The following is a 144179-nucleotide window of genomic DNA, read 5'->3' as shown; positions in this document are numbered from 1 at the left end:
CTGCCCTTTAAAAGATACTGTTAAGAGACAAGCTACACCTTTCAATAGATGCAGAAAAAGCATTTGACAAAGTACAACATCCATTTATAACACAAACTCAACAAATTAGGTTTGGTGGGAACAGGCATCAACATAATAAAGGCTATATATGAAATTCCCACGGTAATATCATCCTTTATGGGAAAAAACTGAGAGGGATCCCTGGGTGGCGCAGCGGTTTGGCGCCTGTCTTTGGCCCAGGGCGCGATCCTGGAGACTCGGGATCGAATCCCACATCGGGCTCCCGGTGCATGGAGCCTGCTTCTCCCTCTGCCTGTGTCTCTGCCTCTTTCTCTCTCTCTCTCACTGTGTGCCTATAATAAATAAATAAAAATTAAAAAAAAAAACTGAGAGACTTTCCTCTATGGTCAAGAACAAGTCAGGGATATCCACTCTCTCCAATGTTATTGAACAGTACTGGAAGTTCTAGCCTCAGCATTCAGACAGCAATTAAATAAATAAAAGACATCCAAATTGGCAAGGAAGAAATCAAACTTTCTCTACTTGCAAATAATATGATATTCTCTGCAGAAAACTCAAAAGACTCTACCAAAAATTGCTAGAACTGATACACAAACTCAGGCAGGGTATAAATTGCAGGATATAATATCAACGTACAGAAATCAGTTGCATTTCTATACACCAATAATGAAGCATCAGAAAGAGAAATCAAGGATTCAGTTTTATTTATAATTGCACCAAAACCCCACAAATACCTAGGAATAAACCTAACCAAAGAGGGAAAGGATCTGCACTCTGAAAACTATAGAACACTGATAAAAGAAATTGAAGATGACACATAGAAATGGAAAAACACTCCATACTCACGGATTATGTTAAAATGGCTATATTATCCAAAGCAATCTACACATTTAATGCAATTCCTGTTAAAATACCACCAGCATTTTACAGAGCCAGAACAAACAATCCTAACATTTGTATGGAACCACAAAAGACCCTGAAGAGCTATAGAAGTCATGAAAAAGAAAAGAAAAGCTGGAGGTATCACAATTCCAGACTTCAAGTTATATCACAAAACTTTAGTAATCAAGACAGTATGGTGCTGGTACAAAAAACAGGCAGATAGATCAGTAGAACTTAATAGAAAACCCAGAAATGAACCCACAACTATATAGTCAACTCATCTTCAAGAAAGGAGGAAAGAATATCCAATAGAGAAAAGACGTCTCTTCAACAAACGGTGTTGGGAAAAATGGACAACTTTCTTACACCACACACAAAAGTAAATTCAAAATGGATGAAAGACTTGAATGTGAGACAAGATGCTAGAGAAGAACACAGGCAGTCACCTCTTTGACATCGGCCATAGCAATTTCTTACTAGATATGTCTCTTGAGGCAAGGGAAACAAAAGAAAAATGAACTATTGAGACTTCATCAAAATAAAAAGTTACTGCACAGCAAAGGAAACAATCAACAAAACTAAAAGGCAACCTTCAGAATAGCAGAAGATATCTGCAAATGATGCTAACATTATTCATCATCAGGGAAATACAAATCAAAACCACCAGGAGATACCACCTCACACCAGTCAGAATGGCTAAAATCAAGAATACAGGAAACAACAGGTGTTGGTGAGGATGTGGAGAAAGGGGAACACTCTTACATTATTGGTGGGAATGCAAGCTGGTGCAGCCATTCTGGAAAACAGTATAGAGGTTCCTTAAAAAGTTAAAAATAGAACTAGCCTATGACCCAGCAGCAAATACTACTAGTATTTACCCAAAGGATACAAAAATTCAGATTTGAAGGGGTACATGCACTCAATGTTTGTAGCAACATTATTAAAAATAGCCAACTTGTGGGAAAAGCCCAAATGTCCATCCACTGATGAATGGATAAAGAAGATGTGGTCTATGTATACAATGGAATATCACTCAGCTATCAAAAAGAATGAAATCTTGCCATTTGCAATGATGTGGATGGAGCTAGAGTGTATTATGCTAAGCAGAAGAAGTCAATCAGAGAAAGACAAATCCAATATGATTTCACTCATGTGGAATTTAAGAAACAAAACAGATGAACATAGGGGGTGAAAAAGAAGAGGCAAACCAAGAAACAGACTTTTAACTATAGAGAACAAACTGAGGGTTACTGGAGGGGTGGGGGGGTGGATTAAATAGGTAATGGGTATTAAGGAGGGCACTTGTGATGAGCACTGGGTGTTTAATGGAAGTGATGAATCATTACATTCTACTGAAACTAATGTTGTACTATGTTAACTGGAATTTATTTTTATCTATTTTATTTTCATTTTTTTTCTACCTGGAATTTAAATAAAAACTTGGAGAAAAAAAAGAAACCACAGACTGAGAGAAAATACTTCCAAATTACATAACTGATAAAGAATTTGGGAGTGCCTGAGTGGCTCAGTTGGTGAAATATCTGCCGTCGGTTCAGGTCATGATCTCTGGGTCCTGGGATGGAGCCCTGCGATGGACTTCATACTCAGAAGGAGTCTGCTTCTCTCTCTCTCTCTCTCCCTCTTCCCCTCTTCACTGCTGACTCTCTCTAAAATAAATAAAATTTTAAAAAGAAGAATTTTTACCGCATATTTGTAAAGAACTCTCAAGATCCTGTAGTAAGAAAGTAAACAACCACATAAGAGCAAATGATTTGAACCAACACTTCAGCAGAGAAACTGTACAGCTGGAAAATAACAGTGTGAAAAGATACTCACATTATTAGCCACTGGAGAAACGCACAGTGAGATGCTGCTTCACACCTGTTAGATTGTCTAAAATTGGCAAGAGCCAATTGGCAAAGGAACTAGAACTCTGACACACTGCCTGTGGAAAGGTAAACTGATACAACTACTGTGTAAAACAGCTTGCTTCTTAAAAAGTTAAATATACATTGTCCATATGGCACAGCTATTCCACTCCTAGGTATTCACCTAAGCTAAATGGAAGTATGTATTCATACATAAGACTTATATACAGCCTTATAACATTTGTGACAGCTTTATTTGAAATAACCCCAAACTGGAAAACCCAATGAGGGTGATCAATACGTTCTTTTTCTAGATAATGAATGGTCTCACGAGTGCAGCCATATGTGAAGGCTTATTAAACTGTGTCCTTTAAATGGATGCAGTTTACTGTACACCAGTTATAACTCAGTAAAACTGTTAAACATAATTATTCTTATAACTTACCCCTAATAATTTACTGGGCTTGGGAGACTTCTGAATTAGGTCATTCTGGACAAGAATCACTTCAATGGCTATCATTTGAGCTACCCTTCAACTCAAGTTATATTAAAAAATTGGGCATGATATTCAAAAAGCATTGCCACTATTCTCCAGGTACTTGATGTGGAGCCCAGAGACCATTAATATATTGACAGATTCAAGTTGAGCCATTTACCAGGTGCTATGAATGGAAAGATGAATAAGAAATGGGCTTTGAAGTCCCTACCTGATTATTACAACAGATATATCTGTGTATCTATATATTTTATTGTATATGCATTTGCAATAAATATATACAAAGGGTGATAATGGAGTACATCAGAAATATGCTTTGGCCAGCCGTGGCAGGTCAGGGAAGTCTTTGTATGGTGAAGTCCAGCTGAGAATTAAAGGAGTCACCACTCTAGAGAAATGAGAGGAGCATTATACGCAAAGGGAACAGTATGGATTAACCATCAGAGTTAAGACTAAGAATGAAATGGGGGGAAATAGTAGAGATTCCATAGGACAGGGAGTTAAAGGTTTAGGATGAGAGGTATGTCAAAGGGTCTCAGAACAGGAAAGGCTCTATGCCATCCCAAGGATTTTGAGTGGTGGAATGCCACTGCAGGGCTTTTATTCAAGGGAGCAACATGTGTGAGATGTTGTAGGGGAAAAAAATCACTCTGCAGTCGGGAGAACTGAAAGCTAGATTAGGGGCAGGAAGCTCGGGTAGGAGAGTGAAGTAATCAAATTAAAAGAGGATAGGAGCCTAAACCAAGACAGTGAAAGTGGGATTCGAGATAGGAATAATTGGAGAAAATTTCTTTGGTTTCTGTTGTCAGAAACTGAGTCAAGATGAGAGTAGTTTATGGAAAAAAATGTCAAGTTCAATTCTGAACAGCTCCCTGTGCCCATGGAGCTCCAAAAAGATTTGTGACATAGAGAATAGGTTTTAACTGTGTCTACACATTTTTTCCCCAACAATTAAAGCTCAGGGGTGCCTGGGTGGCTCAGTTAGTTAAGTGTCTGACTCTTGATTTCAGCTTAGGTCATGATCTCAGGGTCCTGGGATTGAGTTCTCATGGGGCTCCCTGCTCATCAGGGAGTCTGCTTCTCCTTCTCCCTCCCCCTCTTGTGTGCTCTCTCTTTCTCAAATAAATAATAAATAAAATATTTAAAAATCCTTTTAAAAAGCTCAGTGCAAATAAAGCTAAATGTTATCGCTTGATGTTGGTCCCTTGATTTGAGTCAGTAAAATATATAACATGCTTTATTAATTCTCTTTAGTTTGTTGTAAATTTGAAACATTTTAAAATGAAAAGAAAGGATATGCAATACACAATATGGCAAATTCCAAGTTCCTCTGCCATAATTTAACTGAAAACTGGATAAATTAGTGACTAACTTTCAAAGCAGTGCCTGAACTCATAAAAATAAAAAGCAAGGGGAATTTTCAAGCCTCACTTTAAAAATTGTTTTTAGAGAAACTCATGCCAGGCTCCTGAGATCTGAAATCTGATCTCTGGGTCCAATACAAAATGAATGTAAGACCTCGTCTTCATTTTTAGGGACCCTCAGAAGGGACTAAAGTGGTTGACAGATGCAGAGTCAAATGGTTTCTGGAGGAAATTAGCTCAACTTAGGCCCTCAGAATTCACACAGATAAAAGTCAGTGAAACAAGAACTCACACATGCACACAAAAGGCTGGAGAGTGAAATACTATGGAAGATGGCAAGAACACAGCAAGTTTAGATCCCTAAATCCTTCCTATATTGAGATGACCAAGTAAAAAGTATGCATAAAGTTTTAAGTGACAACAAAATACTGAATTTTGAAAAATGAGTGAGGAGCAAAAAGGCTACCAAAAACATGCCAATAGATATTAAGAAGAACTTTCATAAAAGAACACCTCTATAGAAAGAAAAATATCTTCATCAAAATGGAGAACTCAATGATGAGGTAAAGAGCATACTAGATACAGCTGAAAAGAGAATTGGTAAGCCATGAAACAGAGCTGCTGAAAGTACTCCAAATGAAGCAGAGAGGTGGGATGAGAGAGAAAATCTGAAAGAGAAATAAGAACTGAACAGGGGATAGAGTGAGGTCTCCTGCATATCCTACTCCAAAGCAGAGAAAGTAAAGATTCAAGAAGATGATTACAGAATTTTCCAAAACTGCCCAAACACATGAATGAGAAGGATGAATGGACACTGTGTGACAAGCTGGAAAAATAAAGAGAAATGAGCCAATCACATAGTCAAGAGATTACAGGAGTAATTTTATTTTATTTTATTTTTTATTATTAAATAAAATTATTAAATAATTTTATTATTATTTAATTTTATTTTCTGGAGTAAAAAAAAAAAAGATTCTTGTGGGTAGGGTAAGACCTCTGCTTGGCAGAAAGTTCCCCTGTGGTGCTCTCAGCCTGAAATGGATAGCAACCGAGCCGACCCACCTCCGCGGGACTCCCCGTGGCCCCCCGGCCACCTCCAGGTCCAGAGTCTCTTATCTCCTGGCAGATTTTAAGGGAAGACCATACCTTTTGCCCCTCACCCCTTTACATACCCAGAACCATCAGTCCACATCACTTTCTAATTTCTACCAAGGTACTTCATTAGTTTCATACTGTTTTACTAATCCTGAATCTAAACAGATTTGTTCAAAAGGAGACCATTCTATTTTTAAAGTACTTAGTGATACTCGTATGAGCTTTGCATGGTTGAACTAAGCACATGACCCTTTCTTGTACATTCAGAACCTGAACATACATGTAAAAACAGGATCCATTTTTGAGAGATGTGAAACTACAGTTTATTTGTAATAAATAATTGTATAATCTATCCATATATGCATAAAAAAAAAAAAAGCACACACAGTTACTACCAAGAGATGGTCCCTCAACCCGTCCCTTTTTCCCACTTCTAATCACTTCTTGCAGAGGGTCATAATTATTTCCAAATATTACTGGTCCGATGACTTCCTCCTCCCAGTGCAATTTTTCACTTCCTATTCCAACCTCTGGTTCCTGGGCTGAGCCATACCCTGGAACCGGCCCACCCCCATGTAAGGGTCTTCCCATGAAAGGGAGACCTCCGCAAATGGCCTCCAAATGGGTAGGCAAGTCACAGCCACCATAGCAAATAACTCATATTTATTTTGCATAAGATTTTAATTTGTATATTTTTGTGATTTATTTTGGCATTGTTATGAGTTTGACTCTCGGGGAGTTTTGTTGTTATGACTCTTGTGTCTTTTGTCACAAGACAATGATAATATTTGCTAAACAATATATGGAATTTATTTTTGATTGGTAATAAAAAAGGAAATATGAAAAAAAAAAAAACTCTTCACTGAAGATGAAGAGACACACAGATCTTTCCCCCTCACAATGACTGGTAGCCCAATAGTGACATATTAAGAGCAATAATAGAAGCCAAATAATTGAGAGAAATGTTGAGAGAAAATTACTGTCTATTAGAATTACATACTGAGCAAAATAGTCTTTTAAGAATGAGGTAGTTTTAGGGGTACCTGGGTGGCTCAGTTGGTTAAGAGTCTGACTCTTGATTTCAACTCTGGTCATGAACTTGGGCTCATGAGATCAAGCCCCACATTGGGCTCTGCACTCGGAGGGCAGTCTGCTTGAATTTCTCTCCCTCTCACTCCCCCTGCCCCTCTCTCAGCTCACATGGTTTTTCCCTCTCTTTCCTTCTCAAATAAATAAATGAATCTTAAAAAAAAAAGAATGAGGTGATTTTTTATTTTCTAATAAATACTTAGAAAATATCAATTAAATAAATGTGTACAGACTATAAATGATAAAAAAATTGTGAATTTTTTTCTCAGAAGAAATTTAGAACAAAGGACTAGTGAATGTATGGAAACATAGAGGCAATACCCATATGAAATGATGGAATAATAATGTCAATAATGTCTCATCTATGGGTTGAATTTTTTTTTTTTTAATGCCAGGACAAAAGACTTGGACTTGAATGGCTTGAATGTCAAGAGGGAGTGGCTGGCTGGAGTTAAAGTGTTCAAGGCATTTACATTGTCAGAAAGAGGAAATGTTTTCATTAGCTTCAGATTTTTAAAAATGGGAATGCATAACAAAATTTCAAGTAATAAAAGTAAAAGCACACGTAGTAAAATATAGCAACTAATTTAGAAAATTTAAGTGGGGAAAAGAACAAATAGTTTTGAAATGCTGAGTAATTAGAGTTGATGGGCATCCACATGTTATGTTATAAGTCATCATAAATTGAATATGATGCAAGTCAAACATGATTCAATATGAAAAAGGGAAGAGAAGAGTTATTTAGTAAATAATTCTGGAGGTATTCCCACAAAGTAAGGAATAGGCAAGCATGCCCATTATATCTACTACAATTTAACATTATTCTGGAATTATTACCCAATGCAATTAAACAACATAAAACACTTAGGAGCATAAGAATAAGAAAAAAAGAAATAAAACTACCTCTACTTAGGACTAACAGGATAATATATATGGGAAGTAATATACACACTAGAAAACCAATGATTGAATTAACTCAACAATAATCCAACAAAGCAGCAGGATATAAAATTAACATGCAAAGATCAATGGTATTCACATATATAAGTAATACCCAACAGGTAAGGAAAACTCCATTTACAATAACAATGAAAAAATTTAAAACATTAGAATAAAATTAATATGAAATATTTATAATCTATATATGTAAAAACTCTAATTCTCTCCTGAAGGCAAAGTAGCAAAGAATAAAGAAGTCCCTTGTTCATTAGTAAAACTTGGCATCATTAGAATATTAATTCTTAGTATATTAGTTTACAAATTTAATATGATCCAATAAAAACCTATGAGACATTGTCATGGAAGTAGATAAGTTGGTATCATAGTCCATATGGAAAAATGAACACACAAGAATATCCAGGGAAACATGGCCAAGGGAGATAGGAGATTGTTCCCACCAGATATTAGTAAATAGATAGACAATAGAATAGGATCCAAGTTCAGAAATGGACCCACCTACATATTGAAGTCTGATATATTATAAAGGTGGTATTTCAATCACTGGAGCAGAGAGTCTTTTTTTTTTCCACCCCCCCCCACACTCCCACAGAGTCTTTTTAATAAGTAATGAAAAAGATAAAATTACACACATGCCATATCACACACCAACATGAAGTCCAAAGGGATCAGAGATGTAAATGACTGTAGAAGGACTAGGGAAAAAAAAAAAAACATGGTGAAATCCTAAAATAATCTGTATTCAATAAAAGGAAATAATAAGTTGATACATTTATCTAAATATAAATTTTTGAAAAGAACTTTGGATAGCGAAAAGAAAAAAAACTGAGAACAACATGAAAAAAATGACAAACTGGGAGAAAATATTTGCAATACATATCATGGAGAAAGGGCTGATATTGCTAAGGAACAAATGATTTTTTAATGAGGAAGAAAAGGTTGGAAACCTTACAGAAAAATGTGCAAAGACCCAAAGTAACACTTCACAAAACCAGATGCATAAACTCCCCTTAATCATATGAAACAAGCCATTTCACACCCAGTTGATGAAAATACACAACGATAGATCCTTGCAGGGTGTGTGTGTGGTGGGGGGGGTATACTTTGGCAGGATCTAACAAAACTTCATGTGCATTTATCCTGTGGCCCAGCAATCTCTCAACAGGAATCTAACCCAAAGATAACTTACAACAATATGAAAACGCATTTGCACAATGTTATTCACTGCAGCTTAATTTGTAATGGTGAAATTTTGGAAAGAATGTAAATAAATGTCAATGGGAAATGGGTTGAATAAACTATGGCATCCACACACCAGGAAGCGCTATGCAGCTGTAAAACAGGAAGATCTCTTCACACTGGTACAGAGTGATGCTTCTTTAAGTGAAGAACGCGGAGTTGCAAAATATCACATACTGTATGCTATGTTTTGGTGAGAAAAAGGAGCAGTAGTAAAAATTGCATGTATCTGCTTATTTTCACACACACACACACAAAAATCTGAAAAAAAAAGCAGAAGACCGTAAAGCTGGTCACTTAAAAGAGGTGGTTGTAGTAGGTGGTGGACAGGATATAAAATGGAGTGACACTTCCGAGTCTATCTTTTTTATTAGGGTTGACTTTCAGAAGCATGCTAATGATCCATCTGTTTTCTTCCTTTTTCTTAGGATTCTATTTATTTATTCATTTATTTGAGAGTGTTGAGAGAGAGGAAGAGAGAGAGAGAGAACTGGGGGAAGAGCAGAGGGATAAAGACAAGCAGACTCATGCTGAACACGGAGCCCTAATGTGGGACTTGATCTCAGGACCCTGAGATCATGACCTGAGCGGAAAACCAGTCGAAGGCCTGACCAACTGAGCCACTCAGGCATCCCCCACATATTTTAAAAAATAAAATTAAGTCAACAAGGAAGAGAGAAAAGAAACTAAAATTGAAAGCAAGTTGAAAGAAGATGAACCTGTTGTGTTTCAAATGATTACCATGCCTCACCGAAGGATAAATCTATGGAAGATAAACTAACCCAAGTAACTTATTGACTCAATGTTTAACTCTGAGGTAGGGGTTGAAAGAACTGAAAAATCCGGAGCTATTTTTAGTAGATCTGGGTGGGTTTTTTTTTTAAATAGTGGTAGGGACCAGGCAATTTGGAAACTATTGAAAGTGTATTAATAGGATTGAGCAAGAATAAATACATCAAAGTTATTGGGATTCAGGATGGTTTAGCCTTTGACAGACTTTCTGGAATTGGAGAAGCTGCTTCAGGCCCTGAACATCCTACTCCCAACATCTTTTTCATTTCTCAGGAAGCTCTTCTTAGAGGGGAAGCTATGGGAAGAAAACCAAAAGAGGAGAGCTCTTCTGATGCTAAGGTGGCATGGGCACTGTCAATATGTGCTTCTGATGTCTTCACCCACGGCTGCCAGGACTCCCTCTTCAAGGGCAGAGACCTTTCCTTGCTGCATCAAGAATGGTTTCTTGCATAATTGGTGGCAATAATGCTATGGTGAGGACAGGCTATCAGCCAATCCGTCTGAGTTTTGACCAGGCTCTACTACTTACTGGCTGGAAGACTGTAGGAAAGTTACTTAATTATGCCTCAGTTTCCTTACCAGGTGGAGTTTGAATGCCGCACTGTGAGGACTGCCTGAGTTAATACTAAAAAGCACAAATTACAAAAAAAGTAGTAAAAGTTAATTCCCTTTACTTATCGTTTTAAATATCTTTAACACAGCCCTTCAGATGGTACAGTTGTAGTCTTCTCTCCCATAGCTGTATTCTTCAATGCACCTGTTTATTATTCTCTTTTATCCAACCCCTTCTGTTTCCCTCATAAGCCCTTAAGCTAAGTGGGCCATATTCCCGGTAACCAGTCACTGACCCCTGAACGTGCATCCATGCACGCATACCCACACATGTGTGTGCACGCCAGCTGGATTCTGCAAGAAGCCTGCACAAAGTGAGGCCTTTTCCAGGACGGTCATGAAGGGGCTCTCTCGCGAGAACACAGGACTACAGGCAGAGGGAGCAATGGATTGAAGAGGCCCAGAAGACCATTCAGACTTCAAACATCTCTCTGATGTCCTAAATCCCTACATTTCTCTGATGTACGCTAAATGCTTCCTTGAGGAGTGTTGCTATTTTATTGAGGCAAGGCGGGGACATACTAAGAGAGACCTGTGATCTCTGCTACTTCAGACTGTTTAGGCTCCAGCTGTAGCTCTGCCCTGCTTTCTGTAGATCCCTCCTCCACCTCGCCGTGCCTCAGTTTCATCAACCGTAAAAGACAGGATCTGTGTCAAGGACTCAACACAGTGATACGTGTCAAGTGCTTTGAAAGAGCATATAACTGGTCCTCTCTAGTACAACCTATTTCTAGTATTCTTTTCTCTATATACATTCAACAAAAAAATAGTTAAGCAACTACATTATGCTAAGTGCTACTCTAGGGCACGGGAATATTGTGATGAATAAAGCAAGCAGTTTGTAGGCTGTTGGAGGAAATCGACAATAAACAGATTTTAACAGGAACAAATTGGCATGTGTACCATGAAGGGAAAAGAAGCAATGGAAGGTTAAGTGTGCCTGTGAGTGTGCAGGTTCCAGCAAAGGGGCTTAGCTTTGACCACCAAAATGCTAAGAAGAGGAGAAGAAGAAAGAGGAGGAATTTGACCTGAGGCCAGAATGAGACAAAGAAGCTAGCTACAGAAGAGAAAGAAGAGGAGCCCTCCAGATCCAAGGCGTAGCCTGTGCAAAGTTCCCTGGGGGGACAATGGCTATCCAGGAGGGCCCCACTGTGTGGGGGGCCTATAATGCAGGCAGGGATCAGATCATGCAGGGTCTAACAGAGCATGGTAGGAGTTCAAATTTGATTTTGTAAGTCCTGTGAAGTTATTGAAGGCTTTTAGGCAAGACTGTATCATGACTGCCGGATGAGAGTGGGTTGGTCCAAGGGCAAGTGAGAATATAGGCCAACCAAACCCTCTCAGAGGATTTGGCTGCTGTATTCTCTGAGCTGCTTAGACCACCCAGGCAGTGGTCTGCTGGGTCACACATGCAAAATGCATCCCTCTGATTTTCAGGGAACCAGCCCAGCGCTTTATGTACTTTTTGGGCTTCGATCACTGATGCTCCATTGGGGCTGGGAGGGAGAGCATGTTTTGGCTTTTGGATAATGTCTTACATCTTGCAACATGTGGCTTTGATCTATTTGAATGGGATCCTCAATCTGTTTGGCTGACATCATTATTAGAATCTCTTTGGCACTCAAGAGATAAGTTATGTCCCTTCAAATTTTTTGTTTTAATTCTACAGTCAGCTTGTCTTAATATTTTACTATCAATCAGAAGATTTATTCTTCTTTTCCATAAATAGACATTTGAAGAAATAATCCCAAATTCAAAATCCTGTCCCTATTCAGATTATCTATGTGCTCAATGTTTTGGCTGAATTGCTGCAGCTTTGTTGGTTCATTTGCGTTTGAACAAATAGTGTCTCAATAGCTGAGCCTAGATGGTTCTGTTAATTAGCTGGACTGTGTTTTTTGTTTTTTTGTTTTTTTTCAAATTTTTATTCAGGCCTACCAAGTGTTACTGAGAGATTTTTATGTATCGAACACCTGTCAATCCCTGTTCTGTCTCTACAAGGCTGTATGAATTTGGACCTTAGACACTGTCAGCTCTTCCAACTGTGGCCATTTCAGTTCTAATGTCCCATGGCTTTGGATGGCATTTTGTACACATAGCATGGCTTCCTTTTAGTTATGATGTTATCAAATTATGCCTGAGAATCAGAGACATGTGAGAATTATAAAACTGTATCACTTAGTATAGTTCCAAACTGAAAACCATCCAGATGTCAGCTAACAGTAAAATGGACAAATTAATAAAATATGAAGCAGCAATAAAAACGAGTAAGCCACTGGTACATGCAATGTGAATGGTTATATGGATGCTATAAATTAGATGCATTATAAGGTAGGCACAAAGACTACATGCAGTGGTATGATTTTATTCATAAAACATAGAAATAGGAAAAAAATTAACATTGAAAGTCAGAATAATTGTCAGTTTTGAGAGAAAGATTAAAGCAGTGACAATGCTTCATGAAGATACCAAGTTTCTGCAATGTTAGTAACTCTGTCTGTCTTGATGTGGGTTGTGTTCACTTTGTGAAATTTCATCTAGGTGCACACTCATAATTTCACACTTTGCTGTGTGTATATTTTACTTTAATGAAAAGTGTGTACTAAACAAAATAAAATTTAGCACATATAACTAAAAAGCTATGATTTAATAGAGCTGGGTACCTACATGGTAGTACATAGCTATTGATTATAGCATGTTTCAGTCTTTCGTGTGCTTACAAAATTCGTTATAAAAAGTTTAAGAGAACTTGAAGATAGTGACAAGTCATATGAAGCTTTCTCATTCTGTTGAGAGTTTGCTTAGTGATTGAGGTTCATTGATGAGGGGGAAATACTTCCTGCCTAACTGGTCAAGTTGAACATAAAAATGTGGCAAGTATTATCATGTAAATTCTAACCAAAGGAAAGTTGATGTAAGTAAGTATTTATGAAAAGAGACTTTAAGTCAAAGAGCACAGTACAGATAAAGGTCAATTTAAAACATAACAGTTTTTTTATTGTTTTTTAAAAAGATTTTATTTATTAATGAGAGACACAGAGAGAGAGAGAGAGAGAGAGAGAGGCAGAGACACAGGCAGAGGGAGAAGCAGGCTCCATGCAGGGAGCCCCAGGTGGGACTATATCCGGCATCTCCAGGATCACGCCCTGGGCTGAAGGCGGCGCTAAACTGCTTAGCCACCCAGGGATCCCTGAAACAGAACAGTTTTGATTCAATGGGAAGGTACAAAATTAAAACTTTGCCTGTGCCTCGAGGCATACATAGCCTGAAAATACATAAAGAAAAACTAATGAACTATAAGGAGTACCAGACAAATCCACAGCCATTTAGTACATCATATAGAAGACATGGAATTAAAATATTTGTAGTACAATACAAACTCATGATAGCACTGTAAACATATTTTGTACTATAATAAAAAATACTACTTAGAAAACTTAAGAGAGACAAGTGAAGCAGGTCTTGGAAAAAATTATAACCTTAAGTTACAGATTAGAAGAATAAGGACAGAAAATTGAGGAATAAATAAACCATCTGAGCATGTGAAACAAAACAACAATGAAGCTCTGAACAGAACAAAGAAAGAAGAAAGAACATTTTAAAATAAAAGTAGAAAATGAACCAAATAGAAAACACAGATAATATCAAGATTGTGGTAGCTAATACTAACCAAAAGTTAGTTCTTTGAAAAGATAATAAAACTGACAAACCATTGGTTAAATTGATTTAATAGAGTAAGCACAACAGGTATTAAGAATGAAAAGATCAGGGGCACCTGGGTGGCTCAGTCAGTAGAATATCCAACTCTTGATTTTAGCTCAGGTCATGATCTCAGGACCATGAGATCAAGGGGCTTCATGCTCAGCAGGAAGTCTACATACCCTCTCCATCTCCCTTTGCCCCCTGCCCAGCTCATGCACTCCCTCTAAAATGATTAAATCTCTAAAATGATTAAATCTTTTTTAAAAAGTGAAAAGATCTGCAGGTGTTAAAGAGACAATAAACGATCATATGAGAAACCTTATAGGAATGAATTTGAAATGTAAACAAAATGAAGAAATGAATGACTTACAAAAGTAAACTAAATGACAAATAGACTTAAGCTCTAAAAGCTAGTAAATGAAATGACTATCAAAAAAAAGAGAGAGAGAGAGAATTTTCTTTTGGGGGCACTGGGATGGTTCAGTCGGTAAATCATGCCACTCTTGATCTCAGCTCAGGTCTTGATCTCAGGGTTGTGAGATGGAATCCTGCATTGTGGAGGCTACTTAAAAAATATATTTTTAAATATATATTTATATATGTTATCAATATTATATATTATATATTATTATATATTTTAATATATTATATAATATATTATTATATATTATAAATATAAATATTTTAATATATATTGCATGTATATATGTATACATATACATATATACACACACATACACATATACATATGGCAATCTCAATTAAAATGCTAGCTGTAGCATTTGAGTAACTTGTTAAGCTAATTTGGAATTGATACAAAAATATAAAAGACTGAGAAAAGCCAAGACAGTGTAAAGAAGAATAAGGTACCAGCCACTGTCCTATCAGTTAACAAGATATTTAAGCTGTCATTATTAAGATCGTGTACCTCTGGCACACCAATGTACAAATAGAATAATGGATCACAATGGATCGCCCAGAAGTAGATTATGCGTTCACCGATCCTTGTTTTATGACAGATGTTATAGCACATCATTAAGGATAGACTTGTGTATATCCACTTAGAAACCTCATTCTATATAAAGACATTAAATCCAAATGAAATAAAGACAATTTTAAAAAACAAAAGTATAAACATTTTAGAATAAGATATAGGAAACATTTTCATGACTTACAGTAGGGAAAATATTTCTTTTTAAAAGATGTGTTCATTTATTTTAGAGAGAAAGAGACATGAGCAGGGGGAGGGGAGGAAGGAGAGAGAGAAACAGACTCCCTGCTGAGCACAGAGCCTCACTCAGGGCTGGATCCCACAACCCTGAGATGATGACCTGAGCCAAAATCGAGTCTGATGCTTAACCAACCAAGCCACCCAGGAACTCTGAGAAAATATTTCTTAAACAAGATGTAAGCAACATAAACTATGTAGAAAAAATTGTAAATTTGAGTACTATTAATTTAAGAACTTCTGTTGATCAAGAGATACATTTAAAAATTGAAAATACAACTTACAGAGTAGAGGATTTTCTAAAAATATACCCCAAAAAAGACTGCTACCCGAAATATATAAGGAACTATGAATCAATAAAATAAGTAAACTGGGAGAAAAGTAAGCCCAAGAGTTGAACCAATATTTCACACACAAAGAAGAAAACTTTAATAACAAGTAAATGGAGGAAGAAAGGTTTAACATCGTTATAGTCAGAAAAATGAGAACTAAACCCACAAATATATGCTACGGCAGACCCTTCCAATTGGCAAAAATGTAATTATCTGACAAGACCAGGCGTTGGAGAAGATAGGATCTCTCATCTACTGCTACTGAGAACATGAATTGCTTCATCCATTTTGGAAAACAACTTGAATTATTTAGTAAATTTATACTTATTCATTCCTGGCTATAAGCAATTGCATTACCAGCAGGAATGTTCAAAACATCATTGTGTTGGTAGTTGCCAAAAACCATAAATATTCCAAATGTACACCAATAGTAAAATGGATAAATAACTTTTGGTATATTCATTACTTTTCTTAAAAGACCGAACTACGGCTATATACACTAACATCAATAAATCATAAACATAGTATTAAATAAACATCATATTAAACAAGGAATAAAAAACCACATTTAGTGTGATCCATTTATACAGTTTTTATAAGCAGGAGTGTAAAAAACATATATGAAGATGCATACACATATCTAGATGATGAAAACTTTCTTTTTCTAAACAAAGCAGAGAAATGATTATCAAAAAAGTCCGAATACTAGTGATTCCTGGGAATGTCTGTCTGGGAGGGTCACAGAGGGAGCTTTTAAACTACTGTCAATGTTTTCTTAACCCAGATGCTGTTTGCACAGGTGCTAATTTTAATATTATTATTTAAAATGTGTATGTGTTTTATGTGTTCTTTGTATCCTACAACATATTGTACAGTAAAAAAAGAAAGAAAAGTGAAAGTTCCAGGAAGCCGAGTCCCAGTAAGACTTGGGCCATTCCCTAAAAGGAAGTATGATCTGTCACCAAGGCCAACTCCCAAGATCTGAGACATTCAGTCAAAGCAAACATTTCTTGCTTCCTCACCTCATCACACTTGTTGGACTGGATCACCTGGATACTTTTACATTCTAGAATTACAGCCTTTGATTACAGGGTGTCAAGGGACAGTGACAAGAGACTATGTAGAGCACCAATTTAGCAAGAGCAATAAGGATGCATAGATCACCCAAGCAGTGTGAGAAGTCCTTTTGCAGATTTTGTTTTGTTTTGTTTTGTTTTTTTCTTTTGCAGATTTTTAAAAGCAAAATACATATTTATCCAACAGGAATGGGCGAAAGTACCTCCTAGTGAAATAAGGACATAATTTCTACATTTCCCAAGACTTCCTCAGTTCTATAAAATCATTTCTTTTGTGTGTGCACCTTCCAATTCTTGTATTTTCCTACTACCCAATTATAGGAAAAACTAAACACCACATAGGGGACTTTCAGTGAATAGTACTTTATTAATACACCAGCTCAGCTTAAATATAATTGCCTCAGGATAATTACTTTCAACTTCCATTTCTATAATCCTATAATTCTATAATTATTGTTTGTTTCATTTCTGTGTCGTATACTAGGCTAAGAATCTCTGAGATGAGGACTCTATATCAGTAGTGTTCACCTCTACAGTCCCAGCTCTTAGAAAAGGCCTAGCATAGAGAAGGTGTTCAGTAAATATTTGTCAAATGATAAATAAATGAACAAATGGACACATGAACCAGTGAACATTTACTGCAATTTTCACTGGCTCCTTCACACAACTGGAAGATCAGAAATTTCTCTTGTCCCATTGTTTTTACTATCAAAGCAATTTTCTACCAATTTAGAGGATATACTGGTAAGCATGTGGTTTAAAGGCAAATGTAATCAAAAGGAATATAAAATAAATTAAAACCAGAATATTAATATTTGCCATTTCAACACTCAAATATGAAAAAATATAAAATAAAAAGAAATAATAGTCAATTTTGGCAGAGCTGCAGGAAAAGGCACTCTGCTATGGGGAATATAAATTATTAAAAGATACATGAAGACAATTCATCAAAATGAACCCAAAACCTTCCAAATTCTGTTTCTAGGCATCTATCCTTAGGAAATACAAAAAGATGCACACAAAAAATAGTCGAGCATGGTTCATTGCAGCATTGCTAATAATTATGAGAAAATGGAGACATTTCAAATATCCCCCTCAAATAGGAAATTGATTCAACAAGTCAAGGGATATTAACTTAATACAATACGATGAGTCATTAGTATTTGTGTTTTATGAAAAAACTTAATGATATAGGAACACAGTCATTCTATATGATTGAGTTAATGAAAGGAAATTGCAAATCAATATGGTTGGTATCATCTGGTTTTTGTATAAAAAAATCATATATGGGCATTAAAGTTGCCCAATATAAGCCCTAGAAGAGGATGTGCCCATATTAGGATGCTCACCTTTGTGTGGTGACATTATGGGTAATTTTTAGCCTTTCTTCTGCCTATTTTCTGATTTTTTACCTTGAATTTATATTTCTTTTACAGTGACAGAAAGTGGTAAAAGTTACTTAAATTCTAATTAAAAGTATAGATAGCCATAGGAAAAGATTGGAAGGCTGCACAGTAAAAATTAAATAGCCTTTATCTCTGGGTATCAGATTCTAGGTTTTTTTTTTTTTTTTTTTTCACTTGAAAGTGTTTCTGCAGCAATCTTATATCACTTTTTATAATAAGAAAAGCCATAATATTCCATTTAATTGTAATAAAATGCACGGAATGGCAGAGGAAAATTTGGAAAGCTATACAGCAAAAACCAAGCAACAGTTATTTGTTCTTGTGTGTAGCATTAAGGGTGTTGTATATTTTCTTCTTTCTGCCTTTTCAAGACATATCCAACTTTCAGACTGACGATAGAATATGTCTAATGAAAGTAAAGAAAATGTTATTACAAAGAAATTTTCATTCATCAAGTAACAGAGACAAAAGTCTCTTAGGAAAACCAAAGGCCCTAGGAGAGTCACCTGGAAGATTCTGAAAAGTTGATTGAATGGGCTGTTAAGATCATTGCAGTATCTCTTAAGGATTGCCACTGAGGAGAAGAGAACAGTAATCTGTATCAATGTAGTTATCAAAACCCAGGTCAAGTAAAATTGGCACTCAAAACGTCAAAGCTGAACTCAACAATGCTCACTTCCACCTGTGAAAAGTCTAGCTACATCTCATTTTTAAATCCACAAAATAATATGGGAATGACAGATTATCTGGCAAAAATTAAATATCTCAGTGGAATAATTGCTTCAGGAACTCATAACCTCATCCATTCTGAAACTCAACATGTAAATCAAATATGGGGGAAGAGATGACCATTGGGCTCAGCAAAGACAGTTTGTAAGAGATACTTGATGTGCTACAGGCACAGCTTCATGGATGGGAATTAATCTAGGGAAAGCCATTTTGAATCATCAAAATTCGAAATTTTAGAAGATTCTTTTAAAAGTATAATTGTAACACTGTTTCATAGAGTAATCATAGTTAGTTGTGAATTATTACTAAATAGGACCTAAATCAATGATTTTCAAAACAATCTTATGTTTTTATAAGTTACTAACATATAAAGTTTTTCATGATTACTTCTTGTATTATAATGCTGTGAAGCAGTTAAGACAGCCTCAAACATTAGAGTTCCCAGCATCACAGAGAAGGTGACAGAGCAAGACTTTGCACCCTGATCATCTGACGCTGAGGCCATTGCTCTTCACGCCACAAAACTCTGATCCAGTTCTAATTAATTGTAGATCATTGACAAAAAACAATGTGTTGATTGAGACCCGTAAAATCCTTCCTTTTCCTGGTTGGTTACATGTGACATCTGATGTCCTACACCCTGTTTCTTCCTCTTAACGTCCCTCTGCATGGAGATTGCAGAGATATCTTGCTGTCAGGTCATGGTTGAATTATTATACGTTTCCAGTTACTGAAATTACAATTGATAGGGCTTTGATACAATTACAAAGATTTTGGTTTGGTTTTGTTTAATTGCATCACGAAGCCTGGGAAGAAGTGAAAGGCTGAAACCAAGAAGGGAATAGGGCTGGGCGGTACTGTATAGGGACTTTAAAGGGTGCAGTTTGGGGATGTGACAAGATGAGATGGGGCTGGTTGGGTGGGTCTGATGTAAGGAGGATAATAAAGTCACAGAGCAGCTGGTTGTATTACGCCACACTCAGAATAACACAAAAAAGCCCACATACCACAGACTAATTTGGCAGTAATCTGAGATAGAAGTGCATTAATCCAATTACTTTTTCTGGCACCCCACACCACTTACTACCTACAAGCTTTTAGGAGCTTAAATAACTCCAGGGCTAGATGATAAAATGAGTCCCAGAATAAACAAATTTCATTTTAGGGCACTGTGAGTCACCATGGGAGGCCCTTATGGCCACGGGCCATGTTTCCTTACTGACATGAATGAACCAGCTCCTACATCTGCCCCTAGGAAACCTCTTCTTCCTCTGTTCTATTCCCCAACCAGTGCCCCCGGCTTTGAAATATAGAGCGTATTTTCCCCCCAATTATATAGTCACAGTTGTTGATTTCACAGACAAAGTTTCCTGCTACTCTAAGGTTTGTAGGCAACCCAAGTGTGGACGTATGCCATTTCAGGTGATTGTGTTTGCAAACAAAGGTGAGTTAGGGAAGGAACATCATGAGGCACCACACAGGGAGAGATTAAAATTTCAGAATTGGAAGAAAGAAGGTTGAAAAATGATGTGATCCACCCTTTCCTTCCTGCAGATTAAGTACACAAAATAGAAGGGAAGGGAGAAGAAATGGGTAGGAAATATCAGAAAGGGAGACAGAACATGAAGACTCCTAACTCTGGGAAACGGACCAGGTGTGGTGGAAGGGGAGGAGGGCGGGGGCTGGGGGTGAATGGATGATGGGCACTGAGGGGGGCACTTGACGGGATTAGCACTGGGTGTTATTCTGTATGTTGGCAAATTGAACACCTTTATAAAAAATAAATTTATTATTAAAAAAATAATAAATACACAAAATAATATATGTTTGTATGAAAAACATATAAAAATAATTTTGATCTTTTTTTTTTTTTAATGGGATTCTGGGCAGCCCGGGTGGCTCAGCATTTTAGTGCCTCCCTTCAGCCCAGGGTGTGATCCTGGAGACTCGGGATTGAGTCCCACCTTGGGCTTCCTGCATGGAGCCTGCTTCTCCCTCTGCCTGTGTCTCTGCCTGTGTCTCTGTGTCTCTCATGAATAAATAAATATGATCTTAAAACAAAACAAAAACAAAAAACCATGGGATTCTACATTGGAAAAGACCTATAAGTGAGATGGCAAATTGTTTGCATTTCACCTCCTAAATGTCAACCATCTGCACACCATGTTGAAATGAATAACTTGTCCCGACTTAGAGAGAAAGATGGCCATGACGGTTGGGCTGCTAATGACAGCCCTCTATTTCATTATTTTACATTTTAAACACAAGTGAAAGTCTGATGTGATCACATAAAGTGACAACCATAGTACTCAGGTTCCATTCCATCATCTTTAGGATTTCCATGCCACAGTTGTTTGATTCTAATCAATTGTTCACATCCAGTCAAAGGCAAAGCAAGAGAAGTTGGCAACACACATTTTGCTGGAATAGAGTTCCAAAGACTCCAAACCATCACAAACTTACTTTGAAAACAAGTACACACACACACACAAAAAAAAAAAAAAGAAAAAGAAAAAGAGAGAAAGAAGAAAGAAAGGAAGGAAGGAAGGAAGGAAGGAAGGAAGGAAGGAAGGAAGGAAGAAAGAAAGAAAGAAAGAAAGAAAGAAAGAAAGAAAGAAAGAAAGAAAGAAAGAAAACAAATACACCTAGCTGAGCCCGCATGTGGTGGGACACTGACTATATAGGGGGGAGTTCTCCAAAGTGACCTCCATATTACTGCACGCTGCAATCTAATGGCTAAGAAAAAATGCAATATTTATAAAAACGTCACAAGAATGAGGTCATATGTATTCAAGCTTACCTATATATTTTTAAAATGAAACAGTAACTGTTGCAGTTACTTAAAGCCTAGGGGAAAAAATACTTTTCAGGGAATAGGCCAACATTTCATCACGGACATTTTTTGAGAATTGCCTACTCTCAGTGCTAATAAGAGACAGTTCAATTTTTAGCTTGTTTTACTATTGTTTGATTTTCTATAGACAATGCTCTCTCCTCATTTGGGGAGTTCAAGTGAAAGGACCCATGTTTGCCAGGTACTGAGGACAGAGCTTAGATTGGGACTTGCGTCACTTGTTTCAGAGAGTGATCTGATTTATAGAATAATCTCCCATTCCCCTTATCCCGCAGTGTCAACTGCAGTTTCTGGTATATAGAAATGCAGTTGACTTTTATATATCAATTTTATATCATGAAATATTAGTAAATTCTCTTACTAACTCTAATATCATACCTGTAACACGTTTAGATCTTCTATGTAAACAATTATATAATCAATGAATAGAGTGCATTTTTTTCCTTCCTATTCTTTTCTCCTTTATGGTGTGTGTGTGTGGGGGGGGGTGTTTGTGTGTATTTATATTTGCTTATCTTACAGCTCTGGCTAGGATATCCTAAACAATGTTAGAAATGGGGATACCAAAAATTCTTATCATGCTCCTGATTTTAAAGGGGATGTTTTTGACATTTCTCTATTGCGGATGTTTACTGAAACGCTTTTTTTTTTTTTCCTAAAGCAGGACAACTGTTTATTTTCTCTTTTTTTTGATAGAAGTAACATACTTGGAAATGAGACACCTTCAATGATAGCAGGCTGCCTTTCTTTTTTTTCAGTTTCAGAGGTAGAATTTAGTGATTCATCAGTTGCATATAACACTTGGTGCTCATTATATCATGTGCCCTCCTTAATGCTCATTACCTAGTTACCCCATCTCCCCACTCCCCTCCCCTCCAGCAACCCTCAGTTTTTTTTCCAAGTTTCAGTGTCTCTTATGGTTTGCTTCCCTCTCAATTTTTATCTTATTTTATTTTTCCTTCCCTTCCCCTATGTTCATCTGTTTTGTTTCTTAAATTCCACACGTGAGTGAGATCATATGGTATTTTTCTTTCTCTGATTGACTTATATCACTTAGCATAATACCCTCTAGTTCCATTTGTGTCATTGCAAATGGCAAGATTTCATTATTTTTGATAGCTGAGTAATATTCCACTGTATATATGTATACCACATCTTCTTTATCCATTTATTTGTCTGGGCCCTTTCCATATTTTGGCTAATGTGGACATTGCTGCCATAAACACAGAGGTACATGTGCCCCTTTGAATCACTGTTTGTATCCTTTGGATAAATACCTAGTAGTGCCAATTGCTAGGTTGTAGGGTAGCTCTATTTTTAGCTTTTTGAGGAAGCTCTATAGTGTTTTCCAGAGTGGCTGCACCAGCTTGCAGTCACACCAGCAGCATAAAAGGGTTCCCCTTTCTCTGCATTTTCTCCAATATCTGTTGTTTCCTGAGTCGTTAACTTTAATGTTTGTTGAAATTTTTAAATAAATACCTTTTATCAGATTAAGCAAGCAATAATCTTTTTTTACTTGTTAAATAGTTGTTGTTATTGTTTAAAGACTAGGTGATTATGGTTTGTCTTTTGCCTGGCTCCTCATTTTCTGTCTTCTCTGCTACCCAGAGTGCCCATTGCTCATGTTCATCTCAGCAGAAGGATCTCACACTGTTGAACAATTGCCATCTTTGAGTTTGGGGAGTGGAGAGAGTAGAAGTATATTTCAGGACAGGATAGAGTGAATCCTAATCTGTTCTTTAAAGATTTGGAGATTAGTAATACAAACCTCATGGAGTCTTTCTGTTCAGCACATGAGATGAGATACTCTGGAAAATTGCAAAAGGATGTCTAGATGGACTCTTAAGTCCTTGAGAGTAGACATGATAATGCCAAGTGTGGGAAAGGAGAACAATGTTACAAAGCAACATGACCAACAAAGGGTGAAGCAGCATCACACATTGATGTTGACAGCTTCCACATGAGAGAGAGTAGTATGGAGGGAGACTAATTCTGAAAGGTTTGGTGGAAGAGAGTCTTTCCAGACAAGCATGATGGACAGGGGTTATCAGCCAGGAAGCTGGAGCAAGACCAAGAAAGGCACAAAAGTGAGGATTAGCAGTCACACAAGGAACAATAGAGACTTCAGGGACCACAGAGTTTTATCATTCTGGGTTTTTGTTTTTGTTTTTTTTTTCCAGGAGGAAACTAAGGTCCAAGTACTTTGGTGAAACTTTCACAATGAGTTAGGGACAAAACTAGGACAAGAATTCAGAGCCCCAGACTCCATTGCAATTATACCATCTCTCCAAAGTTAATCAGTGATGCAGCTGGAGGGAACTCAGTGCTCTGAGAGGTCACATTTTGCTTAGCTTTTATCCATCAAATACGACAGTATCAATTCCTTCCAAATGACGGCATTCCTATGCTCAACTAGCCTAGCTAGACAAAACTCCTGGCAGGTTTCTCCAGGAGTATGGGTGGGCTAGGAACTATCATGGTGACTGGAAAACTGCTATAAATTAAAGAATACCTTTAACTTATTCCTCATAGCTGTTGCAGAGGAACCTCAAAGCATTGGCTCCTCTCCTGGAAAATTCAGTAACTAGTTTGTGAGCCTGACTTCACTGATTGCACATCTAATTATTGGCCAATAAACTAGACCACCATTCTTGAAGCTTCTCAGTTTTCCATGTTAGTTAGCGGTACCTGAGACTTGAAACACAGATTTTAAAAGGCTTCATTGCTTTCCACTTGGGGGTCCTTAGCAACTCAAAAATCAGTTTGAGAAGATGCGTCCCCCTAGTTCAAAGTCACCCATAGGAGGACCTAAGGATAACTGAGCAGGAGTCTGGGTCTTGCCAAGCAGACAAAATGAGAAGGGTTCTGAACTATAACACTCAAGGTATGAGTAAATATTACAAATACAATGCTGATCAAAGGAAATCTGACACAAAAGAGTACACACTGTGCCATTCCTTTCTATATAACGGTTTTAAAACAAACAAAACCAACACTTGTTATTAGGAGTCTGGAAAGTGGGGAGTAGTTGTCTTTGCTGGGGCTAGTGACCCTGTGGAATATGACAGGACTTCTGGCAAGCTTGTAAGTTTGTTTCAAGATCTAAGTGCTGATTATGTGGGTAGGTTGACTTCGTAAAATTTTGTCAAGCTGTAACTCACTATTTTCTTAATTTTCTGTACATATGCTAAACTTTAATCACATTTGCCAAAAAATAGTAATAATTAGGAGAGTGATTCTGGCATAAATTGCTGATAAAGAAGGAAGATAGTTTCACAGTTGTTTTAAATATCCACTTCCAATTTTTCTTCTTTGTTTGTTGGTTATATGGTTAAAGTGGAAAGGAAGGGAGAAACATGGGACACATGTAAGCCATGGTGACTGGGCCTGAACTGGTTAAGCAAATACATAAACTCAAAAAGGGGTATTGTAGGGAATCTTTGAAGATATAAACTGTAGTCAATTCAAACCAATTCTGCAAATATTCACTGACCTCTATTAAATGCATGGAACAGAGTACCACTATAGGTAGTTCCTACACAGTGAAAGAATCTGTTCTCAGCTCGGTTCCAATCAGGAACTGACTCTTCCCACCAAAAAAACAAAAACAAAACAAAACAAAACAAAACAACAACAACAACAACAACAACAACAACAAAAACAAACTTAAAATTCTCTTTCCTTCACTGCAGACTAGCAGCAAAAACAAAGAAGGAGAAAAAGACATAGAGAACTCAGATGGGTTAGAGTAGCATGGGCCAAAGAGGGAGAAGTCTGATAGATAACCAATAGTCTCAGAGTTTAATGAATAAAGAAGCTCTCCTTAGTAATAAAGTGACAGAGACTCTATTAGAGTAAACTTGGAATAAATGTCTATGTAAAGAATAAGGGCTTCAATTTTCAAATGCAACATCTTACACAAATTAGAATTTGATATGCACAAAATAGGGCATAGAGCAGTCTATTTTATCGTTTGTTTGCTCTGTGTCAAACACTGGGAATATAGTATAAATAAAACAGATGAAGTCTCTGCTCCTTATGGAGCCTGGAATTTTAGTATGAATGTTAAAAAGAGAGAGAACATATATAAATAAGTAGGTAAATACATGACTGGCCAAATGATAATATGTGCTGTAGGGAAATAGAGGTCAGGGTGAGAAGGTCAGGAAGTGCCATGGTGGAAGGTTGCTATTTTACATGCAGTGATTATGGATTATGGAAGCCCTCACTACTCAGGTGGCATTTGAAAAAAGTCTTAAAGGAAGTGAGGCAGTAAGATATGTAGGTATAGGAGAAGAATCCTCCAGGTCAAGGGAAATGGAAGTGCAAACATCCTGAGGCAGGGATGTACCTGGCATTCTGGGAAGACTAAATCAGTGTTGACAGAACAGAGCAAGTAGGGAAAGCATCTCAGAAGAGATTAGAGGTAGCAGAAGTCAGATCACAAGGGCCCTTGTGGATCATTATCAGAAGTTGGCTGAATGCAATAGAGAGCCACTGAAGGTCTTTAAGATGGAAGACATAGAGTAACTTAAAAATTCATTTTGGTTGCTTAAGATTCAGAATATGCTATACACTAGAAACAGCTGCAGTAGGGAGAACCATGAGGAAATTCTTGCTAATAACCCAGAGGAGAAGTGACAGAGGCTGAGCCCAGGGCAGCAGCACTGAAAAAAGTGAAGACCAGTTGGACTCTAGGTGTCTTTGAAGGCAGAGTTGACAGGAATTCCAATAGATTCTATATGGGGTGTGAGAAAGAAGAATCAAGGAGACACTAAGAGTTTTGGTTAGAGCAGCTTTTGGAGTTGAGCAGAAAGATCTGTACTAGATAGGGAGGTGTGATATGATGAAATTTAGAATCCAACCAGAATCATAAAATTACATAAGATTACTTAAAGTGTCAATGTAGATAGAGAAGAAATCTGAGGACCAAGACCTGGGTCAGGTCAGCATCTCAGAGATCAGAAGGTTGAAAACAAACCATCAAGGGAGTCTGAGAAGGAGTAAGCACTGAGGTCAGAAGATCAAGACCCAGAAGCCAAGTCAAGGGAGTATCTCAAGATGGGGGGAGTGGCCAACGCTATCCAATGCTGCTAATAGATCTATTGAATCTAAGAGATTGAGACCTAGCCATTGGATAGGTACTGGGAGGATCACTGGTCACCTTGAGAAAGAGTTCAGTGATAGGAACAATGTCTTATGTGAAAGGCTCAGGGGTGCACAACAGAACAGATATCATAGGTAAAGAATGTGTGCAACCCTTATGATGAGTTTTAGTGTGAAGACAGATAGATTAGTTCTTGGTCCAGGGTTATAGTTGATGTGGTGTTCTAGAAAATGTACCAATCAGATCTCTTGCTACCAGGAGCATAGTTGATGAGCAGACTCTGCTGCTATCCCTCTAGATCTATCACCCCATTTGTATCAAGACCAAGCTTGCCTTCAGGTTGCTCCTGAACAACAAGGGAGTATGGCAGAAACAGGACTCCCATAACAGATGACTGTGGCTAACAGTCTCCTCCTCAACATGGCTGAGGAAGTAGACTCTCCAACCCTATCGTCTTTGTTCCCTTCCTTTCCCATGCATCACACCTACATTATGACCCGGATTTCACCCTGAACACTACTGTTTCCTCCTCTCTACTGTAGACTTGATGGCTGTGTCTCAAAATACTTGAACAAACACAGTTGGTAAGTGATGGAATAAGATTTAAAGTCTCAAATCTAGACAGCACAGCTTCAGAGGCTGTACTGCTTAACAGAATTTTAATGCCCTAACTCTAACCTGTAACACGTTTAGATCTTCTATGTAAACAATTATATAATCAATGAATAGAGTGCATTTTTTTCCTTCCTATTCTTTTCTCCTTTATGGTGTGTGTGTGTGGGGGGGGGTGTTTGTGTGTATTTATATTTGCTTATCTTACAGCTCTGGCTAGGATATCCTAAACAATGTTAGAAATGGGGATACCAAAAATTCTTATCATGCTCCTGATTTTAAAGGGGATGTTTTTGACATTTCTCTATTGCGGATGTTTACTGAAACGCTTTTTTTTTTTTTCCTAAAGCAGGACAACTGTTTATTTTCTCTTTTTTTTGATAGAAGTAACATACTTGGAAATGAGACACCTTCAATGATAGCAGGCTGCCTTTCTTTTTTTTCAGTTTCAGAGGTAGAATTTAGTGATTCATCAGTTGCATATAACACTTGGTGCTCATTATATCATGTGCCCTCCTTAATGCTCATTACCTAGTTACCCCATCTCCCCACTCCCCTCCCCTCCAGCAACCCTCAGTTTTTTTTCCAAGTTTCAGTGTCTCTTATGGTTTGCTTCCCTCTCAATTTTTATCTTATTTTATTTTTCCTTCCCTTCCCCTATGTTCATCTGTTTTGTTTCTTAAATTCCACACGTGAGTGAGATCATATGGTATTTTTCTTTCTCTGATTGACTTATATCACTTAGCATAATACCCTCTAGTTCCATTTGTGTCATTGCAAATGGCAAGATTTCATTATTTTTGATAGCTGAGTAATATTCCACTGTATATATGTATACCACATCTTCTTTATCCATTTATTTGTCTGGGCCCTTTCCATATTTTGGCTAATGTGGACATTGCTGCCATAAACACAGAGGTACATGTGCCCCTTTGAATCACTGTTTGTATCCTTTGGATAAATACCTAGTAGTGCCAATTGCTAGGTTGTAGGGTAGCTCTATTTTTAGCTTTTTGAGGAAGCTCTATAGTGTTTTCCAGAGTGGCTGCACCAGCTTGCAGTCACACCAGCAGCATAAAAGGGTTCCCCTTTCTCTGCATTTTCTCCAATATCTGTTGTTTCCTGAGTCGTTAACTTTAATGTTTGTTGAAATTTTTAAATAAATACCTTTTATCAGATTAAGCAAGCAATAATCTTTTTTTACTTGTTAAATAGTTGTTGTTATTGTTTAAAGACTAGGTGATTATGGTTTGTCTTTTGCCTGGCTCCTCATTTTCTGTCTTCTCTGCTACCCAGAGTGCCCATTGCTCATGTTCATCTCAGCAGAAGGATCTCACACTGTTGAACAATTGCCATCTTTGAGTTTGGGGAGTGGAGAGAGTAGAAGTATATTTCAGGACAGGATAGAGTGAATCCTAATCTGTTCTTTAAAGATTTGGAGATTAGTAATACAAACCTCATGGAGTCTTTCTGTTCAGCACATGAGATGAGATACTCTGGAAAATTGCAAAAGGATGTCTAGATGGACTCTTAAGTCCTTGAGAGTAGACATGATAATGCCAAGTGTGGGAAAGGAGAACAATGTTACAAAGCAACATGACCAACAAAGGGTGAAGCAGCATCACACATTGATGTTGACAGCTTCCACATGAGAGAGAGTAGTATGGAGGGAGACTAATTCTGAAAGGTTTGGTGGAAGAGAGTCTTTCCAGACAAGCATGATGGACAGGGGTTATCAGCCAGGAAGCTGGAGCAAGACCAAGAAAGGCACAAAAGTGAGGATTAGCAGTCACACAAGGAACAATAGAGACTTCAGGGACCACAGAGTTTTATCATTCTGGGTTTTTGTTTTTGTTTTTTTTTTCCAGGAGGAAACTAAGGTCCAAGTACTTTGGTGAAACTTTCACAATGAGTTAGGGACAAAACTAGGACAAGAATTCAGAGCCCCAGACTCCATTGCAATTATACCATCTCTCCAAAGTTAATCAGTGATGCAGCTGGAGGGAACTCAGTGCTCTGAGAGGTCACATTTTGCTTAGCTTTTATCCATCAAATACGACAGTATCAATTCCTTCCAAATGACGGCATTCCTATGCTCAACTAGCCTAGCTAGACAAAACTCCTGGCAGGTTTCTCCAGGAGTATGGGTGGGCTAGGAACTATCATGGTGACTGGAAAACTGCTATAAATTAAAGAATACCTTTAACTTATTCCTCATAGCTGTTGCAGAGGAACCTCAAAGCATTGGCTCCTCTCCTGGAAAATTCAGTAACTAGTTTGTGAGCCTGACTTCACTGATTGCACATCTAATTATTGGCCAATAAACTAGACCACCATTCTTGAAGCTTCTCAGTTTTCCATGTTAGTTAGCGGTACCTGAGACTTGAAACACAGATTTTAAAAGGCTTCATTGCTTTCCACTTGGGGGTCCTTAGCAACTCAAAAATCAGTTTGAGAAGATGCGTCCCCCTAGTTCAAAGTCACCCATAGGAGGACCTAAGGATAACTGAGCAGGAGTCTGGGTCTTGCCAAGCAGACAAAATGAGAAGGGTTCTGAACTATAACACTCAAGGTATGAGTAAATATTACAAATACAATGCTGATCAAAGGAAATCTGACACAAAAGAGTACACACTGTGCCATTCCTTTCTATATAACGGTTTTAAAACAGACAAAACCAACACTTGTTATTAGGAGTCTGGAAAGTGGGGAGTAGTTGTCTTTGCTGGGGCTAGTGACCCTGTGGAATATGACAGGACTTCTGGCAAGCTTGTAAGTTTGTTTCAAGATCTAAGTGCTGATTATGTGGGTAGGTTGACTTCGTAAAATTTTGTCAAGCTGTAACTCACTATTTTCTTAATTTTCTGTACATATGCTAAACTTTAATCACATTTGCCAAAAAATAGTAATAATTAGGAGAGTGATTCTGGCATAAATTGCTGATAAAGAAGGAAGATAGTTTTACAGTTGTTTTAAATATCCACTTCCAATTTTTCTTCTTTGTTTGTTGGTTATATGGTTAAAGTGGAAAGGAAGGGAGAAACATGGGACACATGTAAGCCATGGTGACTGGGCCTGAACTGGTTAAGCAAATACATAAACTCAAAAAGGGGTATTGTAGGGAATCTTTGAAGATATAAACTGTAGTCAATTCAAACCAATTCTGCAAATATTCACTGACCTCTATTAAATGCATGGAACAGAGTACCACTATAGGTAGTTCCTACACAGTGAAAGAATCTGTTCTCAGCTCGGTTCCAATCAGGAACTGACTCTTCCCACCAAAAAAACAAAAACAAAACAAAACAAAACAAAACAACAACAACAACAAAAACAAACTTAAAATTCTCTTTCCTTCACTGCAGACTAGCAGCAAAAACAAAGAAGGAGAAAAAGACATAGAGAACTCAGATGGGTTAGAGTAGCATGGGCCAAAGAGGGAGAAGTCTGATAGATAACCAATAGTCTCAGAGTTTAATGAATAAAGAAGCTCTCCTTAGTAATAAAGTGACAGAGACTCTATTAGAGTAAACTTGGAATAAATGTCTATGTAAAGAATAAGGGCTTCAATTTTCAAATGCAACATCTTACACAAATTAGAATTTGATATGCACAAAATAGGGCATAGAGCAGTCTATTTTATCGTTTGTTTGCTCTGTGTCAAACACTGGGAATATAGTATAAATAAAACAGATGAAGTCTCTGCTCCTTATGGAGCCTGGAATTTTAGTATGAATGTTAAAAAGAGAGAGAACATATATAAATAAGTAGGTAAATACATGACTGGCCAAATGATAATATGTGCTGTAGGGAAATAGAGGTCAGGGTGAGAAGGTCAGGAAGTGCCATGGTGGAAGGTTGCTATTTTACATGCAGTGATTATGGATTATGGAAGCCCTCACTACTCAGGTGGCATTTGAAAAAAGTCTTAAAGGAAGTGAGGCAGTAAGATATGTAGGTATAGGAGAAGAATCCTCCAGGTCAAGGGAAATGGAAGTGCAAACATCCTGAGGCAGGGATGTACCTGGCATTCTGGGAAGACTAAATCAGTGTTGACAGAGCAGAGCAAGTAGGGAAAGCATCTCAGAAGAGATTAGAGGTAGCAGAAGTCAGATCACAAGGGCCCTTGTGGATCATTATCAGAAGTTGGCTGAATGCAATAGAGAGCCACTGAAGGTCTTTAAGATGGAAGACATAGAGTAACTTAAAAATTCATTTTGAGGGATCCCTGGGTGGCGCAGCGGTTTGGCGCCTGCCTTTGGCCCAGGGCGCGATCCTGGAGACCCGGGATCGAATCCCACGTCAGGCTCCTGGTGCATGGAGCCTGCTTCTCCCTCTGCCTGTATCTCTGCCTCTCTCTCTCTCTGTGTGACTATCATAAATAAATAAAAATTAAAAAAAAAATTTATAAAAAAAAAATTCATTTTGGTTGCTTAAGATTCAGAATATGCTATACACTAGAAACAGCTGCAGTAGGGAGAACCATGAAGAAATTCTTGCTAATAACCCAGAGGAGAAGTGACAGAGGCTGAGCCCAGGGCAGCAGCACTGAAAAAAGTGAAGACCAGTTGGACTCTAGGTGTCTTTGAAGGCAGAGTCGACAGAAATTCCAATAGATTCTATATGGGGTGTGAGAAAGAAGAATCAAGGAGACACTAAGAGTTTTGGTTAGAGCAGCTTTTGGAGTTGAGCAGAAAGATCTGTACTAGATAGGGAGGTGTGATATGATGAAATTTAGAATCCAACCAGAATCATAAAATTACGTAAGATTACTTAAAGTGTCAATGTAGATAGAGAAGAAATCTGAGGACCAAGACCTGGGTCAGGTCAGCATCTCAGAGATCAGAAGGTTGAAAACAAACCATCAAGGGAGTCTGAGAAGGAGTAAGCACTGAGGTCAGAAGATCAAGACCCAGAAGCCAAGTCAAGGGAGTATCTCAAGATGGGGGGAGTGTCCAACGCTATCCAATGCTGCTAATAGATCTATTGAATCTAAGAGATTGAGACCTAGCCATTGGATAGGTACTGGGAGGATCACTGGTCACCTTGAGAAAGAGTTCAGTGATAGGAACAATGTCTCATGTGAAAGGCTCAGGGGTGCACAACAGAACAGATATCATAGGTAAAGAATGTGTGCAACCCTTATGATGAGTTTTAGTGTGAAGACAGATAGATTAGTTCTTGGTCCAGGGGTATAGTTGATGTGGTGTTCTAGAAAATGTACCAATCAGATCTCTTGCTACCAGGAGCATAGTTGATGAGCAGACTCTGCTGCTATCCCTCTAGATCTATCACCCCATTTGTATCAAGACCAAGCTTGCCTTCAGGTTGCTCCTGAACAACAAGGGAGTATGGCAGAAACAGGACTCCCATAACAGATGACTGTGGCTAATAGTCTCCTCCTCAACATGGCTGAGGAAGTAGACTCTCCAACCCTATCGTCTTTGTTCCCTTCCTTTCCCATGCATCACACCTACATTATGACCCGGATTTCACCCTGAACACTACTGTTTCCTCCTCTCTACTGTAGACTTGATGGCTGTGTCTCAAAATACTTGAACAAACACAGTTGGTAAGTGATGGAATAAGATTTAAAGTCTCAAATCTAGACAGCACAGCTTCAGAGGCTGTACTGCTTAACAGAATTTTAATGCCCTCACTCCAGCAGAGTGCTGCAGCCTCTGAGCAACAAAAGAATTTGAACATTGACAGAATAGAGATGGACTCCCCTGGTTTTCGATACAAAGGATCTAGACTGTGTGTGTGTGTGTGTGTGTGTGTGTGTGTGTGTGTGTGTGTGTTTGGCAAAGCTCATAGTCTCTCTTTTAATAACCAGGTATATAAGCTATCTAAATTAATGATAGTGTTTGCATTTCAGAGCACCACTTAAATAAGTGTCAATGAATCTTTCCTCTATTTCTCCAACTTCCTAAATTTAAGATTGTCCCTTAGAATTGCTATATGTGTATCTATAAATGGGATAGATATTAATTAGCAACAAATCTCACAGTTCATTGATCTATTCAACAAATGTTCTGTGTTGGTCTCACTATACTGAGCATGCGGGATACAAAGAGGAGGAAGATGAACATGACATCTGCCACCACGGAATAGCAACTGGGATGTGGGGAAGATAAAACAACGTAAGACACTCTCCGTACCAGCCGTTACCTGTATGGTATACCTTGAGGTTCAGAACACAGATTTTTGAACAGACAGACCTAGGTTCAAGGACTATCTCTATTACTTATCAATTGTATGACCTTGAACAATTGACATAAGCTCTCTAAACCTCATTACCTCCTCTTTGAAATGAAGGTGCTAATCCTATCTTAGGTAACTGGCTGCAAGAACCAAAGGAGATAAACCATACAAAACCCCTAACTGAGTTTGGTAGATATAAGAAATCTGTAAATGCAGCTATCAATTTTAGGTCTGTTATTTCTGACAAGATGTGCTCTATGTCAATTGAATGTTTAAATCTTACTTTCATTAAAGCCTCTAACCACAACAAATAATTATGCCAAGTTACAATGTCCCGATATCAACCTATACACTCACTACCTCAGACCACCACAGTGCAATCGAGTCATTATCCAGGAGTGCTTCCCTAGTTTCTCGATTATCAGTGAACTTTCCTCCCTCTTTTCCCCTCCTTTATTTGTTTGACTTTTAACTTGTATGCACTTGATCAAACTTGAGTATCTGAAAGGAAAAAAAAAATCAGAATTGCTTTTTAAGAACAAAATCCCGTAAACTTGTTTTAGCTTTGGGATAAGATTTAATAGTTAATAAAAGAAAGAAGCTACTGGTGCAATTGGATAGGGAGCTAAACATGGACTTATTTTATTCATCCTCTCTTGTGTGCCAAAAACCCAGAAAATAGACAATTTTCTGTTATTTACTGTCCTTCTCTGGTAATGACCTTGTTTCAGATGTCATTTCCAATGTGAACAGACGCTATTTCTGACATCTCCCCCAATCCATCTCCACCTGCATGCCTCTGCAAACAGAGAAAGCATAAGGGAACACACATCAGGAAAATGATGGCTCATTCATGAAAAACATGTCTTTTCTTTCTGATAAATGTTGTTTTCCAGCTTAAATTTTCACAGTAAAATGCCATTTCCAGTGGGGAGAAATAGTCACAGAGTCTTAGCAATTAAAAGTGTTCAAAAACAAAATTTGACTGAGTAAATCTGAAGATCTAATTGGCCTTAGTCAACAGTTTGTAAATTGGATAACATCCCGACCAATATATTCACTTCATGTTTTCTGCAAAATAGTGGACTCTGGCATTAGAAGAAAGAGACTTCTTAATAATGCATACCTTTCGTATTTTCAGTCCCTTACTGTCTTAGCCCTGGAGAAATGGGATGGGTAGCTCATTGGTAAGCTGGTGATTAAGAGGCCCATCTAGCTCAAATTCGCTCTTGGCAATAGGCCCATTTATACCCCCAGTGTCGGCCCCCAAACCAGCCTCAATAAGGCCAGGATTGACTCTCCATGGTGACTACCTTCATTGAATTCTGGGGTACACTATAAGGAAGGCTCCTTTGCCAAAAACCTTGATTCCTGTTGAGTCTCTCAACTATAAAGGTGATTTTGGCCTCCATCTCCTGTTCTTTTTTCTCTCCATTTCTTCATAAGCATAGCAGGGAAGAAAGATCCATTTACTAGGTCCCCTAAGACATCAGCATTTGAATACATTTAAAATTATCTTAGCCCACTAATGCTAATAGTAATAATTTTTCTGGAACATAGCTCCTGTGGAAAGGGTATATGTTTATGTTGTTATGACATAAGCAAGGCACCCCTGCTGCCTATCTTTATGAATATAGAGCCTGAGGGCAGGATCCTGAATATGTGACAGATGATCATACCTACAGAGGGTCCAAGTATCACAGCTATAAAATTTTAAGGATCTCAGGCATAGGTTTGCCAGCTATGGGTATGTGCATGGGGAGAGGGCAAGCATAGTTAGAACTAGAGAGTTGGGTTCAACTTTGAACTGGGCATGGGCAACTGGGAATTTATAGCCAAGAAGACGCAAAGTGGGGGTCAGTGGATAGAAAATGACTAAGAGGAAACATCAAGGCTAGGGGGGATTGTTGCTAGACCAGACTTGATAGGACTCTTGCTGAAAGCACACTAGTGATAAGATATCAAAGGTGGGAATAAGGAACTTAATTGGATATGAAGAGTGCTTGGATACTAAGGATGGAGGACTTAGGCTAAATTGACTCAGCATAATTCTGGCTAAAATTGGACTTGAGCAGACCAAAGACAGAGCCCAATTCAGGGCCTCTTGGAGAAGAGGGCTTAGAGGAGCCTGACTCCGGTTTGATCAAAGGAGAAAATCTTTATTAGGACCCAGCTGAAATTTATTCAATAAGATTTCTTGGCATGATCATCCTTTTTTTTTTTTTTTTTTTTTTTTTGCAGTTTCTCCTATATATTTTTTTCTTTTTCAAGTTTTTATTTAAATTCCAGTTAACACACAGTGTAATATAAGTTTCAGGTATAGAATTTAATGATTCATCACTTCCATAAAATACCTGGTGCTCTTCACAACAAGTGCCCCCCTTAATACCTGTCAATCATTCAACCCATCCTTCCACCTATCTCCCCTCCAGCAACCCTCAATTTGTTCTCTACAGTTAAAAGTCTGTTTTTTGGTTTGCCCTTTTTTTTCTCTTATGTTCATCTTTTGTTTCTTAAATTCCACATATGAATGAAATCATATGGTATTTATCTTTCTCCGATTGATTTATTTCACTAGCATGATACTCTTGAGCTCCATGCACCTCATTGCAAAGGACAATTCCATTCTTTTTGGTGGCTGAGTAATATTCCGTTATATATATATATATATATATAATATATATATATATATAAAACACTTCTTTATCCACTTCTTCTTCTTTATCCACTTATCAGTTGATTGACATCTGGAATTATCTTTCCATAATTTAGCTATTGCTAATAATGTTGCTATAAACATCGGGGTGTATGTACCCCTTCAAATCTGTATTTTTGTATCCTTTTGGTAAATATCTAGTAGTGCAATTGCTGGGTTGTGGGGTAGTTCTATTTTTAACTTCTTGGGGAAACTGCATACCGTTTGTTCCAGAGTGGCTGCACCAGTTTGCATTCCCACCAGCAGGGCAAGAGAGATCCCCTTTCTCCACATCCTCACCAACACCTGTTGCTTCCTGTGTTGTTGATTTTAGCCATTCTGACAGGTGGTATATCTCCTTGTGGCTTTGATTTGCATTTCCCTGAAGATGACTGATGTTGAGCATCTTTTCATGTGTCTGTTAGCCATCTGGATGTCTTCTTTGAAAAAATAGCTATTCATGTCTTCTGCCCATTTTTTAACTGGATTATTTGGTTTTGCAATTTCAGTTTTAAAAGTTCTTTTTGTATATTTTGAATACCAACCCCTTTATTAGATACATTGTTTGCAAATATCTTTTACCATTCTGAAGTTTGCCTTTAAGTTTTGGTGATTGTTTCCTTCACTGTGCAGAAGCTTTTAATCTTGATGAAGACCCAGTAGTTTATTTTTGCTTTTATTTCTCTTGCCTCAGGAGACATATCTAGTAAGAAGTTGCTATGGCCAATGTCAAAGAGGCGACTGCCTGTTCTTCTCTAGGATCTTGATGGTTTCTTATCTCATATTTAGGTTTTTCATTTATTTTGATTTTATTTTTTGTGTGTGGTATAAGAAAGTAGTCCAGTTTCATTCTTTTGTATGTTGCTGTCTAGTTTTCGCAACACTGTTTGTTGTAGGGACTGTCTTTTCTCCATTGGATATTCTTTCCTGCTTTGTTGAAGATGAATTGACTATATAACTGTGAGTTCATTTCTGGGTTTTCTATTCAGTTCTATTGATCTATGTGTCTGTTTTGGGTTTTTTGTTTTGTTTTGTTTTTAAAGATTTTATTTATTTATTCATGAGAAACACACAGAGAGAGAGAGAGAGAGAGAGAGAGAGAGAGAGAGAGGCAGAGACACAGGCAGAGGAAGAAGCAGGCTCCATGCAGGGAGCCCAACATGGGACTCGATCCTGGGTCTCCAGGATCAGGCCCTGGACTGAAGGCAGTGCTAAACCGCTGAGCCACCTGGGCCTCCCTATGTGTCTGTTTTTGTACCAGTACCATACTGTCTTGGAGTAATCTTAACTGGGACTCTGACTTTCTTTGTAATTGAGGAGATTCATTTATTCAACAATATTTTTCATTCATTTAATTACTTTTGTTACGGAACACCTACTATGTGCCAAGCACTGTGCTAGGCATCCAGGAAATAGCAGGGATTGTGATAAACATGAACCAACAGTGTAATGGGAAAACAAGTAATCAAGAGTTACAACCCGTGGTAGCTAAAAAGATAATAAGCAGAGGATTGTTCTAGAAAATAATAGGAGAAGCTGTGATCAAAGAGAAGGTAATCTTTAAAATGAAAATGATGAAAAAGATAGTGTTGGCCATCCAATAAACCACAGGAAGTATATCCCAGCCACAGCGAACTCAAGTGCAAGGGCCCTGAGGCAGGATGGAATTAACTGACACTGAGAACATTAGGAAGCCAGTGTGGGTAGAACAGGGTGGTGATGAGTCAGACAAGGCACATGCTGTAGGAGGAGTTTGACCACAATGTGATCAGATATGTTTTTCTAAAACATCACTCTGGTCACTATGGAGAAAATAGGTTAGTCAAAGACAAGAAAAAAAAGCAGGAAGCTACTTAGGAGAAGACCATTAGGCAATCTTTGTAAAATGTGATGGTGGCTTGATTAGAGAAGAGGGAGAAGTTGGAGCAGTCTGGGGGATGGTGGCCGGGGAGTAGTAGAAAGAATTGTTTGGTGATGGGAGTTTCTCTCCTGAGAGTTAGATGGATGCAGATGACCCCTCTGCCAAGTGCAGTGCAGACACTGTACATTGGCCTTCAAATAGCTCTCCGACCAACAAGAATATGCGGACTTACAATCCATTAGTGATGCCAGCAATTTGGTCCATATCCCTCACCTCTGTCAACACTTATATCTTAAGCACCCACTGTGTGCCAGGAGCTGCCAGGGAAAGAGCAGCAAAAGAGACATGCAAGAGCCTTGCCCTTCTAGATTCACATCAAGGGGGACATGAAGAATTAACTGGTGAACAAATACATTTATCACATCAGGTGATGAGAATTCTTATGAACCACAAATGAAACCAACTGGGTGAGGAGGCATTTGAGCAAAGCCCTGATGAAGGAAGGGAGCAAATCATGCAAAGATGGGGAACAAGAAGGAAGGTCTCGTCCCCATGCAGCAAGTGCAAAGACCCTAAGGGGGCAGGCATGGGGGTAGGGCAGGTTTGGCATCCTTCACACGCCCCTCACCTCCCACAGATTTGGTGTCTTTCTTCTTATTTCAGAGTACTTATCTTTCAGTCTCAACAATCCTAGGTCCTACAAAACAAGAATTATCCCACGGGAGGTTGGATGACTTTCTTTTTCTTTTTTTTTTTTTTTGTAATTCCAAGAGTCACTAAACCAAGAATCACATAATCAAAAGCCTGTGTCAGTACATTTAAGTAGTTAAGCTTTGTAACCAGCTGAAAATTATCCCTCAACTATTCCAGGTTAGACATAAAAAGGTGTTTGGACATTAGGAAGAGTGTGTGAGAGAAAGAGAGAGAGAGAGAGAGAGAGAGAGAGAGAGAAATTGGAAGAGATGGAAAAGTGAGGGAGGGAAAGAGATTGTATAACTTCAGACCACAGTGGCTCTGTGTGTTGCAGATGAAGTCATTTGTTTATAACTGTTCAGAAGACGTGTTTACCCAAGGAACTGATAGCAACATTCAGTCGCCAGTCTGACTTTCAGGTTTATGTGTCTGTGTAGACAAACCCCAGTGGCCAGGAGGAAATGGAATGGAGAGCAGGTCCACATGATTCTCTGTGTTCTGACCCACCGCCCTAGGCACCAGCCTGACCCGGATGTCCCATCCCTAACCATGGTCAGTATTCTCAGACTCCTTCTTAAAGGGGAACACAGCAAAGCCTTGGCCAGACTCAATCTGATAATGGAGAAAGGCAGTGACACAGAGTCTGAGATCTCTGAGACTGAATTGACAACCAGAATTTTTAACTGAGAATTACTGACCTTTGGAGAGCTGGATACTTTATCTTCTTTTTGTAATTTCCCTTCTTCTGTGATCTGGAACTGAAATGATTTTATATTCATTTCCTACTATTTCTCCAGGGAATCTGTTCACATTAAAAGTTCACTCTAATATAACAATGAACATGATCTCCCTCACAAAACAATTCGCTGAAGCTGTCTCAATGGACCTTCTCTGAGAAAGCAGGTGTGTGAGCCCAGAGAAGGTACGAGACCATCACATTAGCCCACTAGGCTTGGGTGAGTCTTCATTCATGAGGACCTGTGAGAGAACATCAGGCCAGGCAACATGTGGCCCATACTTCCAACAATGAACCACCACACCCCTCTGGAAGGACAGCTCCAATCACAATTTATTCAGGCTCTGACAAATGTGCCTTTCTCTAGTCACCATCCAGCTTGATGTTCATCAGATTGGTTCTCTCTCTCACCTCTGTGGCATTTTAGATTTTCAAAATTAGGAACGCCTCTTCTCTCTGTGCACATCTTACACTGATTTTCTTCATTTGCATGAAACGGGAATTTCAAGTACCAAAAAATCAGTATCTACCTGAAGGTTCTTATCGCTCCTTTATTTCTAGGGCCAGGAAATATCCTGGTGTTAGGTGCCCTGCTCCTGTAATGGCCTGAAGGGGATCCCAAATATTTGAACAGTTTAGGACCTGGAGCTGGAACAGTACATTTTATCTTTGAGGATAAATTTTATGTTGAGCGAAGTAAGCCCAACAGAGAAAGACAATTATCATATGGTTTCACTCATACGTGGAATATAGGAAATAGCACAGAGTGATCATACGATAAGGGACAAAAAACTGAAGGAGAAGTCATCAGAGAGGGAGAAATAACCATGGGAGACTTTTTTTTAAGATTTAATTAATTATATACTATAAGCTATAATATGGAAGTTTAATATTTACCTTGTGAAATAATATGATGTAATTAATATAATATAATATAATTCATATAATGTATTTAAGCATATTTTGCTAAATTGATAAGCAAACACAAATGCAGGTAAGCCCATAAATTCAAGGATATCACAACATTAAAAAGTTGATGTGTGCTCCATGATTAGATCAAAGGGAAGAACCATATGATCATTTCAGCAAATGATGAGAGGAAAGGGCATCTGACTCAGTTCTCCATCTATTCCAAGCATGAAAAAAAAAATCTTAGGAAACTAACAGGATGGAAAGATACACATCTCAAACCAACAGCCAGCGGCATGCAAGCCAATGCCATTAAACAAGAGAGAACAAAAAAAGAAAAAAACAAAAACAAACAAACAAACAAAAACCATAGAAATTGAAAGGAGAGAATACTTTTTTGCTGATGTTCTTATTCTATGTCCAGGAAATACAATAAAAATGATAAGAGAAAACAGGAAACTGTTAGAAAAGATCCTGTTTTGGGTTTTCTAACTTGTTCATTTCTCCATACAGCTTGAACAGTCTCTTCCTTAGGTTTAACTTCTTTTTTACCTTTTTCACATCTCTTAAGTGGTCACTTTGCTTTCTTCTTTATTGTTTCATGATGTAGGTGTCTGAGCTATGGATTTTCCTGAAAGAAAAGCTCTAGATGTTATTCCACATCTCCACCACATTTCATCAATTCTAACACACACCCACTTTTTTTTTTCACATTTTCAGATCTACAAGATAGAAGCTTATCTCATAATACCAGTGCCATCACAGTGGCCTGGGAGCAGCTGCAGCGTCATTGTCACTGCCACTCTTTACCATACATGTTCATATTTTTACTATTTCACTTAGATATGAGCATTATTGATGATTGCCATGTAAAATGTCTCCAAGAAGTTTTCCCTGTAACTTGGCAATGAAATAAAGTTACTGTGGATACAGAAAGACAGGGAAATACATCAACAGGGCACACACTTAAATTAGTGACATACATGTTGATATGAGACAAAAAACTCCAGCTCTATATTTTCTTGCAAAGCACCTACTGAATACTAGATTTAAGAAAGGAATACATTCCCAAGTAGATGAATCTGTGTTACATTTTGTTCCTGAGATGCGTAAAAAAGGATTGCCCTTCATACTACTCAAAGCAGCTGAAGAAAGTAGAAACTGCCAAATCCCTTGGAACAGATAGAAGAAATTTCAAAGCAATGAGAGCTAGTATGTCTCATACATGCATAATTTGCAACTACTGTCAGAGCATCAAATATCAATTTGACCGAGACTTCCTGCTGATTTTGAACAGAAGCTGCTTAAACTCTAGTTACATACCACTCAAGTGAGAAAAAAAAAAATACAACTATGAGTTTGCTCAAATAAGAAATACTCATGAAACACTAGTATTCTTTGCCATGCCTTTGAATTGTACTGCAAATACTAAAGGTGATAAAGAGATTGAGATGATGCGCACAGGATATAAAAGCAGCAAACACTTTACAGTGCTCTTCATAACTGTTATTTGCTGAAAGTTGCTATAATAGTCATAGGGCACCCCTGGTGGCCCAGCAGTTTAGCTCTGTCTTCAACCGGGGGTATGATCCTGGAGACCTGAGATGAGTCCCATGTCGGGCTCCCTGCATGGAGCCTGCTTCTCCCTCTGCCTGTGTCTCTGCCTCTTTCTCTCTCTCTTTCCCTGTGTCTGTCATGAATAAATAAATAAAATCTTAAAAAAAAAGTTAGTCATAAGCCACAGAACAACACCTAAAAACGAAGCGTTCCTCAAAGACATTATTAGGTGTGCACAGAAAAATGGGTAAATGGTGTTTGAACTGATAGAAATTTAAGTAAATATCATAGGAAAAGATGCACAGGTGAGTCTTAAAGGATAAGTAAAAGTTTTCCAGGGGAATGAAAAAGTAAAAGTCATTATACAAAGCAGACAAGAAGAACAACAGAAGTACAGAAGACTGTAAACTCATTTAGGGAAAAGAAGATTCCATTTGGAAAAGGAGTTTCTGCATGGCAAGGGACATGTTCATTTGGTTGTACCCTTGAAATAGAATGGGGAGAGCCATTGCAGATCCTGTAGAGGTCCTGGTAGTGGAGCCCTTCAGGATGGCCCAGGCCAAATCACACTGTTGGTAGTGCTGTCCTCTTCCAACTTTAATCCTCTATTTCCCCCTCTACCCATCACAGAGCTTTCCCTTATGTCCAATATCCATTATTGAGCATCAAAGAAATATTCTTCAGTTGAAAATATGCAGGCGTGATTTCTGTAGTTTCGACACCATCCTCAGAATGCCAAGCACACAGAAAGCCTCATTTGGTATATAAATAATTGTTTTATTTGCCAGAAATTTTCATGGGCTTAGTTAGGAAGATTTACTGCCAAACATGACATGCGCCATATTTCTTTTTTTGTGCACATTGCTTGCTTTCCCCACCATGCAGATGAACACCCTCAGCTCCCTCCATGGTGCCATGCCTTCTCTATATTCCATGCTGCCTTGGCCCCTGCTTGTCCCTGCTCCTTGCCATTTCACCCAAATCTATGCAACAGTGAGTAGAAAAAAAAATACTATTGCCAAAGGTAAAGAAGATCCATGACCAGATGTAGGAGGGACGGTGTGGAGAGATAAAGACAGGCAGGTAGACATCCAGGCAGATATTTTGGCTGCTATGTAAAACATATTCTCACTGTAACTTCAAATAGAAATCTTGCTTATTTAACAACAAATATAGACGCCCCCCCAAAAAAGAAGAAAAACCTTTTCCATCTTTTCTAGATTTGCATTATTATTGAGACTACTGGTGGTGTCTTTGTTTTAAAGAGAATGTTCTATTTCACAGAGCTGGGATTGATTAGCAGTCTATGCCAGCCAAGGAGAGACACTGAATATTGTAACCCCAATTTACCATGTCACTAATTTGGCAACAGGGGGCTATTCTTAATGGAGTGAAAGAAAGCTACCATTTTTCTTCTGTGTCTTTAAAGCCAATTTTTTTTTTTTTTTTGCTTCTTGAAAAAGAAGCAATGTCACAAATTTCATTACTATAATATAGACTGTAAGACCTGCCAGAGACATTAAAAGATACCTAGTCCAAAGCTCTCATTTTACAGATGAGAAAAAATAAATAAATTGACTTGTTCCAGACTTTATAACAAGCTGGTGACAAAGGCAGGATTGAACCCAAGTTCTGACCTTTTGCAACCAATCTGCCCAAAACATTTTATGGAGCAAATGGTATCTATCAGAGACATGTGAGTTGGCCATATAGTCACAGACTGGGGTGCAGGAAAGTTCGAGAATGTTTAGGGTCTCTCTCTCTCTCTCTGCAGATTCGCTGATTTATGAACTCCAGGTAAAAAGTCTCTGGGTAAGTGTTGTTTGGAAGAACTCATTGTTAAATCTAAAGGATGAAAAATCTTGTCAATGCTTAATGACCGCCTAGTTAAAGAGTTCTAAGAAAGACTTGACAAACGCCTGTGTGTATCTCCCCATTTCCCAGATGAGGAAATTAAGGTATGAGCAAAAAGCAACAAAACCACACAGCTGGAGAAGAAATAGCTCCAGAATAAAAGTTTCTCTTTCCTGGGCTGCATTCCACAACCCAAAGCTTGTGTAATTCTATAAAGCACTCATGAATCAGCGAGGATGGCAGCCCAATCAATAAATAATATGGAGAGCTGAGAGATTGTGGTCTCTCGGCAGCTTTACCAAGATCTATTAAAAGTAATTTCAGTTCCCTTTTGAATTGCAGTCCTTTCTCTCTTAGCTCTGCCAGAGGTTTTTATTTTATTTGTTCCTGCATTTTGGATGGCCTCTTTTGTTGGCTGTGCAATGGACTTGATGATCTCATTTCATTTGGTCTTTTCCAGCCTGTTTCTGTGATTGGAGTGGGTTGGAAATGGATTCTGAACTTGCTGCCTGAATGGGAGGGAGGGGGACTGTGTCAACAACCTGGGTCCCTGTCTCCCTCAGTGGGCCCGAGGGCTACATCTGCTTCTGGGTCAGTCCCCACAAAACCAGGCCCCCAAATTCTATTCTCACTCCAGCCCTGCTCACTCCATTATTTGGGGCAGGCTGTGGGCTACTCCCAAATCCAGCAGGTAGTTTCCAGATTGACTTTTGAGGAGAGGAGTGCCTGATGTTTATAGAATTCCAGTCAGTTCTAAAGCCACAAAGTCAATGAGCAAATCAAACAATTCTTTGTGGAGCAGCTACTGTGCACCTGGCACATTGAGAAGCCAGATAACGAGCCCAGTGGAAACCGTAATGCAGAGGAGCTAATAATTTTCCTCACTGACGTCTAAGTCCCTATTTATGAAGGGATGGGCAGGATTCCTTCTCAGACAAGGCAGGCAAATTGACCAAGGTCATGAAATCATTTTGTTACAAAGGCTGAAATCAAAACATGGTATGCTTTATTACACAGTGGTCTTTTTTTTCCCCACTCATGATCTTCCAAGACACTGAAATGCTAATCCCCAAAATGATATGCTATGGTTCACACAGTCCTCTATGAAATAGCACCTCATTACAACAATCCCCTGAGAGCTTCTCCCCAGAATTCAAGATGGCCTGCACCCTGCTGAGGGTTGCCTTGGTGCCAGTGACAGGAAGGGAGAAGAACGGGATGCTTCAGAAGGTCTGCGAAATGGCAGCCCCCTGCTAAGCATGCTCAGACACACCGTATCCCCCTGAGGGCAAGATGGGTAACATACCTGCTCCTGGCAGTGTCCAATGTTGCTTCCATTTCTTCTCTCACCACAGCACAATGGAAATTGTGCTGCTCTACTTCTCTCAGAGGGCATATCCTTTTACAACAGGAGCCTTGGAAATATTCTGGACACCAGTGGAGGCATATAAACTAGGAGGCTGCTGGGTATTTGAACTGTGTTTCTGATAGAAGTAGAATTATCTGCACTTGAGCCAGATCCTCAGCAAAAGCTGAGGCCAGGGGACATGCATGGTCTGGCTTGAAACCCAGTGTCAACTTGAGATGTCGATGATGTTCCAGAAAAAACTAAAAGAGTACCCTGGGTCCTCTGGCTGTAACCCTCCACCATAGTTTAGCTAATAGAGAGATTTCCTCAGACTTTCAAAGTCCCTCTCAGATCAGGTCCTGACTTATTTCTGAATAGGCAGGAATTCAAGTCAAGTCAACTTGCATTATTGGACTAGTGTTTATTAACACATTCTTCAAACTCACCATGGCTCTGAAGCCTGCTCATGTGAGGACCTATAAGTCTTATTGTAGAGTTAAAATGTATAACACGAAGGACAATAATAGAAGGTAGCATCTGACCGAAGGCCAAGAACAATGATTCCTGCAGTGCACACTTGAATAATTTGGAAAAGGGAAACTCAATGTGGGCTATTTGGGGTGGATTATTTTTGAGCAAGGTTTTATTGAGAAAACAGGGTGAGCTGAGTACACAGAGACGATGGGGAGGGTGGAGGTGTCAGGCCTCAAGAATGAGCTTGTGAAGAGGACATGGGCCGGACTGGGGCAGAGGCTGTGCAGAACCCCTTCCCTGGCTCTGGAATTCTCTCCCCAAAGCCCAGCACCGAAAGGGACAGCCAGACCTGCCTGGAGAAGAGCTAGCACAGTCCAAAGTAAACTTCCTGCAACAGACACTTAAGGCAATTAGATTTTTATTCTGTCAATAATAAGAGCTTCTTGGAGAAGCTAAAAAGCCAATTTAGATCAACTGAAAGAATTTCATTACATGACAAATGATAGGGAGCTCCATTTTCATATAAAGATGTATGGCATCCACTGCCTCCCTTGTGCATTAATCTCATAAATTCTATCAGAAACAACAATAATTAACTTTGCTTAGCATTATTCTTGAATAAAACAATATTTTTATAGCTCACGAGTTGGTTATTTTCTAGTTATTTATGGATTTTTTCATCTTTAAAGGTGAATTATTGTATCACAAAGGAGAGATTAGCATAAGAAATTCAAAAGGAGACACATACAGATATGAGCCCAACTCTGCTAATTAGCAATTATGAGAACTTGAACAAGAAACTGACAATCTCTGAGGCTTGATTTTCCAGACAATAAAGGAATCCAATTTTTGCTTTGTGGATATGATGGGACACTAAGTAAAATGACATAAAAAAAAAAACATACCTGACATATGGTAGTTACTCAATAAGTGAAAACCATTGTTATTCTATTCTGTAGGAATTTCTTCTTTTTATGGGAGTCGGGGGCAGGATATTCTATTATAATTCTTAATTATTTTTTCATCTCTTTATTTTCTTTTGCTTTCTGATTTTCTTATGGTGATGAATCCAAACAACTACTGAAATTAACTCTATGACACCACAGCCTAAATATTGTCCAATAATCTCAACAGGCTGTGAAGAGATCAAACCCTGATCAAATAAACATAAGATAAGCAGGGTACATATATCCAAGCCCTATAAACTTGAATTACTTCAACATGGGTGGAGATTTTATGCAATTGGTTTCCCTAGCAGAATAACTGCATTGACTGGAATATTTATTCATATCATTCATATCATTACCATCTCACATGGGTTGACTAGAAATTTGTATGTGGTCAGGTTAAGAAAGTCATGGATAGTTTTCTACCTTTTTTTTCAATCTCTCTGAACAGCATGATAGCTAGCTAGTGGTCAGGTATATTGGGGAGAAAAAACCCACAAGACTGGGTTTGAGGTACAACCTCCGAGAAAGGGGCCTGGAGCAGGCACCTGCCTGTGGGTGTGGCTGGAGAGTCAGAGTATCACGACCAGTAAGAGCACAAGAAGGTTTCAACACCAAGAAATATATCGGTGTAAACCACATGCCAATATATTTTGGTAGAAAAATCATACTCACTGATTCTGAAAAGGCATTTTAAATGCACAAGTCATTGTTATTATAATATTTTATAAGATAGGAACAAAAACACATTATATTATTTGTTAATACATTTATATGTCATATACCTAAAAAAAAGCAATATATTATCCCAAATAGCAAAACTAAAAGATGATTTCAATTGAAAAGAGGAGAAGGACGTGACAGGTTACTATCATCTTAACACATACAATAAGGGACCAAATTGAATTAATTAGTATAAACACAGAGAAAGAGTTTTATCTCTTTTTACAATCAAAACCCAGTTACTCTGACTGGGATAATTTTGGAAAAGAGACTGAATGCAAGAGGAAATAAAAACATCAAGCAATTTTCTTTCTTCTAACAGTAGCACTTCCATGTGGAAATAGGACATTTAGTTCACTTGAAATTGCAGCAAAATCTATAAAATGCTTGGGAATAAATTTAACAAGAAAGGCACAAGACCCATTTGGAAAGAACTATAAGATGTTATTAAAAATGTAAAAATAAGATCTGAATTAAAAGGAAAAATACCATGTTCTTGGAGGAAAGACAAGAGCAAATTCTTCTAAAATTAACATATCAATTTAATTCAATTCTGATTAGAATTTCTACTTCTTAAAATTAGATAAAATCATTCTAAAATCAATATAGGTGAATACACATCCAAGAGTCAATGTAGCTAAAAAGAAGAGCGAGAGAGTTTTGCTCACTAGATATCAACACACCCCAAAAAGTAAGCGTGAGCACATCAATATGGCATTGGTAAAAGAACAGATTTGTTAATAGAATAAATAACCCCAAAGTGGAACATACAGTATATATGATGTGAAATTTTCATTTCAATTTGGTAAGAAAAGGATGTTATTTTTTAAGGATGTTATATTTTAAAAACTGTTAGCATATTTGGCTCTTCATCTAGAAGAAAAACATGAAGTCTGTATATCAAGAATCAATTACAGATAAAGATTTAAATATGAAAAATAAAATGAAATTTTTGTCAGGAATATTTTATAAATTACAGGTACAATGGAACTTAACCAAGTCTTTTCATCTAAAAGCTGTAAAATCATGATGGAAATCATTACCTATATAAAAATTAAAAAAGAAGTATACAGCAAAAGATGCTATACAGAGAGTCAAGAGACACACCACAGGTTTGGATGAAAAGAATTCTTTTTTTTTTTTTTTTTTTTTTTTTTTTTTTATGATAGTCACAGAGAGAGAGAGAGAGGCAGAGACACAGGCGGAGGAAGAAGCAGGCTCCATGCACCGGGAGCCCGATGTGGGATTCGATCCCGGGTCTCCAGGATCGCGCCCTGGGCCAAAGGCAGGCGCCAAACCGCTGCGCCACCCAGGGATCCCTGAAAAGAATTCTTAATACAGAAAAGCACAAATATGCCTATTAAACAAAATAACTAAAAATGTAAAGAATAGGGGTGCCTGGGTGGCTCAGTCAGTTAATGGTCTGCCTTCGGCTCAGGTCATGATCCCAGGGTCCTGGGACAGAGCCAAAGAGTCTGTTTCTCCCTCTGCCCCTCCCTCTGTTCATGCTCTTTCTCTCATACTCTTTCTCAAATAAATAAAGTCTTTAAAAAATGTAAAAAGTAGACCAAAAATATACAAAGATATATAAAAAAACAATTCATAGAAATGCAGCAAAAGTGTCAGATTTGAAAGTAAAAAGATTAAACTCCCTACCAGTCAAGAATATGCAAATTGGAAGGACTAATGAGTACTTTATGTCCCTCAGAACAATAAAAATATTTTAAAACTGTGAATGCTGTAGCAGATTTTCCCACTCGAATGAAAGCTCCATTGGGAGAGTGATATTTTTGTCAGTTTTATTCACTGCCATATCCTTGGAGTCTACAGTAGACTCTGAAAAAAAAAATGCTGGGTGCTTCTTCAACATTTGTGAAATGAGCAATGGCATAGCTAACAATTCTACTGCACGTCCCACGTGCCAGATGCTCATAGCTTTGCAGGTAAGGATTCATCCAGTTTTCATCCATCCCCCTAATGAAGGAAATGCCATTATTCTTATTTTACAGATATGGCATGTGAGGTACAGGGTGGCACAGCAAACAAGTAGGAATCGAACCCAGGCAGTCTGGTGCCAGATTTTCTGCACCGGACAACAAAGCTCTATTACCTTTCCCCACATCTCCATTGCTGGTTGGGGTGTGGGGAAGGAGCACAGCCTTCTCACAAAAAGCAATCTAGCAGGAATTCCACTCCTCAAAGTAAAAATGCCCAACAGTAAGGAAGGATATGTGCATGGACATCAATAACCCCATTGGTGTAGGGAGAAGGGACATAGCTGAATAATTTATAGTAAATGCACATCACAGAATAGTATGCAGCCATGGAAATAGAAAAATGAGAGTTATGACAGTTGACTTGGATCAGTGTCAATAATAGACCTGTAAAAAAAAAAAAAACAAGATGCAGAACTATAAAAATAATATGATCCCATTTGGGTAAAAAAATAAATAAAATAAAAAAGATAGAAGTCGTATCTGCGCCTGTGTGTGCGCATGGCTGTGTGTGTACGTGGCTGTAGGAGTAGATCTTTATATGATTATATTAACAGAGAAACATTTCTGGATTGCTACCATGGGTGCCCAGGAGATTAGGGCTGGGTACTGATAAGAGTGAAATAAAGAGAAGGAAATGGAAACCAAGAAAAAAAATTAAAAAAAAAAAAAATAAAGCCTGCACTTTAAAAAAATATGCATGATCACACTTACTCACTTGTGTAAAATTATGTATAATGATAATAAATTTAAGGCATCTATTCATATTTGTTTTTCCTTTTTTTTTAAAATTTTTTATTTATTTATGATAGTCACAGAGAGAGAGAGAGGCAGAGACACAGGCGGAGGGAGAAGCAGGCTCCATGCACCGGGAGCCTGATGTGGGATTCGATCCTGGGTCTCCAGGATCGCGCCCTGGGCCAAAGGCAGGCGCCAAACCGCTGCGCCACCCAGGGATCCCAATGTTTTTCCTTTTTTTTAAAGTGGATTGATTTTCTCATCTGTGAATTTAAGAGCTATTTATATATTCTGGATGTAAGTCCTTCATCAAATGTGTTTATTAAAAATCTTGTCTCCCAATCTGTGGCTTGTCTTTTAATTGTACTAACGCTGTGATTTAAAGGACAGAAGATTTAAATTTTGATAAAATTCAAATGATCAATTTTTCTCTTCCATCTTCAGGTGCTTTCTCTGAGTTGTCTAAAAAATATTTGCCTACCTCCAGGGTCACAGAGATTTTCTCCCATGTTTCCTGTAAATGTTTTACAGTTTTTCCTTTTATGTTTACAGCTATAATTCATTCCTAGTTAATTTTGGCGTGTGGTTTGAGGTAGGGGCTAACATCACAAGATGTTTAAAATCTGTAGTCATCAGGGAAATGGAAGTTAACACCATAGTGAGAGACTACCACAAACCAACAGAATGTCTAAAATTAAACAGACTGGCAATCTAAGTGTTGTCATGGATACTTAGCAACTGAAACCCTCATAAATTATTGGTGGGAATGTAAAATCTTACAATCATTTTGGAAAGCAATTTGACGGTTTGATGTAAATTTACCATGTGACCCACGTACCCTGTGACACAACAATCCTACATCTAATTATTTACACAGAAGAAATGATACCGTAGATTCACACAAAGACTTGTGAATAAATCTTTATACAGCTTTATTGATAATAGCTCCTAACTGGAATTAACCCAAATGTTGATCACCAAGTGAATGGATTAAAAAAACAAACAAACTGGTATATCCATGATACTGCTCAATAATACATATGTATATATGTTTTATTTTTTTAAGATTTATTTATTTATTTGAGAGAGAGTGCAGGGGGTAGGAATGGAGGGAGAGAGAGTCTTAAGTAGACTCCGCGCTGAGCACAGAGCATACCCTCAGGACCCTGAGATCAGGACCTGAGCTGAAACCAAGAGTCAGTCGCTTAACCAATTGAGCCACCCTACGTACATATATTTTAAATGAGCTGCTGATTTTTGCAATAACATGGATGAGTCTCAACAACATTATAGGGTAAAGAAATTAGATATAAAAAGTGTAGATATATGAAAGTAACAAAAGGTACAAACTTCCAGCTGTAAGATGAATACTGGAGATGTACTGTGTAACATAATGACTATAGTTAATAGGACTGTATGGGATACTTGTAAGTTGTTAAGAGGGGAGATCCTCTAAATTCCCACCATGAGGAAAAAAAAAAAACCCTATTGTTTCCGTTTCCTTGTTTTCTATATGAGATGGTAGATGTTAACTAGACTTGTGGTGGCAATCCGGTCACAGTGTAAGCAGGTCAAGTCATTATATCACATGCATTAAACTTACACAGTGCTGTGTACCAGTTATATCTCAATAAAACTGAAAACAAATTAAATTTTTTTTTTTTTTACAAATTAAAATTAAAAAAATAAGGATGCCTCAGTGACTCAGTGGTTGAGCATCTGCCTTCGGCTCAGGGAGTGATCCCGGGGTCCTGGAATTGAGTCCCATGTTGGGCTCCCTGCATGGAGCCTGCTTCTCCCTCTGCCTGTGTCTCTGCCTCTGTCTCCTTGTGTCTCTCATGAATAAATACATAAATAATTTTTAAAAATTAAAAATTAAAAAATAAAAGTGTACATATTTTATGTTTAATTTATATAAAATCAGGCCAGTGGAGTTAGCTAGGGTGGGGCTGGGGAGGAATTGACTGGAAAGTTCACAAACATACTTTTTGGGGTTATGGAAATGTCCTGTATCTTGACTGGGATGATGATTTACACATTTGTATATATTTGTCACACTGATCAAACTGTACTCTTAAAATAGATCTATTTCATTATAGGTAAATCATGTTTTAGTGAAATAAAAAAAAAAGAATAAGGAAAATAAATGGACTTTTAAAATAAAATGCACAAATAGAATAGAGCCCCAAATGAAGTCTCTCTGCCATCAAAACAATTTGTGATTTTTGGTCTTTGATTCTTGCCAAACTGTTCATAACTATTAAGGCTGAGTTCCTTTCCAAATGGATTCCAAGCAACTGATCCAATTTTTTTTTTTTTTAAATAGGGGAATCCTCTACTCATCCAAAATTTTAGATCCATTTATTTCCTAGGCATTTCTCATAAACCATCAACATCCATCCTGAAAAATTGCAAGTGTGACTTTCTTGAGTTAATATTCTTTCTGAGAAGTGGGCTCACAGAGACAACTATCGACCACTGCTACATAATTCCTGACGCATCTGCCTGAATGCGCTGTCAGGTTGCGCTTTCTATAAAGAGTTTATGAAAAAAATAATAATAAAATAAAAAAATTAAAAATGAGTTTATGAAACTGCCCCAACCTTGGAATCTTCTATTAGGCCTTCTTTTAGCAGGTAATCCAGGGAACTCAGCATGGACCCTGCTATGCGTTCAAAAGAAGATAGAATCAGGTCAGAGAGCTGTGGCTGCACATTCAAATTACTTGGATAGTTTTACCAAAAATACTACCTCCGAGCCCCTACCTCAGAGCCACTAAATCAAAAGGTCTCAAGCTGAGGCTTGAGCGCTGGCAGTTCCACGCAGCTCCTCAGACCATTCAGAGATGCAGTCAGGATTGTAAATCACCATTTCAAAGGGAAAGAAAAAAAAGACATGACATCTGGCACCTTTTATTTTTGTTATATAAATTTATTTTTTATTGGTGTTCAATTTGCCAACATATAGAATAACACCCAGTGCTCGTCCCATTAAGTGCCCCCATCAGTGCTCATCACCCAGTAACCCCCACCCCCCGCCCACTTCCCGTCCCACCACCCCTAGTTCATCTGGCACCTTTTAAAAGACCTATACCTAGTGACATGAAACCATTATTATTTTTTATTTTTTTTTAAGATTTTATTTATTTATTCATGAGAGACACAGAGAGAAAGAGAGAGGTAGAGACACAGGCAGAGGGAGAAGCAGGCTCCATGCAGAGAGCCCGACGTGGGACTCGATCCGGGGTCTCCAGGATCAGGCCCTGGGCCAAAGGTGGCGCTAAACCACTGAGCCACCCAGGGATCCCTGAAACCATTTTTAAAAGAGAGGAAACATGTGCCCTGCCTTGAGAAGAGAAAGAGAAGCATTTTTAAAATGAAGTGAAAGGAAGAAAAGTATTTATTTCCTCTCGTAATTGGACTGCAAAGGTGGATCAATGTCTATGAAAGGCTCACAGACCCATGGCACTCCAGAGAACACAGCCTCGGAGCTCCTGGCCTAGTGTCACACGTCCAGATGTCAAAAGAGGACCACTGCGAGTTCCTTGATCCTCAATTTTTTTCCCCCACTGCATGTCTCTATCTCCCAGAGAGAGCCACGCCAGGCGGCTTATCATTCGATTATACCAGCTTCACATGCTTTCACCTTCCAACCATCTGATCCCAGCTCTTGGAATAGTACTGTCGGCCCTGGTAAAGCATCTGTGTTTTCTTCCCTCCAAACCTGGTCTAAACTCCTCTTCCAGGGAGCCTTCCCTTCTATTCTAGTCCAGGTGTAGAAGTCCTGCTGCTTTTTACCTTACTACTCAAAGTGTGATTTGTGGATCATTCAGGTCAGCCTCACCCCCATGGGGAGGGTTAGAGCTAGACATGCAGATTCCGGGCCCCGGCCCAGTCCTGCCCGACTAGATTCTGCATTTTTAACAAGATTCCCTGCTGTTTCAGTGTTCACGGAGTCCTGTCGAAGAGTATTCACTAAGGATCCTTACTAAGTGATCCGGGAAGGGCAAGGCCACTGGCCTCTCCTTAAGACCACAGGGCTCATGTTGGGTCTGGGCTACATTCCTGAAGATGTCCCCTGCTGAGGTGGTCTTTGAGTTCTCTCTTGTTCTTACCAAGTTCCACGGGCAATAAGCTGAAATGTGGCTTCTGTGTCTTTTACTCATCACTCCCCCCTCATACTAGGGGACACTGCAAAGGAAAGCAGAAATCTTGCTTTCCCACCTGCCCCAGTGCAGAAAGTCAGCCTTTTCCACACATAGGTCAGAAGAAGGATGGGTGTTGAATTTTATATTTCTTTTTATTTTTTTAAAGTTTGTTTGTTTGTTTATTTATCAGAGACACAGAAACGGAGAGAGGCAGAGACACAGGCAGAAGGAGAAGCAGGCTCCATGCAGGGAGCCCCATGTGGGACTCGATCCCAGGACCCCAGGATCACACCTGAGCTGAAGGCAGATGCTCAACCACTGAGCCACCCAGGCATCCCACATGTTAGTCTTTTTTAAAGACTGAGACGTGGGGTGCCTGGGTGGCCCAGTTGGTGGGGTATCTGCCTTCAGCGTGGGTCATGACCCTGGGGTCCTGAGATGGGGCCTCACATCTGGCTCCCTGCTCAGTGGTGAGTCTGCTTCTCCCTCTCCCTCTCTGTTCTCTCTCACTCTCGCTCGCTCTCAAATAAATAAATAAAATCTTAAAAACAAAACAAAATGAAACTGAGACATAATTCACACACCATAAAAAATTAACCTTTTTACGTTGTATGATTCAGTGGTTTTTTTAGTGTCTTCACCAAATCATGCAACCCTCACCGCTATCTAGTTTCTAGTTTCGGAACATTCTCCTCACCACAAAAAGAAACTGTTATCACTCAGTACAGGCATTCCCCTCCCACCAGACCCCCTCAACTACTTTTCTACTTTCACACTTTCTGAATTCACCTGTTTTGACTGTTTCATGGAAATGGGAGCCTATAGTGTGTGGCCCTTGGTGTCTAGCTGCTTTCACTGGGCACAACGCTTGCGGGGCTCATCCACGTGGGGGCGTGCCTCCAGACCGACGGAGTCACTCCTTGACCAAACTCAATTCAGCAGCCCCAGAACTTTTCAGCAAGGCCTTGACTTTGGGACTTTGTGTCTGTCCCAGCATCATCTGATTTTAAGAAGAACCCTGCTAATAACCCCACCCTCTGTATCTGATCAAGCTCTTCATTTTTCACTGTTCTCCGAGCCGTGTCTGATCCCTCAGCCTGTCTTCTGCAGGAATCCTGTTGGGTTGGTTGAACCAGAATTTCCCCTTAACTCTGATGTTTCCTCCTAGGTATTCTCTCTCCAATGATCCCCACCCTGCCCCTTGCTTATAGACTCCCACTGCGCGTGCTGCCTTGGGAGTTGTGTCCAATCTCTCTCACCCAAGGCAAAGACCGTGTTCAGGGGTCCCTATTCTCAGCACCATGTTCCTCCTTGGATCAGCTCTTCCTTATCTTGCTTTAACAAGTGTCATGAATGTTAAAATGCTCTTCTTTTTAACAGCTAGAATGTCGTTTTGCCTTTAACAGTCCCTCATTCCTTGTCTGTGCCTGAGTAATAATATCCTGTATGTGGCTCTACCATAAATCTTTGCTCATTATCTTTTTTTTTTTAATTTATTTTTTATTTTACGATAGTCACAGAGAGAGAGAGAGAGAGAGAGAGAGAGGCAGAGACATAGGCAGAGGGAGAAGCAGGCTCCATGCACCGGGAGCCCGACGTGGGATTCAATCTGGGTCTCAAGATCACGCCCTGGGCCAAAGGCAGGCGCCAAACCGCTGCGCCACCCAGGGATCCCTCATTATCTTTTGATGAATGGTTAAGTTGCTTCCAGTTTGGGGCTATGAAGAATAATGATACTATGACCATTTCCAAACAAGGTTTTTGGTGAACAAGAGTTTTTAATTCTTTTGACCATATGCTTAGCCCTGTAGTTCCTGAGTCCTGTGCGTGATGAGTACAGCTCTCGGGGAGAAGGGCTTACTCATATCTTCTCTTAACAGACCTCGGGGGAAAAAAAATGATCTTGAACACATACCTCTCTAGGCCTCATCTTCTCTATTTGGGAAATTTGATACTTGCTCCTAACACCTTCATGGGATGGATGTTGGAGTAAATTGAGATGAGTAAAGTGGCACAAATGGCCATCTATTGTGAACTCTAAAGACTGAGAACTCCCTTCTGAACATTTATGATATGTGTTCAGTTATGCATCAACATTCCCCTCTCTCGTGGCACAAAATTATTGAACAAATCCTCATGGTCTACAGCTGAATGTGTCTGTTCCTTCTTCAACATCTACCCTCTAAAATGAGGACTTGACTACGAGTCATGATTACCCACAAAGTCTACGGAGACATCAAGACAAATGCTGACACAATCCAGCATAGAAGCAAGCGAACATTCTTAGGACAGCACATCTCCTTCTCAGGTGCCAGGTGCTCCAGAGTCCTGGGTTTACAAACAACATTTTTGAGCACTTTCCAAGTGAGGACTCTTGAAGCTCCAAGTAACAAGAATCACTTGGGCCAAGCTGAAGCCATAAAAGGAGAAACTAGCATAGTGAGGATTTACTCATATCTCGGAGAAGCCAAGGAAAGAGAAGCCTGGCCTGAGGGAAGGAGTGAGAACAGGGAGCTGGCCTCTCTCTCACCCTCTCAGCTCTGTTCCTTTAGAATCCCTGCTTTCATTTTATTTTCCTCCCACATGTCGTAGACACCAGCATCTCCCATTCACCCAGTGCATGTCCAGCTGCCTGGAGAGGAACCAACTGCCCATCTCTCACCTAGCTCTAAATGCCTACAGATCTGACTCCGAATTCCCACCTTGCTCTCGTCTTCACCCCTCATCCAGGGGACGGTGACTCAAAGCACAGTGACATGCTTCCTGGAGGAAGAAGCGGTGCCCAGAAGACGGTGCATGTTTTGCAAGGCAGATTGCTGGCCAGGCAAAACAACTCGGTATGAGACCACAACTGCTTTCAACTATGAATTTATTGTTTGCACACAGAGCAGTCCCGAGTGTAAAGCAGCCTTGTGAAAGCGGCATTGGGTCAGAAAGACACTTAACTGGTTTGTGGATGCTGTAATCTGAATTGCAGTTGTCAATGTGGTCCACGTGGACCAATTATCTACCTGTGTCGATACCTCACTAGGTTGTTTATGTTCAGGACTTTATGCCAGCAACAGGAGGATATGAGAAAAATAACTAAAAAACACACTGTGATAAGAGAAGAGTGGGTAACAAAAATTTGATTTGGAGAATCTTTACAGGCTTACCAGTAGTGGCCTTTGGGCCCCTCTCAAGCTTCAAGATGTGCCATCTAAGTAAAAGCCTTATGCTTACAATGAAATATAGCCTCAGTGTAAGGGTCCCAGCTACCCACCTCCATCCAGATTGCCAATGCTAAGTCTTCCTAGATTTCAATTCTAGAGCCACTTCTGTGCCCAGGTAACTCCAGCATCATTATACTCTCTCAGTAACACTATAAATACCATTTTGGAATTATGTCCACTTGCATCTCACTAAGGAACATGGGATGGCCTTTAGCCAGGTCAGTTGGGAAAGCCTTTCCTGCTCTCATCTAGATGTTGCAGCACTGAGATTTTCTCAGTCCTTCTCCAGGTGCCCCTACTAGTCTTGCCCTTTGCAGTTCTATCCAGAATATTTGTTTGCCTGCATCTGATTCTCGTGCTCAGGCTCCAAACCAAATTTTAGTATATGTGCTGCTGAGCGAGCACAGGTTCTGATCCCAAAGTTAACATTTGACCAAGCCCGTGGAGAGAATCTCCGTCAAAGGCGTGGCTAAGGAAGCAGGGGTTTGCTTCAGCAAACTTGGCAAACCATGGGTTGCCAGTTCTTGACTTAAAATCAGAGGAAGGGCAGCCCGAGGTGGCTCAGTGGTTTAGCGCCGCTTTCAGCCCAAGGCCTGATCCTGGAGACTAGGGATCGAGTCCCACGTCGGGCTCCTTGCATGGAGCCTGCTTCTCCCTCTGCCTGTGTCTCTGCCTCTCTCTCTCTCTCTCTCTCTCTCTCTCTGTGTGTGTGTGTGTGTCTCATGAATAAATAAATACATCTTTAAAAGAATAAAATCAGAGGAAACCTTTTCTCTCCTGTTGGAGTAACATTGGGCTTTCTTTTCATTGGGGATACGCTGTTATTTCTAGCTGGGTGCCCCGATCACCTTTGGAAGCTCTAGTGTCAGTGGAGATATCTTATGGCGTTCCCAATAATGGGAAGAGAAATCCTCAGATCGGTAAAACTTGGGTCCCCGGCCCCCCCATTTGTACAGAAGCCAGAATGCCTAGAAATCTCCTACATCCTTCTGTGACACACCCCCTGCAGACTAGAGCAGCCTGGCAGTTTATCCTGTAAGTGTCTCGTGTGCATTCACACGTGAGCCATCCTCACATCTCTGACTGCACATCCTTTTTCCTCATTAAGCTAGAAGAACGCACAGGTAATAAAGTAGGAGGTGAATGCCGATCAATTACAGGGCTTTGGACAGCTACTGGCTGGAAGGCAGGACAGTGGATCATCTGTCCCTTCCTTCTCTTAATCCCCCATTTTTCAATCTGTCTACATGTAGCCAATACATTCCATCCTCCCTCCACAAATCTAAGGGGAAAATGAACTAGGGAAGCTTTCCTTTGGAATGCCAAACAGCTTTGGACATCCTGCTCCCAAAACATCTCAAGGTTCTTCTGGCAAAAGGAGCTTTGGGTTCAAAACCTTTGGCTGGGTGGAACCCACATCTGGGAGCCCTACCCTTGTTGGTACCATTCTTCCTAGCTTCCTGTTGGGAAGAACTGTGAAATGCTCTTTATTAAGTAACTGCCCTGGTTCTGCAGCCCACGCCCCAGCCCACCACTGGCTACGCTGAAGCCTGCCCATTGTCTTTTATAGAAAAAGCTGGGTTTGCTTGCAAGGACAAGGTACGTTGTTTCCATTATCCCACATTATTAAGAGGGTTGTTATAAAGGTGAGTATGGACCCTCAAATGATAAAATAATTTATAGGCACCCTTTAACTTACTTGGTGAGAAGTATTCACTGTTAACTCTCAGGGCTCATGCGCGCTTGAGCGGGGGACAAGGTTGATGAGACTGAATGAAGGGCAATGGTGACAGTGACATTTGCCTTCTCCTTCCTTCTCAAAGTAACAACACCTGATAAGTGTAAAACAAACCCAGGATCTTATTTGATGCCATCGAATATCTCTCTAGAGACATGGGGAACTTTGTACACTTCTTCATGATGGCTTTATTGACTCCACTTTTTGCCTATAAACTTAAGAGTCCATTTGAGGACAGTGGGCTTTAATTGCTCCAGAGATCATGGCTCCAGGGATCATGGCTCCAGAGATCATGGCTGTATTTTCTAAATCATCCCCTGAACAGAATCCACAAGGCATCTCCACGCTGGATTAAAGTCTTCTCTTGAATGAAGCTATTGCCCTCAAAATGCATCCTGATCAAATCATGTGTGTCCCTGTGTGCTGTATGTGCTTCTCACATTTTCTTTGTATGAGAACATGGAGACAGAGGGAGAGGAAAAACAGGAAGAAGGTATTGAAAGCAAGAAATTAAATGTAGTGGTTTAAATAAATCATAGTAAGTGTCATTATAATATCCTAAGTATAATTATAGTGTATGGCAGTCTCTTCATCATCCCAGAGCAGTACCTGGCACATAGCGGCCACTAAGTGCTTTTTGAATGAATGAATGAGATGCCCAAGTAATCAATAATTAGGGAGGTGGGTTTCTCTTTGTAGCATTCAATGGACAGAAATCATAGAAAGAAAAAGGAGCTCTGCTGTAGAAATCTTACATTCCATAAAAATGAGAAATTCCTTAATGTCTAAATGTTATTATTAGAAAAAGATGGAGAAAAAGTGGGAAGCTCTTATTTGGAATTCAATGCTCTTTCAATATGTGTTCATCTGAATGGTTTGCTGACTTTAAATACCACTGTAGAGAAAAATGCCAAACGGCTGCCCCTTCCACCTCTGCAACAGGAAGAATCCACTTTGGCCCCCGTTGCCTTCTCATCTCCTGGGTGGGAAGCTCCTTCAAGACAAGTTGAGGAAACATTCAGCTCTCCAGGGCACCAGACAACATTCTGGGCTCTGACTTGCCTGCCCTCTCCTTCCCATTCCCAAGCCCATTCTTGGATTTTCTAGGATTCTGTAAATAGCTCTTTTGGATGAATGGCCCCCAAGCCCACTAAAGATATGTAATCAAATTTCTATTAATTGTGATGGGTCACGCTAAGGAAAATTCACAAACAGACAATGACATATCTTTATCTTCCAGGGTATAGTAATCTAGGTAATCAATGAATTTATTCAGCACATACTTATGGGTAATGTACTATAAGCAAGGAAATACGCCAGGCGCCGGGGATAACCTGTGAACAATCCTCACAGATCATACAGTCGACTGGGGGATGTAGACAAGCAAAGAGGCAATTAGAAAGCAGAGTGATAACACTGTAAGTACAATGTGAAGATATTAGAGAGGCTTACAATACAGATTTCGGAAGACCAGGGAGGGCTCCCTGGAGGAAGAGACACCTGAATTGAAACCTGAAAGACAAAGAGAAAATGGAAAAGAGGGTTCCAATAGGAGGAAAAATTGGGGGTAAAGATAAATAACAGCTAATATGGGGTGGGCTCTGATGAGCATAAATGATGGGCAGGAAAGGAGGTTGGGGTGGGAAGGTGAGGACAAGAAATGGAGCAAGAAATAAAAAGGGAAAATCAGATACTGGATCATGAATATTGGCTACTTCGGGTTCCCAGCAATGAACGCCCTTTTAGAAATTTCTCAAACCCTGACCTGAGTCAGGTATGTGCACCTGTGCACCCCATTAGGATTGGAGGCATGGCCCCCAGCCCTCCCCAAGAACATTCTCCATCTTAAGAGCAATCAGTACTGTACAGGTGTGATGATGTAACACTCTTTTTCTAAGGGTTCTTTTTTTTTTTTGAACACACCATTCATTCAATTTTGGATTCTTGTTAACCCTTTAGAGAGTAGAATGGAAGTATGACTTCTCAGCTTGGACTCAGAGTGGAGCTTCAGGCCTAGAATGAGTATGTTTCCTGAGCTGAAAGGGAGGAGGCCCATGGGAAGGCTGTCAACTGGGGTGTGGCCAGGAGTGGAGACCAGGAGGATCACTGTGACAGTGCACCACCCTCCTCAACCCCCGAGCAAGCCATCTGGAGCTCTTGGGAGAAATGCAGATTTCTTGCTTCCATGAGACATCTCTTATTTTTTAGTTTTTAAAATTTTATTGTGAAATAGTTTCAAATTTACAGGAAAGTTGCAAGTACTTTCATCTATCTTTCCCAGATTCACCATTTATTAAAATTTTACCCATATATATACTATAGTGTTGTGTATATAGTTTTACAAACTATATATATATAATTACATATATATTTATAATACATACATATATGTATTATTGCTTCGCATGTTATATATGTCATTATATATACATTTGTGTGTATATAGTATTCTCTGAACCATTTGAGAGTAAGTTAAATATATCCTTCCCCTTTACCTCTACGTACTTTCACGTATATTTCCTTAGAGTATTCACACATAATCACAGTGCAATTATCAAAATTTTTAAAAATTTAAGACTCTTATCTTGTGATGTCTGCTGGCTCAGTTGGTAGAGCATGCAACTTTTGATTTCAGGATTGTAGCTTTGAGTCCCAGGTTGGGTATAGAGATTACTTAGAAATAAAATCTTAAAAAAAAAAAAACCCTTATATATACAATCCACCTTCGGATTTTGCCAACTATCCCCAAAAATATCTTTCATTCTATTTTTCCTAGTAAATGATCTAACCCAGGATTATACATTGCACTTAGTCATCATATTTTAATCAGAAAGAGCTTCTCAACCTTTCTCTTTGTTTTCTATATCTTCATACACTTGAAGCCTATAGGATAACTATTTTGTAGGATGTCCCTCAACTTGGGTTTATGTGGCATTTTCAGGATTGATTGTTTGATCAATAGGATCAATATATCAATCAATATATCAATAGGATATACATTTTTGGTAGATAAAACAGATGTGTTTTTCTCTGCCTCACAACGGAAGGCACATGGGTGAAGTCAATTTTTTCCCATTGCTGGTGAGCATAAGACCATTTGAAATGGAAATTTGAAAGCTACACCTCAGCATTACTAGAGTTCCTAAACCGCCAAATCTAGACCCACCAGTATAAGGGGCTTCATGAGGATATATTATTCAAGATTAGAGAGAAAGCCAATGTCTCCTGTATGTCTACTACGTAACACGTTGCACTCTACAAGTTATTTTATATATATCGCCTATTCTTTGTAGTAACTCCCTGAGGTAAGTAGTCTCCCTGCTACCTTAGCAATTAAAATAGAAAGACCATGTCGCTTGATAGAAGTCACAGGAACTGATGGGATTTAAATTCTGGTATATTTTACTTTAGATTATAGCTCACCTCATAAAACACATAAATTGAAACTTTGAGGTAATTCACTTGATGCAGGCAATTGGCTTAATCACCCCTTTACCGTCCTACAGAACATTTTAGTCTCCTGTGCTGAATATCCCTGTCTTCCAGCCTCTCCCTGGTGGCTGCTCAGAGACAGCTCCTCTCTTCAGGGAAAAGTGGGATTTGAAATCTGCCCAAAGATCCCTTCGCCTTCACTGGTGTTTCCTCTTTTTCTTCTTCCTGAGGCTTTGGAAACCTAGACTGTGGTCTCCAAAGCACTGGACTATTCATGCTGGTAAGTCATCCTGGGACAGTCATACTGGGTAAGTAACTCCTCGGGAGGCACTGTTTGCTTGTCTCTTCCCAGAAGCTGTGTCCTACAGTGACCTGAATGGTGCCTCCCTACAAAGATAGCAAGACCTCACCTCTGGAAACTGAATGTTGTGTCATAGGGTAAAGTGTTTGTAGATATGATTAATTTAAGGCTCTTGCGATGAGGAGATTCTTCTGGATTGTCCACGCAGGCCTAAATGCCTTCACAGATGTTTCATAAGAGAGAGGTAGAAGGAAATTAGACTCACATGGAAGAGAAGGTGATGAGGAGACCTAAGAATGACATAGCCACAAGCCAAGGAATGCCGACAGCCACCAAAGGCTGGAAAAGGCGAGGGATGGATTTCCCCTGAGGGACTTCCCAGGCTGTGTGGTCCTATGGACTCCCTGATTTTGGATTTCTAGCCTCCAGAACTGTGGGAAAATAAATTTCTGTTGCTTTAAGCCACCACAATTTTACTAATTTGTTACAGTAACCACAGGAAACCAATACTTCATAAACATTTGTGGAGGAGAGATGTTGAGATTAATGGCCAAAAATGGATAAATATACAGCTCTTCTCATGGGAATCTGCACTTTAATAAGCCCTGACAATAAAACCCTAGGCATCCCAGAAGGCCACAGCCCTCTGGTTGTCAGGGGTGATGTTCTGGACCTCGCCAGTACTCCAGAGGGTCCACCTTACTGGGAAGGCTGTTCAAAGCATCAGAAGATCATTGATGGAATTCAGGATTTTAAACTGAGAGAGTATAAGAGTTGGAGTAACTGATAGACTCTTCCATTTCCATACCAATCCACCATTCACTGGTTTCTCCTTTGACTCCAGTTGTTCAAGCAGCAGAAGAAGCCAACATCTGTTGACATTGGAGAAGGCTGAACACTGAAAGTCAAGAACAAGGCTTTGAGAAATGTAGACAGAGCTTTCAGTCCTATCCCCTGCTATTCTCCATATTCCTGACCATGTGGGATGCTAGATTGTGCAAAGCCTCCCCTTCTCAAAAACATAGGGATGATCCTGTCTACCTTCAGGGAGGTGATGAGGGCTGAATGAGATGAGATGATAAAGGGCTGGAGACAGTGTCTGGGGCAGATGGAGTACTTAGTAGCTTCCAACTGTTACCATAGAGTGCCTCCTGTCATCTAGAAATAGGCCCTTTCCATTTGTTTCTTAGTTGATTTATCAGACATTGCAGGTGTCATCCCTCTGAAGGAGTTCACAGGAGGTAGATTGCAGATATGGAACTGTTAAGTTACAATCCAGTGATGCAGCACTGGATATCCGTGTGTGCAGCTCAGGATAGCTATGTGTGTGCAGTATAGGATGGCTATGTGTGCAGTGTAGGATGGCTGTGTGTGCAGTGTAGGAATGGCCGTGTGTGTAGTTCAGGATGGCTGTGTGTGCAGTTCAGGATGGCTGTGTGTGCAGTGCAGGATGGCTGTGTGTGCAGTTCAGGATGGCTGTGTGTGCAGTGTAGGAATGGCCATGTGTGCAGCTCAGGAAGCTGTGTGTGCAGTGCAGGATGGCTATGTGTGTGCAGTGTAGGATGGTCATGTGTGCAGTGTAGGATGGCTGTGTGTGCAGCTCAGGGTGGCCATATGTGAAGCTCAGGATGGCTATGTGTGCAGTGTAGGATGGCTGTGTGTGTGCAGTGTAGGAATGGCCGTGTGTGCAGTGCAGGATGGCTGTGTGTGCATTTCAGGATGACTGTGTGTGCAGTGTAGGAATGGCCATGTGTGCAGCTCAGGAGGCCGTGTAGTGCAGGATGGCTATGTGTGTGCAGTGTAGGATGGTCATGTGTGCAGCTCAGGATGGCTGTGTGTGCAGCTCAAGATGGTTATGTGTGTAGCTCAGGTAATGTGTGTGCAGTGTAGGACGTCTATGCATGTAGTATAGGATGGCTACAAGGTGCAGTGTAGGATGGATGTGTGTGTAACTCAGGATGGCCATGTGTGCAGTACAGGATTCGATGTATGCAGTGCAGGATGGCTGTGTATACAGGGCAGGATGGTCACACAAATTTGGAAATGACAAATACACTTGAAAGTCAAGTGAGAGGAAGCAGAGAGGAAAAGGAGGCTCTGGGAAGGCGTTAAAGGGGTAGTGATTTCAAAGATGGTCCTCAAAGATCATGTGGAAGAGAACATAGTTGCAAGTGTCCCTGCAGGTCTGTGCTTGTAGGTGGCATGGACACACTCATTTGCATCAACTGATGTGTTCTTGGGCAAGTCTGTTATATTGCGTTTTCTTTTTTTTTTTTTTAGAATATTTTCAGTTTTATTTTTAATCAAAAGAAGAGCCATGCATAAGAAATTAATAGATCCAGGATTATAGCTTAAATGGGATAAATTGTTCATGTTGGCTATTGATAAAGAATTGTAGATGACTTTTGTTTTTTGTTTTTTTAAGATTTTTTTTTAACATTCCAACTGCTTTTATTAGGAGAAAAGAAAAAAAACTTAGAAAAATCTATTGCTGGAAAGTGATAAGATAAACCTTCCTAAAGTCACTTCATCAAAACATTCTTGCGCCCACTTGCAACTGAAGTGTTATCTCCCATTTAAATCTGAAGGTGCATATTTACCAACTGTCTTTCCAATTCTAACAACTAACTGCCAGAAAACGAAATTTATAGAAAATAGTGACAAGGGAAGCCTAATGTTTTTTCTATTTTGTTATAGGATGTCAGAAGTTGTGAGTTTTACACAATTTTCAGCACACTAGCTGCTACCCCACTCTTTATCTTCCCCTGATGTTCAGGATTCCTAAAGTGACAATTCTTGACTTATTCTACAAACACCTCTAAACCTTCTATAGTTATTTTAAACATTTAGCCAATTATATTGTGTTTTCATCTGTATTTTTTCCTTCCTGATATTGGTTGAGAAGTTGAGACAATAACCTAACATTTTTAGCAAAGTTATTTATCCTTTCTGAATTTTGCTTTTCCTATACAATGTAAAGAATACCTCATGGGTGTATGTGTGTGTGTGTGTGTGTGTGTGTGTGTGTGAAAATTAAATTTATGCACACATACATATACCTATAAACATGGATGTATTATATATACGTGTGTGTGTCTGTGTGTGAGCGTGTGTATAAACATAGAAATAAGTGACAGAACCTGGAGCCTAATAGGTGCTCAAAGTTTCACTTGCAATCCTCTTCTTTCCTATTTAGCTCTTTTTCCTTTGCCTTTACACCACAGAGGCAGTTGGGTATAAAAGACAGTTGATTGGGTTTAATGGTCTGGAACTTGAAGGCAACTTGACTTCCAAATTACTGTTGTCTCCCACAGAGCCTAGCACATACATGGGCTTCATGAATGGTTGGGGAGGGAAGAGAGGGAGTGACGGTGGAAGGGGGAAGAGAGAGAGAGGAAGGGAGGGAGGGAGGGAAAGAAGGAAGGAAGATCGGTCCACATGCAACTTTATGAACCTGTGCTTTGCCAGGTCTATCATCTCCTTCTCCTCAAGCGAAAGTAGAAGATAGCTTAGTATGGTGGAATTAAGGGAATTTTAATTGCACTTTGCTGACTTGAGGTTCTTTATGTGCACTACCTTATCTAATCCTCACAATATGCCAAAAGTCACAGAGATTGAAATCCCAGTCTGGCTGATTCCAGAGGCTTCTCTTTCCATATATCATCCCAACTATGACTAAGAGATCCTATTTCCCCCACAAGGGAACAAGTATCTCCTAGAACTATCAGAGAAAAGATCTGATTTCTTGTCCAAGACCTGTCATTTGCTGTGTGATTTGGGCTCCTCACAGACTGGTCTTTGCCACACCTCCATTTCTTTTGTATAATGAGAATTTTAAATGCCTGATGTCACCAGCCCCCGCCCTCCAAGATTGCTGTGCAGGTCTAATAGAACGGATATGGAAAAGAAAGAAAGAAAGAAAGAAAGAAGAAAGAAAGAAAGAAAGAAAGAAAGAAAGAAAGAAAGAAAGAAAAGAAAAAAAGAAAGAAAGAAAGAAAGAAAGAAAGAAAGAAAGAAAGAAAGAAAGAAAGAAAGAAAGAAAGAACCTTCATAGATGGTAAAGCTATAAACCTGAAGGAACCTTTTATAGCACATTCATACTAAGGTGTACATGACTGATGACAGATTTTACACTGAGCAGAGACCAAAAGGGCAGAGGAAGGAGAATTGAACAGAGAGGTGAGTGCACAAGAGCAAGATGGGGACATGGGAAGGTCATCTTTCAGCTCTTTCACAGCTCCTCCGAACCCGAAGAATGTGGCATTCTTCACTTTTCCACATCCTATTCCTACGTTAACCTGAGATTCCAGAATCCACAGACTGCTCCTCACTCCCAAATACACACCCATCCCTGGGGAGGAGATCCTTCCTACTCCAAATATACACAAAACGACCAGCCCCCAGGCTGCCTGTGGGCTGGCTGAGATCAGGGCTATTCTGGGGCGGCCAGTTTGCATGCTGATAGGGCAGGATTAATGAGCCAGTCTGCTCATCCATTGCAATTAGAAACAACACTGGAACTATTCTAGGGCTATTTCTATGCGGGGAACTTGAACTGCTCATCAGCCCTCCTCACTCAGAGACCTGTGGGTAATTAGGGCCGTGTTAAATATAGGAGAATCAGCCCAGAGCCGCCCCATCTGTGCTGGCGCCTCTGGCACTGAGGATACATTATGCCCTCAGCTAGCACTCTGAGAGCAGTGAGAGGGAATTTAACTGCAACCTGAAGGATTTGGGTGTTGCTTAACTCAAGTCAAAAATGCCCTGGACTTTGAACCAAAACAGGCTGTCAGATACAACGTGGGAGTGAAAAACCACATCAAACCCCAGGAAAGCATCCCAACATTTAGGAGCCCTGATGAGCCAAGCCACAGGTTTGCCACCAGCCCATTATAAAGAATAACTCAGCTGACACCGAGGGCATGAGGGCAAGCAGCGTGTCTGTCAATCATATATTTGAACAAGAACACAGAAAACAAACAAGCAAATAACTAACAGGGGGGTGAGGAGGGATGCCATGGCATGCAAATACAATGACACCCTCTAACTCCAAACAGTTTTGTGGGGTCATTCATCATAAGCCATTTGTCCCCATCCTTGTGAAAAGTTACTCTTAAGTAGGAGCTGAGGTACTCTGGATTTGAAAATCCTTAGCGACCATTAAGTTCTATTCCCATGATATTGATGAGGGGCTGAGAAAGAGCAAATATCATTAACTCTATTTCACAGATTTTCTTTTTATCTCTATTTTCTAGAAATTGGAGTGTGGAGAGTCCAATCACACCTGGCAGCGGAGCCAGAAATAGGTCCCAAACAGAGCCATCCTGAGCCCCTGTGGCCATTCGTCTCCATAGTGATGACCTCTTTGCAGAATGTGCCCGCTGAGGCCTGCTACCCAAAGCATGGTCCTTGGATCAGCAGGTCTGGAACCTTGGGAAGCCAGGTGGGAATGTGGGATTTCAGGCTTCATCTCTCATCTAGCCAATCAGAACCTACTTTTGGACAACGTGCTCAGCACATTTGTAGGAATAATAGAGCTTGAGCAATTCCCAGAAGGCTAACTGCCTTGTATTTGGGAGCAGGGTAGATGAATGTGCATGAACTTTCTAGATAAGTTCAGCCAGTTTGGAGAAGCTGAGAGGTCATTTGCCACCACGCCAAACCATCTGTTTGTTTGTTCCTTTGTTTCTTTGCTTGTTTGTTGGTTTGGGTTTCCTAATGCCTGACAATCAGGACATTTTACAACTTCTCAGCCTCCCAGGATGGTAGTTGTGTAAACTCAGCTCATCTAATATCCAGTCTGGAAGTTCTTGATTGTCTGCAACTTGACCTCTGGGCATTGCCCTGAGATGAGTACATCTGAGGGTCCCAAGGGAGTTTCTGGGCCAAATCCTGTCCACCCCATCAACCTAACAGGGATTCAATCATTCTGGGTGGGGAGGGCCACTGTCCTGATTGATTTAGGAGATTCTGTGGTGCTTGTGGATACTGAATATTCTAGGGGCTCCCTTTCCATTCACCCATGGCTCAGGGATGGGCATCTTCAAGATGGAGAAGCAGATCGGTGTGTTCCTGAAGGTGCATACCTTGTCTCCATTGAGCCCACTTTTCCTTCATGCCAAGTTGGCCTGGCCTCATGCAGCCCCTGCTTGGTTGCAGACAGCTCTTTACCACAGGCCCAGCCACGGGAGTCCATTTCCAGTGGAAGCTGGCCTCAGCAGAGGTCAACTGCCTCAGATAGGCCAAGAAATTGCTGACTGTTCACGTGCTTCAGGGGCCTTGCAGGCTATGAAGCTCACTGCTAGGACTCACGGACACTGAGACCCAGGCCCTAAGGCCACCGAAGCTCAGCTGGTGTGTCTGGCCCAGTTTCTCCATTTTGATAAGCATTATGGGATGTCTTTTTGGTAGACTTTCTCAACTGATAAGCTTCAGGCAATATAAATCATCCATGGGATGCCCTCTGTTAGCTGCAAAGTACCAAGGGGTGACAGACACAGCACCGTCCTAGAGCCCCTGGTCACAGCAGTTTTGCAACCACTTAGACCCATCTGAAATGTGCTGCCAGTGTGGCCAGCAAAGCGGCATACACATAGAGGCATCTGTGAGAGCTCTAAAGCTATCCAGATAACCAATAACAGCTATAATAAGGGGAGAGGCTGCATTTCTCCAAACCTAGATGGTAGACATGTGTCATCTTTTCGCCCTACATAGTTACTCAAGTACTATGGCTGCTAGGAGCCTGGAGGAGTAGACAAGGTCCAAATTATATTGAAGCTGGTGAAAATTGGGGATAACTTCTAGGAGCAATGTCAAATCCATGTTTTCAACTCTCTAGGCTAAGAGTTCTTAACTCATCTGGTTAAAAGACCGTTGAGAACTCTGATGTAAAGTATAGACACCCTCATTGTAATGAATGTGTTCGTACACCTACACAATTTACATCTGGTCCTGAGGGTTCAGACACCTGAAGTCTATTTCTGATCTCGGTAGTAGTCCAAAGACTGAAGGAGAAGAACCCCTGTAGGCTATACCTCCCCCCCTACACACACCCCACTCACCTGTTGCCTGCTTTCTGTCTTAGGTACTTACTTGGATTGAATTCCTCTTATACACCTGCCATCTTACTAAGATACTTTTAGCCTCTCCTGCTATTCCAGGAACAAAAGGTTTCATCCTTTATTGGAGTCTTGGAGCCGTGTCATTTAAAATACCTCTAGCAAAGAATGTGGGGCTGGGAGTAGAGAGATGCTGGTTCTTGTTTTTCCTCTCAATCTGCTTCCTGGCAGTTGTCGCCCCATTACATGGAAATGTGTTTGCACCTCTGTTTAATGCTCCCCTCAAAGACCCTGGAACTTCTTTTGTCAAAAATAAGCCATAAAAATGTTCATATGTGTATATTAATGATTCAGCTTCCAAGAAGTCCATTTTATATGAACTGAATTGTATTTCACAGTAAAATTCTAATATAATTATATTTTGCTCTGCCTTCTTCAGCAAATACTTTTGAATCCAAAAGAGATATTTAGAAAAGCGTTGCGAGACCTTTGGAAAGAAAGTACCATTTATATGCAGCACATTACAATTATAACAATAATTATTTTGCTGCTATTCTATCACTGATTCTGACAGTGTCCCTTCTACCACTACCACCCAGCAATTTTCTGCTTGCCATCCCAAACAAGGAAAAGACAGCTTTAAGTTAGCTGAAGACAGAAAAATAGATCTTTGAGGTGCTGCCTGCCATGACAGCTTTATGAGGTTGAGTATGACTTTTGAATATTATCTCTACATAATACAATACACACCAGCTTCTGAAAGCTGATTTTTGGATATTCTGGAATTTTGTGAGCTGACAACTGTTTTAGATGACAAAAATCAATGGGATAAAAATGTTCTGATTTTTTACTGAGTTCTTACTATAAAGAAGACATAGAACTGGATGCTATTGGGCAAGCCAAATGCCTTTTTGTCCTACATAAACATATTAGTCTGAACAGACTATCAGAAAGGCTTTGGACCTCCCTAAATAAATAAGCGCTTGTCATACCTTGGGCCACTGCAAGATATTCATGAAGCAAGTGTTTGTTGAATGAACATATACTGGATAAATGTTAAGGCACAGTGCTTCCTAGCTTGGGAAGATCACTTTCATGAGAATTCCAACTGTTCATATCCAGATTAGGGGAAAGGAAATGTCTCTGTGATGACCTTTGGGGACTGAAATAGAAGGAACAAGAAGTAACACATCAATAGTTGTGTTTTCTTCTCTTCTTTTAGCCTTTGCCTCTGTCTCTCTAGCTTCTCCTCTTAATTTGCTAGAACTTAACTCATGTAAAATATTGTTCAATGTATATTCTTACCTCCTTCGTCATAGATTAATTTGGCCTTATAGATGTGGGTTTATTTCTGGACTCTATACCACATGATTTCACTATAGTTGGAATCTAAAAAACAAAACAAATGAGCAAACCAAAGACAAATAGACTCTTCAATACAGAGATCAAGCTGGTGGTTGCCAGAGGGGAGGGGTGGGAGATGAGGGAGATAGATAAAGGAGATTAAGAGGTACAAACTTTCAGTTATAAAATGAATAAGTCATAGAGATGAAAAGTACAGCATAGGGAATATAGTCAATAATATTCTAACATTGTATGGTGACTACACTTATTTTGGTGAGCGTTGAGTAATGTATTAGAATTGTCCAATCACTATTATCTGGGTGGCTGTCAGTTAAATGTCTTATTCTTGATTTCTGCTCAGGTTGTGTCTCAGGGTCATGAGATGGAGCCCCGCAATGGGCTCCCTGCTCAGTGGGGAGTCTGCTTAGGGAGTCTCTCTCTCCCTTTCCTTCTGCCCTTCCCCTCCCAAACAAACAAACGTTTAAAAAAAATGTCCAATCACTATGCTGTACACCTGAAACTAATATAACATTGTATGTCAAACACATTTCAATTAAAAAAATTTTTAAATATTATTCAGTGGCACATCTGGGAAAATTGAAATCATTTTCTTACAAAAACTCTCATCTGCAGAAGTAACACTTTTTCCATCTCCTAGCTTTGTATTCGTCACTATACTAACTGCTTTACCCACATTCATTCATTTAATCCTCACAACCATGTAAAGTAGGAAACTAAGACTCAGGTTGAATGGGTTGCTCGGTATCATACAGAATTTATGAGTCCTAGGCATACATAATTTTTACTATACAAATGGAATCCTTAAGAAAAAGTGTAGTGTTTGATGTTCTAGGACATTTCAGTTGATATTTGTTCTGAAGAAGAAACGCCCTCTAAGATGAAAACAGTGGTGATAAAGTAAAAGATGGTTTAAGCACTCACTTCTCCTTTGAACTTGAGATTTATCTACTCATAAAATGATTCAGAGGGAAATAATTACCGTTTAAACATTTCCTAAAGGGATTATATAGCAGATATGTTTGGGGAGGGCTCACCCCGTATCACGATAAACACCTCCACTTTATCCTGCCTCCAAAGACAGCTGGCTTTTAGAGAATTATCTTTAACTACCTCTCCCAATTGCCCTCCCCTTCCCCCCCCAATACACTCCATCACAAAGGAGCACTGGTACTAATGAACAAATAAATGTTGGAAATAAAGTGCTGCATGGTTCATGTGCTGACTGAATGAAAAGTGAAGGAAAGAGAAAAATCGAGTGTCCAGGGCCTTGGGCCTAAATATGTACAAAGCCATTGTTCACAGAATAAGTATCCTTTGGAGATAGACTGTGATTTAACAAGTTCAAATCTTAGTAAAAAGGATGAGAGAGATATGAGATAAGAATAAAGGATATGGGGTCTAATTAGTAAAAATAATAATAATAATAATAATATATTTTGGTGAATGGAATAAGACAGGAGACAAGTAGACATTTTGGATTTCTGAATGAATACGGGAAGGTTTCCTATTCTTCTTTAAATATGTCTATTTTCATTGGGATTCAGTAGCTGATCGAAAGGGCAAGGACCTCCAAGAAACCACTGGGCTGCTCCATCAGTGTGGGACCTAGAGGAGATATACACAGTCAGTGCTCTTCCTTATTCCCTGTCACTAACCATTTCAAGGACAGGCCAGCCTGTCCTTTAAAAGCCAGGAACTGTACCTCTTTGCCTGAGGACTTTCTCTGGTCACTCTGCCTGTCTTCAAAGACTAGAAGTGCCAGGGAATTGATGTCTTCTCTCCTACCCAATTAACCTTCATCTAAATTCCTCAGGTCCTTCACTCCTTGGGAGGATAATTCTGAATTTCATGTTCTATGCTGGAATTAAGCTCCAGTTGTTCATGATGGTAACTGTTGATAACTTACTCTTTATTGGCTACTTTCCCTGCCCTGTGTCAATTCCCCTCTCACTTACTGGCTTTAGCAGAGATCATCTGATCAACTACTTGTTCTGGAATCCATCCTCATGATCTGCCTCTGAATAAACCAAAGATAAAGCAGAGACTGTTTCCAAGATCCCACAGTTGGCCAATAAGAATCCAAACACCAAGGCACAAAGACTAAAAATTTGTGCTGTAGGGACCCAAGTAGGGTACCCAACCTCCCAATGGTGAGGGATCATTCCAAGTTCTGATACCAGGGCAGTAGTTTGGTTACTAATTCTTTAGACACTGTCTAATAGCACACAGAGATACTAGATCTGTGGATGTTTGTTTGTTTGTTTGTTTGTTTGTTTCCCTTGAGGAACATTCAGGTTTGTCTTCATAATATATCAAGCCAAAGGGAGGAAAAGGCAGTTCAGAGAATTAGCCATGAGTTATGGAATATAAAATGCCTCTCAAACCGATCACTTCAAAAATCTATTATGTTGTACAAGTCTGATCTGAATGAGATGAGATGGGTAGTTTGGTTCTTAGGAAAGTGACACTCCTATTGGAACAAGATGTGCAAGCAACCATAAAACAGATATAACTCTCCTCTGGTGTCTTTTATCTCCATTCCTCAGGGCTTGGATTTGGAGGATGGAAAAAGATAATCTTTGAGTCAAGAGTGGAGTTCTCAAGTTATCCTTAAACAACACTATTTGAGGTACTTTATGAAGGAAATTAATGTCATTCCTTTCTTTACCATAATTCTCACATTAGTGCTTCTTTACTTTTTCACATATTGGCTTTGTTCTACAAGGAACAGTGATGGATTACAGATGGCTACAAATTCTTTGCCATTCTTGTCATTGAGAGGTGAGAGTATAATGTCCCTGTCCTTGAATCTGAGTTCATCTTAGTGACTCCTTGATAACAGGACTTCTGAGTCTAGGTGATTTAGAAAGTTTTGCAGTTTTCCTCCAGACTTCTTGAAAAAGAGCTGCCATGTTTTCAGGAAGCCCAAGCATTCCCATGGAGAGGCCTATGTGAAGAGGAGCCAAGATATCCAGTGGACAGCCATAGCTGAGATCCAAGCCAAATATGAGAAGTACTTAAGCAAGACATCTTGAAAGTATATACTCCAGCCCCAGAGGACATTTCTTATCCTGATGAACTGTCTCTGTTGAACCTAACTGAATTTCACATTAATGAATACAACAAATTATTGTTAATGTTTTAAGTCACTAAGTTTTGGAGCTCTTTGTTATACAGCAATAGACTACCTTCCAACATAGTAAACAAAAACCAATATTGCGCTCTCAAAGCGATTGTGGAGATTAAGGCCATTAATAAGGACTAAAAAACAGAAACAAAACCAAAAATCCAAGGATGGTGATTCCAGCTATGTCCCCATTTATTTCCCACATATTCCCTGTGCAGAAACAAATTAATTTTGAAGAATGATAGTGGGTTTTTAAGATCCCAGTCAGCTATTGACTGCAATTAAAGCTGCTTTTCCACATGTGATTTTATTGATGGAAGAAATCAACACAGCTCCTGGAACCAGGTAAGTACTATTGATCCAACAGATGCTTATTTCTGTATACTTGTTAATAAAGACCAGGAGTTGGCAAATTATAGCCCATGGGTAAAATCCAGCCTACAGCGCTTGTTGTAAATTAAGTTTTATTAGAACACAGCTATATGCATTCATGTATGTAATATCTCTGGCCTTTTTGTGCTACAAAAACAGAGTTGAGTAGTTATGGCAGAAACGATATGCCTTGCAAAGCTGAAAATATTTATTTTAAATGAAATAAAAATGTTTGCTAGCCCCTGGTAAAGACCATCAGAAGCATTTTGCTTTCAGCTGGCATGGTCAGTAATAGGCTCTCACTGTCCCAGCTCAGAAGTAGTGTAATTATGCTGTAACTGTAACTGTAATATGTCATAATCTAGTCCATAGGGGCTATAAATGATTATCCACTCCACAAGACATCATGCAGGTACCTTATGTTAATGATATCATTCTGACTATACCTGGTAGTGAGGATGAGGTAACTATTCTAGATATGTTGTTAATGTACTTACATACCAGAGGGTAAGAAATCCCACAAAATTCAGAGGCATACATGAAGTAAAATTTCTGGAGGTCTAGTGATTTGGAACATGCCAAGATATCACTTCAATGTGAAGGAGAAGTTGCTGCACCTGATTCCTTCTAGCACTAAGAAAAAGGCACAATGTCTAACGGGCTTTTTGGGATTTTTGAGGATACATATAACTCATGCTAGTCCAATCCATTTACAAGTACCATGAAAGATCATTTTTCATGGGGTACAGAACAGGAAAAGTCTCTGCAATAGTTCAAGACTGTCATGTAAGCTGCTCTTCTATCTAGATCCAATATATCTCATGGTGTTGGAGGTGTGTGTATTAGACAGGGATCCTATATAGAGCCATTCACTTGTTAGATAAATCATAGAGCACATATTTTGGACCTTGGAGCCAAACTGTGACAGTTTCTTCAGAAAAATTATTCTGCTTTTGAACTGTGGTTTGAGACTGGAGGTTTGATCATGGACCATCAAGTTATCTTGCAACCTGAACTGACCATGGAACACTGTTGTCAATCCACTAACCCTCGAAGTTGGGTGTGCATAACAATATTTCATTATCAAGTTGATGTGGGATCTATGAGATCAGGTAACTTAAATGAGCCAGTGATCCAGATCCCCGTGGCCTCTATTGCAGGAAGTCACATTTATGGCCTCATGGGATATTCTCTGTGACCAGTGGGCCCAAAGAAAAGATTTGAAAGTTTCATGTAGTATCTTCGTATCATCCAAAAATGAATGGCTATATCACTACCACTACACTTCAGGGTGGCCCAGGAGTACAGTAATGAAGGAAAATTTCCATAGTGGGCAGAAATTCTAGAAATGCCTCTGGTTGTTCTTTGTGTCTAAAAGAAAAGATAGCCAGAGGTATGAATCCATATTGCTTCATGGACAGTGGCTAAAAGTTCAGATGGATGATTAGGGACTTAGAAGAAACATGACTGGAACATTGGTGATAAAGTCTAGGGAAGAAGTAGATGGAATGGAACTGTCTCAGTGGGCACAGAATGTTCCATGTGAATACTCAATAAAGCTCAAACTCAGCACAGAAGGATCTTGACGGTGGTCAAGACGACACATTCTGTGGATCTCTGTCAGGTCCCTTTCTTTAGTGACTGTCTTTGACCAATGGGATCATGAACAAAGTAGCCATGGTGGCAAAGATGGACAGTAAGTGTAGACTCAGCAATATGAATTCCTACTCACCATGGCTGATCTGGCGATAGCTACTGCCAAGTATCCAACCCACTGACAGCAGAGCTCCACACTGAGCCCCTCAAATAGCACCATTTCTAGAGAATCAGGCAGCCTCTGATGGTGAGTTAATTACATTGGACCACTTCTATCATGGAAGGGGAGCTCTTGTTCTCACCCCATAGAAACTTACTCTACATATGGATTTGCCTTCCTGGCCTGCAGTCCTTTTGTCAAAATCACTATCTGTGGACTTAGAGAATTCTTATGTCTTATTTACCATCATGGTATTTCATAATGCTTTGCTGCTGGCCAAGGAACTTATTTTGCAGCAAATGAAGTGTGGCAACAAGCTCATGCTCATGGAATTCACTAGTCATGCTGTGTTATCCCTCACTCTGAAGTGGGGGAATGGTCCTTTTGACAATTCACTTTCTGTGTTATATGAATAGACTCTTTTGGAATGGGGTAATATTCCTGCAAGGTGCAGCAAATTCTCTAAATTGTCAACCAATATACGCTGCTGTGTCTCCCTTATCCAGGATTATGGGTCCCAAAACCAAGGGCTGAAAATGGGAAAAGTGCCTCTTACCATTACGTCTCATGATCCACTTGCCACATTTATTTTACCTGCCCTGCATCTTTGGGTTATGCTGGTTTAAAAGGCTTAGTTCCCAAGGGACAGGTGTTTCTGCTCTAAGATCCAGCAATAGCTCCATTAAACTGAAAGTTGATACTGTGCTGACTGCCTTGGCCTCCTCTTACTAAAGCACCAACAAACAGACATGGGTTACTGAACTGGCTGGGGTAATTGTGACCCTCAGAGGGAAACTGGATTACTATAGACTATAGGAGTAAGAAGTGTATCTGGATGAAGGGCACATTTTCCACTCTCCTGTCCTGAAACAGAAGCAAATGGAAAATAATTCTATGCAGGCAGGACTGCCAAAAGCTCAGATCTTCAAAGATGAAGATGTAGGTCACCCTAATAGGAAAGAAACCATGACCAGGTAACGTACTTACTGAGGACAATGGGTATATGGAATGGGTAGTGAATGGGTAGTGAAAGAAGGCAGTTATAAACATCAGCTGTGGGATGCCTGGGTGCCTCAGTCAGTAAACTCCTTTCAACTCAGGTCATGAGGCCGCTGGGATTGAGCCCTACATCAGGCTCCTTGCTCAGTGGGGAACCTACTTCTCCCTCTCCTGACCTCTCCCTCTGCTTGTGCTCTCTCTCCCTTGCTCTCTGAGAAATAAGTACATAAAATCTTTTTAAAAAATCAGCTATGACCACATGATCAGTTGTAGAAAGGTGATAAGAGTTATAAGTATTTCTTCTATAAAAATATATTTGATTATATATTAGCTAATCCCCCCCCCCTTTTTTGTCCTCTTCTAGCTACCATTGAACATAAAATGTGGTAACGGTGATTACCATTTCTTTTAGTTTCATTGGGCCACCATAATAAAGTCCCGCAAACTGGGTGGCTTAAAACAACAGAAATTTATCCTCTTACAGTGTCAAGGCTAGAAGTCCAAAATCAAGGTATCAGCGGGGTTAGCTCCTTTGGGAAGCTCTGGGAACAATCTTTGGGAACAAGCCTGTTCCAAACCTCTCTCAGTTTTTGGTACAACCCAGCAAGCTTTGGTGTTCCTTAGTTTGGATGACTCTCTCCAAGCTCGACCACCCTCATCTTGTGGCATTTTTTCCTTTTTGTGTGTCCAAATTTCCCTTTTTGTGAGGACAGCAGTAATTGGATTAGCCTAACCCAATACGGCCTCTTTAAAACTTGATTCCATCTGCAAAGACCCTATTTCCAAATAAGATCACATTTACAAGGGGTCTGAGGTTGAATGGACAAAGAAGATATGGTCTATGTATACACTGGAATATTCCTCAGCCATTAGAAACGACAAATACCCACCATTTGCTTCAACGTGGATGGACCTGGAGGGTATTATGCTGAGTGAAATAAGTCAATTGGAGAAGGACAAACATTATATGGTCTCATTCATTTGGGGAATATAAAAAATAGTGAAAGGGAATAAAGGGGAAAGGATAAAAAAATGAGTGGGAAATATCAGAAAGGGAGACAGAACATGAGAGACTCCTAACTCTGGGAAACGAACAAGGGGTGGTGGAAAGGGAGGTGGGCGGGGGGGTGGGAGTGACTGGGTGACGGGCACTGAGGGGGGCACTTGATGGGATGAGCACTGGGTGTTATTGTTGGAAAATTGAATTCCAATAAAAAAATAAAAAATAAAAGGAATACCACAGAGACTAAAAAATAAAAAAATAAAAAATAGGGATCCCTGGGTGGCCCAGCAGTTTGGCGCCTGCCTTTGGCCCAGGGCGTGATCCTGGAGACCCGGGATCGAATCCCACATCGGGCTCCCGGTGCATGGAGCCTGCTTCTCCCTCTGCCTGTGTCTCTGCCTCTCTCTCTCTCTCTCTCTCTCTCTGTGACTATCATAAATAAATAAAAATTTTAAAAAATTAAAAAAATAATAAATAAATAAGTAAATAAAATTTCCAAAGCGCATCTTCTTGGCAAACCCAATCCAACATATAATGTCCTTATCTCAGCATTTAAATTATAGGATAGCAAAGACAGAGTGGATCTCAACCAGAGGATAAAAGAACTTCACCCAAAGATGGATAAAGTCACAACGCGTGGGACTATGTATCCTCTTTTAGAGACGGGGTCAGTGTGTTTTCAACCTAGAAGTGATAGTTGCATCTTATGAGACAAATCATCCCTTGCTGATGTCTTTGCCTGCTAGTTATGTATGGCTAACAGAAGTGTGGGTGGATGCCAAGTTGGCAAGGATGGAGTGCGGTGGTTTCATACAGTATCAACTTAGCTAAATGGCAAACTGCATTTCCCTTTGGTGTTTCACACTGGGTTAAGGTCAGCCTTAAGAGAAATTTATATGAGATTTGGCAGGTGGAAGTGAAACAGCCACCACGATGCTATGAAGAGGGCACCAGGCAATATGGTAGCCAGCACGCAGTTTCATTGATCTGATGGCTCACCTTGGCTTACGGCAGTGGCTCTGATCCCTGCATTATTCTTCCTTCAGCACCACAAGTCCTGTATCAGGTACAGCTTTGCTCTGGCAAAGGGCACCAGATCCTCCCCCAAAATCACCTGTATCCCTGAGGTTGGTAAAGGCAAATGTAGGTTCTAGATCTTCCTCTGAATTCCATGTCTTCTTTGCCTTCCTCCACTTCAATGGCCAGTGTTTCTCCCTGACTGTTGGCTCCACTGACCTATAGGGATTTCAGCCCATTGTCAGACATGGAGGCTACATACTCCTGATGACTTCACTAGACCCACACTTGTCTAACCCCTAGAATAAACTCATTTTCTCTCCCTCAGTGCCTCTTCTTCTGATCAAACCTCAATTTGTGTGTCTTCCACCAAACACTGGAGTGTTGTCGCAGAGAAGGCAAAGGAAAGGCCTGGCGTGCACAGTCTGCCGCCTCTGGAGGGGCAGGAAGTCTTCTACAAACACGTTTAATTTGGAAGTTTTTTCTAAATGCTTTACTCTTGCCAATTCTTCTGGGGGACAGTGCTTAATACTCATTTTCTGCTCACATCCATCTATAATGACTGCCTCTGATTAGAGCTTGAAACCAAACGTCAACCCACACGTATTTCCTGAGATTGGGTATTATATGTTGGGGGACTAAAATATAAATATAATATGTTGTGGTTTATCCGCAAAAAGCCCATTCACAAGCAGGGTGAAAGCCATATTGCTTATCTCTAGCCAATTTGGCTCGCCAGACATTTCACCTTCCAGAAGATCTACTTAGAGCAATTTATCAGTGTTCTATCTTAGTCCACCTCTGAAGTGTGATTCAGGTCCCGGTTCCTTATTCTAATAGAGCTTTTCATTTTTGTTTTACTGTAACCTCCAATTTTCTCTTTCTCATACTTTATTACCTTTCCAGAAAGCCATCTTTCCTCATTTGCTGTCACCGTGTGATTGCTGGCTTGTGTATGTCTCTTCTTTCATATTTCCCCTGGTCCATTCCTCCACTGGTCAGCTTTCCTACCCCACCTCCCGCCTGCTTGTCCTGACCCAAAAGCAGCTAGCACAAGCTCTTCAATGAAATGCGAGCTCCATATCCTGGTTAACATGCACTGAGTGGAAAAGTATTAACTGTTGAAATAAATGTACAGAGAGGAGCTGGAACTGTTGTTCTGTTCAACTTAAGGTAACAGTGTTGGCTGTATCTGCTGAATCTATATATAACAGATTAACTCTATTGAATCATTACATTCATTCAGCACAAAACAACCCCTGCTGGATGATGAGAATGATGCATGGTCAGTTAGACACTCTGCTTTCTCAGGTAGACAACATTCAATTATATCCCAGTTAGCCAAGGCACCTAGCAAGGCCCAGAAACCTGGGGAGTCTGGTTTTTAGAGCAATAGCTTGGTTAATCCATTTTATTTTCATGAAGTGGTTCACATTCCTCATGAAGAAATAGAGGCTAAGTGACTCAAAACAGATTAGCAAAAAAGACCAGAGTCTCTCTCAGAATTCTTGGTATGTGGGTTGGGAGGATTCCTGTCTGCCCCAGGACAGTCTTTCTCTCAAAATCATCAAGTTCAAAAAGCATAAATCATTTGCATGTAGCTAAAGAACAGAAACTGTCCTGATTCCTCTCCTTGCTTTGTTAAAAGAGAGAGAGAGAGAGAAAGAGAGAAAAAGGAAAGGAAAGGAAAGGAAAGGAAAGGAAAGGAAAGGAAAGGAAAGGAAAGGAAAGGAAAGGAAAGGAAAGGAAAGGAAAAAAGTCTTACGCTCTATCAGAAATTTAACGTTTGGATCTAGAATAAATGAAAAGAAATGCCTAGTAAATCACCATGTATTTTAAATCACTAATTATATAACAACCTGAGTTCTTAAAATACTCTAGCACCAAGGAACTTGTTAGTCTGAAGAATAGAAAACACTGTAAGAGAAATTAACTTTTCACCTGATATTGTCATAAAAATAATTCAAACAGTTCTCAGTTAATTCCTGTGAAAATTCAGTCTTCATTTTTCTTTTTCACTTCCAGTAGAAAAGCTATTTAAAAAAATAAATGTCGGAAATATTTTGTCATCTATTTCTAAGCAATGTTCACAAAAATATGTCAAACGTAGTCATCTAGAACTGGACGTGCCTGAACTCATCAATTCTGTTACTCACCCCAGGCAAATTTCAGTTTGCTGTGACTCTTCCCTATGGCCAAGTCCCTCAAGAGATGTATTTTAATAAAACGTAGAAAACATTGAGATCATGTTCCTCCCCTATCCCCACGCCCTCTTTTCTGTGGATTGGGAACCCATGAAACACTAGCTATATATTAACCAAGTGTGATAGGAAAGCTGTACTCACAGAGCTGGGTTCAATTTGCTGGCAAAAGAGAGTAGGAAATAGCAATGTGCTGCCTTGCACTCTCCGTGGTACACGTTCTCAAAGATGTCAAGTGAGCAAGTGGCAAGGGGGCAGGGGAGGGATCATCAAGACCCACTTAAATGGCAGATGGTCACAAATAATTATTAGAGGGCTGCTGGAAAGTCCACGGAATTCTAACCAATCAATCTAGCAGTGACCTGATCCCCAGGGCCCAAAGGCTGGGCTAGAACCTCCCTCCTACCTCTAAGGTGACTTCACCTGAGGTTCTCCTGAGGCAGAAAGAATTCTATTTGCAGGAGAGGGTAGAGGGCTGTGAGAGCAGAGGGGATGATGACTGGGCAGATTGATAACCGGAGCTCTTTGGTTTCCTTGTTAATTCTCTCTGCTTCACACTGGGAACAGAGAATATTTTCCCTTTTTCAAAATATGTATTTTCTCTTTCCCCCCATAAAAACATGTGTATATTATGTTACATATACAAGTTACCAGAGGTAAGAGATGCTTGTCCCTGGGCTGAAGAAAAGAGGAGGAAAAAAGACACATCCCAAAATGAGTTTCATTTATATAATGAAAATAAATTTTTACACAATCAACAGAAACACGTCAAGTTGTTGTTGTTTTTGTTTTTTTGCGAAAAATATTTTTAAATAAATTTTTGTCTTTTTTTTTTTTTTTTTACATTCTGATATACATATGTAACAAGGTTTATGGCACTGTAACCAGAATCAAAACCAAAAAAAAAAAAAAAAAAAAAAGGAAAAAAGGTGGGAAGGAAAGTAATTGATTTTTATTGAATTCCTTTCAGTCTCCAAGCTGGCAAATTTGCACTACTTGTCTATTATCCGGCTGCCAGCTCTAACTTGTTTGCACACTCAAAACATCGTATTATTGCACAAGAAGCCAGTGAAGGCATATGGTATAATGGTCAGTTCCTTGCTATTTAAAAAAAAAAAAAAAATCTCTTAAACCCAAAGAGGGGGGAAAAATAATCCAGAGTATGAAACACACAAAATCAACAGTATCTTTTGTCTCTTTAAAGAATGCGAAGGGTTCTTAGACCACTTAAGCTGCCCTGATTTTCTCTTTGCACCAGTGAGCACAACAGGGCTTGGTTTGGTTGGGTTTTTGTTTCCTGTGTGGATGGCCCAGGCAGCTCTCGGGCCTTCGTGATTCAATGCCTTTTCTGTCTCTTACTTTTGGTTCTTTTTAATTTGTTTAAGTTGTAGTATCTTCGGTCTATGAACCTGCACAGACTATTTAATCATAAACTCTACAAATAGCTTAAAAGGAAAAGGGGGAAGAAACAAGTTTTGTTATATTTTTATTGTTGGCTTAAAAAAATTACTCTTTTAGCCTCCCTGCTTTATCAGTTCATGGGAAGTAAATCTCAATGGCATCAAAAGATAAATTCTTCTCACACTTGTTAAAAATAAAAAGTTTTTTTAAACAAGTTTTGTTTCCATTCACAAACTTTACCCCATCTAAAAAAAAAAAGAAAAGAAAGAAAGAAAGAAAGAAAAAGAAAAGAAAGAATCCATCCTTCTTTCTCTTCATCTCTTAATGGAGACCAGTAATCCTTTCCATCCAGACTTTTGTCAGACGACCGTTTCCACGCCCATCAGCTTTGGTGTAAGGATTCGCGGTGTCACACCGTTGTTCAGGTCTTCCTCAAACTCCAGTAATTGCCCCATGAAGTTAAGGTTTGGGGAAATAATTGGTCGTTTGCCTTTGACAAATTTATAAGCATCAGTCATGGTCATCCGAGTGTGCTTCATCAAGTACGCGATGACGATGGTGGCAGAGCGGGACACCCCGGCCTGGCAATGAATGAGAAGCCCTTTCCCACACTGGTGAGCTTCCTCTGGGAAAAGGGAGAAAGCCAAGAGGTGCAGGAAAGAAGAAAGACATGGAAAAAGAGCGATTAGCTTTGACCCCGACTTGACAACACTATATTTTGTAGAGAGAAAAAAATAAATAAATTCAAACGGCTTTACAACGAAGTATAATTGACTAGTTAATTGTGTAGATTTATGCTGCAACCAACCTCCAGAACTGGCTAAAAGCAATATTAGCATGAATAAGAATTTACATTTCTACCTTTAAAGAGAGGACGAGGTGAAGAAACCACAGTTAACAGTTCATTGCACAGGTGATGGCAACTTACTGCAGCCAGAGCTACAACACAGTTACGTTGCATGTTAAGCGAGCCACCGATGAAGTAGACCCTTTTGATTAAGGATGATAATTCCAAATCCTAAATCGTGCAGCTTATCAAAACTAGTGTTGTTAACAATGTCTGTCCCAGCTGGGATAGAGAAACAAACATTTCTTCCTTTCTATTATAGAATTTCCCTGTATCAGGAACTGGTATTAAATGGATAAGGATTTCAGTCTTACTAAACTCTCAGGTTAAAGAAACAGAACCCAACCAGAGAGTTGCTATGTTTGGCTTCTTACCAGAAAAGCCTACTGTTGCAAATGTAGCTACAGACTTGCAGTGCTCAGGCAGAAGGCATCACCTACATCTGAACTGTCCAACCCCCACCCCCCGCACCCCGTATCCATGAATGCTGTTCCAACATGGTGATGATGACAAAGAAGGAGGAATTCTAATGATGGCCCAGAAATCAGAGCCATTGAAAGAAGCAACACTGGATATATTTTTCAGATATATTAGAAGCTCAGGAGAGTAGCTTGTGGGCACTGCCTAAATGGATTCTTAATGACACTTCTAGACTCAAAGGCATCCCAAGAAAGCAGTCCTGAAAAAATGCCAATTAGACAAAGAATAGAGAAGGGGAGTAAGGAGGAGTGATCTAACTTAAACCTTTTTTTTTTTTTTTTTAGTTTATTTATTTATTTTAAGTAATCTCTACACCCAATGTGGGGCTTGAACTCATGGTCTCGAGATCAAGAGTTGCATGCTTTTCCAACTGAGCCAGGTAGGTGCCCCTAACTTAAACTACTTCTATTGGCTACCCTGCAGTGGACCAAGAAAAGAAACATCATGCAAAATTCCATCTTAAAAATCTATGAATTAAGCTTACTTCTCATAGATAATAGTACTTGAAGGAAGTGTTTCCCTTTTGCAATTTCTTCTCTTCAGCACACACTATTTATTGACCTCCACACCAAGACTGGCAGGCCTGGTGGCAGAAAGATGAGCTGCAAAGTGCTAGGTTTGACTACTGCTTCTACTACACGCTAGATGAGTAACTCCATGTAAGTCACCCAACTCCCCCGAGCTTCAACCCCCCTGTCTGCACAATGGGAGTAATACTCACTAACAAGGCTCAGGGAACATGGGAATAATATCATCCAATTCAGGAATAAATACATTGGCACAGTTAGGCCCTAAACATACTCTGCCTAGTTTATATTAGACCGTCAGTGAATGGCATTATGGTTCCAAAAGCTGCTGTCTCCCCTAAAGCCAGACTATACGATTTCAGTTTATCTAATAAGAAAACAACAAAAATCAAATTGCACCTATGCAGGCTGTGATGCCGAATTGTTCCTCAGGTTAACTGCTATTTGTTATTTGTTTGCTTTTCCTTTTAAAAAATCAGATAAGCCTGAATAACCTACAAGGAATGCAGGTGCCTTGCTTGAAATCCTGTTGGGACAAGCATGTCTGATGCTACTCATTAAATGGAAAACAATCTCTGAACTTCCCCCAGCTGAAATCAAGTCAGATAAAATTGCAGTCATAACATCATATATCAACCAGAAAGTTCCTCATCTACTTGGTGACAAATATTTCTTCCTCGGGGCCCAAGGTTTGATTCACATATTATTAATAAAGAATCTAAAGTGTCTTTGAATCCACAAGCATTGCCATTCGGGAACTATCAGAGCATTGGAAACGTTAGCCCAGCATGTTGTAGAAAGGCACCTGCATTGGAATCAAGAGCCTTGCATTCTTTGGGTTTTGAGCTCCCTTCTTTGTTTTTTTTTGTTTTGTTTTGTTTTTTGTTTTTTGTTTTTTTTTGTACATATGTATGTATTTATTTATTTATAAATTTATTTTGGTTTTTTTTAGTATGTATGTATGTATATATTTATTTATTAATTTATTTTTTATTGGTGTTCAATTTGCCAACATATAGAATAACACCCAGTGCTCATCCCATCAAGTGCCCCCCTCAGTGCCCGTCACCCAGTCACCCCCACCCCCCGCCCTCCTCCCCTTCCACCACCCCTAGTTCATTTCCCAGAGTTAGGAGTCTCTCATGTTCTGTCTCCCTTTCTGATATTTCCCACTCACTTTTTTCTCCTTTCCCTTTAATTCCCTTTCATTATTTTTTATATTCTCCAAATGAATGAGACCATATAATGTTTGTCCTTCTCCGATTGACTTATTTCACTCTTTCTCCCTTCTTTGACACTAAAATTCTTACAATCTTGGAGGAGTCATTTTATTTTTCCGAGTTCAGAGACCACTCAGAATTTCCTTCCAGATTGAATAGTAATAGTCCATGATCCCACACTGAAGGTACAATTAATTAGCAAGGAAAACAGCCAGGTGACATGACCAGAACTGCCAACTCTACAGCAAATCTATCAGACCCAAGGCGTTTTTCGGATAAAGGAACACCAAAAAATGAGTGCATTCTTCCTGGGACAGAGGCCAGGAATGACCTGCTACACTATTTAGGAAAAGTACTGGATCACCTTCTTGTGGTAACGAAGGTTGGAGTCACTTGAAAAAATTGTTGAGTGTCTGCTAAGTGCCACATGTTCCCTCAAATGATAATGTGAGCCTTAAAACTTATAGTCCAAGGCTATAGAAGCAGCAAAAGTTGGTGTTAGGCTTAGGGCTCAGCTGGTGGTTCCTTCCTCCCGGAGATTAAAGTCTGCTGTTTTTAGGATTCCCCTCCCTGGGAACCGCTCAGGCTACACAACCTGACCTTTCCTACTTCAGCGAGTTTGGGGCAAGTCTTAGGAAATCTAGTACCACCTCGCTAATGCTCACACTCATGCCCTTCTGCTACCCAGTGTTTAAGGCCTGGACACAAAGCAGGTGGAAGCGAAAAACTCCCTCCACTCCTGCCTCCTCTGTGCTGATGTGACAGGTCACGATGTTCACTAAGCACCGTTTAACTGAAAAACCTTCTTCAGGGGCAGCCTTCCAGCAAATGCCACCTTGGCCTCAACCTCATGTAAAAAAGCCATGCCAACCGCAAATTAATTCAACCCAAGGAGGAGGAGGCGTGGGTGAGTTTGGAGGTGGTGTCTTCACTGCAGTTTACTTCTTGCAAGGCTCCGACACACATGGAATAGACCAGATAGCCCCAGCGCCAGCTCTGGCCTCCAGTGCCTTCCTCTCTATCACTTCTTTTGAAATTCCGAGACATAACACATCCACACTCATCTCTTCCCACCTTCTAACGAGAGCTAGAGGGACATGGATTTCAGCACCAAACCGAATCACTGTTCCTCTACACCCATCCCAGTGGCTCCCATGCATCCAGTGGGCTGTGACTCCGAAGAGCCTGGAAACACCCCAGGGCAGCCTTTCTGCAAGGCCGGCATAAACCCTGGCCTTGATCTCAAAGCAAAAGCTGGAGGGGAAAGGAAGGTGGAAGATGAGAGGCCCCCATGGGAGATAGTTACCGATGAACTCAAAAGCCTCCTCGAAGTACTGCCGCAGGTTCTGCTTGTTGCTGTCGGTGGCCGGCAGCCGCTTGTAGTTGAACAGGCCTTTCTCGTAGTGGTAGAGGGGCAGGTGAGTGGTGACGTTGATGACGTAGCCTATGTTCAGCCGCTGCATCGTGTCCAGGTCCTGAGCATCCTGCTCGTTGCCAAGGAACAGGAAGGGCAAGATGGGCGTCAGCTCTGCATTCTCGATGTCAGGGGTGGTGGGGATGGACTGAGGTAGCATGCTCGAGGCTGCAGACGCACCGCCCCCCACCTCCCGGCACTCCTGGAGCTGGAGGGAGTTGTCACAGAGGTTTTCATGGTTCTGCTTAAAACTGCTAAGTCCACCTGGAGCAAACACAAAAGAGAGTGAGAATGACCATCCCTCAAACTTCAGAGCCAGCAGAAATTGCCACTGTCCCCATAGAAGTAAGTGTGCACTGTTGCAGATGCACATTTTTTAAAAATAAGATCTGAACAAAAATGCAAGGCCACTTGGGGATCCAGGACAAGCTTCAGAGGCTCTCGCTGCATGCAGTACTTTGGAAATGTGCTCTTTCCGCAGACCGTGGCATGTTCCTTCCCCTGGAAAGAGTTTGTTTGCAGCATCAGGCAATTTCATCAACAGCAGATCTGATCTGCCTCCAAGAGCCATATGCTCAGTGGCCTACATAGAACCTTGTGCTTTGGGGGCCAGGGAAGGCATGGCCTGGCCTCCTCAGGCACTACAGGCATGTGTCCTGCACTCTCCCATAAGCTTACCTCACCCAGAAAGACAAGTTTGCTCCCGGTACAGCAGGGCAGCTATGGACAGGGACCTTGGAAGACCCAGATTACCTTGGCTATAGTCCCAGTAACACAACTTCTTGGCTCTGTGACTTAGGCAAGTTAATTTCTCTGTCTGTGCTTTTCGTTCCCCATCTGTAAAATGAGGGTAATAGCATCTACCTCTTAGTGCAGTTGGGAGTCTGGCATGAATGAATGCAGGCAAGTAAGCAAACCTCCCCATCAACAAGTACAGCATCATTTTTGGGAATATAGCTTAAGAAAGTGATCTGGCCAAAGATACCCAGCTAGATGCGTAAAGAGGTTTACTACAACATTACCTGTTTTACACAAAAGGCCAAGAACAAAAAACGACTTTTAAAAAAGGAAAAGTTATTGCATTCCTCCCATGGAATATTAAGTAGCCATTAAAAGTTGTGAGAGGGATGTGAAAACAAAGAAAATGTTTCTGTTTAATGTGAAATGAAACAAAGCCAACTCAAAAACATTCATCATACACAAGATCCAAAGCTCAAGGACCGTGCGAAAAAGAACACTTGCTTAAGTTGGGAAATTGATGAATCACATTTTATGGTTTCAATTTTTCCTTTAATATTTGCTAGATGCATGGATGCACTGCACACATGGATAAGTCTAAAGGATTATCACAAGGGTCAAATGATACAATGTACACGTAAGGGCTAGGAGATCTGAGTTGATACTATTCCTATCAAGTGGGCTCTAATTCTCATCAAACAACTACATACTCATGCCTTTCTTTTGAAAGGAGAGGGAAGTTAGTGACCTCCTGTAAGCTGAAAGCCTCCAGAAGACCACATTCATGCCGTCTGAGAGACGCCTGATATCTGTCTTGATAGTTTTAGGAGATAAGGCCGGAAACACAAAGTGTGGACAGGATACGGTTGTGTTGAAATAAAGACAGGAAGGCTATCTGTCCGCTAGATTCTGAACATTAGCACATGCTCTTCCCCATTTCAAGCCTCATCTTTGGCATCTACAGGCAGGAAGCTCCAGACTATAGCCTAGACCGAGTCTCAGGGCTGTGCTCACCCAGGACACATCCAGCTAGGCATGAAGACCAGGTAAGTCATATTTTCATTAAGACCCAGAGATGACACAAAGATCATTCAAAGAGGGTAATATTATGGCCACTTCATCTGTGAGTGTCAAACCCTATTTTTGCTTCTTGAAAAGAAAAACAAGAGCTATAAATTCATTTTCAGGGATTTCTAGAATTACACTCTGCCTCTACATAGTATTAGCTCACTCTTCTATGAAATCATGATTGAAAAGTTTGTCTGGGCCCTAAGAGGTTATTTTTAAAGTAGACAAAAGAAATGGAAAACCAGAAAGACTTCAGTAGTGACTACTTTTTAAGAAAATTGAAATTACCCACTGTCCCCATTACAAACTCCACGAAAGAGACTTCAAAGCGTTACTTTAAAATCTGCTCAGCCTTGCCCCCATAAAATCCAAGTAAGCAATTCACACCAACTCTGTGACGGGAGCCTCGTTTGCTTTTTTTTTTTTTTTCCCCTTAAAAAAAGGCAGTGGTTACACTTTTTCATATAAGATGAGAAGAAAGAACAACAAAATAAACTCAAAAGAAGTCTCAAAGGGATTGGGGGGGGACTTTTGTCCATTCTTATTTAGGGTACTCAAGCTGTAATTTGTCTTAAAAGCAGCTAGTTTAAAAAAAAAAAGTGCATGCCAAAAAAACCCACACACAGAAAAAAGCAGCATACAGCTTTTTAAAATTCTGTCTCTACACCTCCTTTCCCAATGACATCAGCTGGAGGCTCCCCACCTGCCCAGTTGCCATAGCAGTTACACAAAGACATACAATGACATCAGTTGGCATGATATCAGCTCTTTGAGTACAAACAATACAAGAAGAACTACTTTGTTTAAGGCCCTTGGTGCAACTGTGTTCTGGGGAGCCAATGATGTAATGCTAACAGGTGGCATGGGCCTTCCATTTGCCTAATGGGGGAAAAAAGCCCTTGGGGGAGGGGAGGAAGGAATCTGAGACAGACAGACACAGAATGCTCACGGTCCCAGGGGGTGCTCATGTGCAGAAGTACATGTATATTGCGTGTTTAAGCCACGCGGGAACTCTGCTCATAGAATATTCAGAGACGGGGAGGAGAGAAAAGGAAATATTGTGACTCGAATGCATGAGCTTACACCAGGCAATTCTCCTTGAGGGGCAGGAAGAAATAGGGGCCAGTTCACTTATCGGTCCGCTGACCAGCGTGGGCATCAGTTCTCAGTAAGGGTCGCGCCATCCACAACCAGCAGGTACACAAGGCTCCCAGGATGGTGCTTCCAGCAAAATGAACCTGGCAAGTCTCACCATGGTGGCTTTTTTTTTTTTTTTTTCCTAAGAGAGATGTCTGCAGGGAGAATGGATTCCTTCTCCTGGGGGATTGGAACTGGAAGCTGGGGAAGGCCAGGAGGGAACCCTAAGGCTAATGTGGTTGTCTCTTCCAACCACCTGCCCCCCACCTTCCCCCCACCATATGCCAAACTGCCTGGTCACTTGACAAGGGGCTTTGATTACGTCCTGTTCCTTATTATTGTATAAGAACATTCTCATGGGATAACTAACAAGTGAGGTGGAGACAGGGTAGCTGGTGGTTAAGAGCATACATGTTAGAGGCAGACAGGTCCAGGCTGCAATGTTCCTTCTGCCCCATAAGAGCTGTTGAGTCTTGGTGCAAATCACCATCCCTCATTGAGCCTCAGTTTACTGATCTGCAAAGTGGGCATAAGGTCACCCACCCTTCGAGTTGTGGTGTGGGCAGCCTATGTGAACACGCTGATGTAGAACCAGGCATTTGATAAATAAAGTCTTCTTTCCCTGCTCTCCTCACCATCCTTGTCCTTGTCTCCCTTTGGTTGGGCCCCACTGCGGTGAGAACTCGAAGTGCTATGCAGTGGTTCTCAGGCCACACGGCTTGGGTCTGAGTCCCAGCATGGGCAACACTAGCTTAGCAGCTAGTGTTAGACCCTGAGCAAATTTCCTACCTCCTGGTTCCTCAGTTTCCCCAGATATAAAACAGGGAGAATAGTCATCCCTACCTCACACGACTGTTTTGAGGATCAGACCAGTTAGTAAAAATAAAGTATTTTGAAACATCTATCCATAGTGAGCACTTTTTGGTTTGCATTACTTCGGGAAACTGCCATTTTATTTTTATTTATTTTTTATTTTTTTGGAAACTGCCATTTTAAAGATCTTAAAAAAAATTCCTTTGCTTAATAAAGCCTCTAAATGATCAGTAAGCTAATGTTCTAGAGTTTTTACTTTTAAAATTTAAAAAGAAGTAGGGACAATGTATCTGAGCAGTTTTAACATCTAAATAATATACTTTTATCATAAAGAAAACAATAGCACCCTCTCCTTCCTAAGCAAATAGATCTGATTTCATTTGTTTTGCCTTGGCTTTCCCAATAAAAACTGCATATTTTTTTGAATTCCTGTGTGGAGTGGTTTTTTCTGTTTTGTTTTTTGTTTGTTTGTTTTTTTTTTTTTTGGTTTTTTGTTTTGTTTTGTTTTGTTTTCCAGAGGAGGAGTGTGTTTTAAATAAAACTGCTCTTGGCCCATCCCTTCCCCCCACACCCCCGTCCCCACCAGGCAGGGCGATCTTCTTACGCACACGATTGCTTGCAGTTACTGTGCAAATATTTTCAAGGCATGAGCCACATCGCCGGGGGCAAACATTTCAAACCTTATCTGAAACCTAGGTTCTCTGCCAACGGGAGCATGGTCAGCACTTTGATTCTGAACAGGGACAACACAGAATATTCCACCCCTAAAGAAAAATCTGTAGACACACAAGTCCCAGGTTCTTCCAACAGCAAGACCACAGTCCCACTGAAGCAACGGAGGCTAGTTTTAGCGGGAAAGCTCTTTGTAGATTGGTTTCAGCTCCTGGTGCTGTTTTGGCTATTGCAGTCCTAGGAACAGAAGAGCCTTCTGTAATGCGACCGGGAGCAGTGCTCTGGGTGGCAAATTAAGGAACCACATCCAAATGCAAAATCTATGAGCAAGAGATTTCCATATTCTGAAGATGGACAGCACTTTCACACACACATGCTTTTTGGTTTCATGCTAAGCTGGAAAGTGAACATTCCAGAACGTTCTCCTTACAGAAATGTAAGGAGAACTCTCACTGAAGGTCAGCAAATGGAATTACCCAAAAACCCAAAGAGAGGTGTTGGGGGGGGGGGGGGGATAAAAAGGAGCTCTTCTACAAGTTTGCTGAGAGCATACTGATCACCCCCTTTTTTGGTCTACTTTTCCTTAGTGGGTGACTAGTCTTTTTTTTTTTTTTAATTTTTAAGAAAGATGTATTTATTTATTTTAGAGAGAGTGTGAGCAAGGTGAAGGGCAGAGAGAGAGAATCTCCAGCAGACTCTGTGCTGAGCATGGGGCCGTACGTGGGACTCGATCTTACCACTATGAGATAGATTGTGACCTGAGCTGAAATCAAGAGTTGGACACTCAACCAACTGAGCCTGGGTGAATAGTCTTTTTTCTTTTTTTTTTTTAAGATTTTATTTATTTATTCATGAGAAACACAGAGAGAGTGAGAGAGACGCAGAGACACAGGCAGAGGGAGAAGCAGGCCCCATGCAGGGAGCCCAACATGGGACTGGATCCCAGGTCCCCGGGATCAGGCCCCGGGCCGAAGGCAGGTGCTAAACCGCTGAGCCACCCAGGCTGCCCCTGAATAGTCTTATATGAAGTAAAATGGTACTTTGATGATAGTGGTTAAGAACACAGACTCTGGAGCCAGACGATTGGGGTTTAAAATCCAGGCTGCCATCGCTACCTAGCTGTGTTACCTTGGGCGAATTATTTAGTATCTCTCTGCCCTTCTGTCTCTACATCCAAAATATGTAGTTCACCCTGGTATCTACCTCATAGGCCTCTTCACATGGATAAAATGCTACATGAGTTAGATATCATTACTACAACTGGGAGAGAGATTAATATGTAAAATGGGCCCTCACAGGGCCATTTGGTGGGTCCTCCATGGAGACCGCAGTACATCAAAGCAGACTCTCAAGATTGTACATACTCAAGGATCCTTGTGGAAGAAACAAAGCCTGGGTAAACTGGAGTGGACGTTAGGCTTCTTGCACTGAAACTCTCAAAGACAGGGTCATGGTGACTTCATACTCAAGGCAGAAAATCACCCACCTTAATAGGAGAAATATTAGAAATATTTGGGATACCAGCTAGATCCACCCAGGAAACTGTTACTGTTTGTTTTACATGGAATTGTCTTTTTAGTCCACAGACTGTATATTATAGTAGGAATGATTTCAAGTTCAATGATACCAGGTGGTGTCCCCTAAACCGTCTTATGATCCTGTCCCCGGGGAACATGGGGCGGCTATAGAAAAGAGCGAGGATGAGTCAAGTGAGAGCACTATGTAAGTAGGTATACAAAGAAACAAAGGGATTAAGAAACACTTTTGTTATCCAGGGAAGAGACAGAGTTGGGACGCCGGGTCCAGAAGTTTGGTCGGTGGGACCATGAGTCAGTGATGAGTCTCCCTGTGATCTCTACAATCATGACATTTCATCACTTACATGTGAAATGTCCAATGTGTGAAAAGACATAAACAAAGAGGTATCATTAAGCTTAACATTCTTAACAACATCAGGATCTTGAATCCAGCTGAGGACATATTGATGATTTGGACAAATATTGTTAAATGTTCCAGGAAGATATATTTACGTTGCCTCGTGACCTGTTTTGTTTTGTTTTGTTTTTTTCCTGGTCTGGTGTCTTTGATAGGAGATATAAGTTTTCTACAGATATATTTTAAAAGCCAACTCTAGAATGCGGTCTATGATATATAAGGCAGCAGGGGGAAAGCTTTGCCTTGATTCAGAATACTGGCTCTGCCCCATGCCAGCTGTGTGGCTTTGTGAAAGTTACTGGGTGTTTCTGGACTCGTTTTCCTTAAGTTTAAAACAGGAATAACTACTAGCTTGTAATGATTTGGTGAAACTGCTAGTAAAACATCCATCCTGGTCTTTAAGAAGGTATTCAAACCCTGTAGCTATCTGGATAAGATTGTCAGTGGGGCCGCAAAGATAAGGAGCACCCAGGTGGTCAGGTGCAGGAGGATGACTGTGCTCTAGCGCAAAGGAGTGGGTTGAGCTAGAGGTGGGACCTTGAAGGAAGGTACAGTTGGTTTAGAGACACGGGGAAAAGAACATCTGGCAGAGCCAGTCCTGAGCAAGGGAAAGGGTGCCAAAGCACAGACCACAGGGCACACTGCCTGCAGCTCTGCCCTCGTAAAGGTCATATGCCGTGCTGTTGGGTCTCAGCTCAGACTTCACTAACACAGGTGAAGATGGCACACAGAACAGGGTCTGGTGGTTGGTGGTCTCCACTGGAAACTGTATTATATCTAGTTATTCATGTTCTAAGGTTTCGATAGAATGGAGAGCGAAGATAAATAGGATTATCCAAATGGGCTAAAGGCATTCCTGGCAAATTTTCTGGAGATACATATATACATACACACATACACATATATAGAGATTTCTAGAAATTTTAGAAACAGAGATCTTGAAAAATTGTGTTGCATGGATGTACAACTTTTCTCTGTTTATAATTCTTCAATTAGTTGAGATGTTCAAAATTTTGCTCAGGGTCACTGTATAAAATCTTAGTTTAAGCATTTGTAATATGTACACATGCAGCCTCACTTCACAACTAAAACTGCACTTTGAATATTTATTTTTTTCATTTTTTTCTTCCTATGCATACCTAAATGAATAGCTTTCATAGATTTTCAGTTCTTGGAGAACAGGGATAGTCTTATTTAAATCCCTCCATACATAAGGCTTCACCAAATGTCACAGGAGGGCAGGTGGTTTGTTGATATGTTTGATACCAAACACTGTAGGGAAGAGATATTAAGATAGACGATCAATTCCTTTTGGGAAATAACTTATGAACATTAAAAGATAAAAAAGGAGCTTCCTGGTGTCAATTTTACCTACTGACAAATTGTAGGTAGAAATTATTGAATGCCCCTCACAAAACCATCTTCCTATAACAGACTGAAGGTCACTCTTGTTCTTATATTCGATATTATTTGACTCAACCAAGTGGTATTTAGTTATGTTTTGAAGAAAATTCCTGAAAAGTTTCTACTAGAATTTACTCAAAATTTGAGTGAACAATATAGTCCTTTCGTTGGATTTTCTGCTGGACAGAAATCATAATTTAGATCACTGATTTTTACCCCAAATAAACATTGCTGGTATAGTCACTGTAACGCAAGTAACTTATGTATTTGTGTGTCCTTCAGATTCTGTGCCATCGCTCCCACAATTTGGTAGATTATAAAATCTAGCATTCTGGAAATAAGCTAATATTTGACTATAATGTATACCAAGAACTTGCTCCTTCCCAGTCTTTGTATAATTTGCAAAGAGCTCTCAGCTTAATTTCTGTCTCTATAGACTTCTATGGCTATTTGCAATCATTCACTTGTTTGGGGGCTCTTCCTTCCTATGTTTTAAAATGCACTGCTTCCTTCTTTGATGTATAAGATCTTTGCGATGTCCTCAGTGGAAGAGAATTTTGTATAAATCCCTGCCTAAATAGTTATCTCAAAAACGAGAACCAAGTCAGAAGGATCCAATGACTGAGGAACCGTGTTTTTAAAAAGTTGAAAATGAAGCTCTGATCACACACCTTCCAGGAAACGCTGCTCCTGGCATGGTTCTGTCCAAATTGCAAAGATTCTCCCTCTGTCCCCACCAGAGGACAGCTCAGAAGTTGTCACCACACTTCTGTCCCCAGTTGTCCCCATCTCTGTCTCCACACTTCCCAGCTCAGAAGTTGCCTTGGGGGTTGTGGGAGGGAAGGCATCCAAATGCCCTCACTGCAGGATGGGTCAGAACAGGGCCAGGGATTAGGTTACCTTCTTTCTGGCTGCTTCCAGAGCTCCAGGGTGCTAAAAAAGCACCTTCTCCCACCATGGGAGATGCACTTCTAATGTCCCCTTCCTGCCACCCCCACTTTAAGGCTTTCACAGGCAACCAGGGTTTAGGATACCTCAAGTCTAATTTGTGCATATTTGAATAACAGGAGCGGATTGTTTGAGAGGCTACTTCACAAGGACATAAATACAGCCTGTTTCCTTAAATCTGTGACCTCATGTATTTACATTAGAACAGAAAGGGCTGCCAGAAGCAACAGCTGATGACAGTCATGTAATTTTCCACAAAGACAACAATTAAACAGCTTCATGTTCTCTTAATGAGCAGATGACTTTCATGTGAGTGGGATTCAAACTGTAAGATGTCAGAGTTCCCACAGCCCCGGAACCCCCCTCAGGTTTTTGCAGGAGTCACTGGGACTAGGAAGGGCCACCTTCGGCCCCTCTTCTGCACTGCCAGCACCTGTTGGCTCCCTCTGCATCCCCCCCGACCCCGCCTCCCCCGCCCCCACCCCTTCCCTCTCTCAGAAACCCAACAGAAGAATAAGGGAGGAAGACCAGAAGGGGGGAAGAGTCTACCTGGAACACCTATGACGCCTGGCCTGCCAAGGAATCCGCAGATTATTTTTGAAACCTATGCTCAAAGAATCCAGGGAAGGTCCAGCCCCTTCTCCCCCCACCTAGTGAGAACCCCACCTTGACACCCACTCTCCCCATCTTGTCAGAATGGTTTGAGAAGAACCACCTGGAAGGCAGGGGTGGGTGTCACCGTCTGCTGGGATTCAGCCTTTCAGCCTGGTCCAGACTGGACAGAGCGGCCTGCCAGCCCTGGTGGGTCCAGTCGCCCCCTGCAGCCTCCCACTCCATCCGAAGGGCCCTCCTGCGGAACCTCATTTTCACGGGCTGTCCACCTGCCTCTAGAACGAACTTCACTCCCACTAACAAACATGCCAATGAACCAGAGGGAAAGGAATTGTTTTCTTTCCACGACAGGGCTTTGGGAGTCCATTAGGTGAGTGGCTTTCCATGAACAAGTGTGCCTGTCAAAACACAGGCTCAGTGTGTGGGGCCCAAGGTGTGGCCCAAGGACAGCCGAGTTCCAGCCCTATGTTCCTAGTGGAGACTTGCAAGGTCAGATTTCCTTCTGGTTCCTCTAACCCTCCACATCTAAACCATCCCCAAGTCTCAGCACAGACCCACCAGCATCCAGGGAGAAAGACACACCAGATGGAAACACTCAGCTCAAGTCTCTGGGTTTCCTTAGCAGACAAGCCAGAGATATTAGCACATTTCCATTTTATAATCTCTTTTATCTAAGAGCAAGCCCTGTAGAACATTTAGGGATTTGAGTGACATGTGGTGGATGCCCCTTCCCTCTCTCCACCTCTCACCCTCCCCACAGGTCAGGGTCCAAGGGAGGAGATGGATGATAAACATATAAACACACAAAGAAAAAGGTAATGATTAATTATGATAAGGGCCATGAGGTGGCCTCCAGTTTCTGGGTGCTGTGAGAGGGAACTAATTAGATGGGGTTCTGGGAGGGCCTCTCCGGGGATGAGAAGGGAAGGGCTGGCTTGGGGAACGGGTAAAGGGCAGAGAGGCCACACCATTGGCAAGGGCAGGACACTCCCTAGCCCAGTGGTGACTCCAGGGAGCCCAATGGTTGGAACCTAATGAGCAGGCAAGGGGAGGGAGTGACCAGTGGAAGTCAAAGAACTCTGCAGAGGGCCTCTTAGGGACATTATGCAGTGAGGATTTTATTCTAAGTTCAGCAGGAAGCTCTTGATTGTTCAGAAGTCCATAATATGGGATTATTATGTGTTTGAAAAGAAAAAGGCATCAAGAGAGAAAGGGGGAAAAAATTAACTTACCAGATGGTGCAATTTACCTATACTCCAAAACCTGGGCAAAAATCACACCATTTCTTTCCCAAAATACATCTTTTGTACCTGCTATGGACTGAACCGTGTCCCTCACCCCATGCCCCCAAATTCACATGTTGAAGTCAGACCCCCCCAGGGCTCCCTCCACACCCAGTGTGGTGGTATTTGGAGATAGGGCCTTTGAGAGGTAATTAGTTTTAGATGAGGTCATGGGGGTGGAGTTCTCATGATGAGACTAGTGCCCTTGTAAAAAGAGACAGAGAGCTTGGTGACTTTCCATCCACAATGATGGGGGGGCGGGGGGGGGGGACACAGCGAGAAGGTGGCTGTCTGAGAGCCAGGAAGAGGACTCTCACCACAACCTGACCATCCTGGCCCCTAGATTTCAGACTTCCAGCCTCCAGAACTGTGAGAGAGTAAAGTATTTAATTGCACCTGCCTATGATATTTTGCAGACTAATATGGTTCCACTTTTAATCACCAATATAGCTTACTTTTTAAAAATATAAATTATAATTCCTACTTTTGAAGAGCCACACCCAAGCCTGTGGATTATTTGGGAACCTGGCCCCCAGGAGCCAAACCAAGTTTTATCATATCTTAAAATGAAACCTGAGACATTTTAAGGTCAAGATGAGGATGCTGCCTACAGGACCAGCAGAAACATATATGGCCATCAGAAGCAAGTCCATGGAACCATCCAGAACCTTAGTTCCATGAGCCAACCACAAGCAGAGACACCCCACTCCCTTCCCAAAGACACGAATGTCATTAGTTACACACTCCTTGTGGATCAGCATTGACCCAGGGCCTCCCTGCAGCACCTTTCTGGGCTAAAGAACATTTTTGTTGGACAATTTCTCCGTATTTGGGAGGCTACTCTCTCCCATGTTAGGGCTACACCTTCTCTGTTCGCTAAAAAGCTCAATACCGGTTAATCCATCAAGGCGGATTAAGGGAGGGGAAAAAAAATCCATGAGATCATACTGGAAGGCTGCAGAGGGAAGAATGTTAACAGGAGGAGAGTGCTATAAAATACAAAGCCATATTTTTCCCAAGAGTTCAACCAGATACTCTCCATTATTGTTTAATTCTCTGAAGAGAGGGAAAACATTCTTTGCTTTTCAGTGCAGAAGTTTAAATAATGAAGCATTGCTAAACAAACAAACAGAGGAAAGCCCAGTGAAGCTATTCATTAAACAACCCCACTGTACAAAAGGAGCCCTGCTGCTAACAGTCCAGCTCCCCTGAGGACCGACATTTGTCTTAGACCCCAAATTAAACACATCACAACTTCACAGCAAAAGTATGTTTTCCAATGGGATTTAAGTAGAGTCCAATTAAATAAATCTCTAGAAATATCAAGAGCAAGCCTCAAGGGAGAGCATATTTCTACTGTGAAACATTCTCATTGGAAATTACATTCACCAAAGGTCATCTAGAAACATCCATGACAAGAGGAGGGGAGGAGAGGCAGGAAGCAAGGCAAAGTTACACAAGTGAAGTCCGAGTGGCCTCACTACCATTGGGGAGGACAGCACCTCGCCGACAGTCCCGTGCACATCTTAGCTTGCTTTGAATGAGAGCCCCACGTCCAAGCAAACAGCTTTTCTGGCGACGTGTTTTCATATGATCTGGAGGTCAAAGGCTGTAGCTTAGGGAATTCAGGAAGTGGCAGGGGGAAAGATCAAGTGTCAACATCAAAATTTGAGTTGTTTTACAGAACCAATGTTTCAGTTCACGAAAGGCATAGCAACAAGTTCCGCAAGTCACAGAGCTGAATTCTATATTTGGCAAGAATAACTAAGCAAGCCCAAGCATTTAACGACCAACTGCCAGAAAGAGCAGGCGTGAGCTCCACTTGCAACCGATTCCACCCAGTCCGCCGTGCCCCACACTCAGACCACGGAGGGAGGGCTGAGCTCGGAAAGGTGGGCCGGAAGCCAGGGGAGGCCTGGGAGTACCCAGAGATACACGAGGTGGCCTCAGGTCAAAGCTAGCACATCCCCATTTAGTGGGCCACCTTCTGAAATTAAGGGGGAAAGAACCAAGAGACCAGTGCATCCCTGGGGAGGGGGGCTGGGATGATAGACTGCGGACCCGGACTTGAGGCTCAGGGGAGGGCCAGCCAAGGAGTGGTCAGTTCAACCTGGGACATGTGCCGTGGGGCGCTGCCCCACATCTGGCACCATCGGACGTCCCGGCCACATTGAATGCCATGCCAATGCCCCACATGGCTCAGGGTGACAAAAGTCCAAACAGCCAGTACTTGAAGCACAGCCTTTCTTTCCACATTGAAGGAATGCTGGGTTCTAGTCTGGGGACCTCTGTTGCCACTTCTATGAAATCAGGAGTTTGGATCACCTGTGCTCCAAATGCTAGCACTCTCTAACTTCAACACAGCTTGGATAAACCAGCTATGGAGGGATGGTGGCAAGAAGGAGAAAGAAGCTGTCTCAGAGCTGCGAGGCCTGGGTGGTCTGTCCCCCTCATCGGGGGCCTGAGGGCCTGCTGCTCTCTCTTCTTGGAACCCTCTTCCCTTCAATCCTCACTCATGTAGGTGGTTCAGGCCTTCAATCAGGTGTGATCTCCTCGGGAGGCTCTTCCCAATGTCCAATTTACAGGGAACTTCTCAGGCCGCTCTTTTGTTACAGCATCAAGTTTCAAGGTTTTGTTGTCTTCAGGGCACTTATCACAACCTGAAATTACTGGTCATTCCCTCACTTGCGTACTGTTATTATAAAGGTGGTGAGCCCACCCCCACCCAAGAATGTTGACACGTTGTTTGTCTTCGAGGAAACCGAGCCTGACCGTCCACTGTGCTGGGCCCGAGCTGCCTCCATGACTTTCCAGCAGTAGGATCTTGGCCAGGCTGCTTACCCCTCTTGTACCCTGGTCTCCTCATTTGTAAAATGTGACTAATAATAGTGCCAACAGGCAACAATAGGGTTATTGCAAGAATTTAATGAGCTAATGCTGGTAGTTTTTAAGGGAAATTATAAAGGTATTTACTGTTTGGCGCCCAGAGCAATACCTGATTTGTGGAGGTGCTCGTGAAATATTTCTAGATTACATAGCCTTTGAAATGAATGACATGGGAAAAGGCCAGTTAGTTGACAAGCACCTATAATGTGTGGTTCAGCATAATTTGGGGGATTTGAGAGATTAAAAAAAAAATTTATGTGTGTGTGTGTGTGTATTCTGAGTATTAACAAGACAAAGAAGGAAAAATGAAGAAACATTAAAGGAAACTTAACAAAAAAATTGGCAGAAATCTTTTAAAAACCTACTGAGAGGACCCCTGGGTGGCTCAGTCGGTTAAGCGTCTGCCTTCAGCTCAGGTCATGGTCTCAGGGTCCTGGGATTGAGCCCCGCTCAGCAGAGGAGTCTGCTTCTCCCTCCCCCTCTGGCTCTCCACTTGTTTTCTCTCCTCCCCATGCCTCCCCCTTGGACATGCTATATGAGTGATGAGGAGTGGAGATGGAAAGCAGCCATGAAGAAGAAAAGGCAACTCAGGAGGGCATGCCTCACCTGAAGGATATCCAGGACCATGGAAGGGCCCCCAGTTCAGTTCCACACACATTTACCAAGCACTGAATATGGGCTGGGGGCTCCGTACCCAGCATACAAATCTCAACAGGCTCTGACTTGGCCCTCTCTGAACTAACTGCCCTCCCACTTGGGCATAGCGAGAAGGAACAGATAGACAATTCAAGTAGAGCGTCCTCACCACCCTGAGGGCTGTTTCTTCTGCCTCAGGTTGAAGGGACACAATGCTGGATCTAAAAATCAGGAATTCTGGGTTCCTCTGACCCCTCTCATTAACCATGTGCATCTGGTTAAGTGACTTAATCTTATGGTCATTCTAAAGCATGATCACATCATCAGAGGTTTTTCCTCAAACACAGGAGTTTCCTCTTCTCTAAGAAAGAGCTGTCACAACCCTTGCTCTCTCACAGGAGTAACATTATGGAAGGTAGACAAGGGGCCTCACAACCTCTAGTCCTCCAGAAGGTGAGGGCTGAGGGGCAATGAGTGAGAATAGAATGTCTAATTTTTTGGACCTCTTTAGTTGTTTCTGAGGATCCAATTGCCCTTTTAGAAACTGGAACTGACGGACACCCCACAATCACTGAGGGTGGTGGGGAGAGCTGCCTAAGAGGTAACGTGAACAGCTCTGAAGATCAAGCCTGGCATAGTGGCAGTATGAGAAGTGCTCGGGGCTGGTCCAAGTTAAATAGAAATCGAGTCATCTTGGGTATTTCAAAAGACCTCTTTTAGAACTCTAGCACCCTTTTTGTCCCATTCCCAGCTTTCACTAGTAAAGGAATCTTCCCTTGCAATCACTACAGAGTTTAAGTTTGTCTTTTCTTAGAAATGTGCCTTCGAGGGCAGCCCCAAGATGCCCTTGCAAGACTCCACTTTCTAGGAGCTGGTGACCTAAAAGGCCTTGCAGGACAACGGCCAGGCCTGAGTATGAGCAGAAGGGTAATGGTTCGTAGGACTACAAGCAAGAGACAGTGTCTATTTTAAGCAGGGAAGGAGAAACCAAACAAAAATAAATGGACAAAATACATGGGATCATGGTTTTCAAATCCAAACAAAAGCCTCCAAAGAAAAGACAATTGATTTGAATACATTGTTTATGAGATGTAATGGGACACATACTACAAAAGTATGGTTCTAGACAATGAAAACTATTAAAAAAAGAAGAAGAAGAAAGGAAGAAACCCACAAAACACCCCTTACTCATAGCATCACCCTATATCAGTTTCCTATAAGGAATTCCATCCCAACATTACTATTTAGGAATCTCTGGTATCAGGGAAGTGCTGGTACCCATGTATGTCATCACCATGGGGTGCTATCTGGGAAATGAAGACACAGAGGGGACCCTAAGAGTTGCAGGCTGGAGGGTACTGGTGGTGGTGGTGTCAGAAACTTCCCTGTCTCCAGGCTGAGCCTGGTGGTCAAAAGCGTTGACTGGTGGTTAATGACTCAAAGGCTGAGTCATTTCACACGTCTAGAATGGAACTAGCCATTGTTGCCCATTATATGGGGCTTAGGGAGCCAAGTGAGTTAAGGTACAGTCCTTTACTTTCCCAATCACTGCGCCCCTAACATGTATACCAGATGAAAGGTGTGTATTCTTGGAAGGCTACAGTGCAATCCTGATACTAACAACACAGACTCAGCACAGATTCCACAAGTTAAGGGCACAGTCCCCAACAAAACTGTCCTCCCTTCAGATGCCAGCCACAACAAGTTCAGGAGGCCCAGGCCACCCACACTTCTTACCAATGGGCTAAAATTCTGAGATCATGCCCCTGAGTCAAAATCAAGAGTTGGACACTTAACTGACTGAGCCACCCAGGTGCCCCATGTTAAAACAATTATTAATTTTACATTCCCTTTTTGCACAAAGTCTTTGAAATCCAATATATATGTTACACGTGTAGCACACCTCCATTTGGACTAGCCCCATTTCAAAGGCTCGGTAGCCGCATGTGACTCCCGGCTGCCATATTGCATAGCACAGATAGAGATCATGGCTGTTGTTATTTCCACTAACGGAGTTAAAGCTCAGTGCCGTACCACCCCCTTTATAAATGTGAACTCAAATATGTATGTGCACACGCTCACACACAGGTAGGAGCCATGGCAAACGACTACAATCTAAGATGCCAGAAGCCTGGCTCCACGGAACATGGAACAGCCCCCATCTTCTCAAGAAAAGAAACATTTCAACTTAGAGTAGAGACTCTCAGTTAGATAATCCATATTATCCTTTTGCTCTTTTATTCCCATGCTCCCATATCTCCCCCAACACATATTTAAAATGGGCAAAATCAAGCGACTATGAGCAACAGCTTTCACTGGGACAAGATGCCCCAAAACGCCTTGCAGCCAGAGGAGGATGTGGCAAGGAGCTATGAATGGCCGGGGCTGAGGGGGGGAACCACAGCGAGGAGCTTTGACTCCTTGAGTCACTAAGGAGTCCCTCCTCATCCTGGGCCACCCCCCAGAGTCACTGCCCAGCCACCAGCTAAGTATACTAAACCAGTAACCCCACCCTTCACTCCCTGGAAAAAGTTCTTCACTGTAAATCCAGAAGAATATCACTCTTTGGGGACTGATTTTAAGGCAATTATTTAGGCAGCTCTGTAGCATCCAGTTCTCAAGTCCCAAAACATTCTCAAGGGTTTGTTTGTTTTTTGAAATTATGCAGATATTAATATGAAAGCTGTGTCTCCTTTAATGGTGGCGCCCCACATTCGGCTGTGGGTCCTAACTTTGGTGAGGGAGAGCTGCCCAACATCCTGACATGCATCCAATTCATTCAATTCTCACTGGAGTTGGGGTGGGGGGTGCCAGCCACCCTCAAGGTAGGAATAAAGAGATCCACCTAATAAGGGCAGACGAATGCATTTTTACATAATATGCAGGATTAATTATAATAAATGCAATCCAATTCACATACCTTATCAAGGAAGACAAGCTAATTATCTGTCAGAGAATTAGCTCCTATTTAAAGGGCATTTTACCTCAATTTGGCAAAAAGAACTAATGGGAATTATCTTTCCATTCTGATGTATTCTTTTGACTGCATTTGCTGAAAGCTTCCAGACTGCCCTAAAATCCCAGGGTTTGAGAAGGGGGGAAGGGGGAGCCCACAAACACATATTACTCAGCATCTCACAACGTCTAACGCTTTGTGCTGTTGTCGTCATGATGTCCCTTTCAAAGTGTCCTATCAGCAGCATGAACCTGGGGGTGACTCATATTTATGAAATGAGGTGGTGTTGGCCCTGTCAGCTCATCCACTTCCACGATGGCTTCTTTTTTTTAATAGCGCTGAGTGGGGCCTCCACACTTTCTCACTCTGCCCACCAAAGCCCAAGATTTACACACATGCCTTATCAGGGTACATGTGCCACACATACAACTGAAATGTGTGCAGAGACCTATAATCAAGGACAAAGACTTCCCTAAAAATCAGTAACTTTGCTAGGTAGTTGGCCCTCATATTCTGAGGAGAAAAGCAGGAATGTACAGGAAGGGAATGGGGGTGGGGTGGGGGTAGTAATATAAAGCCAAGGTAGCTGGCCCCAGCCTCCATTCCTCAAGGTGGTGGTTATGGGGGAGCAGGATGGGGGGGACACTGTAAAGAAGATTCCAGAGAAAGGATTCCCTCAAGAGGTTTTTCTTATAATATCAAAAACTTGGAAATAATCTTAATGTCATTAATAGGCAGATTAGTTAAGTAAAACGGGAGGCATCCATAAAATAAGACATGCTATTACATTAAAAGAAAATCTGATGGCAATATAGGAAAGCAAAACTACACACAATATAAAGCGAAAATGAATTTCAGTTTCCATATGAGAAACTCTGCAAAATATGCACATATATGGGAAAAGAATGAAGAGAATATGTAAAAATGAAACTAGGCCAGGCAGGGGGATGAGTATATCATCTGTTTTCTCCTTTCTAAAATTTTCTTGATATTCCAACAATGGCTACATAATTAAGTCTTTGCTAAGACTTAATTTTATAAGATTTTCTTAAAGAGAAATAGTATATAATTTTCCAGTATGGCACTGATTCAGAAAAAAGTACAGATGTAGTTATCTATCCAAGCCACTGCATTTTTCCAAATATTTGAACCAAAATCTACCAAGCATCAACGAGCTGTTTCTATTTATGCTGTACCAGGGGCAATGTCAATCCATTTTTCTAAATTATATCACTCATATATCCTTTGGATATAAATAGATAATGGTGAAGTATTCTTATGGCTATTTCATATTATAATTATGGGACATTTTTAATAAATGCTAGTCGTTACATGTCTGGCACTGTTCAAAGCACTTGTATGTGTGTTATCTAATTTAATCCTCAATTAATCCCATGAGAGAAGTATCCTTACCCTCCCCATTTCAAGGATAAGAAAACCGAGGCACACTAAATGCAATGCCTACAAGTTCACGCTTCTAATAAGCGGCCAAGTCAGAATTCAAACTCACCAGTCTGGTTCTAGAATCCATGCGGTTAACCTCCCTACTATACTTGGTGAGATAGGAGAGATTTAAATTCTGAAGGAGAGTGACTACAAATACAAATCTGCAGACTGATTCATTGAGAAGTCACTTACCAAGCTCACTACAAAGGGAAAGGGAAGGATGAACATGGAGCGATGTGACCAAACACATAATATGAGAATCCCAAGATTCTCTTATTTGATAATGACTCTGATATAAACCAAAGGATTGCACTCCCACTGGGAAGTAATGAATTACTGAATCATGAAAAAAATCACGGGTAAGGGAACGTGGATCCTATACCAGTTTTGCTACTAGGTGCTTAGATGTTCTTGGGTAAGTGATCAGCATTCACATCTGTAAAATGGGACAGTTGGAACAAATGCTCACTAATTCCGCCTGAATGAATGCTTCCTCTGGGCCAGGTTCCCAGGGGTCTGTTCCGCTAGCCTTCAAGGGTGCCCATGAGGCTTTTCCCAGGGTCCATCTCTGCCATACTCCCTGATTAGCTGTATTTGTAGGTTTAGGTTGTAGAAGGGAAGAAGAAAGATAAGAAAAAAAGAAGAAATGGGCACCTGGGTGGCTCGGTGATTGAGCATCTGCCTTCGGCTTAGGTCATGATCCCGGAGCCCTAGGATCGAGTCCCACATTGGGCTCCCCGCAAGGAACTTGCTTCTCCTTCTGCCTATGTTTCTGCCTCCCTCTGTGTCTCTCATGAGTAAATAAATAAATTAATTAATTTTTTTAAAAAAAAGAGAAAGGGGAAGAAAGCCGAAGCGAAAAATAATAAAAAGTAAATAGTTCGATAAGATCTCTGTTCCCTTATCCTAGAGAATGAACTTTCTCAAAGGATACTGATAACCCTACTAGAAATTCCTTCCTCACATGAAAAAAAAATCTATAGTTAATGTTATTATCCACGCTAACAGAATGGATAATGAATATAAAGCAATCAAATGCCTTTGAGTATTAGAGTCTTTGAGATGTCGTCACACATCATCTCGTACCATCCATCATATCATATATTCCATCATATATTCTTCTTGCTATAAAATCTAACGTTGTGCCTGTCTTTCTTCCCACTCACCTAATTGCCCCTCCAGAAAGTGAGTATTTTAATATGTGCAGAAGGAACATCACCCCCACATCCACAGGCTACTAGGAGAATGCATCCGAAGGTTCTCTACATTGAAAATGCAACGAGCAGAAGCGTATCAGTGCTGAGCCCAGGATCTAACAGCTGAATGACCTTGGACACCGGCCTGGATCTCTCGGAGTCTCAGTTACTCATCTATGAGCTGCAGTGTTATCAAGAGATATAAGGCACCGAGTCTGGCATATAATAAACATTTCACAAATGTTGGAGACAATTATTACAGTTTTCAAAGTTTCTTTAATCAGCCTGTGACTCCTTAAAAGCCTCTGCCATCACCAAATTTTTAAGTTGCCAAAAACTGAGATATAATTCAGAGCAGAGGTCATAGGGAAGACAGCTCTTCTCTGAGGATACAGAGTGGGCCAACATTCTGAGCAGTGGCATTTTTGAGTGTATATGAGAAAATGGAAGGGAGGGGGTGTATTATAACTTAGGGCACCTCAGAGATAAAGCACAGTTAAAGCAACCATAAGGAATGAGATCTATAGCTCACTTATAAATAAGCATGTGGCCAGCTTTGAAGGAAGTTGGGCCTCAACCTCGTGAGAACTAGGTTGCCATTCTCATTCACCAACTCACTGGTTAATAACATGGGAGTAAAACTGAATCTGTTCCTCAGATTCTGCATCTGTAAAACCAGGGATCTGGAAACCTCTCTCACGAAGCTGCACTGAGAACAAAATAAGACCCAGATATCACAGCCTGATGCCCAACATACAGAGAGCATGAGATAGCTATCAATTTTTTTCCCAAACTATCTGGAAAATAATTTTTTAAAGATTTTAATTATTTATTCATGAGAGACAGAGATACAGAGAGGCAGAGACACAGGCAGAGGGAGACACAGGCTCCATGCAGGGAGCCTGATGTGGGACTCGATCCCGGGTCTCCAGGATCACAGCCTGGGCCAAAGGCAGGCGCTAAACCACTGAGCCACCCAGGGATCCCCCTGGAAAATAATTTTTTAATCTCAGGGATGATAGGTTGGCCAGACCCAGAGTAGTCATATGTGATTAAATGGTGTTCTGCTGTCAAATTAAAATATCACTTCAAGATGAACTGTGAACCATTCTTATAAAGTCTTATTATAAAAATGTGCTATTTTAATAAGACTAGAAATATAAGACCCAAGAAAATGCCCCCATCCCTCCAAGGAAGGCTCCTCCCCTTAGAAGTCTGTGTCTAGACATATTATTTTAAGAAGGAAGCAGACACTCTAATAGCTAATGCCAATAACTCTCTGTCTTGAACATTAGAACCCAGAACTCAAGTGCAGGACAGGGAAGGTCCTGTCACTGTGACCCCAAGGGGCTCCTCTGCCCTCACCCTGTTCTGTTTCCTCTAGTCCACTGTCTCTGCCCCTGCTCCTCCCAATCTTGTGTTTTCTCTTCATTTGCAGTAGCAACAGCTTCTAATATTTAGCCCAGTGGTTGTAGACCTTGGGGCCAGGATTCAAACTGTGGCATGATTCCCTCCATAGAATAACTATAAAGCATTAAAGAACTGGAGGGGGCACTGGGTGGCTCAGTGGTTGAGCGTTTGCCTTGGGCTCAGGTCATGACCCCAGGGTCCTGGGATCGAGTCCCGCATCGGGCTCCCTGCAGGAAACCTGCTTCTCCCTCTGCCTGTGTCTCTCGTGAATGGATGGATGGATGGATGGATGGATGATAGATAGATAGATAGATAGATACTAAAAAAAAAAGAACTGGAGAACAATGCTCTGACACAAAGTGGTGACTGCCTTGTCATCTGGGGCCACCAGCTAAGATCAGCTGAGCTCATGTTATAACAGGAGAGGTTTATGCACCTCAAAGGGGGCAGCAGCCCAGCGTGACCCCTGGATCAGGCAGTTTTATCTATTTCCCTGGTTGAGAAATTGGGCAACAGATGCCCACAGGGATCCCATGGGTGCAGGGGCGTTGGGAGCAGGGAGACAAAGAAAATGAAACCCTTTTGTGGAGCCCTGAGGAAGTTTGGCCTCGCTTTGTTTTCCATGAAATCCGAGTCTTAGAAGGTGGAAAAAGAGATGCCTAGGCCTTCACTGCAAATGAAATAAAGGCAATACAGATAATTTGATGAATCCGCAAACCCTTTGCTTCCTGTTAGTGATCCTCCACTTTGCCAGAGGCAGGGCTTGGGGTAACAGCCTTTATCTTCTATGAAAGTCCCAGGCTGCATGGCTCATTTCCTCATCCAAGAGCAAAGGCTCAAGGTTCCTTTTCCTTTCAGTTGCACACAAAATAGGGATCTTGACGGAGTGGGGGAGTAGAATGTGTGTGTGTGTGTGTGTGTGTGTGTGCGTGTGTGTGTGTGTGTGTAGGTGAATCCTCACACTTATGAAACAGACACATTAGAAAAAAAAAAGGATTCTACTATCTTCCTCCTGGCTTATGGATGAAAACATCTCAAGAGTCAAAGACTTCATAGTTAGAAAAGACACATCAACTTCAATATAAAACATACATTCCTAAATGTACAGTAAAATTCAGGCTGTGATTCATACTCATCGTTTTCTCTTCCCTCCAATTTTTCTGAATTAGCAAGGTTATACAATGTGAATGTAGAGTATATAGTGTAAGGAAATGCGGCCAAAGAAACTTTGCCCAAGAGCAACCTGTATGGTTTGGGGGAAATAATTCAGACTTTGAAAAGACAGATTTAAGTTTTTATCCCACCCCTGTCTGCTAGAGTAGTTTTTAATTGTACTTGCAAACTTTTTTTTTTTTTTCCCTGAGCAGGCTAAAACCTTGTCTTTGAAGTATCATTTACATGCTTGTTTGCTTAGCATGCCCTCTTTTCATAGATAGCATGCAGGAAAAAATAAACACCAGCCGTGTTCCTATCCGCAACATGTCCAAAATTAGGGAGGTCCAAATTACAAAGTTCCACTCTAATGCACAGAGAAGGCCTGTCAGCCCCGAGCTTCTAAGGCAGAAAGAGAATGTATATTCCCTTTTCCATTAAAAAACAACAATTTACTAAAAAAAAAAAAAGAAAAGAAAAAAAAATTCTTTTTGGATCAAGTCTTTGGAAAGAAATTCAGTTGGTCCACGAAGATGCGCTTAGAAAAGGCCAGACTTCATCTTGCAAGGGAAAAAGAGAGAAAGGCCAATCCCTCACAAACATTCCCAGGAGAATGGCACTCCTGAAGACAAACTGCTCCGTAAACTAAGATTTGTGTAGGACAAGAGGATGAAGAATACAAACGGGTACATGATCTCCAATGTAGAAAGATCTGGAAAGGCCTCCATCCAAGCATTTAGATTATAAGGGTTATGGGGGCAGATCCCCAGTCCGAAAACCAGTACCCAGCACACAGAAGGCATTCAGTAGTTATTTGTCGAACAAATGAATGGATCTCCTCTACTCGCAGGCTATACCTCTGTGGAGTCCAACATATCAAAAAGTCCCTAGAAACCTGAGACATTTTGGTACAAGGGTGCATTTAGATTTGTGTTTTCTAGCTCTTTCTTAAACCATTAAGTTGCCCAGAAGAGGAGTTCAAATCAATGTTAACATTCGTCCTCTATTTCCGAGACTCAGGCAAATATCGGGACCATGAGTTGCTGGTTTCAAAAGAGCTTAGACTTAGGTCCCTATAGTTCTGGACTGAAATCTCAAAATTCAGAAAAAAAAAATTATCAGTACTAAAAGTGATTGATTAAATATATTATTTCATATTTGTATTTTATACATCAGATCCTGTTACCATTAATACACACACACACATTCTCTCTCTCTATTGACCTGGCAAGACTTATTTTAGCACTGAGGACCAAGGCTCTAAAATTAATCATGCATGTGACCTTGGGCAAGTTAAATTTCTCTAGGCCCATTTCAATAACTGCATAATGAGAAAACTGGACTAGATCAATGGTTCTCAAATTTTGCTGCACATCACAGTCACAGGGAAGCTTTTAAAAATCTTGATGTACAGGCTGTACCCCCAGACCAATTTAATCAGAATCTCTGGAGGTGGGAACTGAGCATTATAGCTTTTAAATGGCCCCAAGCGATTCCAGTGAGCACTGTGCAGGGACAACTTAGACTAAGGGGCCTTTAAAGTTCCTTTCTATTCTAACAACGGGGATGCTTGAGTTCAAAGAACAGGAGAAGACCTCTCCTGGGATCAGAATTTCTATCCCTAGTGCAGAGTATATCCTTGGCTACCTATTTGAATTCAATTGCCTCAGCACTGCAAATCGACACATTTTTATGCCCAAACAGCTCCCCCCAGGCTGGGACAGGGAACCTGGCTGCTGCTAATGCGGAGTCTGAGGAAGTGGGGTTGGCCTGGCTTCTGGTCAAAGGCTCACACCTAGCTTCTGATGGTGTGTGCGCCACAGGCTGTGCAGGAGCTTCTCAGCTCCCATGATTTTTGTCAAACCTCCCTTTCCTTACCCTCTTTTTCCTAATCTAAAATCATTATCCACTACTGTCAGGAAAGGAGTTCCTTGAACTTGTCCTTGACAAGCCAGGTGGTTAATTTAACTGATCTGAATTGGTAAGGACAAGTGGTTGATACTTAACATGCTCCATAGTACTAGGCTTAGAACAACCTGCCATCCTCCCCGCTGACCAATGTCTAACCTAAGAGGATCCGAAAGGGCACAGGGACAGGGGTAGGAGAACAGGACCCAGTGGCTGCTTTATTGAGAGCAATGTGCCAGGCACATTGTCTGATTCCCATTGTCTCAGTCCATCCTGTGATGTTGTAATTATCTCTCTTTTACAAAGGAGAAAGAAGTGGGGTTCTGGGAGGTGACCTGAGCTCCCCAAGGGCAACTACAGTTGATTGATAGAAAAGCCTAGACTTGAACTCAAGTGTAAGTGGGCTAAACCCCACTTTGCTGAGCACACAGTCAATGAGGAACAGAGAAAGAGAACAGGGATAGAGGAGAGCTCACGTACATCTTTCCACTTACTTTTTAATTAGGAAGCAGGATAGTATATCCACAAACTCAGAGTACAGGCAGCCATGAACCAGTTCAGAGAAAAGGGTCAAGTCTCACTTACAGAAACGAGCGGGCCTTCCCACGGTTCCCTCCTTTTTCCTTCACACGACATCTCGACATCTCGTCACAACTCAAAGCTTCGAGAACTTTTGAAAATGAAGCACCCTCCCCCCCCCTTCCACCTACCCTTTTATAGTCAGACTACAATCCTTATTCCAAAAATAAACCAGCCTGATGAGAGGCCAGAAAAAGTGAAGCTTAATAGTTTTCTACTTTCATTATTGAGTTATGGGACACTAGTTGGACAGATTTGTCATCTCATTTTTACAAATTCCCCTACAAATAAGTAATTCTAGGATCTGCCCAAATAATTCCGGCCTCTTGACCCAACGTGTTTTTATAATTACTTGGCACTCCAACCGTATGCTACTTAAATTAGTGAACAGTCACCAAGTTATTTTTAGGCCATAGCAACACACACACACACACACACACACACACACACACACACTGCTATACCTAGCTTATTACTTGTACTCCTTTAGAAGAAGAGCCCAGATTGCCTTTTTACCGGCACCATCATTTCTGCTTAACCAATAATAATAATATTATTATTAAGCTACATTTATTGAGGGCTTACTACATATGAAAACTGGTCTAGGCATTTTGCACACATGACTTCACTCGATTCCTAGATTAACACTGTGACATAGCTACTGTTATATCCTCTTTTATAAATGAGGAAATTAAGGAAGTAAAGTATGAAGCAATTTGCCCAGGGGTGCATGGCTATTAAGAGAGGACCAAGACTAGAATCAGACAGACCAGATCCAAAATCCTGCCTGAATTTCTCCACCATTTGCTACAAGACGAATGTTTGGCATGTTTGGATGTTAAGCAGAGGCTCAGAATAATAACACTAAGTTTGTGAATATAGGTATGTCTTTATTTCATGTATCTTTATAAAAGTTCCTCCTAACATCCTGAGAGACAAGGGGAAGACTTTTGTTCCCCCATGAAAGGAAGCAGAAGTAGACTATTTTCGTAGGATCTCTGATTATTGAGCTAAAGTAGTTCACTTTGTCATCAAACTCAATACTGCCTGTAACTGTGACTTCAGAATCTTTTGTGATTATGGAAGAATGTGTGCTCTGTGTGGTTCATTTCTCAGGAATCATGACGGAAGGTTTTATATAGTATAAAAATCAAACTCCCTGTGTTATCAGATCTTCCGTATGGATCAGCTTCCTGAAGTGAGTCTCTCTCCTGCCCTGTTCCCCACTCAACACGCCTGGTGGAGCAGTAGGTCTATGGGGGATGAAACCAGTCAGTCTTGGTTTTGTGACAGCACAGAACAAGTACAGATATAGGCCTTGACATATCCATGGAAGGGGGAGCTACAGTCCCCCAGAGGAGCCTGGAACCCTCCCACTCCAAGAGAGAGATGCTTCTGCACAGACCTGAGAGCTAGCTAGTCACAGTAGAAACCTAAATGTGAAAAACTCTCAAAAATGGGCACACGATACTAAAGTATCTAGTTATAAAAATGTCCATACTATAAAATATTTGCAGCCTTATTAATTCTAAAACACTAACTTTAAAACTGAAACATATTTGAATACATTAAAATGTTGTCTATACTATAAACTATTTCAACAACCAAAAATGGAAGAGAAAGCCAATAGGAAAAAATATTAACAACTGTTTAATCTGGGTGATTGGTATAGGGTGCTCTTGATACTCTTTTTTTATTTTTCCGTATACTTGAAAATTATTATAATGAAAGTTTTAAAGGCATAGATGTCTTGAAGGAGGAAGCAGATGAGTGTAGACTATCCTTTCCAACCGGAGCAAATGATAAATTATTGTCCTGAATCCAGCTTTCCCGAAAAGAAAAGGTACCCTATAAACATCATAACAAAGATGGTAGCTCTCGTCATGGAAGACCCCAAACTATCTAGCCTTCTTATTCAGTTTGGTTAGAAATCATACTGAAAATCAACTTTGGGAAAAGCAGATTGTAATTCTTTCAAAGACTTTGCAAATCCCTAAATATTTATTCATTTGGATCCTTTTCACCAGGATGAGGATAAGCACTGGTCTGATGCCATTTATTCTTCGGAAGATGAGAATAAAACATGGATTCAGACATAGGTCACGACAGGGAGGGGACTGTAAATTAGAACAGTAACTTAATCTCAGGGGCTTCTGTGCCTCTGACCAGTTTCTTCCCAACCTGACACAGCATTACTAAAATGGTAACTGAGCAGCCGTTCTCCTTGACAGGCAGCACCAAAAATGGAGAACATGGCATTGAAACAGGGGGACATAAAACTTGGACAGGGAGGGTAGCAACCAGTGTTTACAAACATAAACCACAGAATCAGTTGGGCCAGCCATAAATTACCCAAGATTGTACTGAAATCTCTGAAAATAAATTAAGGGGTCCTTAGGATCTAAGGTAGAAACCTCTAACTACCTTTGCCACCATAGCTTCCCTGCGAAAACATCACTCATTCCAAAATGGTATCACAACCACTTTGCTAAAATAAAAGCTTGCATCACCAAGGGAAGGGATTAGTATTAGTATAATAAAGCTCAGCAGCAAGGCTAGACCAGAATGGTCTGACCCACTCCAGAACTTGGGAGAAGTCACTGGCCATGCCTTCTGAGAGAGCGAGATGCCCACCCCATTCTTCACCTCCATGGTGCTACGGTATTAACCTGTGGTGTACCCAGATGAAAGGGTCTCTTGGGGGTGTTCTAATCATGTTCACTTTCCTGACTTTCCCATCTTGGTCCCAATTTTAAGCCATTCCCCCAAAGAGACCAAAATAATAATGACAATAATAAAGAAACTAGATTACCGACCCTTTGGCTCCTAAACTATCTTCAGTCAAATTCCCAGATATTTGAAGAAAAAGCCCCCAAAGCTACAAATAATCCAACCTCTACCACCAGCGCGTCTTCCAGGTCGACCGCCGCTGCGTCTCACCAACCCGAAAATGACGAGCCCTCTCCGCGGCCGCCCGGGGTGCCCAGTGGTGAGGTCAGCAGCATGTCCGGCCCCGCCCCACTGAGGCAATCGCACTTCACTGACACTGAGGAACAAGCCCAGGCTGCCCAGACTCTCAGCTGCATCCGCAGGAGAGGAACCCCACCTTCAGCGGTAGATTCATTTCCCAGCGATTGACCGGTACCCCCCAAACACAACCATGTCCACTGCAAACGAGAGGGTGAGATCTCCAACTCCTCCTAATCACCCTCATGTTCAAGTGCTGGGTCATCTTAATTTGTATTTTTTGATGCCTGTCCTCAGATCATACAGACAGAAAAGGTCTTAACACCAACTCTCCACATGAGCAAAGAGATGACCCGCAAGACCACTGGCCACCCTCTCTCTTTGCTCCCCCAAGATGAAATATGACAAATGGGAAATTTGTGGATTGTATTTTCTCATCCAAAAAAAGACAAGACAAGCCGAGATCATGGTGAGAGAACACTAGCTGGGTAAGCCTACTGGGAATCACTCAGAGCCAACCAAACAAGAATAGAAAACCATAAAATACAGAGCTTCACAGAGGAAATCTGAATGTACCTGTAACCCTAAGGAAACTCACCAATCACAACAAAAATGCCCAGACCCTACAGAAACTCTTCAGATATGACCTCCATCATGTTCTCCTTCCCCCCAGAGCCTACCAGCCCTAGGAAAAGGTGTGCGTTTGTGGCAGTTGAGCCCAATGGGAGCAGGAGGGGATGGGACAGAGGGAATGTATGGAAGTCATTCAGAACCATATTTCCAAGAACGCTGCTTAACAAAATGCAGACTGCATCCCTGGGAAGACAAGAAGGAGAATGGCAGAGCTGTCATGCAAAGGCAAAACAACTGACCTGCTCTGCCCAATGGCCTGTTCTAATTTGAATACGCAAGGTGTTCAAAGGAACACAGCCATACCTTTGGTCAACACGCTTTAGGAGACTTGGTGGTGATGTGGCCTGGAAGCTGCGTACCTTAGCTCAAAACACAAGAGAAGAAGAGAGAGACGATGACTCTAGCTACCATCAAAGGACAGAAGACAACAGAGAGAAAGAGTGGTGTGTAGTGCTCCAAAGGACAATAGCTGAGGACAAAGAGGAGCAAGTCTGAGAGACACCAGATGAAGGTTCCCTTGCTGTGTTAGGCAACACTGTGTGGAAGGAGCTCCGAAAACAGGGGGTAATTAATTCTTCCCCCCAGGGCTCAGGAACACTGACATTAGAGTTATTCTGCATTCATCGTAGGGGGACAAGTGACCTACCACCCCATCGTGGGAGGAGCCATGATGCCCAGTGGTTGTCAGATGAGGCCAGAAAGAATAGCGGGTTGCGGAGTATTTCATAAAAATGTCTCTGTCCCCTTGGAGCTCTGGCAGAGGAACAGATGTTGTTGGTACACTTAACGCTTTTTTGTGGGGCCTTACACTAGGGATCTCCGCCCTCCTTGACGGTCACTTTACAAACCAAATAAAAGCCAAGCTGGTCAGAGAGGTGCGAAAGACGATTTCCCATAAAAAGCACTGGTACCTGGAGGTTTACTTGTCGTTCACCATAATTGCTGCTTCCTCCGCTCCATCAACTTTGGTGAAATCTGAGAGACAATAACTTTCCAACCGGTTATTGATTGGAACAGAGCCACCAGACCAGCTATGGCTTGAGATACCATCTGGCAGTACACTGCCTCTCCAAAAGGCCCGACAACGGTCTCAGAGAGGTGGAAGGCTGGCGCAGGGCAAACGAGACGCTGACTCGAGACTAGAACCCAGGTCTTCCTGGCTTTGGGTTCAACGTGACTGTTTTTTTCTCACTACAGCAAAAACAGTTAAGGGCAAAGAAGGGAAGGCGAGAAGAAGAAAGTTCTGGACTGGTCTCGCGCCGCCAGGGTAAGGAGAGCGCTGGCACTTCTAGGACAGAACCCAAAGTGAACCCGGGCTAACCAGGACTGTGCTTGGGAAGGGAACAGGGGCATTACCTTTCAACACCAGAGGTTCCTTGCCTTCTCTCTTCAGGGACTCGAGGACTATGTGGAGTGGCTGGGAGGGCATCACTCGGCTCGGCTCATTGGTATTCTCATCATAAACTATAATTTCTTTGGAAAAGATCCTCTTGAAAGAGTCCTTGCCTTCCCTACAGGAAATCAAGTCTAGAACCGTGATCTTGCCCTGCTGCAGTCTCCGCCGGCTGATCTTATCGGCACAATTAATGTGGACAGCTCCTTGGATGTGACTCTTGTTATACTCCATGAAGGGCCTGCAGTCAATGATGACAGGGCCCTGGCTCGGCAGGGGACTCTTGCTGCATTTGGTCATCTTCTTCGCCAAGTCATTGGGGTAGATTATTTTGATGCTGGCTAGCTGCTTGGGGGTCCCTGCCACGGGGCTGCCCACCCCACCTGATGGACTTAAAGGGCCTGCACTGTCAGTGTTGTTGACCATCTGGTTGGCAGGGCAGGTGGCAGAGGTTCCGAGGGCGGTGGTGGCGGTGCCAGCGGCGATGGCTTGGGTTTGGGCCTGATTGTCCTTGTCGTAGGTTGCCACAGTACAGCAGCTGGCAGTGCTGCATCCACAATTCAGGGCGCGGGCAGAGCCGCTGGATGAGGGCATATACGTCAGATTCGCAGCCTTGAGGGATACGACGGTGGTGGCAATGACGGGAGGGGGGCTGTCACTGCCTGGGGCGGCCGAGCCAAGGTAGCTAGAGTCTAAACAAAGGTTGAGATCCTGAGGTCGGACGGGCCTAGACAGTGCCACTACTACCCTGTCGTCTAAAGGAGACGGAGGCATGAGGAGGCTGAAAACTGGCAACTGAAGAACTCAAGACAGTCTGTAAAGAAGGGGAGGGGGAAAGAAAGAATAAAGTCACGTGACACACAAGGCAGTCTGATCCAAACCCTAGGAAAGGCCTCTGCATCCCTCTGAGTGAAGTTGTCCTAAGGTCCCTTTATCAAGCCACTCTCCAAGCCTGAGTCTCATTTTTTTTTTCTTTTTTTTTTTTTTTTTTTACAGATTCCAAGAGGATGTCAACCCGAGGGCCGCCCTCCTCTTTGGTCACTAAGTCCAAGGTTACATGTACAGCCCACACAGTTGTTGATGAACCACCTTCTCACGGATGTACTACGTGGAAGCTCAGCCTCGGAGAAAGGACAAGCACAAAGAATGGGAAAAGCTGAAGACAGAAAAGAAGGCTCCTAAGAGGCATCTATTCTGGGCCTCACCTCCTGGGCAGAAGCATAGTGCAACCGTCTGAGCAAGACTCACTTGTCCACCCGTGCATACTTTCCGTTTAATTCCTTCACTCACTGCAAAGGCAAAGGAATGACCAAGAGCCCTGGCCCGGCTTACCAAAATATACAGCAGCTAAATATACATCAGGGGCGGATGGCAACTTTCTGCAAATCAGAATGAGAGTATCCCCCTAAGTGAATCTCTTGAACGGGGAGCTATTCTTGCTTTGCATTCCTTTGAAAAGCACGACAGAGTCATATGAAAACCTCCCGTGTTTCCTGTTAGTCTCTTATAAATTAATTCTGCATTTCCCCTTTTGTTACAAACGAAATGTCCTGAAACAAAGCCTCAGGCCAAGGAGCCAGGCTGGTAACCCCCAACCCTGGCAGACCCATCGCCCTTTGCTGCCCACCTCATCCCCCGACCCCCCCCCCCCCAAACACACACAAACACATACACACACTCCTGACTTTAAGGAAAGGACCACATCGACTCTGCTCCCTCCTTCGTTTCCCTGCTGGCAGAGGCCAGGCATCCCAGAGGGATGGGAGGCAGCCCTGTGGATAAGATCTCAATCCCCCACAGATAGACCCCCGCCCCTCCAAGAGGATGAATTCCATAGAAAGGACTTCCCAATGAGCCGGTCCCTGTTAAAGGGGGCAGTGAAGTGTTGCCCATGGGGTCCACCTCCTGCCTCATGAGAGGGAGCCTGCAAAGGACCAGTTCCCTCCTTCCCGTAGGCACAGGGGCACTCTACGACCCGACCCTACCGGCTCCTTTTCTATTAGACACGCACCGAGAAAAGAAACCAAACCCCATGCAAGAGCAGCTCGTGTAAACGAACTTTAAGAGATGTCTGGAAAAATGTCATCTATCATCCGTCTACACACGACCGTCACCATTCTCTGACACCGAGCCAAAGTGTCACAGGCAGAGTCCACACGCGGGCGCGCACACACACACGCAGACACACAGAGACACACACCCGACTCGTCCCCAGATCCCCACCGACTCAGGTTTCTCTCCTCCACCTTTGGATGGGAGAGAAGGGTTCATCCCTGGCCCTCCGGCCCTCCCCCTCTCCCTCCCTCCCTTGCGTAGTATTTTTTTTGAAGAGCAAGTACTATTCCAGAAGCTAGAACTGTTTCCCAGCTGGACCAAGCAGTGAAAGTCTCTGCTATTGTGTTACCAGGTAGGGTATGTCCCAGGATCAACAGCCCATTTCCTTGGTGAGGGACGCATAAGCGTGTTCATGGAGACACAGGCTGGGACCCCCACCTCTACGCGGAGTGCGCGGCTCACACACACACACACACACACACACACACACACACACACGCCAGAGTGTAGAAAGAGATCTGCATCCCTGCAGCAGAGGGTCGGGCGTCTATATTGCCCATAAAAGCATCCAGACCGGCCCAGGAAACCTCCCAGAGAAACACTTAGCTGTCCCCTCTCCCTTGCTGGTCGTCCTTCCACCTCTTAGGCAGGGCTGGAAAGAAAATTAAGTCGTCAGAGAGCTACTTCCCCACTCCTGGGCGCTCATCCCCCTTCGCAACACAGCGCACTAACAAGCCCCTGGCATTTAAAACTGCCGCAAAGCATCCCAACAAACCTCATTTTCTTTCTTCTCCCCAAATCCAAGTCGACTGCGGAGAGAGTCAACGCACAGGGCAGCGTGAGCCAACAGCAGGAACCCTATACCCTCACCTGCTGCGGCTCCCCCGTGAGCATCGCATCACACACACACACACACTCACACTCACACTCACACTCACACTCACACTCACACCGCCTTACACTCCCAGGCTCTCCAGAGAAGCCGCGCTGACTTCCACTTACTTCATAAATAAGTGTAGCCCTCCACCATCTGGCGCTCCGCTTCAGCTAAGGATTCGCCCATTCAGCCCCCATTCACTTGGCTTCATTGATCTCCAGCAGCAACATAGTTACTTTCTCTTTTGCTACACTGTAAATGTAAGGTTCTGAGGGGGCGGGCCGGCTGCCGAGCGACGGCACGTCGGGCCAATAGGAAGCCGGAGAAAGCCGACCGCTACCTCGCCGCGGCCCGCGGCCAATGGGCAGTGGGCGGGGCGGGGCCGGGGGCGGGGCCTCGTCTCTTTAAGGAGGGCTTATCCGACGCCGCTCCGGGTCCTCGGTGTTAGAACGCGGGCGGTGATGTCATTGGCAACCAATCAAAAACTTAAAAGGGCCAGCCGGGGCCCGCGCGGAGCAGCTGCTCTCTATTTACATGTAAACCGAACCGGCTGGATGCAGTTAACCCTTTCCGGGGCCGAAGTGTCAATGGGCCGGATCGCTGCTCCGGCTCAAACCGGCTGGGTCCCTGGGCCCGGAGCCCCCCGCGTGCCCCGGCCCCGGGGGTGCGGATCGCGCTTTCTCTTTCCCTCCTACTCGGGACCAAGGATCGGAAGAGTCGGAGCAACTTTCCGAGGGCGGGTCCCGGAGCAGACTCCGTCCCCGGCGGGGAGCCGGCTCGCCCAGGCGCTCCAGGTGCTTCGACAGACCCTAACCCGAGATCCGCGGCGGTCGCCGGGCAGCCTGCGGCGGGAGCGGCGGGAGCGGCGGGAGCGGCGGGAGCGGCGGGAGCGGCGGGAGCGGCGGGAGCGCGCAGCCCGGGAGCCGCTCCTGCACCGGGGCCCCGCGAGCGCCCACCACGCGCTGGGGGCGCCGGGAAGCCGGGGGCCGGGAAGCCGGGCCCGCCCAGCCGGGCTGCTCCCCGCGTCCTCCGCCCGCAGATGTCGCTGCCCCTCCGGGTGCCACCCCGCGCGGCAGCGGCGCGCTCCGGCCCGCCTGCAGCTGCGCGCGGTCACGCCCCCGCCGACCCCGCCGGCCTCCCGGGGCTCGGCCCGCCGCACGGAGGGCTGCTCAGAGGCGGCGGCCCGCGGCCCGGCCAGAAGCTGCAGGGAGCGCGCGCAGTAGCCGGGCGGTCGCGGGGCTCGCAGTGCGCGCAGGGTCCCCGCCCCCCCCAGCGCGGCCCCGGGGCGAGCGCAGGCCCGCGGGCCCCGCGCTCCTGGGACACCGCGGCGGGCGGAGAAGCAGCCGGAGCGGAGGGTAAACCACCCGCCCAGGTCGAGGGGGCGGCGCCGCCGCTCTGGGTTTTCCAGACATTTTTTTTTTTTTTTTTGGTCGCGTCCCATCCCGAGGAAGAGACTGGGGGGCGGGGGGCGGGGGGCGGGAAGCAGGCTGGCTTGCGCCTGGAAAATCTCAGAGAAACTGCGGGAAAGTTGTCTTGGGGTACGCAGAGGGGTGGAGATGCTACCTGCGGGGAGCCTGCATCAAAGGACCCTAAAGAATAAGAGCTTTTCCCTCTTCCCTCGCCTGCAGGCGCGGAGGAGTTTGATAAGGGACAGTAGAGTCTTACATGAGGGGCACTATAGGATACTCGGCTATGAGTTTTCTCTATTACTAGATTGAAGGTGTTTGGAGACATGCTTCGGGCTCCACGCCTGTCTGAGTAAGTAAGCTAAGTGGCAGCGACATATTCGTATAATTGCTTTAAGGGCAGATCTGAAATCAGGAGTTGCCAAAGGATGGCCACGCTCAAAGAGCTTCTAAGAGAAATCCCCTTCTGTTGGGGAGGGAGGGGATATGTATACTTTTTTACACATGTGCATGCACATACACGGTTCAGCTTCCACACCCGTGTTTTCCACGTGCAGGAAATGCATACAATCATCTTTAAAAAAGGAAAGGGTTTTGGGGAGCCCCTTCTGCGTTCACACACCAATACACATCCACGTTCGCTCCCTTAATGATAACTAATGAGTACTTCGGACACAGCCTTTGGTCCTAATGCCTTGGGGATCATCAGTAGGCCCTGGCCAAGGAATAATTTGGAATCTGAGTAATTTCATAGAAACCAGAAAAGAAGTTCCCAGAGGGTGTACCCTGGGTCTATTTGGAGCTTTAATAGCTTGCCTTTCCCTAACCATAGAAAATTATCGAAAAAATGTTCACTAATTCGGGGTTAGAAAATTCTGGAGATAAGACCTGATTCTGACTCTCATCTGTAGTGTCTTCATCCAGAGACATTGTTCATTTATCTGCAAAATGGTAACACCCAGCCCAGAAGAAAAAGGGAAAAGTCCTGGTGTGTGTGTGTGGGGAGGGGGGGGGTCGGGAGGGGACACCATGATGATGCTGCTGATAAAAGGCATTCAGTCAAAAAGCATTGTCCTTGCTTCCAGAAACTGGGTGCCTCTGTGTAAAAGCACTTGTGATCTCTAGATTATGAATTCATGGCTAATGCTTCACTATCTAAGCCCAAACAAAGTAGGGATTTATACAATTGCGGAAGAGTTTATAACAGCTTTCCCACAGACCCAGGAGGGGAATGTCACTTGAGAAACAAATTTAACTCATTTAATGAGATGATTATTTTATTATGCTTTCAAACTAGTGGGTTATCATAATTTAGTTGACTAAGAGTCGAAGCCATCCAAGCTGAAAAATTAGGAAAAATGGCAACATTCCTCATCATTTATCAAACGTGAAACATGGAAAAATTACCAGATCATTAACATATATAAACATGTAATTTTTTTTGTTAATTAAGCATCTCTAAAGGTATAACTTATGTTCAAATCATAGAGTGGTAGAAAACAAATTACAGATGGATATTTTTTCAGTTGCTACACTTCTGAGCTTTTTTTGTATAAAAAGAGGTGATTTTGTTTTGGAGTTGTTTTTTTTTTTTCTTTTTTTTGAGTCATAAATGTGAAAACACTATCTGAAGTACTGCTCTTAGATTGAAATTTGTAATACCAGCCAGCCAATGGCTATGAACCTGATCTCTCTACAAATAGCCAGCAAAGCCTTAATGTTCAATTTTAGTCCCAAAGAAACAGCAAAGCATCTTCATTGTATCTGAGTGTTCTATCAGGATTATGCTGAGCCATAACTTTGTTCCAACAAACATCCTAAGGAAAATACTGTTTTGATGCAACGCACTATGTGTTAAATCCAAAAGATGAAGGTAATTTAGGCCAACATATAAGATATAATTTAGGCCAACAATTGAGAAATATATTAATTAAATGACTCCCTTCACTTGCATAATGGCAGAAGGTAGGATGGCTATGGGAGCTGGGCTTTCAAAATAATCCTCAAGGTCAGGGTGGATTCTTGGAGGTACTAGAATTAAGGCAGAGAAAGGCTTAAAGGAAACTTAGAAATAATAAACCACAGGTTGTAAAGTGATAATAAATCCACAAGAAGTGGGGCATGAGCTGAGGGATAGAACAGTGAGGTGTGGAGCAGCTGAGGTCATTGAGGCCAGCCTGGAGAAGCATCCCAAAGCACTTTCCAGGCCCAGAGAAAGCCTAGTGAGAAAGATCCCTTAAAAGAGGTGACCACTGGGGCAGCCCGGTTGGCTCTGCGGTTTAGCACTGCCTTCAGCCCAGGGCCAGATCCCTGAGATCGAGTCCCGTGTTGGGATCCCTGCATGGAGCCTGCTTCTCCCTCTGCCTGTGTCTCTGCCTCTCTCTCTCTCTGTCTCTCTCTGTGTGTGTCTCATGAATAAATAAATAAAATCTTAAAAAAAAAAGAGGTGACACTGCCCTGTTTAGTGGGGGTGATGGAGACAGAAGCCAGCCATCTGCTTGTCTCACTATCCATGAGTTTGGAAACAGGGGGCCTGCCGATGTTTCTCATTAAAGCCATGAGTAGGTTGCACCTGCGACTAGAAAAGGCTCTGAGCCACGCAAGGTCTGTATCTGTGTTTTCCAGTGCAGTAGCCATTTGCCATGTGTTGACTACTGAACACTGGAAATGTGGCAAATAGGAACTGAAATGTGCTGTTGGTTTAATCTGCACGTGAGATTTTAAAAACCTCATGTAAAAAAATGTGAAATATCTCAATTATGTTTACATCAATTACATGTTGAATTGTTTGGATATGTCCCGGTAAATATGTTAATGAAATTAATCTTACCTGTTTCTTTTTTCTTTTTAGACTATAGCTTTTAGGAACTTTGAAAAGGCTCCTGCACTTTGCATATTTTTATGAGCAGTGCTGTTCTAGAGCTCCTTTGATTTGAGGTCACTTTGGTGCCAAAGGCACTAGAACCACAGAATGTTAGACTTGAACGGGACTTAGAGCTTATCTAGGCCAGTAGTTTTCAAACTGTGTTAGGATGAGCCACAGGGAGTGGAGACACCATTGCCAGGGGACGAGTAAAACAAGAGTCCTGGTGGTGAGCTAGAGGAGCTCTGAGACCATGCTCCCACCCCTCACCCCCGACTTGAGATGTATTCTTCTATTCCTGAGACTCCGAGGTAAGATTTCCTTTGAAGAAAGGATTCTGGTTGGTGTTTTATTTTGTTTTGTTTTAACCCTGGTGCACCATTTTACGGATAAATCCATCTGAGGCCTAGGGAATGGAGATGACCTGGCCGAAGAAGCCATGCTTGACCTCAGGACTTGACCTCCACTTCACATCAAGGCCCAGCATGGCCTCTACAGTAGAGGAAGTGACTAACCCATTGGGAAATCAATAAACCCCCTGTCTCAACTGAGGGGAGCCAATCCCCTTTCCAAGCAGTTAGCTTTTCGTCCCCTCCATTTGTGACCTCAGAAATGCCTCCTGCTTTTTGTCAAAAGGCAACTCTGGCTAGTAGGCCCCGAGTGTGTGGATCATTGACACAAGCTTTGTTTCTTTATGAAAATACCAAACAAAAAACTCACTGGCGATTGGTTTCCAGCAACATGTTGCTCTTCTATGGATGGCCTCTTATTACTACGTGTTGCTACATCAAAGACTTAACATCTCCCCCTTTGCCAGGCTGAGCAATCCTTTTCTCATTAGCAAATGCCGTCAGACCCACAGTGGCTCAACCCCAGGAGGCTGTGACTGAGAGCTGTGAAGGTACCTGGTGGGCCGCAGAGACAAGAGGTAAAGCCCCTCCAACGTGGGTCAGGTCTCACACCTAACCCAGGAATTAGCCTAACATCCTCAGGACCCTTTAATGGGTTACACCTGCGCTGCTCCCGGATGGAGCACGCTCCTTCTCGTCCCCCCTGTGTCATCATGTGCCGTGCTTATCTTTACAATTAAACAGGGCCTGAACAAAGAAATAAAATAAATTAAATTAAATTAAAAATAAATAAATAATAAATAATTAATTAACAATTAAACAGGGCCTGAACCACCTTTACAAATCTTGCATTTGGGAAAGTGGTAATAACAGGCACCAGGTTTTGTTTCGCTCTGTGCCCAGCTCTGCCGTGAGTGATCTATGCACATTAACTCATCTAAAGCTTCACACCCACATCCCGGCTTGTAAGAAAGCCTCCTTTTATTAGCCTTAATTGAAAGATGAGGAAACAGAAATACAGACGACGGGTAAGGAATCTGCCCCGGGTCACTCAGCTACAAAGCAGCAGAGGCAACATTTGAACCCAGACAATCCGGCGCCAGAACATCTGCTTTTAACCATTCTGTGTGATTTAATTCACTCTCTCTGTGATTTTATAAACTTTTATCATATCCCCCTCCGCCTCCAGACTGCCAGCATATTTTTAATTGCCTCTTTGTGAGAATTTGCTGGGGTTTTCTCCTCTGCTTTCTCCTGAAACTTCTCAGAGTCCCTTAGGTCCTCACATGGTCTCCCTCTCTGCTGGATCTTTCACGTTTGGGATGGGATCAAAACCTCCCCTGTTTGCAGAATGCTCCCAGGTAGAGCTCTAAACTTGGTCCGTGTTTTGGTCACTGCTGCAGGCAGCATGGAAGAGCCTAGGGCAGCTGCATTACCCAGACCTCAACTCGTTCACCGTCCCTTCCCAGCGCCTGGCACAAGTGAGTTCAGCAAGTGCCCGGTGAATGAATAAACGATCAGAGCAACGAACTGAGCATTTTTCTTACGCATTTTTCTTATGTTTCTCCCTTGATGCACACCCAGGCTCATCTGATGCCTTTGAAGCTACTGATCTGGGCCTCCTGCCACAGGGAGAAGTTAAGGCCCCTCCAAAGTCCCTAAATCCATCCCTCTTCTGAATTACTAATGCAGATATTTACCAAGTGTCTCTCCCCATGGAACCCCATTGCTTGCGCATCCCTCTGCTGGCCACATTCTCCCATTCATGGTTTAACTCCAATTTCTTTTTCTCCTGGCTTCAATGCAAATATCAACATCTTTCTCGTTACCATCCATCTCATTATGATCCATATCGTACTCGAATTTTGTATCTGTCAGCACTCTGTGCACTGGGATCGTCTTCCAGGCTCTGGAAAATTTCCCCCTTCTTGTTCACCGAGTTTCAGCAGAACGAAGGCATGTTCCTTTTCTCTTTCAACATCTTCCTTTTTGTAGCATTCAACAGTATCCGTTTCCATGTGCTCCTCTCCGGGAGGGGCAGCTCAACCAGTGTTCGTTTTCTGGCATATCACTGATGCTGTTGAATACCTTTTTTCCAGAAAGAGGCATTTCATCCAGACCTGTGTCTGGAAGCCCACAAGTCCTTCATCCTGCCAGGAATGGGTGATGTGGTCTTAAAAACTTGCTGCTCCGGTTCTGAACTATATGGGGACCGATGACCTGAGGAGTCCTGTTTCTAGCGTTCTGTGAAGGTGGCTCATGTCCCCTTGGGTGCCCCATGGGGGATGTTCAGTTTTGCCCCTGATTTATGTGATGGATAAAGCAACCACTTCAGAATTACATTCTAGGTCTGCAAGCACTAAGAATGTTACAAATGTGGTGGAAGGGTCCCCTTCTGGGTGAATTGAAGTGTCCACCGTGGGCTGAGAACTAAGCCCACTGGAACACCCAGGCATGTAGTAGATGATCAAATGAATGCAGGTCAGGTCAGGTCAGGTCGAGTCACTGCACGTTATTCACAAGTAAGAGTAAAATCCCTCTTGGTGTCGGCTAGATTTGTAGTTCAAGTAGGAATCTTAGGGAAGAAAAATATATTGATGCCATAAACTTCCAGTTCACAAAAAATTTACAATTTAAAGAAGATAAATAGATTGGATCAGAAGGTGGCCACGCAGAGGTGGCACTGTGCTTCATTCATCTGCCAACACACGGAGCCTGCGACATAGCAGGCAAGTGTGGCTGAGCAACGGAGTCCCCTTTCTAAGGAGCACAGTGAGATGCACAATTCACAGGGGATTTTTAGCCACCACCAATGCTTCCTTTTGCACTGCCTATTCCTAGGAGCTAGGATCATTTAAATTGGATTAGTCCAATGAAGTGTTTTCTCTATATTCTTCACGGAACAGAAATGCCACAGATTCTGATTCCCTTTTCCATGCATCGTCCCAAGCCTCATGAGTTCTCCAGAAACTCGATGAAAAAATTGGAGACTTAGACATTTTACCTGTCCAGATCATCCAGCATATTCCACTGATGGTTGCTTCCAGCCAGCCCAGCATTTTGGACTCCTTTCCTGAAGGTCAAACTTCTGCTTCCCCACTTCCTGCCCTCCAATCACCAGAATTAGTTGTGGAAGGAAGAGGAAAAGGACCAAAAGAAGGAAGGAGAGAAGGCAAAAGGAAGACAGAGATGGCTGGGGATTTTTGTCTTGTTTATCATTTTTTTGCTTGTATTTTTGACTGCAGGTTTGGGGAGTGTGTGCTTGGGCAGAGAGAGAGCAAAGAGTAGACAAGGAGAGGAAATGTTGCCGATTCCAGGCATTTTTGTTTTCACAAGCAAGAGAATTTGGCCATAGCAAGCAGTTTTGAATGTTTTGCAGCCAAAACATGGGAGCACTGACGTGGAATCTGGTAGTCTCTGGCCGATACAGGGCCCCCCTCCCACCTGGGGTGGGAAGCAAGCAGTAGGGCTCTGGGTCTCGAGGTATCTCCAAGGGACAGCTCTGACTCAGGCAGCAGCACACAGCTCCTGTGCCCGGCCCAGGGGCCTAGAAAATGTAAGCAGCTAGTCCCTGCCCTCTGGGAAAGCTGACCCAAGGACATTCTGCGATGTTCAAGTGCATGCCCAGAGCCACTGTATTTGAACCTGGGACAACTCCAAAGACAAGTTTCCCTGATCCCACAGTATAGGGAGCAGATTGTGCCTCTGTCCTACGAGGATGCAGAGCTTTATCCCTCTAGTGTTTAAGCTACTGTGATCTTCGCCTCTGATGATTAATTCCATGTGTCAACTCGGCTGGGCTCTGGTGCCAAGATAGTCAAACATGATTCTGGATGTTTCTATGTGGATGGGATAAGACTGACACTGACACTTTGTGTAAAGCAGATTATTCCCCATAATGTAGGTGGGTGGGCCTCATCTAATCAGTTGAAGGCATCAATGGAACAAAGATTTATCTCCCTCAGGCGAGAGAGCATTCTACCAACAGCTGGCCTTCACACTTCAACTGCAACGTTGGCTCTTCCTAGGTCTCCAGTCTGCCAACCCATCCTGCAGATTTTGGACTTGCCAGCCTTCCTAACCGCATGAGCCAATTCCTTAAAATAAATCTCTCTCTATATATAAACATATACCTTTTGATTTTATTTCTCTGGACATCCCTGATCAATACACCTTTCTTTCCTTTTATGGGCAAAGAAGAGGAAAGCCTGGGAAATGAACATTTTGTCACATGTTAACACATCTCCTTTCCTATCCTGAATTACTAAAGACACAATTGAGTGCATCTTCATCTGAGTACCTTAATGTCCAAGAGTTTAAAACTAGTGAAAAAGTAATAAGGACACCCTCAATAAATCTAAGATAGAAAATCTTTTTTAAAATTTTATTCTAAGGGAATCCCTGGGTGGCTCAGTGGTTTAGCACCTGCCTTGGGCCCAGGATGTGATCCTGGAGACCTGGGATCAAGTCCCACATGGGGCTCCTTGCATGGAGCCTGCTTCTCCCTCTGCCGTGTCTCTGCCTCTCTCCCTCTCTCTCTCTCTCTCTCATAAGTAAATAAAATAAAAAAAATAATAATCTAAGATAGGATAACTGATGCAGAGGGAAAACAAATATCCCACCCCACCCTGCCCCACCCTCCACAATTTGTTAGGAAAATGTAGAAAATCCAGTGAGGCTTCTGGCTTTGGGAGTCTAAAGCAATCTAGAGATTGGAAAGATAAAAATAACTCCAAGTTAATGTTTCTGATCCCCTGATTTGCGTCCATTTAGCCCAAAGGAAGAAAGATATGAATATGTTTGCTTTCCCCCAGATGCATATTTAATCTTTATCCAAACATCCTGAAATTGGAGCCTGTCAGGAGTTTCCATAGTAAGTACAGATTGCTTTCCCAATTTTCTATCATGTACTAAGAAAGAGCCATTTTAAATCACAGAATTAATATTGCAGTTACTTAATTCTTGTTACTTTTGCACTTCCAAGGTAATAAAAGTGCAATTGGATCATTATAAGATCTCAGCGTAAGGGCATGAAGAGTTGACCTCTCAAAATACAGACGTCACAGCTCACGAAACCACTTCGAAGACAAAAGTGTGCTCTATTTCTGCAGCTGTGTCTTGTTTTCTGTTTCCCTGGCTCTTTATCAGAAATGTGTGAGGAGCTTGATCTCGAATCTACCAACTCTGCTTCATCCTCCCCAGATTCTAGTAGACTGGGAAGATTTTCTCTAGACCAGAGCTTCTCCAACTCTAAGTTTATGCGGATCACCAGGGTTTCTTGTTAAAATACTGGGTCAGGGGTGGGACCTGCCACTCAACATTTCCTAACATACTTCCCTGGGATTTTGATGGAGCCAGTCCACAGATCGCACATCTGGACCCAGACCGCCCAATTCAGTAGCCGCCAGCCACGTGTGGCTGTTTGAGCATTTCAACTGGGGCTAGTTTGCATTAACATTGACTCTTTTTTTTTTTAAGATTTTATTTATTTATTCATGAGAGATATATATATAGAGAGAAGCAGAGACCCAGACAGAGGGAGAAGCAGGCTCCATGCAGGGAGCCCGATGCAGGACTCAATCCTGGACTCCAGGCGCTAAACCACTGAGCCACCCAGGGATCCCTAACATTGACTCTTTTTTTTTTTTTTAATTAATTTTTATTGGTGTTCAATTTACCAACATACAGAGAAACACCCAGTGCTCATCCCGTCAAGTGTCCACCTCAGTGCCCGTCACCCATTCCCCTCCAACACCCGCCCTCCTCCCCTTCTACCACCCCTAGTTTGTTTCCCCGAGTTAGGAGTCTTTATGTTCTGTCTCCCTTCCTGATATTTCCCAACATTTCTTTTCCCTTCCATTGACTCTTAAGTATAAAATGCATACCAAGTTTTGAAGATTTCGGCAGGACAAAAGGCATAAAATAATTGATGAATAATTTCATCTTGATTACATATTAAAATAACACTTTAGAAATATGGAGCTAAATGAAATATGTTACAATTACTTTCACTTTCTTCACTTACAATTACTTTCTTTAAATGGAGTTACCAGAAAATTTCCAATAACATATATTGCTTGCATTTGTGGCTGACATTAAGTGTCTGTTGGAGAGTGCTGCTCCAGATCAACAGAGCCTGCCCTAGATGTTTTTGCAAGGGACTGAATTCTCTACTCTTTTGGTTCTTTTTCACCAAGCATTGAATTCATCTTTTTGTTTGTTTGTTTTAGAGGAAGAGAGAATGCAGGAGTGGGATAAGGGTGGTAAGGAAAGCGGGGAGGTGCAGAGGGAGAGAGAGAAGCCCAAGCAGGCACCATACCCAGCACAGAGCTGGACACAGGGTGGATCCCATGACCCCAATATCATAACCTGAGCCAAAATTAAGAGTCAGATGCTCAACGTACGGAGCCACCCAGGTGCCCCTGAATCCAGCTCCACGGCTCTCATTGCTGTAGTGTTTGTTTCTGCATCCCTCTTTCCACCCCTTAAAGATGGGTCATCTGACTACCCAGCCATCTTGGGTCCTATCAGTCAGGGTGTGTGCTGTCTGGCAAGGCCTAGCCCAAAATGACATAGAAACCCTCTCAAAAATTCACTGATGGGGTTCCCTTGTGTTCCCCAAAAAGCCTGTGACATACAGAGATTCTTCATAAGGGACCAAGTCTCTTGGCAAAAAGAGCATGGGCTTTAGAACCAAGAGACCCTGGATTTTAATTTGATCAATTTATTGATTACTTAATCCATAAACTACTCTGTGTCTTTTAGGTGCTAGGGATTCAGTGGTGAACAAAAGTTAACACCTTCCCTGCCTTAAAGAGCTTAAAGTTTAAAAAACAGACATTAAGCCAGAAAGTACATGAATAAATAGACCACAAAGTACAATCCCAGCATCTCCTGTTTTCACGTGTGAACACTCCTGATCCCTTCTGAGCCTTGGTTTGGTTTTTGGAATGGGAATAAAAGCACTTGCTTCCAGGGGTTTGTGAGGATTAGAAAGAATGATGACATTTGTGCAGCGAGCATTATGCCCGACAGAGTAGGTGCTCAGTGAACAGCTGCCCACTGGCTAAATAAAAACGAGCAGCCCGGATCATATTTATTTGTTGGCTTATTTATATGCTGCCCTTTGATGGGTAAGTTTATGTGTCAACTTGACTGGGACAGGACACCCAGATAGCTGATAAACATTATTTCTGGGTGTGGTTTGTGACCAATGTTTTCAGAAGAGATTAGCATTTGAATCAGCAGCTAGGAAAAAAGCCCTCAGGGATGTGTATTATCCAATCCGTTGAGGATCCAAAAATAATCAAAAGGTGGAAAAGAGCTAATTTCTCTCTCCCCCTGCCCCAAAACATCAGAGCTTCTGGTTCTCTGGCCTCCTGACTCCAGGACTTACACCAGGGATGACTTCTCCACCTCCCCATCCCACCACGAGGTGGGTTCTCAGGCTTTTGAAGTTGGACTGAATTTTATTTCATCACCAGCTTTCCTGAGTCTCCACCTCCCACTTTGTGGGGCTTCTCGGCCTCCATAACCCCGTGAGCCAATCCTATGGTAAATCTCCTCTTCTGTATATCTAAATAAGTCCTGTCGGTTCTGTGTCTCTGGAGAACCCCCCAGCACACTGCCATTGTTCCACAAAGCACTTGCAGAAACTGGTTCGATTGTTGTCACATTGCCTGTGGTAGGTAAACTTCGACTCTGCATGCAGTTCAAACTTCTTGATGCTTCCTAAATCAATACTTTGCACATAAAAAGCATTCAGGAAACATTTCTGGAATCAAACAGTACCTGGGACAGACCTTGCAAGAGCCCTAGCGAAAACCTCTTCATTTGCAGAAGATGCTGGAAGCTGGAGCTGATGCAACTTACCCAGGAACACACTGTCAATAGTCCCTCTGGAAAGGAAGACACTGGTCCTGTCTATTAGGCACCAGTGGACAAAGAAGAGTTTGTGGAAAAGCAATCGGAGAAGTGAGGGGGCACCTGGGACCAGATTGCAGAGAGGCAGCAAGGTGGAGGCCACGGGGCCGTGGAGGTGAGGCAGTGGACACAATGTCAAGGACTCGTCTTTCAGGTGATTAAGAGGAGGGTCTTTCAGGGGATTAAGAGGAGGAAGAGGAGGGAGCCAGGAGCTCCATGGAGGAAGCAGTAGCACCAGGGGGCTTTTCCTTTGTTCTGTTTTAGGACAGAAGACATGAGCCAGTGGAGGCTGAGCTGACTTGCTGGTTGAAATGAGGTACAGGCAGTACAAGAGGGGAGGAGAGCCACTGTGACCCCTAAGTCTTGCAGGAGGATGGATGACTGGGTCAGCAGAACAGGGGCGATCGGCAGCTTCAAGAAAGTGAAAGGGGGCCCTTTTGCTTCTGAGATGAAGTGGGAATGTGATAAACACTCAGTTCTGTGTTGAGGGGATTTGAGAGTGAAGAAGGAGGCAGGCCCCTCTGGGAGAGGAAAGAGGGCATCATATGCGGGTGTTCTGCTGGATGTCCAGCCCAGGCTCTCCTGAACTTACAACCCAGACCCAGGCTTCTGGAAGACCAGTGCGGGACCACACACTGTCTGCTGCTGATCTAAATTCAGAGAAAGAGCTGGTGTCCGAATGCAAACAAACAACATTGCTAAGCACGCTATTTAGTTCAACTGAATTTTTTCCTCCATCTGAAAGAGGGAGAGCATTAATTTACCTCTGGCAGGGCTCCTTTCCTCATCATGGCACACAGAGAAGGCACTTTGGGGGTAACCACTGATCTGTACAGTCTCCTACTCTCCAATACCCCACAGACACTTCTCACCATACTGAATTCATCACCTTTACTCCCAAACTTGCTTCTGCTCCTTTCCTGCCTTCCTCAGGGAGTCGGTGTCTCCCTTCAAACAATCTTCCAAGCCAGAAATGTCAGGGAGGGTGTTTTATCTCCCATCCTGCTCTCCAAACTTGACCATTATTTCATCAGCCTGGTGGATATTCCCTTCTACATATAGCTCTCCCATCCACTCTTCTCTCCATCCTCACTCTCTCCTAAATGAATGAATGATGTCAAGGCAGAAAGGGACAACTTAGTTGACCTGTACTGAGCAGAGGTGATGAAGCAAGGTCATAAAATACTGCCTGGAGATGGGGTCACAGAACTCCAGCAACAGGGGTGGGCGCTGAAATGAGGAAGGCCAGTCCTAAAGTGCTTCCACCGCCTGTGGCTTCTCTCACCTAATCTGGAAAGGTCTCCTGGATCCTACCAAAAGAGGCTTCGGCCAAGACCATCTTTCAGATTGAAACTCCTACTACCTGTGCATATTGTCAGCTACTTTTTATTTCTAGGCTTCCTGGTTTCTTTCTCTTCCACCCCAAATATCACTACCCCCACAATCCCCCAACCCCACTAACATTTTGGCCTTTGCCCTTGACTTAGACCCCATTACTTAAAGTCTCATAGTTTCCTTTACATTCCTATAACTTATGACTTGCAGAATCTGGCCCCAGATTCCAACATAGCAGTAGATGGTAAGAAAGACTCAGGTCGACATTCTACCCTGGTCTTTAGGACTCCACTTGGTACGTTGTTGTGTTGTCACTTTGTGCCGAAAGAAGGATGGTTAGGACAGAGAAGGAGTGTGGGCAAACTAGCACAAGCGTTTAGAGCCAAATAATAGATTATAGCTGGAAACTCCCGTCTTGATTTGGCTCAAGGGCCACAGCTATATTTGGCTGGCCCCTGATTGACATAATTATTATTGCCAGAAAGTAATTTTAGAAAGACCTTAAAAGGAGGACATGGGTGATTAAAGTTCTAATAATAACATTTCTAAAAAGTCTGGGTTAATGAATCTGTAACTCAAGTAAAAGAAAGGAGGCTTCAGGTGTTTAGGGATTAGTACCTGGAACCGAACTTGGGAAAAAAAATAATTCTATTGGAGAGTCAAGTAGGGCAGAGATAGATCACACGCTCCTAAGAAACCTGTGGAAACAGAGAGAGAGATGTCTCACAAAGCAAATAATATTTTAAATCCATTCACTGAGCATCCCTTATGTCAAGGCGCTGTACCAGTCCCTTTGTGGGAATCCCACGTGTGCTAGGAGGGCCTGGTCCAAACATTAGCCTAAGCATTCAGGCTGTTTATGGGCAGCATCTAATTGGCTGATGCTGTACCAGTGGTTAAATATTTTGAAGGTCACCCTTGGTTATAAGGCAAACTTTCTGTCCTAAAATAGCTTATAGTTTACAGGATGAGATACGCCCATGAGAAACTACAGTGCACTGCTGTCTCATAATAATGGTTACAATTTTATTTCGTGCTGACCTTTGCAAAGTACTCTCAGATACTTTATCACATTTGAACTTCCCAACAGCTCTGAGGTGCATGTTCCTATTCCCATTTCACAGATAAGAAAGCAGGAAGCTCAAGGAAGGAGGCAGCCTTTCACATTTCACAGAGCAAGAACTTTTCCTGGCTGGACAACATCTGATTTTCCCTCCCATTCTTACCCCCCAGTACCCAGGGCTCCCTCTTTGAAAGACTCATTAAAGCAGACAGTTATTTATTTCATGAATTAAGTCTTGATCTCTAAACACAGACTTTTTTATACCCCGTAACCACATGAAGATCAGCCTTGTAGATCATCCTGATAGAAAGCTTAAAAAGTCTCATTCTGAGAAAAACACGCTGCGACAAAGCTCAGGTAACACACATTCAGGAAGCACAGGGTGCCTTCAGGGACCTCAACTAAGCAGTTAGATGGAAAATAAACACATAAATGCAAAGCAAAACAAAAAAGCAAGGGTGATGAGAGAGTGGATTGCAGAGCAAAGAACAAAACCAAATAAGCAAGCAAGCAAACAAACAAACTCATAATAGCCTTAAAGATAAATAGTGTCTGGTTGTCTGGGGCCCAGACCTACCCCCTGTGAACGAGCTTCAGAGTATTGCTGTAGCTCAACACAGAACAATAGTAGGTGTTCCTCATCCCGGCCCTGCGGAAAAGAGGTTAGATGCTAGAAGAGAGTGTTGATGCCTGCAGAAATAAGCTTGGGCTTCCTGGGACCTCGCTCTTGCAGACTACCTCATTCTCTAAGGGCCCCATACGTGTGCTGCTGCTTTACCTTGGGCATTTATAGAAATGATCACCAACAGCGTGTCAGTCGACCTCGGGGAGGAAAACAAAACCTCCCCAGAGTGAGCGATGCCTCCAGTCTCCATAATCACTCATCCAATGCTCCTGGTCCAGAAGGATGCCCAGATCCAGGCTCTCAGAGTGAACCCTCTGGTGGATTTGGTGCTTTTTCTTTCTGCATCTGGCATGCTTTTCATCCATTCATCCTAATCCCCTGGAATAATTTTTGTCATGAAACCTTACAGAAATACTCTGTCGGGGTGGGAAGGAATCTTAGAAATGGTTTAATGCACCCTTTTATTCAGGAAAGGAATGTGGAATTTGCAAAAGTGAAATGACTTATTCAAGGTCACACACATACACAAAAAGATGAGTCACAAAGTTAATATTAAAGACCATCACTGGGATGCCTGGGTGGCTCAGTGGTTGAGTGTCTGCCTTCGGCTCAAGTCGTGATCCCGGGGGTCCTGGGATCGAGTCCCACATCAGATTCCACATGGTGAGCCTGCTTCTCCCTCTGCCTATGTCTCTGCCTCTCTTTGTGTCTCTCATGAATAAATAAATAAATAAAATCTTATAAAAATAAAATAAAGACAATCGTTTCTGGTTGTCATTACTAGACGGTTCGTTAATTGCAACGTTTGGACTAGCCTTACTAACAAACTCGTGGAACCAGTTACTCCACTAGGTATTTAAGCATCAGACACAGAAATGAGGCCACCTTATTAGTACCGGCTCATTGGAACATCCTGTTCTCTGTGTAAGGTGAATTTCTGAAAAGTTGGGCACAAGTGCCCTTTCGATGATTTAGATTCTACTGTGCACGGACATACTCAGAGATCTCTCTCTAGTGCCTCTTTGAAAAGACTCCAGACTTTTGCTATGAAGCAAAGAAGCTTCCTACAGTGAATGTTTGCTGCTTGATCCGTTCTTTTGACAGCTCAGCTCTTGACAGTACCAGATCTCCAGGGCTGGTGTCCCATATCACATGCATTTTGGTCACAGAGTCATTCACTTTGCCATAAGAGGCACACAAAACAAACCTCTCCAGGGCAGGGGCATTTGTCTATTTTGTTCAGTCCCGGATGCCCAGTACTTAGACTCAGCCTGGAACACAGGAGGAGCACAATACATATCTGATGACTAAGTAAATAAATTAATGTTCAGAAAGGGAATTTCTAACCTTGGCTCACCTCTGTCACAATATCCACCTCCACAGATGTTCCTCCTCCTTGTGAGGAGTGTGGCTACACAACTACAACCCACCCCTGCCCTGCTTTCCTGGCACCGAAGACAACCTGGCTTTGCCTAGTGCTTCTCCTGACCTGAGCAACCAGCCCACCAGTTCAGCAGGTCAGATGGGTGAGTCTAGCTCCCGGGATGATCTTCTTAGGTCTTCTTGGAGCTGTTCTTCTTTCTGCTGAACATCTCCATTTACCACTAAGGCATAAAAACACACCTTCCATGGGGGCAGGGAACAGAGCTGCCCTCTCCAGGGCCCCTATGAGGTCAGAAATGCCCTCTACCCAGGTGAAGGTCATCCAGAGTTATAGGGCGAATCACAATCGTTTGGAGACAGGATGGCATAATAGTTAAGAACATGGCCTTGGGAATCAACCGACTTCTTGTCAAGTCTGGCAACTTCGACTTCCTGTGTAAACTTGGGCAAGTTACTTAATTTCCCTACAGCTCAGTTTTCTTATTTGCAAAGTCAGAAAGACACCAGAACATATCTCATAAGGTAGAAGTGAAAAGTAAATGTGAAACATTGCTCAACGCATGGTACCTATTTTAAATACTCAACACATTTTTTTATGGTACGAGAGGGGGAAAAAAATAAATGTTATTTCCAGAAGATGGTGATACAAATTAGAGAAGTTGAGGGAGGGTCAGATAATCCGTATGAGAAGGAGACAGATTCTAGGGGTGGGTTCAGGATTAGGCTGGACTGGATGAGATGGAGGCAAAGGGAGGACAGGGTTTGGCCAGGTTTGGAGGGAGGTAGGACGAGGAATTGGAACAGGAGAGGAGGTCCTGGAGGAGAAAGAGGAGGAGAGTCGCCTAAGCTTCTCAGGAAAGAGAGCTTGGGGAAGTCTGCTTGTCTTAAGCAACTTTCCTGACCAGCCCTCCTCATCCCCTGGATAAGGATCCATCCCTCAGACTGTGAGAACATACAGCCTTTCTCTTGTTTTGTAATTTTATAATTTGTCACCACTGGGCTGTAAACTCTGTGTCGGTAGCTACTCTATGGTCTTGCTCATTGGTGTATCCCAGTATGGGGCATAGTCCCTCCTGGAGGGGACACCCGACAGCAGGTAAAAACCCCAGGGTCTCTTAGCATCTTCTGACCAAGATGGGACTCCAAATGCCTGACTTAGAAATGATTATTGAAGAGGTTCAAGTGGTTACTTCCTTGCCTGGCTGCTCTTGCTGTGAACATGACAGCAGTAGAAATAAATAAAAGTTAAATGTTTATTTTCCTCAACTTCAGATCATTTTGGGTGTTAGACTCTAGCTCATTTGCCCACTCAGTGGTGTGCCTGGCATGGTGAGAGAAAATCTGAAAACAGGCCTGATACTGGCCCCTCTCAGGTCTCCAAGTTCCGGTCACTCTTTTGTGTCACAGGTGGTGTGCGTCTCATCAGGAAACACTGTAGGCAGGCAGAGGACAGACTGAGAGACCTGGATTCTTGCTGCACCCCCCCTCAGCCCCTGGGCCATCTGCTGTGTTACTGTGAGCCTGGTTTCCAGCATCATTCTGACCGGGAGCAGGAGATACCACCCTGCTCACACCTCGGATCACCTACGCTGCTCAGAACAGTGGGTCCAGGTCGCCCCTCCAGCTCCTGCCCCCACAGAGGCTGCATCTATGCAACTGGGGTTTGGCTCTGGCCCCTTATCTCTCAGTCCTTGCTCTGTCAACTTCCAGTTCTCTCCCAGCACGATGCTGTGCTTTGCTCCTAACAATAATAATAATACCAAGGGTGATAATAGCTAACAATTTTTGAGCATTTACAGTATGCCAGCCACAGTGTTATATAAATGTTGTTCTCACATGGCTTCATTCAGTCTTCACAAGAATCCTGAGAGGCATTAGAACTGTGTGTTTCCATTTCACAGATTAGGACACTGAGTCTCAGGTTAAAGAATTTACCCAGGGTCTGGGAACCGTGAAGCCACCTCTCAACCCAGAAAACCGGTCTCCCTGCTTCCTTTCTTACTTCCTCTCTGCATCTATAATCTATCTCCCTTACTGAACTCTTCTTTGATAGAAAGAGAGTCTCGGGGTGTCTGGGTGGTTCAATAGATTGAGTCATAATCTTGAGGTCATGTGCTCAAGCTCCTGTGGGGCTCTGTGCTGGACCTGGAGCCTGCTTAAGATTCTTTCTCTCTCTCTCTCTTTCTCTCCCCCTCTCTAAAAAAATAAAAAATTAAAAAAAAAAAAAGAGAGAGAGAGTCTCAATCAGTCACTCCCATGTTCAAACAACTTCAGTGTTGTCTGCCTTTTGAAAACAACTTGATCTTTCTTGGTCTACACCAAGGTGCTATAGGTCTGACCCAACTCACTGAGCAGTCTCAATTATAGTCCTTCCTCTTCTGTCATTAAATTCCAGCCCCGTCATTTCCCAGAGGAGCCTGACCTCCTTCAAGCCTTAACATATTTCAGCTTGCCATTTCTCCTCCTGAAGGCTCTTCCCCAGCTCTTTTGCATTTCTGACTCCATTTCTTCCTTCATGTCTGAGCTTAAGTGTCACCTCATTAGCAATTTTTTCTAGACTGGGTACTCCTCTTGTTCTGTATCAGAGCACCTTGTTAATTGTCTTCCTGGCAAATAAGATTTTGAAATCACTTGTTCATTTATTGATAGTCTGTACTGTTTCTTTCTACTGGCATGAGTTTTTGATGAGGGCACGAGGGCAGGGACTCTGTCTCATTTGTCATTGAATGCACAGCTTTTTACATATTAGGTGCTCAGTCAATATTTGTTGAATGAATGAATGGTCAATCTGACTCAGAGGTAGATTTGCCATTAAGCCAATAAATTTAATTTCTGGGGCCCCTCATTTTTTAAGGGGCATGGGATTATGTCCACATGGTCATATATTTTTGACAAATTTGCAAAAGTTATGTATTGAACACCACAAGTGTTCTCTGTGGTTCCAAATACTTCCATGTATAGTTAAGACACTATGAGCTATTCCAAAGCAAGACTGATTTCTAAGAATACTTCCACTGCCCACTATGTGGGCTCACTTGCTGTTGTGACACAAATAGGGAGGGCTGCGGCATCAGAAATATGTGGGTGTGAAGAAACCGGGCTTCAAATGCATGGCACCAGATGGAAGTCGTGGAAAGTCCTTCCAAATCTTATAGCTCATTTATGAAACCTCAATAGAGTTTTCCCAATTTTGATGATGATCCTAAAAATGTATTTGATATTGCTAAGAATAAGTAACAAATCTGAAAGAAACTTCTCTGCACCATCATTAGGCAAAAACAAAGTTCCTGTAATCATGGATCCATTGCTCTATGCATTTCACAGCACAAAGAGTGAACTTTAACACACACAAATTTGTAAAAACCATTTAGGAGACCGGGAGATCTTAGGATGGAATGCAGAACATGACAAAACAATCTAACTGCATTAAAAATGCATGAAACAACTGTCTTGAAAGGGATGGAAGAGGGATCCCTGGGTGGCACAGCGGTTTGGTGCCTGCCTTTGGCCTAGGGCGCGATCCTGGAGACCTGGGATCGAATCCCACATCCGGCTCCCGGTGCATGGAGCCTGCTTCTCCCTCTGCCTGTGCCTCTGCCTCTCTCTCTCTCTCTCTCTCTGTTACTATCATAAATAAATAAAAATTTAAAAAAAAAAGAGAGAAAGGGATGGAAGAAAAACGCGCTGACCCAAGGAACTTTGGGAATAAGTGGAGTGGGAGGGACTCATGGCCAGATCAAGCTGTACATAAGCACTATACTCTAGTTGATAAAGTTGTTTTTTTTAATAAATTTATTTTTTATTGGTGTTCAATTTACCAACATACAGAATAACACCCAGTGCTCATCCCATCAAGTGCCCCCCTCAGTGCCCGTCACCCATTCACCCCTACCCCCCACCCTTCTCCCCTTCCACCACCCCTAGTTTGTCTCCTAGAGTTAGGAGTATTTATGTTCTGTCTCCCTTTCTGATAAAGTTGTATCCCACAGGGGTAAGCGGTAACAATTCTCTGCATACCTGGAACTGGTTAGGCAAGCAAAAGATAGTAGATAGTGGATGCCAGCTTTCTCACTATTGATGTGGGAGGTTACAGATAAGTATGGAGAAGAGGTTAGAATGATGATCCATGAGACAATAGTTTAGGGTCGGAGACATAAGTACAAACCAATGTTCAGCTTAATACAGATACAGTTGGTTATATACAAAAATATTCATATATATATAGGCTAGTGTGTACATCTGTATTTCCTTATTTTGTTAGTTGAGAGCCTAGAGCAAGTGCATCTTAGCAATAATGAGTACACTTGGTACTTATGATCTTGGTTTCTAATACCATTCTTAAAAAAAAAAAAAAAAGGAGCCAGAGCTTCTTCTAAGACTGGGGAAGGAAGTATACAAGATGATCCTGGAGCATTCTGCAGTGTCGGAAAGTAACAAAGTATTTAATCATAATCATAAAGACAGGAGTATTTCAAAGAGGCATAGGAGCCAATTGAAAGAGCTTCTAATGGTTGAAGTGGGAACAATCTGAGCAAGAAAAAAAATTAAATATAAATTAAATGGTATTGGATTATAGTCTAAAGTCTGAAATAAATACCATATACCTATGATGACACAAATAAATGATTGAATAAATACATAAGTGGGGGGAGAAGAGATGAATCTTTCATGTTGAAGATTTCAAAATGATTTATGTAGATGCCCTGCCCTCAAGGTAGAGGGTAACTCCCTGCTTCTTTTCTCTCTTTTTAAGTAAGCTCTGCACCTAGCATGGAGCCCAACATGGGGCTTGAATTCATGACCCTGAGATCAAGACCTGAGCTAAGATCCCGAGTCAGATGCTTAACCGACTGAGCCATCCAGGTGCCCCATAACTCTCTGCTACTTAAGTGGGGGGCCACACGTAGTGATTTTCTTTCAAAGAGGATAGAATGAGGACAGGGAGGGAAGGAGAGGATATGCACCTTTGACAATACTTGATGAAAATGACACTTGGTCTCTGTGGTTTTCCTCCTCAAAACCTATAACCTCAAGTCTAATTATGAGACAAACATTAAGTAAAACACAATTAAAGGACAGTCTACAAAACCCCTGATCAGTCCCCCTCAAAACTGGTCCTCAAAAGCAAGGGAAATCTGAGAAACTGTCACAGCCAAGACCTAAGGAGACCTGACAGCTACATGTAATGTGGTGTCCAGAAAGGGATCCTGGAACAGAAAAAGAATATTTGGCAAAAACCAAAGAAATATGAGCAACATATTGACTTTAGTTAACAACAAGGTATTAATATCCCTTCATTGGGATCCCTGGGTGGCGCAGCGGTTTCGTGCCTGCCTTTGGCCCGGGGCGCGATCCTGGAGGCCCGGGATCGAATCCCACGTCGGGCTCCCGGTGCATGGAGCCTGCTTCTCCCTCTGCCTGTGTCTCTGCCTCTCTCTCTCTCTCTCTCTCTGACTATCATAAATAAATAAAAAAAATTAAAAAAAAAAGAAAGGTAAAAAAAAAAATATCCCTTCATTAATTGTTACAAATGTACCATATTAAAGCAAGAGGCTCCCAAAAGAGGGATGTGGGTATCATGTATATGGGAACAACTTACTGTCTTCACAATATTTTTTTGCAAATCTGAAATTGTTCCAAAAAACAAAGTTTATTTTAAAAAATGTTTGATCAGACATGTTAGAGGAAAGACTGAATTATCTTTCCACTCTATAGAAACTAATATTGTAAAGTCCTTGTAATATGAAAAGGTGATCAAAGAATATGTAGCCAAAACACATAAAAAGAAAGCATTTTAGAGATTATGGATCTCAGACAATTTGCTTTGGAGGTCGTAGAGTTGAGTCAAGTTCAGTTGTGAAATTGCATTATTTTTCTGTATTTTGTGAAATCTGTGAACAACCCACTTTCCCAATTATGTAAGGCATTGTGATTTTCTCATTCTAAATGAAATCACTTGTGTATTTCGTGTTTGCAATTCTGTACCGTTGTTCTTAAATTGAATCCCCAAATTGTATAAGCTTTAAGACCCACAAATCTGGAGGTGCCCCATCTGACTCCAGAGCTGTTGCTCTCAACCCTGATTCCCAGTGGGCCTGCCCACAGCCTTAACCCAGGTGTTCGGGGACTGCCCCAACTCCTCATTTGCCAACTGCTTCTCTGCCTTCTAGAACCTTCCATCTCCAGATACCTGCAACTTTAACTTCTATCTTTTGGCAATTGTTTACTCCTACTACTATACAGTATTTCTCATACCACATGGGAATTCTTCTTTTATACCAGACTGCATTGTTCTTTAAAAAAAAAAAAAATCATCATGCTTTCTTCTTCTTCTTTTTTAATCACTGCATTGAGGTATTATTGATGATAAAAAGCTGGACTTATTTGATGTATACAACTTAATGAATTTAGAGATACATAAACATGCATGAAACCATCATTACCATCAAGGCTATAGAAATATCCATTACCTCCCAAAGTTTCCCTGTCCACTTTATTATCACTTCCCATGATAAGTGTGTGATAAGAGCACAATGTAAGATCTACCCTATTAGGAGGTTCTCAGTAGATAATGGCGTATCATTAGCTACAGACATTATTTTGTAGAGACTTCTAGGACTTATCTTGAAATAAGTTGTAATAGCTTGTAACTTCGGGATAATAACTTATCCTGAAAACCTGCAGCACTGTCACCTCCCATGTTCCTGCGTGGCTTC

General features: G+C 41.9%; 2 protein-coding genes across 2 annotated transcripts; one reads left to right on the top strand and one right to left on the bottom strand.

Annotated features, from left to right (window-relative positions):
• Positions 1 to 82637: 82637 nt before the first annotated feature.
• On the bottom strand, positions 82638 to 120765 carry DUSP10 (dual specificity phosphatase 10). Its single transcript, XM_041774032.1, has 4 exons — positions 120641 to 120765; positions 117547 to 118397; positions 87704 to 88075; positions 82638 to 83948 (listed from the first exon to the last, which is right to left on the bottom strand). Exons 2-4 carry the CDS (start codon positions 118355 to 118357, stop codon positions 83683 to 83685), a joined length of 1449 nt encoding a protein of 482 aa, XP_041629966.1. The 5' UTR covers positions 118358 to 118397; positions 120641 to 120765; the 3' UTR covers positions 82638 to 83682.
• An 87-nt stretch (positions 120766 to 120852) lies between these two features.
• LOC121501714 lies at positions 120853 to 129254 on the top strand. Its single transcript, XM_041774033.1, has 2 exons — positions 120853 to 126615; positions 126719 to 129254. The coding sequence occupies exon 1, from the start codon at positions 120977 to 120979 to the stop codon at positions 121736 to 121738; it is 762 nt and encodes a 253-aa protein (XP_041629967.1). The 5' UTR covers positions 120853 to 120976; the 3' UTR covers positions 121739 to 126615; positions 126719 to 129254.
• The last annotated feature ends 14925 nt before the right edge of the window (positions 129255 to 144179 follow it).

This window comes from Vulpes lagopus, chromosome 11 (genome assembly GCF_018345385.1).
Source record: "Vulpes lagopus strain Blue_001 chromosome 11, ASM1834538v1, whole genome shotgun sequence".
NCBI classification, from domain to species: domain Eukaryota; kingdom Metazoa; phylum Chordata; class Mammalia; order Carnivora; family Canidae; genus Vulpes; species Vulpes lagopus.
Note: the sequence above shows the minus strand (reverse complement) of the source record. Positions and strands in the feature narration are given on the sequence as shown.

Excerpts from the sequence above, each read along its gene's own strand:
- DUSP10 (XM_041774032.1), bottom strand. The coding sequence starts at position 118,357 with ATGCCTCCGTCTCCTTTAGACGACAGGGTAGTAGTGGCACTGTCTAGG. Across the intron at positions 88,076-117,546 it reads GGAACCTCTGGTGTTGAAAG|GTGGACTTAGCAGTTTTAAG; the intron begins GTAATGCCCCTG and ends TGTTTGCTCCAG. Across the intron at positions 83,949-87,703 it reads GGAGGCTTTTGAGTTCATCG|AGGAAGCTCACCAGTGTGGG; the intron begins GTAACTATCTCC and ends CCCTTTTCCCAG.
- LOC121501714 (XM_041774033.1), top strand. The coding sequence starts at position 120,977 with ATGTCATTGGCAACCAATCAAAAACTTAAAAGGGCCAGCCGGGGCCCG.